Here is a 144,179-nt window from a genome sequence, read left to right on the forward strand (position 1 = left end):
AAATAACATGTTTTTGACACTGATCTATGCACCGTACCAGTTATTTTCATGGTGAATTTCAACATCTGCGGGTAGATGGAAATCCTCACAACTGAGGCAGTGCATAAACCATGACATGTCATTTAATATGCAATTTGATAACAACTTGATATCCAGTATAAATTTCATCAGATAATTGAATAGCATATGAAAAGTGTGACTAAAGGAATCCAACTGGAATTGGAGTTAAACTGAATACATGGATTCTATACATACCTTATAGGTCATCTGCAAATGTAAGGCATTACTAACACAAAACTCAAACTCCCACTGATCTGCAACATCGTTACTTATTTTGCAAAACAATACTTAAATCATACTTTTGAAAATATGCCTTCAAGGATAGCCTTACTCAGTCAATGAATGCATATTAACTCAATGAAAGGTACAACTAAGCATGAAAGCATTCACCACTGTTACACAAAAACATGCATCCAACGACCACCTTATAAGTATTAATAATTCCACATTTATGGTAAGTCCTTATGAACCCCAAAATTCTTTATAAAGATTAACAAATAATCAATCAAGGAATTCAAATGATTGCCAATAACAAAAAAATGTACGCATATACGAAGTATCCATTCATGCGACTTAAACATATTATTGTCATTCGAGTTATCAACCAAAACACAAATTCATGGAAGATAGAATAACGCTTTAATAGATTCATGCAAGTCTACTTAATGCTCAAAATTTTAAAACAACTACCACTAAGTAGAGTTTATACTTGCAAATAAGTTAATGAGTGTGAAGCCCAATTTTCGCTCACTAATTCTCCCACTTGGGCAAACACTCTTTCAAAGATGTACCTAAATAAAGTTGCTTTTATATTTTAGACATTATAACCAACATGATGTTGAATTTCAGCAACGAGTTACACTTATGTTAGAATTTATCATAATTAATTTATAAGCTTGATTGCAATCAAAATTGTAAATATCAAAATAGACATACTAATCTTCACAAAATAAAAATATACAGGCATTTTGGGTCAAAATTGTAGTTTAAAGTGACTTCTCAAAAAACCAATGCAAGTTGCTAGTAAAACTGTTTATACGAGCATGGGTTACAAGTAAATTCACCATAATCAAGACACCCAATCTACCAGAAAAATTATGTTCATCTATCATGAATCTAAATGTCTCTAACAAATTCAATTTCATGTTATTTCAATTTCGAGTCCAAAAGAATCTCAAGTAATCAAATTTCATCCTCTAAGCAAACATCACAGTTCAAATTGAAAATATTTATAAGCATTATACTTAAACAATACGTACCTTAGCATTCCTTGATTAACCTTCATGGGTTCAATACGTACTTTGTATCAACAAGTCTCATAAACAGACACAAAAATAAGTCATGATGCAACTAATTTCCATGCCTTAAACCACATCCTATAATGGGGCTCATGGTAGAAATATTTGGAACTGAAGACATGGTACTTTATTCTCCAATAAATTTCATGAAACTAGATTAATTTACACCTGCAGTCAAGAAAATTAACTAGTTTCTAGTACTAGATTTTATGTCACAAGAGTACCTTCATGAAAAACTTCAACACCTATGGGCAGATGAAGATTTTCACAACTTCTGTGAAATAAAACTCATACTATGCCACCTTAATTAAACTAAAAGAAGTAATCCACACTTGTGGGCAAGACGATTATCCCTTTTATTCTAATTAAGATGTAATGTTGACCGAAGTAACTCAAAAACACAGTTCCATCATAACTAATCTGATGCGGCTTGCTTAGTTGAAAATACGTTTATCAACTCTGTCATGAAACAATACAAAAGTCACATGGATTAATTAACTGTAAGTGACAAAATTATGATAACCTGATTCGAGTCTTGCCAACAGGTAGCACTAATTCCTTCATGACTCCCTTTGACATTAAATTAATCTCAAGAAACAAGACAGCATACTTGAAAGAGATTAGTTACATATAGAACAAGTTTTATTCCACCACAAGAATGTCAATACTTATCATTATGGAGTCTATTACTTAAAATAGAAATATTTTATGTAATGTGAAAGAATAACACATTCCTTTAATTTAAAAGCTAAATCACTCAAAAATTTTCTTAAGTTAAATGGGTTCCTTTCATTTTATATATTTCTTTATGTAGTACAACACTACTAACATACCATTAAAATCATGCATTAGCTTTGTAAATACCAAATTAAATAAAAGGAACAACCAAAATTATTTTCTTCCATAGAAAACATCTCCAATGTATGCCCTACATCAGCCTTGAAAAGTTTCTTTTCTTCTCCCCTCATGACACATAAAAGTTTACTAATCAAAGCACTATTTAAATTCTTTAGGCATAGGAAAAACCACAAACAATAATACATGTTTTAAGAAATTCCCTTTTCGTAAGGTTTCTCCACATTCTCTATGTCCCAACCGCACCTAGGGTTTCTAGAGTTCAACTTGCATGTTCTTTGGAGTTCAAATCTCGTGGGGCGGCTTGATTCGTTTCTAGCAGTGGGTTTTTTATTTGCTACGATACATGGATGATGTAATAAATTCCTTCACATCCCATTTTGAGCTAACGGAGGAAGAAGAACGTGAGGTCGTGGTTGGAGGATGGGGATTGTCGTATTTCCTAGTATCTTCTGGTGGGCTAACTACTTGTGCATAAGAATTACAACAATGAGGCCTTTATGTCCTTCCTCAAGAATTTATGGTGTCGTAGAGTTGATGTTACCATTCAGGCCCTCAATGGCAATCGTTTCCTTTTTGCCTTTCCGACGGATGAGGATTGTAAAACAATTCTCTATGGGGGTCTGTCGACTTTCAAGAAGATGATGCTCCTTATTGCTCTTGTTAAGGACGGTGATATTCCCTAACATGTCACTTTACAGCATCAAGTTTTCTGGGTTTTGGTGTTCGGCATCCCTTTGGTCTTTATGACTACGGAGATGGGTAAAGTACTTGGTGAGAGCCTGGGTTTGCTGGTAAAGGTGGACCAAAACCGAAATGGGGATTTTCTAGGGGATTTTCTTCATATTAAAGTGGACGTTGATGTTTTCCAACCATTGCGAAGAGTCTTCAAAGTTCGTCTTCCGACGGAGGATCTTGTGTCAATTGATTTATTATATGAGAGGCTCGTAGCCTATTGTTTCTCATGTGGCTGTTTTGATCATACTAGTTTGGGATGCCAACGTTATACTGGGGGACGTATTGATGCTTCCAAAGCATCGTATGGGCCATGGCTTCAGGCTAAAGTCAAACGTGTAGTAAGAAAGAATCTGCGAGGGCGCCGGTTTGGCTTGGGTGATGAAGATGCTTCAATGGAGTTTGAGGTGGATCACCCACCTCCAGATCCAGTAATTCCGGTGTAATCTCTGCTAGGTAGCGTCCCCTGCCCGAAAGAGACTGATTCAGCCCATGATACGTCTATGCATGATGATCTCAGCCCGAACCATGATTCTTGAAGGACTATTGCAGCATATCCTTTTTCAAACAGGGAAGGTTCCCCCACAGATTTTCCTCATGTCATCACGAATTTGACTCTCGATGTTATTGTTGCTAAATTGGTGGAGTTGGGCCTCACTTCCTCGCCCATTAGGGTCTATTCCCTTGAAGCCAACCCAACATGGAAAAATGGTGTTGAGCACTTTTCTTTAAATAGTCCACTAGGCCTCCTTAGTAGCCATGTCTCTTTAGCCCAAGCTGCTTTGGGGCAAACCTTCTTAGGCCCGAATTTTGAGTCCGACCCAGACCCATTCAACTTAAATCATATCATCAGACAAATAATGAGATCCCCTTCACACATTTTTGGAAACAGTCAAATAGGAGTTAGACGTGAATTCCATGGCAAATGTGGTGGTGCTAGATCACGGCGATCTGCATCCCCAAGTCCTGATGTTGGCTTTAAACATTCTCGTTCTGCAATTTTGGAGGATAGCTTGGTGTCACCCAAACGCCCGTGCATCTTGCTTCCGTCCCAATCTGATTTTTTGTCATCAGCAAAGGTTACGAACTTACGAATGGACAGCCCCACCAGAAGCCATGACTTGCATCGCTTGGAATTGCCGGGGGCTGGGGAAGGACCTAGTAGTTCAAGCTCTAGAAATCCTTACTTTCAAGCAAGCTTCCCCAACTTCTCTTTCTGAGCGAAATGAAGTGTGATCGAAAGATAATAGATTATGTAAAGTTATGATTGAGTTTTGATCATTGTTATGGTGTTCCTAGCGATGGGTGCTCTGGGTGCATCGCATTGTTTTGGAGGGATGAAATACCATTAAGACCTTTGATGGCATCGGCTCATTTCATCGATGCTGAAATTTGATGGATTGGTGACGCGGTGCATTGGGGAATTACTGGCTTTTATGGCTTTGCAGCAACTTCAAAATGGCACAAGTCCTAGGACCTGTTACTGTCACTCAGTAGTTTGAGTTTAAGTTCCCTTCCCTGGCTCATTTTTGGGGATTTTAATGAAGTACTACTTGCTTCTGAAAAATGCGGTGGAAGAGTTCGTAATGCCTCTCAAATGCAAGGGTTCGAGATGTAATAGTTTATTGCAGTCTAACTGACTTGGGATTTTCTAGTGAGATATTCACTTGGGCTAACTCCATTACAAGATGCAATCTTGATCGATGTTTAGCTACTGCAAGCTGGATGCCGCTTTTTGGACACTCAGAGGTAACACACCTGAACCCCTTAAGCTCGGATCATGTTCCTATTTTACTTCAAATTCGTCAGGGTCCTATTTCTAGTGTTTACAAGCACAAAATGTTCCGGTTTAAGGTGGCTTGGATTTAATTGGAAGATTGTTCCCTGGTAATCACGGAGGGGTGGTCTAAGCAGGACATTGGTACCCTTGTATTCAGGGCCTGTGAAAAAATAAAATCGGTACGGGTTAAGTTGCTAAAATGGAAAACTTCCCTCACATCCGTTAAGGAAGAGATACGAGTTGTCAAAGAACAAGTGAAAATCTTATTTAAACAGCCTTCGGATTCGGAGGCCTGGGATTTAGGTCGCTCCCTCCACCAAAAGCTTGAATCTCTTCTTTCTCAAGAGGAACTACATTGGAGACAACATGGTAAGTTGGCATGGCTGCGTTATAGGGATAAGAACACTCACTACTTTCATCAAAAGGCCTCTAATTGTTGAAGAAAAAATAGTATTAAAGGATTATTTGATGGAAATGGTATTTCGCATACAGATGCAGGGTCTATATAGCAGATTGTTCAAGATTATTTTGGTAACATGTTTTCCTCGAATGGGAATACGAGGTTCTCTGATATGCTTAACTTGGTTCCTAACCGTGTTACTACAGATATGAACTAGATTTTGTTAGCCCCATATACAGATGATGAGATCAGGGAAGCTCTTTTTCAGATGGACCCTTACACGACCCCGGGCCCGGATGGTATGTCCCTATTGTTTTTCCAAAAGTTTTGGGATATTGTAGGTGTAGATGTTGTCTTTGCAGTTCGACCATTTTTGTCCTCTAGTTGTGTGCTTCGCCAATTAAATTACACGTTGGTCTCCCTCATTCCCAAAGTCCCTGAGCCGCAGCACATGTCTCAACTCAGCCGATTGCACTGTGTAATGTGTTATATAAAATTGGTGGGAAGGTTATAATCAATCGGCTAAAGGGTATTATGGACTCTATTATTTCAGATCAGCATGGTGCCTTTGTGCCGAGTTGCCTTATTTCAGATAACTCTATTGTGGCTTCGGAAGTGGGGCATTATCTGCATAATCTCCGATGAGGTCGGCGAGATTTTTTGGCCCTTAAATTGGACATGAGCAAGGTATATGACATAGTGGAATGGGGATTTCTTCGGGGCATCATGCTCAAATTGGGGTTTGCCCCCTGTTGGGTTAACCTTATTATGAATTGTGTTAGCTCCGTCTCATATTCATTCCTGGTTAATGGTTCATCTACTGGCTATATTTCTCCCTTTCGAGGCTTAAGAGATCATTTGTCCCCTTTTTTTTTTTTTTTTTATTTTTTTTTTATTTTTTATTGGTTATGTGCTGAGGGTCTTACTAGCCTCATTACAAATTACGAGCAGCGTGGGTGTATTCATGGTGTATCGATCTATCGTGGAGCTCCGAGTATCACTTATTTATTGTTTACAGATGACAGTTTTCTATTCTTCCGTGCTTCATTTCTGGAATGTGGGTACCTTAAGCATATTCTCGGGCTTTATAAGAGGGCGTCGGGGCAGTGTGTTAATTTTCATAAATGTGCGGTTTCCTTTAGCCCCAATATGCGTTGTGAGGTTCATGATCAAATGGCGGCCTACTTGGGGGGTCTCCCGAGTTGATGTTCATGATCGTTATTTAGGGCTTTCTGTTGTTCTGGGTCGTAAGTGTACGGAATATTTTGCTCATATCAAAGACTGTTTATGGAAAAAATGAAAAAGGTGGAAGGATAGACTTTTGAGTGCAGCGGGGAAGGAAATCCTCATCAAAATGGTAGGGCAATCTCTAATGAATTGTTTCCTCCTTCTGAAGTCTTTCTGTGAAGACCTTCAGCGCATTTTCTGTCGTTTCTGGTGGGGCGATAATGAGTCCTCTAGGAACATCCATTGGCTCTCATAGGACAATATGTGCCGCCCAAAGAAGGAAGGGGGTCTTAGAGACTTCTTCAAAATCCATGTTCTCCAGCATCTCACTTGCTCAAAGCCAAATACTTCTCGCATAACACCTTTTGGATAGCGCAATTGGGAGCCTCACCGTCAATTTGTTGGTGAGGCATTCTGGAAGCTCGGGCCATACTTGAGCGTGGTTCTAGATGGCGAATGGGGGATGGACGATCAATTCGTATCTGGCATGATCAATGGCTTGATTGGCCTCATCTATTTAGGCCATTTTCTGCGGCCCCTAAGAATTGTAATGTTGAATGGGTGTCTTCCTTGATTCTTCAAGATAGAGCTTCATGGGATACGGATCTTATCAGCTCTTTATTTCCTCTCTGTGAGGCTGCCTTGATTCTATTAACCCCACTGAGTATCCATCTACCTACAGATCGCCTAATGTGGCATTACGATTCTAAGGGTCTATTTTCGGTTAAAAGTGCCTATAAAGTGGCTATCTTGTTGCGTGATGATGCGTCCTCGTCTAGTCAAAGTTCTCTGACTACTTCTACTTGGAGTAAATTATGGAAAGCTTCGGCCCTAGGTAAGGTCAAAATTTATGCTTGGAAAGTTTGTAGAAATATTCTGCCCACTCATTCGAGTTTGGAAAAGAAGGGGTTAGCCGTGGACAATATTTGTGTTTTTTTAGTTCCTCTTCGGAGTTGGCGCTACATGTGTTCAATGTTTTTCCATTTACTCAAGCTGTGTTTTCTTCCTCCCACTTGGATTTGGGTCAGAGACCTTTAGCAGATACTTCCTTTTGGGACTGGTTCTCCGTGGTTATCAATGCCCTTTCTCCCGCCCATTGTAACTTATTCTTGATGCTACTTTACTTAATATGGTGTGCGAGAAATGCTCTGTTATAGGATGGCAAGCTTGAAAGTCCAGCCATGGTACGTCATGAGGCAAACCTTTAGTTAAAGGCCTACGATAATGTTCAGATTTTGCCTCAAACCTCGTCTGTGCCTGTGTTGTCTTGCTGGTCTCTTCCTCACGTGGGTTGAATTAAAGTTAACGTTGATGGTGCTTTTTGTGATGCGTCTCAGTTAAGGGGAATTGGTGTGGTTTTTCGCGATGAAGCCGGTAGTTATGATGGAGGCTTCTTTCGTAGAGTTTCTCATGTCAATACCCTCTATTTGGTTGAGTTGTTAGCTGCCCGAGATGGTCTTTTTTGGGCCATGCAATGGAATATGCAGCGTATTATGCTAGAGAGTGACTCCTTGCAACTTGTCCAAGCAGTTGGGAGCTTGCAAAAGGGTTCATCTTCTATGCATTTGCTAGTGGATGACGTCCAAGAGAGTCTCTAAGGCTTCGATTCCTCCAAAATTTGTCATATTCACCGTTCCGCCAATGGTGCGACTCATAGATTAGCCAAGTTGGCCTTAGATTTTCCTTCTAGCTTTCATTTTTTTTAGGAACGCTCAGAAGTTATTCAGGGTATCCTCTTGAATGATTGTTTGTTGTCTCCTTGACATTAATAAAACAGCTATCGTTTTTTTCAAAAAATAAAATGGAAATCAGAGGCAATAAAGATTTGGGTTTAAGAAGTACTTCCAAAAATTATCCGTGAGGCATTTGAGGGGGTGCTTAGTGTCCCCTTGTCGCCTGTCCACCCTGAAAGTAGCGACTGGAGCTGCTGGGGCCAACCAATAGGCTCACTCATGCGCATTACTAACGAAAAGCCATGAACAAACAAGACATGTATGCACTTTTATATGCATGCATCTTGCCATGTCTTAAAAATTCTACTTTTCCCTCGTTCTGTATGCCACTTATATGCATATAAGAATTAATCATATTCAAAACATATATTTTCTCTTTGTTTTGATAACCAGGTTTAAAACTTAATAGTCAAAACTAACCATATGCATGATCAACTAATTAATTCATAATTGACATATATAATGATCAATATTGTTTGCTTTGATAAGAGACTATACTGAGCTTGCTGACTTGAGATGCTTCATAGTCTTCCTTGGCAAGATTTGTACAGAAGTATATATTTGTATATGCTTACAAAATTAACAACAATGTTAGCTTAAATAGTTGTATCTATCACTAAATCAATTCAACCAAAAACATTGGCATGAATATCGAAATAGAAAGCTTAAATCATGCCATATTCTTCCAATCATAATTAATTTAATAAAGATGGCCAAACTGATCCAATCTTTCTTTATGAGAACTGAAACGGTAAAGAAACTTGAAGTTAATAACCATATGATTGAGTTAGTTAGAGGTTGTTAGTGAGGGTATTTGGGTCTTTTGCAATAGGCCTAATGACTATAAAAAGGAAGTTGTAGAGATCATTTCTTGTTAAGTTGTATTCGACTATTGTGATAAATGCAAAGAGCATTTCCTTCATCTTCTTTCCTTGTTCATCTTTCTGCCATTGTTTCTTTCTTTAATCCTTCATAGATTCATAGGTTAACATGGTATTTCAATGTAGTTAACATGGTATTAGAGCCACCAAGCTCACGCCATGGATTCTGGTGGTTTTTCTTTGAAGTAGTTTACATTTTCTTTTCCTTCCTAGTGTAGTTTCTCTTCAAATTTCCATTAGATTTTCAGTGCTTCACGCGATTGTTCTTGGGTTGATTTTTCTATGATTGTTAGGATCGCGATTACGATTCTTCTTGGGTTGATTTTCGATGCTTCGTTCTATTCGCCGTTTGCAACGATGTTGTTGCGCTACGAGAGAGCCTTCGCAGTCATGGTTCAAGATTTTTGATTCTTGAATTGGGGATTTTTCATATTTTCATCAAGGTCTTCAATGGCTTGGGTCCACTCTGGTTTAGGTTTATGCGACTAAGAGCAGAGTTTGCTTTCTTTACACAGTTGATTCACTGCTTCTTCTTCATGTTCTCTTGCTGATGAAAGGCAAGTGTGCGTGTTGCTCATCTGGGTAACTGCCGCAAAGTTGTTGGGTGAAGATGATCACATGGATTAGTTGACATCAGAGGGTATATTAGTTGTCAATAAAATCCATACCCTCAATCTCTCTTTGGTATGTTGTAATTCTCGAAGGATCACATATGGGTCATCGATTTATGAAAGTTTTGACCTATGTCTAGCCCAAGTGTTTAACGAAATGTCCAACTCAAAAGTTTTATGTGATGGTTAAGTTTCTTAGTTACTTGCTTTGATTCTTTTTAGTATTGTGTAAATCAATTAGTCTGTTGTTATGGGCAAGAAGCCATTTAAGTTGAGACGTTGAGATTTAAAAGCATGAAATCATCTTTCTAGTTCGTCTTTTCTGGGTTCTTCAAGTTGTTTATGATATTTGGGTTCAAGATTCTTCATTGCTTCAAGATCAGTGTTTGTCATGGACTTCATTTGGTTAGCTAGATTTTCGAACTATGAACTGTGCAATTTGTATGGTGTCCAATTTTGTCTCTCTGCCTCACTAAAATTCTATTGTCTCTTTATTGGATTTGAATTGTTCATAAGCTTATAATAGCCTATAATGTTGATTTCTTGGAGTGTCATTCTCCTTGGTTAATTTTGGTGTCTGGGAAGATTTAGGAAGATATCAGAAGTGTCAATCTCCTTGGTTGATTTAGTTTCTTGGAGTGCCATTCTCCTTGGTTGATTTGGGCTCTTGGAGTGTCATTCTCCTTGCTTGATTTGGTGCCAGTCTCTATAAAGATTTAGGAAGGGTAATTTGCATATACAGTGAGTGTGTTAATATGGCTTCTTAGTTCAAAGTCGAAAATCTGTTGGGTATGTTAACAATAAAGCTAGATTGTACTTGTGGCTTTCATCATGGTTTCACCAACGGCAAAAGTTGTAGCCTTGTGTGATGATAATGGGGTGAGCAGAGGTTTTGGTCAGCAGTTACAAAGGTGTCAATGGGTGCTTTCTTGTTTGCAGTAGGTTAATTCTTGAAGCATTCCAGATATCTTGCTCTCGCAGTTCCAGATCAATCTCAAATACCTAGCTAGTTCAAACGTCACTTGGATACTCCAAGTTTAGTTTGAGGGGGGAGTAATAACCATATGATTGAGTTAGTTAGAGGTTGTTAGTGAGGGTATTTGGGTTTTTGCAATAAGCCTAATGACTATAAAAAGGAAGTTGTAGAGATCATTTTCTGTTAAGTTGTATTCGACTATTGTGATAAATACATAGAGCATTTCCTTCATCTTCTTTCCTTGTTCATCTTTCTGCCATTGTTTCTTTCTTCAATCTTTCATAGATTCATAGGTTAACATGGTATTTCAATGTAGTTAATAGAAATGCTTGAAAATATTACCATTCAACAAGATTAGTTTACCAGTTTATATGTAATATATTTGAAAGCATAATATGTGATTTCAAGGAGATGAGATTCCCTGCAAGTCGAGTGCATCTTTCACAAGGAGATAAGATATGATTCCCTGCAAGGCTGCACATGCCTTGGTAGGTGATGTTTATGACTTGTCTTTTGTTGGATGATGATGTCTCTGTGTCTCAGCATGGTTCATTGGCTTTATTAGAGCGACGATGGCTTCACTTACTAACAGCTAGCTTCTGTTCTCCGAAGGTTTAGGTAGGCATGCACCGACCAAATGGGGTAGACAAAATCATAAGCCCCGTCGGCCTGTGCTCTTTAACCGACATCCATCTTTGATTTTTAATATTTAACTAACACTTGAATTTAGGATCATAGGGAGCTGGTCATAGAATATGTCTGCACATATCATATTAGTATGCCAATGACATGGAATCACACTTAAATTTAAGACCAAAATTCACTTTATCTATCTTGTAAAAAGACTATACGTATCGTCGAACTTAATAGGTTTTAATTATATAACTAGTCTCTCTGATACCAACTGTTAGCCAAAATAGGTTATACAATTAAAACACAAATGAATAAGTGACAAACATGATTCCCATTGTAATCATGGTACTCGGGCAAGGAGAGTGAAGGGCACGGCAACACCAGGATCTTCTACAAACACCTAGCCAAATACAACTACTCTATGGGAAGCATTATGTTGTGTGTTCTAGGGCTTATTGGGACCGGTGTTTTTATATATGCCAAAAGCTAGGGTTTCCATCCATAAAGGAAACCTAAACTTACATACTTTCTTAACCTCCAAGTCAAGTATCATAATCATATTCTATTAAGGATTTCATCAATCCTATTTCCAATACAAGACATTGTGGAATTTAGTTTCAAAGTATTTCAATTTCATGAAGAGTTCTGAATGTACATGGCAGTATATACAATCAAGAAAAGTGAATGGTTACAAGCAACCATCTTTACATGAAACCCTAGAGACCGGGTAAACCTAAGATACAAGCTTTTCCTTAATTCAAAGTGATTTACATCAAACTCAAGACTAAGATGTAACCAGCAAGTTAAGTTCCTTGAATCAAAGAGAATAGAAAGCTGGAAAACAGGAAAGCAAAACTGGCGGTTAACTTTGTGCATCCATGATTACTTGGAGACTTGTGATGCGAGGTAACATGCTAGGGTTTAGTGACTGGTTCCAACACTTCCCCTCAAGCTGGATCGTGGAGTGAAGTCAAGCCAAGCTTGCTCAGAAGCTGAGGAAACTGGTGAGAGGGTAGAGCTTTGGTGAACAAGTCAACTAATTGGCCATGCTCCGAGTGAATTGAGTTTGAATGACGTGTTTTTGAACTTAAGCTCGGATGAAATGGTAATTCACCTCGATGTGCTTGGTTCTTTCATGAAAAACAGGATTAGCTGCAATGTGCATAACAGCCTGGTTATCACACATAAGAGACATAAGAGCTTGATGAGGCAACCCTAAGTCTGAAACAAGACTTTTAAGCCAAATTAATTCACATGTAGTAGCTGCCATTGCTCAATACTTCGCTTCAACACTAGATCTAGCAATAACCTGTTGTTTCTTACTTTCCATGTCACAAGGTTTCCTCCAACGAAAGTGCAATATCCAATGGTAGATTTTCTATCAATTGTACTACATGCCCAGTCTGCATCTGCGTAGGCACTGATTTTTGTGGACTAATTGTTTGATATAAGAATGCCTATGTCCAATGAGGCTTTGAGATAACACAAGATGCGTTTGACAAGTTGAAAATGTTGCATTGTGAGGGCATGCATAAACTGGTTGACTAAGCTAACAGCATGAGTAATGTATGGGCATGTGATAGTGACATAGAAAAGCTTGCCCACCAACCTTTGGTAATACCTTATATTGGTGAGAGGTTCTCCAGTCAAGTTGGGTTTCATTTTGCTGTCAATAGGTGTGATGGCAGGCTTGCAATCAATGAGACTAGCCTCAGTGAGTAAATCAACCACGTACTTTCTTTGACCAAGAAATAACCCTTCGTGAGAGATGGTCATCTCAATGCCAGGAAAGTACTTTAATCTCCCAAGATCTTTGATAGCAAATATGTGGTGTAAGGAATGTTTCAAGGCTTTAATTTCACTCTCATTGTCGCCAGTGATGATCAGATCATTGGCATAAATAAGAATCACAAGTTTACCACTAGAGCCATTTCGAATGAATAAGGAAAAATTGACATTGCTTCTTATGAATCCTGCCCTCTCTAAGACAGAACTTAGCTTAGCATACCATGCCCTCGGATATTGCTTTAATCCATAGATCGCCTTGTGTAACTTACAAACCATTCATTTTTCCACCTGAATATAACCTGGTAGAGGCTGCATGTAGACTTCTTCTTGAAGTTCTCCATGAAAAAAAAACGTTTTTAACATCCATTTGGTACAAAGACCAACCACAGTTGACTATAATAGAAAGCAATACCCTAACAGTGTTCATCTTAGCCACTGGGGCAAAGGTTTCCTTGCAATCAACCTCGAATGTCTAAGTGAAGCCACGAGCCACAAGTCTGGCTTAGTGTCTCTCTATTGAACCGTTCGCCTTGAGCTTTGTTTTGTAAACCCACCTACTTCCAACAGCCTTCTTTCCTGAAGGCAACTTGACAATGCTCCAAGTGTTATTTTCTTCCAATGCATTGAGCTCTTCAACCATAGTGAGTTTCCAATGTGGCAAGGAATAAGCTTCTTGAAATGTTCTTGGTTCAACAATCTTAGAGGCTTCAGTGAGAAAAACACGGTGAGAAGTTGTATACTTCAAGTACTGTGGAGCATCAGTGATAGGATACCTTGAGGCATGAGTGACATAGTCCACGAGCCTTGTTGGAGGTTTTCTTACCCAAGAGGGATTTTTTCATACACCTTGGGTTGACTGTGATGGTTATGCATTGTTAACTTGATCTTCAGATCCATGTTCAATGTCCTCTTATGAGATAACTTGTGAATTTGAAGAATTCATGACTTGGTGTACTTTCTCATTACCTTGAGTGTCATGTGTTGATGCACAAAATCAGCGATGACTTTGGTACAACATAAAGTGTCAAGTTTGTGACCTTCGCTAGATTGCTCTGGTCATTAGTGTGGATAAATATGTAAATGAGTAGAGATAGGGAAACAAACAACACAAGATGTACATGGTTCACCCAGATTGGCTACGTCCACGGAGTAGAGGAGTTCTCATTAGTTGTGAAGGGTTTACACAAATACATAGGTTCAAGCTCTCTTTTAGTGAGTTATAGTGAATAGTTTAGTACCAATGACATTTGGGATTATTGTGGGAGAATGATCCCCTTTTATAGAATAGAATTTCTAGTTTTCTTGTGACATTGACACGTGTCGTGTTGTGATTGGCCTCTGATATCGAAACGTGTTGCGCTGTGATTGGCTTCTAATACCGACATGTGTCGTGTTGTGATTGGCCTCCTGGTTGGAGGAAAAGTCTTGTGGGTCCTTGACGGTATGCTGTTGACCGGTACTTAGTAGTTTCGGGATTGGTCAAGTATGGTACAAACAGTGCTCCCCTAAGTTCCCGAGTGAGGGAAGCTCCTCGGTTGGGGACTTGCAAGATCCAAGCCATTAAGTAATCACGAAACTTCCAAGTACCGAAGTGTGGTGTCGCCTTCACTTGCCTTCTCTGTCCTGTAAGTAGATGTGGCATCTTCTCTTGGAAGTACTTTTCCTTCATCCATGAATGGTATCTTTAGTTGGCGTTGACGCACAATGTAATGTATCATTTTCATTTGAAGCTTACTTGTACTTTCGGGTTTGGTCAAGTGCGATACAAACCATATAGTAGGAGTCCCCCAAGTCTCTATGCGAGGAGATCTGCCAAAGGAAGTGACAGGCAAGGTAAGCAATCAGGGTTCCAAGCAATCAGTCTTAGATCGGTAAGTTAATTTTGGGTTCCGGATGATTGTACTCATTCTCCCTATCTCTCATTCAGCAACAAGGATAAAAAGAAGAAATATGGAGAATAGATGATATGAGGTATTCTTGTTTTTGGAGAAGACGGACGAATCGGCACGTGCTTTGTTATACTTGACTTTCCATAGGTGTATTCTTGAACTGGGTTAGAGGGTTTTCTGGTTTCCTCCAAAGGAGCGAGCCGACTCCAGAATTTGAGGGTCAAAACAAGTCCGTCAAACCTGGAGTATGTTCGATCCTGATGATATGGGATACTTTTGCTGTTTGACAAAGTAGTAGATGTGGTATGGCGAAGCTTTGTTCTTCGACAACAGTGTTGGCAAATGGCTGTTGAGGCTTCTCGATCTCTTCAATTAGAGCAATGATGCCGAGCCTGGATTTTTTTTTTTGTTGAAGTTTGCATGTTGAAACTTCGTGGGTGGACCCTGTAAGTTGAAGTAGTGCTCCCTTAATTTCTTGAGTGAAGAAAACTTCTCGGTTGGGGACTTGAAAAATCCAAGGCACTGAGTAGTCGCAAAATTTCTGAGTACCAAGGTGTAATGGTATATGGTAGGAGTCCCCCAAGTCTCCGGTCGAGAGAGTTGACGAGGGAGGTGTCTTGCTAGTAGGCAATTTTCCAAACAAAACTTCACCATTTTCCTTTCTAAGTGGTTGCCCAAAATTCCTCCTTCATATATATTTGGTATGAAAGTTGTTAGGCCCAAAGAAGGGGAGGCCTAGGCTCATTTCTTTCTTTTTTTTTTTTAATGGGTGAAGTTTTGTAGGTGAAGCTTTTGTGTTGAAGCTTTGGTGTTGAAGGTTTTGTGTTGAAGCTTGTAGGTGAAGCTTTTGTGTTGAGGCTTTGTAGGTGAAGCTTTTGTGTTGAAGCTTTGTAGGTGAAGCTTTTGTGTTCAGGCTTTGTAGGTGAAGCTTTTGTATTGAAGCTTTGTTGGGCACCATAACTTGATTTTGCTTCACACTATCTTGATCAAGAGTGTGTGAAGCTTTTGAGAATTGTAGTTGCCCTCCATTAATGAAGCTTTGTAAGTGAAGCTTTTGTGTTGAGGCTTTGTAGGTAAAGCTCTTGTGTTGAAACTTTGTAGGTGAAGCTCTTGTGTTGAAGCTTTGTTGGGCACCATAAATTGATTTTGTTTCACACTATCTTGATCAATAGTGTGTGAAGCTTTTGAGAATTGTAGTTGCTCTCCATTGATGAAGATTTGTTGTTAAAACTTTGTTTGATGTTGAAACTTTGTAGGTGAAGCTTTTGTGTTGAAGCTTTGTTGGGCACCATAAATTGATTTTGCTTCATACTATCTTGATCAAGAGTGTGTGAAGCTTTTGATAATTGTTGTTGCCCTTCACTTGTTGAAGCTTTTGTTAGCACCATAAATTGATTTTGCTTCACACTATCTTGATCAAGAGTGTGTGAGGCTTTTGACATTTGTTGTTGCCCTCCATTTGTTGAAGCTCTTGTGGTGAAACTTTTGTATTGAAGCTTTGTAGGTGAAGCTTTTGTGTTGAAACTTTGTAGGTGAACCATAAATTGATTTTGCTTCACACTATCTTGATCAATAGTGTGTGAAGCTTTTGAGAATTGTTGTTGCCCTTCACTTGTTGAAGTTTTTATTGGCACCATAAATTGATTTTGCTTCACACTATCTTGATCAAGAATGTGTGAGGCTTTTGACATTTTTTGTTGCCCTCCATTTGTTGAAGCTCTTGTGGTGAAGCTTTTGTGTTGAAACTTTGTGGGTGAAGCTTTGAGGTTGAAGCTTTGTTGGGCACCATGAATTGATTTTGCTTCACACTATCTTGATCAAGAGTGTGTGAGGCTTTTGACATTTGTTGTTGCCCTCCATTTGTTAAAGCTCTTGTGGTGAAGCTTTTGTGTTGAAACTTTGTGGGTGAAGTTTTGAGGTTGAAGCTTTGTTGGGCACCCTGAATTGATTTTGCTTCACACTATCTTGATCAAGAGTGTGTGAAGCTTTTGAGAATTGTAGTTACCCTCCATTTGTTGAAGTTGTTGAATTTCCCAATTTCCCAATTTCCTCTTTTTTTTTTTTTTTTTTTTTTTTTTTTTTGGGAAAAATTAGAAATTTGAAAATGTAGGAGAGACAACATATACAAATTTTGTGGAAGAGAGATAACATATACAAATTTTGCTTCCACACTGCCTTGTAGTAGTCGAAGGTTTGGATGAACCATATAAATTGAATTTGCTTCGAACAGTCTTGATCAAGAATGTGTGAAGCTTTCTACGAGCTGTAGTGTTTGCATTGTTACAGAGGAGAAATGTTTAAAGCAGATGTAAGAGGGCTGAAGAGCTTGATCTTTGTATACCATGCACTGAAGCCGTTGTTGGCTTGCAATAAGACTTTGTTGGTGACTATAACTCTTGTTAAGCATAAGTGTTTCCCTAGTTGAGTTGTAAAGCTTGAGGGTTTTTGATTATTTATGAATGCTAGGAGTTCACATGTACAAGTTGTACCACTCGTCTTCTGGTTGGTGGAATGAATGATGAGTTGCTTTCATCACTTGGTTAGTGGTACGAATGTGAGTTCCTTTATCACATTTCATCACATTTCACCACCTGGTTGATGGCACGAAGATAAGTTCCTTCTTCACTTGGTTGGTGGCATGCATGGCAAGTTGCCAAATGATGTTAGAGTACGGGTTGTACATTTCATCACCTGGTTGGTGGCATGAAGGAGAGTACGAGTTGTACATTTCATCACTTGTTTGGTGGCATGAAAATAAGTTCCTTCTTCACCTGGTTGGTGGCATGAGTGGCAAGTTGCCAAATGATATTAGAGTACAGGTTGTACATTTTATCACCTGGTTGGTGGCATGAAGGAGAGTACAGGTTATACATTTCATCACCTCATTGGTGACATGAAGATGAGTTCTTTCTTTACATTTCATCACTTGGTTGGTGAGAATAAGGGCGAGGTGTCGAGGCACATTGTAGTAAGTGTCGAATGACACAAAGTATGTTGAACCCTTTCAAAGCACAATTGGCTTATGTATGGATGTGTTGGAATGTATGATGTTTATGTATGAATGTGTTGGAATGTATGATGTTCATGTTTATTGACATGAGTGATGCTTATGAATGTTTTGCTATGCATGAAGGGATCCATGCTTTCGATATGTGAACCATGTTGGTTGTAACACTTAGTATCACATACTTTGTGTCAAAGTACGCATGTTGAAACTCTGAGTTGGAGTATAGGGGTAGGTCAGCGTAGACCAAGTGTTCTAGTGCTAGGAATGCAAAAGACTCAGAATAAGTTGTCTGAATTCCCTCTTTTTTAAATATTTGCCGAATGGCTTGTGTGACAAAAGATCTCAAGTGGTTGAGAGTCAAAACATTTGTAATGTGTATGCCTTCTTATAATAGCATTTTCCTTCAGTACCCAGTCCTCCACTTTGAAAAATGAGGCTTGGCCCCATAGTCATAATAGTCAATGGTACGTTCACCCCTGGTTGTCTTGATACGAACTTTTATCCCTCTTGTTGTAATAAGCTTGCTGAGAGTAAAAATTCTTCCTCTTACCAAGAGACAAATACGTTTGGTGACTTAGCGAGTAGCTAAATGAGGCAGGAGATGATGCAATGGGTGTCTGAATGGCCAAGATCTCCTCACTTGGTAGAACTTGACTTCCACTTCCCACTTGTTGATAGGGGTTAACCATATGGGGGTTCCCTTGGTATGCCCTTGCTTCGGCGGAGGCGTGGTTGTAAGCCTGTGCCATCACCCCAGAGTAAGTCTTCCAAGTGTTGGCATTGATCATGTACTTGAAGAAACAATCACGTAGGCTTGCCGTGAAGGCTTTGAGGGTGGTCTTGTCATCTGCTTCAGCGCAGCGAGAATACTTATGGCTGAAGCGGCCGGCATACTTTCGTAGTGGCTCGTCCGGCTTTTGGCGAATAGTGTACAAATCATCTGAGGAATGCAAGCGATCTGTTTGGAAGATGTGTTGAGAGATAAACAGTTTCCTCAGTTCCTCAAATGAGTCTACTGTCTCAGGTGGAAGACAACAATACCAATTCAGAGCTCCGCCAGAGAAGGTAAATGGAAAGAGAAACCATCGTTCTTCGTCGGTGTGCATCTGATATGCCATGGTGGACTCAAAGAGGTTAAGGTGTTCAATCGGGTCCTCCCTTCCAGTGTAAAGCTGTAAGCCAAGCTTCTACTTTGTCTTTGCTTGGAGGGGGTGTCAAGGATCTTCCTTGTAAGAGGGCCAAGCCTTGGTTCCAGTCAGGTATTTCGGCCTGACGTTCGGCCTTCAACTTGTTTACTTCCTCAAGGAGTTGTAGGACAAAAGGGTCCTAAGTGGAGTCAGGTACTGCTGGATCCTTCTTTCGTAAGTCTCCATCTCCTCTTGGAAGTAGAAAAGCTTGATCAAGGGCATGAGATTTTTCTTTGGACTCACCGTACTGACTTCCAAGGCGAGCCTGTCGAAACGCCCTCGAGTCCCCTGTACCTTCATATTCCTCTAGGACATGTCACTCATTCCCTAGATTGGCAGTTGGCTTGGGGCATGGGAGATGACTGAATCTTTCAGAAACCCTTGGGTTATTGACCTTCAAGCTTATGTGGATGGGGTTCTCTCGACGTTGCCTCAGGAAGTCCCAACAGTCGTGATAAACGGCTTTTGATCCTTCTACTCTTTCTGCAAAAAGGTGCCTTCCTCCACTTCTCCTGCTTCGGGTCGAAGTAGCTGGGTCGAGAGAGGTCTCATGTTGATCAACACCTTGATGAGTAACTCGCTCCCTATTAGGGATATCCATGTTGAAAACAGGTGATCCCTCGTGTTGGGGGACACCCAGGTGGTGGTTGACTTCCTCAGGGACGATGAGTTCGTGTGTTTGAGTATGCCTAGCTTCATGGAGCATCCTAAAAAGCTTCTCATACTACTCTTAGAGGATCTCATTCTTTATCGCTATCTTATTGTTCTGAGCCTCTAGCTCATCGACTTTAGCCTGAAAAGCAAACTTCTTTCGTTCCTTCTTTCGTTGCTTCGCACTAAGTGCGAAGAGGGTGTCGTTCTGCGTGTTGTGGCTCCCTTCACTCCCCATGTTGGAGAGGGGTGCCTGGTCGAAAGAATGTGTATGAATGGTGGAAACCAGCTTGACAAAGCTGGAGAGAGTAGGAATAAGTGTGATTCCCACAGACGGCGCCAAATGTTGATGCACAAAATCGGTGATGACTTTGGTACAACAGAAAGTGTCAAGTTTGTGACCTTCGCTAGATTGCTCTGGTCATTAGTGTGGATAAATATGTAAATGAGTAGAGATAGGGAAGCAAACAACACAAGATGTACGTGGTTCACCCAGATTGGCTATTTCCACGGAGTAGAGGAGTTCTCATTAGTTGTGAAGGGTTTACACAAATACATAGGTTTAAGCTCTTTTTTAGTGAGTTATAGTGAATAGTTTAGTACCAATGACATTTGGGATTATTGTGGGAGAATGATCCCCTTTTATAGAAGAGAGTTTCTAGTTTTGTTGTGACGTTGACACGTGTCGTGTTGTGATTGGCCTCTGATATCGACACGTGTCGCGCTGTGATTGGCTTCTGATACCGACATGTGTCGTGTTGTGATTGGCCTCCTGGTTGGAGGAAAAGTCTTGTGGGTCCTTGACGGTATGCTGTTGACCGGTGCTTAGTAGTTTCGGGATTGGTCAAGTATGGTACAAACATCATGCACTGTTGGAACATCATCATCATGCTCTGTGCACCTAGGTAATGGAAACAAATCTTGTAGAGACTCCCCTTCACAAGAAGCATGCCTTCTTGGTTGAAAGAAAGAGGTGTCTTCATCAAAGAAGACATCTCTAGAGACAATACATTTGTTGAAGCGAGGATTGAAGCATTTATATCCCTTCTGTGTAGGTGAATACCCTACAAACACACATTTTTCAACTAGAATACCTGAGCGTATTTGTTCTGGTTTCGATACATATCCTTCACAAATTTCCACAAATCTTGTGACGATTCAGAATAACTAAATATCTCATCAACATGTTTCTCTGCAGTGTTGAGCAACAAGGACATAACAAACTGATCCTTGCATGGCCATGCTTCATAGGCCTGAGAAGGAGGGTCTGGAGTTTCAACAATTCCATTAATGAACCCTACTTTCCCCTTCTTCCTAGAGCAAGTGAAAATGCCCTAAACCAAGGAAGGTAGTTAAGCTCATTCAGCAGCACCGAGCATAAGCGCTGATTGATATTGACTTCGGAATCTAAGAAACTTGAAGGAGCTATCTGCAAGCTTTCTCCCTCAAGATTAATTGAACTTTCCTCAGCCATTACAGAAGCTCACAAGAATAGATGCAGAAACTAAACTAGCAAAGATAGGTCAAGGATGACACTGCTCTGATACCATATGGAATTTAGTTTCAAAGTATTGAATTTCATGAAGAGTTCTGAAGGTACATGGCAGTATATGTAATCAAGAAAAGTGAATGGTTACAAGCAACCATCTTTACATGAAACCCTTGAGACTGGGTAAACCTAGGATACAAGCTTTTCCTTAATTCAAGGTGATTTACATCAAACCCAAGACTAAGAAGTAATCAGCAATTTAAGTGCCTTGAATCAAGGAGAAAAGAAAGCTAGAAAGCTGGAAAGCTGGAAAGCAAAACTGGCAGTTGACTGTGTGCATCCATGATTACCTAGAGACTTGTGATACGAGGTGACATGCTAGGGTTTATTGACTGGTTCTAACAAACACCTTATATATGATTGATATCTTTAAGACATCAAATCACAATCAACATTATTCTCCAATATTACATTTCTATTGCATGTAGTAGACCACTTAAAGGTTGATTTATGTTGGATAAATCCAACAGAAGCAGTTCAGACCGTGGTCCCTTCCATTGAAAGTGCTTACTCATTTTCATAACATGCAGGTGAACATCGTCGTTTAATGAATTTTGAATGCCTAATTGCCTATGCATACCTTCGAATATTTTACAAAACAACATTTACCGTTACTTTACTCTCTTCTGTGACCTTATGACTTTTTGTGTTCTTCCATTCTCGGCTCTTGCTCTTTCAGCTCGTCTTTCATATATGTGCTAGTTTTCTCCTTTCCGAGAAAAATCTGCAGAATATTGAGTCTGGTGATGGCGAGATACACTGGAATTGAAAGGATGGACATGAGACTGTGGTCCGTGCAGGGACATGAGACTCGTGGTTTTTTCTTCTAAAATTTTGGCTCCTAATTGTTAATGTGACTACTGACAAATTACATTGCAATTTAAGCTTCATCTTCTTCAAAGCTACCAAAGTGCCATCAAAATATACTTTTTTCTTTGTTAAAAATCGATTGGGTTAAATATATAGTGTGAAAAAGGTTTGCAGCTCACAATACCATGTGAAAAGTACTTAGGAATCATTTGGACTTGCGCACTGTCCGTTTCTGCTAAAATAAATAAAGAGAGCTTTAATGAAAAGGGCTTGGGTCAACAAATATTTAACCAAAAATCATTTCAAAATATTATTTAACCAAAAGGGCTCAAAGTTCAATAAAAAACCATCATCTTCTCACCCTTCTCTAGCTTAAGCGATGCAAGCTCCGCGCAGCAATTGGGTTTTTTCAACTTCTCCAACAACGGCGACCCCAACAACAACATCTTCGGTGTCGAGTTTGATGTCTTCGAAAACCAAGAGTTCCAGGATCCTGATGACAACCATGTTGGTTTGGACATCAACTCCCTTACGTCTAATGCTTCAAGCACTGCAGGGTTTGTTTGTTGACTTTTTTCTGATGGTTTTGTTAATGGGTTTGACAGTGTGGGAGTCGGTCGTTTGCCTCGGAGCTTTGGATTTGACCATGGCGGAGATTCTAGAGGCTCATTGCCCAAACCAAACACGCAGGATTTGGAATTTGGAATTTGGAAGAAGAAATGTGGGATACTTCGTTGAGGGGTTGGATTGTAGAATCATGGGATGGACGCATCTACAGAGGACAATATCTCCTTTATTATAGAGGACTTTTTCGTCTACCTATTGACTAGGGTTTGTTTGTTGACTTTTTTAGCATGAAATTGTTTCGACTCCCGGAACTGCGATGTTGGACTTGAAATTTCTGTTTTCTTGGTTTCCCACTTGGTGCAGTTTTTTGGAATTTAAATCATTGTTTTTGGAATTTAAGTCACTATTTCTGGATTTTGGTTATTTTCTTTCCAGATATAGTGTTTGTTTGTGCACTAAAATTCTAGAAACAGTGACTTAAATTCCAGAAACAATGATTTAAATTCCAGAAACAAGTCTATGTTTTAACCTTTGACTATTTCTTTTCTTTCATATATAAGTTGATTATATTTAAGAAACATGATGCTTAATTTGCTTTGAATCTAAATACAGTAAATTTCACTATTTCTTTTCTAACTTGCATTTAAGAAACAATGTGTATATTTCATTTGGATCCAGAAATAGTAACTTAGATTCTAGAAATAGTGACTTAGATTCCAGAAACAATGTTACTTAAAATCCAGAGACAGTTTATTTTTACAGTCAAGAAACAGTGACTCAAATTTATTTTCTGGAGAAATAAACGATAAACTCCACTGACGAATAAAAATTAAAAAACAGTATCTCGAATACACTATGAATAATAACGACGATCACATTTCAACGAAATAATACAAAATATAAATTAAATAGCATGAGGATCTATATTTTTGTTTCAAAGAAAAGAGAAGAAAGTCTGCAAAACAACGATGAACTCCATTAACAACGAAAATTTGGAACTCAACCTAAAAAAGTTAGGGGTAAATTTGACAAATCATAATTTATTATAGTTGGGCCATTTTTAGTTGGACTACTTTAAAATGGGCCTTGTACTAATCATTAAACAAAACTTATAGCATGGTTTTTTATTAAAACTAAAACTTTTAAAACCCTTTTCATTAGTTTTCCTATAAATAAATACCCATTTAAATTTTAATGGCAATTGATGGTTTGCTGTGGGCCGAAGTAACGTGGTTCATGATCAATATTTACAGATAAGTCACGCGCAAAGCTGATGAGTCATGTGCTGCTCTCTACCTCTGGAAGAAGAACCTTGTCAACTTAATCCAGTCAAATTCTCTTTCCCATGCATTTGTCTTTCGGTCACCAAGACAGACAGGGTTGATGTGGGTGGGTGGCTGATGCTTGGTAAACTGAGTTGGAAGTTATCTAGCAATTTTCCAATTTGATTTTGTTCTCGTAGCTGGCGTGAGCTCGCTGCAACTTGGACTAGGATTGAGCGTCCAACATAGGCTCATCCTCGTGATTATCGGCACACAATGGCATCATATGTCAATAATAAAGATGTTCAAGTTTCTATCCAAACGACATGTTATTGACAATGATACCACCGTAGCAACATATTCATTCCGTGTAAGTTACTCTTCTCTAATATGTGCATTTTAAGTTAAAATGTTTGTGTTTCAAAATGTATAATTAACATGCAATATGATAAGGACCCGGACCAAACACGAGGTTAATTGGTTTTACCTAAGGATTGATTTACCCTGAAGGTAACCCTTGGTCCCTTGTGTTATAACCTTTCAATGGCACATGGACATGGGACATAGGACATGCCGGCCCTAGGCCTATCTTAGGCCTAGGAGACGTTTGCTTCGGCTATAGGACCTGCTTGTCTTAGGCCATGATGGTTTTTGCACCCCCCATCTCATATTAATGTTACACTTTTTAGCCAAAATAATCTATGTAATTATCGTAACTTTTTGCTTTAGTTCTTCAAATTATCCACCGTCAAGCATTTTAATCATTCTATAAAAAAAATCTCCATTAATTTAAAGAAACTACGAGCTCATATTATTACTTAAATACACACAAAACTACTTTGTTTACATACAAATTTATTATGATATAAATGAAATTTAAAAGTCAAAATTGTCATATTTTTAGCTGTAAAAGAGAATGCGGAACGAAAGCAGAATGCTTGAAATAAATAAATAATAAATTAACATATTAAAGAAGAAAACAAGAGATCCTGAGAGGGTTATCGAAAATTAATACAACACCCTGGCACAAAATAAAACAGAAACAACTTGACTTGTATAATTGGCCCCTCTTATAGCCCCCAGCATGTCGCAGCAAAAGCTCTGGTGACAAATAACAGTAATATCATAGTCCCCCCCTAAACGAAATCTAGATTATATTCTGCAGACATAATCCCAACGAACTATTTCACTAACGACACCGGTAAGACAAGAAAATGAAAAAAAAAAAATGTACTATATATTCAAGTCAGACATTAAGGTACATCTGAAGACTTCTTTCGAAAGAATTTCAACACCTGCCCAAACAATAGCACACCTGATCAAGGATCCTTGATTCGTCGCACCAAACAACGGCACTCTTATTTAGATTGCTGATGATTGGGAAATGGCCTTCTTGACAGCCTCGGCATACGTCCTATGCTGATAGGTGAGGGTTGATTCAAGCAAGTCCCAGAGAGAGGTCTTTGGATTCCAACCTGTCATAGATAGTTCCATCACGTTGTCAGAATGCCATTAAGTCACACGGCTCAATCAGATTAAAGACGAGGTAAATGAAAGATACATACCAAGCTGCTTGTTGATAATAGTCATGTCAGGAATTCTCTTGTCACTATCATCATATCCCACTCCATAGAATTCTTGAGAGCTAACATCAATGGTGGGGGTCTCCAGTTTTGGTTCGCTACTTACTTTCGCATAAACCTGTAACGTATAGGGCACCATCGATCCTTGTATCCATATGAATTTAATGTAATATAGCTACTGCAACTTAATTAACTAAAAGAAAGATGGTATCATAGACAATTCTTCACCTCAGTCATCATTTCACCAAGCTGCCTAACAGTAACTTCATTGTTAGGGTTGCCTACATTGAAGATGTGACCATTGGCCCTAGCAGGATTTTCCTGAGGAAAACGGATCACATTACTGAGCAACAACTTTTGCATGCTAAATATTAATTTGAGCAAAAGAGATCTTTATTTTCACTTACAATCATCAACATAACAGCTTCAATAGCATCCTTTATGTAGACAAAAGTTCTTTGAGATTGGCCGCCATCTACGAGCTTGAGAGGCTCACGGCGAAGAAGATTCTGTAACAGATGAAAGCAGAGCACGATCACAACACAAATAATGGAAACAAATAGGGAATGTTTCAATTATTATCTGGCATACATTACTGAAGCATGCAAGAACTCTTGGAACACCCTCACTAGGGCCGTCAATGCCAGGAATGAAATCCATCCTAGGTCCAATCCAGTTAAAGGGTCTCACAATGGTAAATTCAAGACCATTTTCCGCACCCTCGGCTGTAAACAAGAAAAATTAACTCAGAATCAGAAACCTATACAAATACCAATTCATGAACAACCACATAAAAGTAGAACAAAGAGATGACCAACCATAGATCAGCCTCTCGATCAATTGCTTTGCACATGCATAGGACCATCTCTGCTTCTCAATAGATCCAAAAATGCAAGGGGATTCATCTTCTTTAAGCACATAATAAGCAGGATCCTATGAAAACATAGCACGCAAGAAGTAAAGTTTTCCATTAACAAAATCAACAAACTTCAATACACCTTATTGCATTGATCAGTGACTCATTCTGAAGAAATCACATTACACAATGAAAGCATAGAAATGCTTCATATCCGAAGAAAACCGTTAAATAATGTTCTGGATCTACAATTTACATACTCTAATTAGAATTAGATCCCATACTGCACATTTAAGCAAATGGGGATAATGCAATAAGACCGACACACAATTGTAGACCCCAATATTATAATTACGCAATCAAACCATTTAAATAATCCAGCTGAAGAACTTTATGATAAAACAAACACCAAGAAAGGCATAGATCTGAATCGTGTCCAACAAAAACAAACAAAACAATAAATAATAGAAAATTAAAAAGAAAGGAAGAGAGGGGATACCTGACGAAGAGGACTATCTTTAGGAAGATAGCTTCCAATGGTTTTCCCATACACTTCACAAGTAGAAAAGTGAATCAACCGCTTGTTGTTTTCGGAGCAGTACTTCACCTAACATAAATTAATCACAAAAAAAAAAAAAAAAAAAAAAAAAAAAAGAGCAAAATTTAAGAAAAACCCACATCAAATCTCACATCAACTTCAATCAATTCCCACCCCCACCAACCCAAAATCCCAAATTTCGCAATCAAATTTCACCATCCCAATAACCCAAAACAAGAAACGAAATGCAGCAGCTGAAAACCCACCACCGGCAAAGCATCGATGAAGTTGCTGTAGATGGTGTCAAGCGGGCGGGTGTTGTAGTCCGCCGGAGTACAGATCGCCGCCAGATTAATCGTCTGCAAAAAAACCCACATATCCAAACCATTCAAAAAACAAGAAAATTATGGCAAAATCAAGATAAATACCCAACATTAAGCAAAATATCGCCATGAAAAAAAAATTGAAGAAATGGGTTGTACCAGATCTGCCATTTTGATGAGCCCTTCGAGGCGCGAGTCCTGCTTGATGTTGAGTCGGTGGAACTGGATGCGATCGGACCAGGGGTGCGCGTTCTCGGGCTCGAGCAGGTGCTTGATCTTGTCATTGTAGACGTCCAGAGCTAGGACCTTGTGCGGCGTCTCCGACATCAGCTTCTCGCAGAGGTGGGACCCAATGAACCCTCCGGCTCCAATCATGCATATGGTAATCGGCTTTATCGGGTTGCCGTCTAGATCTACTCTCGCCGACGACGCCATTCCCTACGACGACGTTCTGGGTCCGTGGGGTTTGTCGGTGGGGTGAGAAAATTGGGTGGTGGGCGGAGGAGAGAGGGAGTGTCTTGTGGTTGGAGAAGAAGAGAAGAAGGAGAATGTGGAAGAAGAAAATGAGAGGCCAGACCGTATTTAAAGGGAGTTGGAAATGGGATCGCGAGGGAGGGAAGGAGAAGTGATCTACAGTCCTCTTTACACTCTCAGAGGCTTACTCGCTCTGTGATTGGGCCACGTGTGCGGGTGCTGGGATGAGGATCTGGGGTGGGTAACAGGGGATTGGTGATTTATTTATTGATTGGATCTCTTGATCTCATATGCTTAATGGTGATGGTTGTTGGATGAATAAAAGAAGGAATGGTATTTTTTGACAAGTTTTAGAAATTGCCAGAGGACTTAGAGCTGGATTTTGGTTATGCCTCATGGCAATCATGCAGGGTTTGGTTATTTAATTGCAATCAATAATGTGTAATACAAGTACATTCTTTCTTTTGACTTCATGAGGTGATTTGCTACCCACTCGTTGAAGGCCAGGCACAAGTACATTCTCTCTCATTTTCAAATAATCATCCAGTTTTTTATCATTTCGAACTTTTATTTATGATGATAAATTATCTTTTTGAAATTTAGATTATATATATAGTAGCATCCATAATACATTATTATTTTTTGTTACACACGAATTTTGGGATTATGGAGGTTTCAGCTAAGTTATACAATTAATTAGTTATAATTAAATATCAAATTTGTGACCATAAAAATCAAACATAATATTTTTTACATACGAGACTACATATAAATCTCATTAGATCGTAGTGCTATTAGCTATATTATGATTTTTTTTATTTTTTTTCTTGTTACAAAGGATGTTATAGGGATAATATTTCTAGAGCTTAGTGTGAAAATTAAAAATGGGGTCATCTCACATTTTATAACTAAATTCATCATCAATTCTCAGATTTAACAAATTAAGAATTATGTTTATTTGTTCCTTAATCTATATTTGTCATTTGTTAATTTTTTTTGTGGCAAAGTTAAAAAATTTAAATTTCATAAGTCAATTGAAAATGTTGGAATCGTGTGTGATCGCTCCACTTCCTCCACCCTAGCCACATACTATAACCCTTTGATTAATCCAATAATTGCATTAACAAAGAAACAATCAAAATACTTGACAGTATATAAAAGCGCTTTTGGTTAAATGAAAGCGGTTTTGGAATTCTTAACCATTCTCCTAAACACACCTGTAAACTAAGCAATTTATTTTTGAACCTTTTATACTTTTATAGATCACGTGATTTGCATTATTCACTAAATATTTGAGCCTTGGAATAATTGAGTACATCCATTTCGATATTCAAAGATCCATATGAGAGTTTGAGATGGAGAGCAAGCAAGCTTGTCAACCAAATTATTGGGGTTCGTTAAGTTGTTATTGTTAAGGCAAAAGTACTTAAACACCCCCATCATTAAATAAATAAGTTGCTTTCACAAATCAAATCATCTAATTTCTTTTTATAATACGTAACACTGAGTAGTATAAAAATATTGCAAGTGATTTTTTACCACAGTAGTGGAAATGTGTTGAGCTCTTACACGACGGCATATGTTTAAACTCCGTTGATGACTAATCTAACAAAATTCATCGGTTGAAAAAAATAAAAAATACAAAATACAAAAAGTGTAGTATAAAAACATTAACTATTAAATTTTGTATATAAAAATAGGATGAAGTGCCGATATAGTCTCTCAACTATCACTTCAGTGAAAATTAAGTCATTGAATTATTTTTTCAGTAAAATAAGTCCCTAAATTCATTAAAAATTACTAATTTCATCCCTACTATTATATTCAAGCTATTTTATCCAATTTTTCGTCAACTTAAGTCACTTGACACACTTTAGAGTATAATACTATCATTTTCTCCCCTATAAGCCCTCAACATTTTAAATAGGTTGCAAATCTAACGTCTAATTTATCCTCCGAAGTGAACTTACACTATTACTTCTGAAAAACTACCACTTTACCCTCTAAATTTAACTCCATACACTATTTCTTTACTATAAAACTACCAATACATCCTTCAATGTGTATCACATGTAAATAACGTGACTTAAATTGACATAAAATTTAATATAGTACTTCGAATATAATATTAGGGATGTAATTGACATATTTTTATAATTTAATGATTGATTTTTCTGAAAAAAAAAATAGTTTAGAGAATTAATTTTACTGATGTGATAATTTAGAAACTAAATTAACAGTTCACATATAAAAATATAATAAGTTTCTTTTTTGATGATTTATTATTTTTGGTTTAGAGTTTAGTAGTGGGGAAAGTGATTTTACAAGTTGAGAGGCTCACGTGGATCGTATTGGGGTTTCAATCATAGGAAACCACTTGCTCGCTCTTTAATTTCTCACGCGCTTCACTACGTTGTCAATCTGAGCGCACATCACTGTCTCTCAATCCCTTTACCACCTTTCTTTTTTCGACGCTCACGTTCGTTTCTGTATTGGATAACTGTTAGATAATTAAATAATTTTGATTTTTTTTTGTATGGATGATATTTAAAGGTTAACTTAGAAAATAAAAAAATCTAGATTATGATGTAACATTACAAAATGAGAAGAAGAGTCGATAAGATATCATGAGAAACAAAACCCAAATGCGATGGTAGTATTCCCCAAATTGGAATATGCTCATTTTTTTATTGTATATCTTTTTTCACTCTCAAGTATAAAATTTATAAACGAACTAGTATTCGATTTAGTGGTAGTTGTCTCGTTTGGTTGAAAATGATATATGAGTTCGATACGCAATCATAGGTAACCTTATTTTTAGAGTAAACTATAAACTTCATTATGAATGAATTATGTCTTTCTTGTACACATCCTTTAGCTATTGTCCTCATTTTACACTATCATTGCATTATTTTATCGTACGATGAAAATAATAAAAATTCCCCGTTCTCATTACCAATGACACGCGAGATGGTTGTAGAAGACAATGTAGCATTAATAAGTTGCATCAGGGAGCGGTCATGCATTTTCCATACCTGATAGTGATCATTCTTAATGCCTTCAACATCTGAATCATCACCAAATCTTTCTGGGCATTTTCTTGTACCATGAACAAACCCTAAAATGCCATGAACTTCAAGAAGAAGATTTGTCTAAAAACTTCATGTGATCGAACAGTTCGCATGATTGAGCCCTTGGTTGATTCAACAGTTTATGATTCAAAATTTATTTTATGTTTAATTACATTAAATTGAACGACTGTTATTAAGTATGATTTTTAAAATAAAAAAAAATCACCAAAGAAATTAGTCTAGAATTATTTTTTTTAATAATTCGGGGCTTGAATTTTAAGCAATAACTATTGGAGGAAAAAAATTGTTTCTAAGTATAACTTAAAATTTTCTCAGTTAAAATTTTAAGCTTGAACTCACACATGGTTTGCAGGCTATATACGGTTTGATTGAGTGAAAATATTACATCAAATGACTTTTTGCCTAACTCGAACTTATGCATATATAGGGATTAATAATTTTTTGAAATATAATGATATTTAGAGTTGAGAATTTGAGCACAAGTGAAGATAAACACTATTAAACTACAATAATATTAGTATTCCGTTGCGTCTAGCTATTTATTTATTTTTCTTCTTGAAAAATTTATGCCTCACTATGCAATCAAACCTTTAGGCTTTACTATTAAATACTAAGAGAAAAACTTATATGGATTCAAATGTTACAATAACAACGAAATCGTTCTAGATAAGTCTATTTCAAATAATGGGATGAAAACGTTTAAAACATATTCTTAAAAACCAAGTTATTTGTCCAGAAGTCAAGTGGGCCAAAGCATAAAATAGTAAACATTCCTCCAATGGTAAAATCAATGGAAAATATCTGGATATGTTAGCAAAGTATTACTCGAGCAAACTAAAATTAGCAAACTGTTGTACTAATTTGGTAATTAATTACTCGGCAACGACAATTCTACAGAAGGTATGCGCCACGCGTGTATCCAGCGCGTCGGATTAACACGATTCTTCTTCGTCGGTGCATGCATGGCTAGCGCGCGTAAAGGTGTTGATATCGGGGATTTGGCAGCTTTCCTTTCATCCACGCGGCGTTTTGGAAATGATTGTGTGGTCTAATGTTCTCCGTATTTCGGTGGTCTGTCTTAGCAATTTTTCATTTTTGTATTTTATTATATTTTTCTTTTTGGTCTCAAGTCTGCCTCAGCAAGTTTCGAATATGTGTGTTTTTGGGTCGGATGGGTTATAATTGTGCAGACCCAGAACTGAATCACTTCCAATATTGCACCTTCTCATTCACTCAATTGTGATTAACGAATATGTTGTACTATTGTTTTAATCGAAACTGTTCGTATTCTCAATTGTCTTTAAGAGATTACCTTAGCAAAGAACTAATCAAATTGAAGATCATTGAGTTAGAGATCACATATGTATCAAATAAATGGACGAGTTATAGTTAGGATGTAATTATTATCTAAATTGTTAATTTTTTTTTTCTAGATCACCCACAAACACGCTCACGCGCGTGCGCATACACACACATATATATGTGTATGTATGTATGTATGAACTATCTTTAAATTGATTGATATATTCATATAAATTATCTTAAAAAGATGAATAAAAATAAATAAATGACTCCAATTATAATGTGTATATGGTGAAATACATTAATCAGGTTTGGTGAACAATATTGTTTATCTATTAAGTATTAAGTAGACACACGCTCGTGCCCGCACCAACACACGCGAGCGCGCGCATATATATATATATATATATATGTATGTATGTATGTATGTATGTAAGTATAAACTATCTTTAAATTGATTGATATATTCATATAAATTATCTAGATCACCCACACGCGCGCACATACACACACACACACATATATATATATATATGTGTATGTATATGTATGTATGTATAAACTATCTTTAAATTGATTGATATATTCATATAAATTATCTTAAAAAGATGAATAAAAAAATAAATAAATGACTCCAACTATAACGTGTATATGGTGAAATACGTTAGGTTTGGTGAACAATATTGTTTATCTATTAAGTATTAAGTAGACACATATGTTATCATCTGAGAATTTAATCCAAAAAATAAAACATAAATGTCTCTAAAGATGAGAAAATTCTACAATATCATGTTGTATTTCATGCAAATGTGAAAATTAACATTTTCATTCTCGGGACAAAGTAAATCACTCAATTAACTACTTGTACTTGTAAAAGATGTGGGATTTGAATGCCCACATGGTTTAACCAAAAGTGAAAAGTAAGAACACTAAAAATAGTAGTATTGTTATATTTTTTTTTGTTGTTGTATGATATGGTTTTCAACATGCATTAATTTTCTTTGTAGACTTCCGCACGTAAATGTCTCTATATCAAGAGTATGCAATGTATGATATAACAACACACAAGCTCAAGAGTGAAAGCAATAATAGTAATATCCCTCTCTCTCTTTACCTACATCTTTTGTGTGGTATAGTTACGAATCGGAAATAAAGCCTATCTGGTACACTGTCTATGAATTGAAAATACCTATCTCGCCACATCTTCTTAAAAATCAAAGAATCAGAGACTCCCCAAAAACCTACAACAAACTCATGCTACTAGCATTTTATCCCATTATTACCTGGAGACCATTACGTGCTAATCATAGTACAGGGGTGATAATGACTACATGAACTGGATGAGAATAATATGGAGATAATATAGACATTGTCACATCTTTTATACCATATGGAATACTTCACCCCATCTTGGTTAATCCTCGGCTGAATTGACTCCAAGATAATAATTACGATAATTAAGACTGATAGTAATCACTATTCTAAAAATTCCTGCCTAACTTCACTTAGGCTCTACCTAGGCGCTAAGCAGTTGATTACTGTTCCGATTAATTCCTAGGTGTTTGAAAATTAAAAAAGCACGCAAGCAACTGCCTAGGTGGTCCGCTTACTCACCCACCTAGGTGTTAGAAAATTAAGAAAGGACGCAAGCAATTGCCTAGGCGGTCCTCTTACTCTCCCACCTAGGCATATACCTAGGTCGCGACTCTCACTTAGACATAAAATAGATAACTTTCATCGGGTTGTTTTATTAACACCCCACATCTTCATGAATACACCCCACATCCAAAATGTGCCTCTAAAATTCCAGCTTTGTCCTCCATTTTTTTGAAGCCACCCCATCCCCATAAACAAATGACAGCAAAAAAGCTAGCTAGACAACCATGGCCTACCCACATAAGAGGTTTCCGTCATCAATATCAGCATAGCCAAAAACCCCACACGTCGCCGAAGTTGACAGCCAAGACCGACTTTCTAACAAATCGAGAATTGTCCAACACTCTTGATTCACACATCCCATCTCCCAATTCCCTATTACCTACCGGCGAGTGGCTGGTGATTGGATACATACATACATACATACATACATACATACATATATATGTATGGAGAGGGAGAGCATGGCGAGTGGCTAAGATTTTTTGCCTAGACACTGTGGTGGTTGGCAGCTGGCATAAGGGGGTGGATAGGATTTATTTTGAACTTCAGAACTTAATTCGTTAGGGTAAAAATGGAAATTTAACTGAAAAAATAAAATTATGGGGCTTATTCATAAGATTGTGGGGTGTTAATATAATTACCCTTTTGCATTTTATTTTTTCAATAATTATAAGAGACTTGTTCAAACTTGGATGAACACTCATTATATACTTGTTCCCCATGTTTTCAATATGTTTTAATACTATATAATCTATGTCATTTATGTATTCCCATACCATTATGAATTTTTTTTAAGTATAAGTAAACATTTATTTACATATCATATAATAAATTTAATTAAAATTAAAAAGAATTGCCTAGGCCACACCTAGACGTTTAAGAGCTAGACTCTTATCCATCGCCCAATTAGCACCAAACGCCTTTTATAACCTTGATAGTAACGTCTGGAAAAAATATTAAGTCATCCAACAAACTCAATTTAATGGATTGATGATACAAACTTGGGTATACACAAACCTTAAGGCCAGAAAAAGCTGGTGAGTTTAGCAGTTAGAGAACTCATGGGAGGTAAAACAAAACAATCACATAGAACACAGGGAAGAGAGTGGTTATAATCATAACACAATGAAGAGAATGATTTCAGGTTTTAGGGGTTTTATTATAACCATTTTGTTTTGGTTCTTGGTTTTTGTTTCAAAATTTTAAAAATTAAAATTAAAAACTTGTTTGATAACAGAAAATAAAAAACTAAAAAACAAAATAGTTATCAAACTAGCTTGGATTTTACACAGTATGGCTTCCCTTGACGAAGCAGGGCATTCTCCATCAACACTTTAACATGATATAGGACTGAATACCGGAAGACATTGTTGGGAACCATTCTAGGTGAATTAGGCTTCCGAGAGATTTACTTGCAGTAAATAAAATCTGAAAGATGGTTTTCAGGAGAATCATTGGATGCTAGACGCGAACCCTAATGATCCAACTACTAAATTCTTCTTCCAAATAGAATAAACAACTGCAAGACATGGACTCTCGGAGGTAGAACTTAGAGAGTAATAAAAATAAAAATAAAAAGAAGACAACCAGATAAATTTGTACATGAGAACACAATATTTGTCTCGACTTCAACCAGAATATACTGAAAATACTTAGGGTTAATACAATGTAAGAATACAAAGTACATATAATCTAACTTCTCAGCCATCTCCTCATCCTGATCATACACATTATTCTCATAACATAGAGCCTATCTGGTACACTATCCATGAATTGGAAATACCTATATCGCCACATCTTCTTAAAAATCAAAAGAACCACAGACTCCCCAAAAACCTACAATAAACCCAAGAACAAAGAAAATATAAAACCATGGAAGTTGTTTCCCATCATCCACATCTTCGCCATTCTCATTATCTGCTGCATCAACTACATTAGTTGTTCTGCATTCGTTTGGTAGCGGCTCCCCTCAAATGCAGAGGATTGGAAGCTTCGAAGCTGAGTGCTTGTTGGTATTGGTCCTTCAAGATCATTGTATGAGAAATTCAAATATGACAAGAAATTAAGGCCCTTCAATGATTCTGGGATTTTTCCAGTCAGATGATTTTTGGAGAGATCCAATGTATCCAAGTTTTTGAGGTTGGATATTTGGTCTGGGATGCTTCCAGAGAAGTTGTTGAAGCCAAGGCCCAACTTATGGAGAAGCTGCAGTTGGCCAATTTCAGTTGGTATATTACCGCTGATGCTATTGTTGTATAGGTATATAGATGGTGGGAAGAAATATAAATAATTGTACTGTAACGCTTTTGCACCATCGCGAATTTTGACGAAGATAGGCAATTCAAGGTAGTTTTGATACACTTGAGCCGAAGTTCCTTCATATAGCAACATCGCTAGTCTGCAAAGTTCCTTCGGAAATTCACCTGAAATTTGGTTGGACCCTAAATTTATGTAAAAGAGCCTAGGAAGAGTCCCTAACCAAATAGGAACTGACACTGTGATTCTGTTAAAATCCAAATTCAATATCTCTAGCTTCTTGAGCTTAGATAACCAAAATGGTATTTGACCAGTGAGCTCACATCGACTCAAAGACAATATTTGAAGATTTTTGAATCCATCAAAATCAACGAGGCCATCATCAGCTGGAATTTCCTCACCTATAAAACCTATATGAAAAGGTCACGACTATGAGACTTTCACAACGCATCAATATGTTCATTGCCCCCGTGAGGTTGGTCCATTTGTTACCACTAAGCGAGAGGAAGGACAAGTATTTCAAGAAAAGAATCTCAGGTTGTATTTATCCCTCTATGTCGTTTAAGCTGAGTCGAATTGCTTTAAGAGACTTGCATGAATAAAGGCTTACTGGAAAGGGGCCATTGAAGTTGTAACTCCATAGGTCAATCTTACTAAGTATACTAAGTTTGGAGAAATTGAGTGCGGAGATGTCTCCTTCCAAGTTGTTATCCCCCAAAAGTAATTCTGAAAGATTGGTGCAATTCATCAAAGATGGGGGTAGAGTGTTAAGAGAGTTGACTTTTTGTAATTAGTTTAGTTACCTTTTTTTTTTAGTCCTTATAATCAGATTGTAATTAGGTTATTTGATGTTTATTTCTTTCCTTGTAAATCACTCTTGTACATTATATATTTTCCTCCTTGGTGAGAAGAATGATATCAGAAAATTAAGCCCCAAAGATAAGCTCTAATTAGCATGGTATCAGAGCAGAGATCCTAGGATTTATGCTCTACCCATTCCCTCAAGCAAACTCGACCCTCCCATGAAGAACCTACCACCACTCCACGGTGGAAACAATTTCATCCTAACCGATCTTACCCCTATACTAAACACTACTACCCTAACTGACCCTACCATGAATCCTCCTGTTTCGAGTTCTTCCGACATGCCTCCGGAGTCCTCAGGTAACTATGGTTATGCTTTTAATATGAATAATTGTGCTCAGTCCGATTGGATTATTGACTCCGGTGCCATAGATCATATGACCTATAACCCCACTGATTTATCTTGTGATACTATTCCACTTCAACGAAATATTACTAATGCTAATGGTGTCACCTCACCGGTAATTGGTGCTGGCACTGTACGCCTCACACCTACCCTCTCTTTGCCGCATACACTACTTGTACCTTCACTAAGGCATAAATTAATGTCTCCTGGCCAAGCTACTGAGCAATTGAATTGTTGTGTACTATTGTATCCGAAGTTTTGTCTTATTCAGGATATTCTCACGAAGGAGATAATTGGTCGTGGTACTAAGAGGGGGATCTCTATTTTGTGGACGATGTCAGTACAGGACGGGTCAATCTCATCCAAAGAGCCGTTGATCACAAACGGCGTCAGATATGGTTATGGCATCACTGTTTGGGTCATCCGTCTTTCAGTTATTTACAGCATATGTTTCCGGATTTATTTGTTGGTTGTTCGGTTTTAGACTTTAAATGTGACACTTGCGTATTTGCCAAGAGTCACCGTGTCTCTTATCCGTTGAATTCTAATAAACGTGATATTCCTTTTGGTCTTGTTCATTCGAATGTTTAGGGACCATCTCCGATTACTACTTCATCTGGTATTAGGTGGTTAGTAACGTTCATAGATGATTGCACACGGATGACATGGTTATACCTTCTTAAGCATAAAAGTGATGTGTTGCTGGCATTTAAGACATTCCGCACCATGGTTCAGATATAGTTTTCTACTAAAATCCGGATTTTGCGTTCTGATAATGGTGGTGAATATGTTAATAATGATTTTACACATTATTTAACTAATCACGGAATCCTCCACGTGACTACTTGTCCTCAGACTCCTCAACAGAATGGGGTGGCTGAGCGCAAAAATCGTCATTTATTAGAAACAGCTCGATCGCTATTGATTGGGGCGGATGTTCCCTGCTCTTCTTGGGATGTTGCTCTTCAGACTGCCACTTACCTTATCAACCGTATGCCATCCAAATTATTGAATTTTCTTACACCTTTGCAAGTTCTTGCTACATTCGTGTCTCTACCATCCGTTTTAATGCTCCCACCACGAGTTTTTGGATGTGTTTCCTTTGTTCATCTACATAAAAATCAACAGACAAAACTTGACCCATGTGCTCTCCGGTGTGTTTTCATGGGGTATGGATTACATCAGAAAGGGTACCGTTGCTACCACCCTCCTTCATGTCAGATGTATACTACCATGGATGTTACTTTTTCCGAGTCTGAGATGTATTACTCTTCGGCTTTTTCCAACCCTCTTTTTCAGGGAGAGACACTGCATGACGAGCAGGTTTGGACCATGGCTGCTGCTACCATTGATCTTCCGTTGCCACTATTAGCCGAGCCCGCAGTGGCTGCACTACCAGCCCAGCCAACAAAAGCAGCATCGCTGCCCACAGAACTAGCGGCAGGCACTGCAGTGCCGTGCTGACCTACGGCAACAGTGCTGCCACTTGCCAATCTTGAGACTTCTACTGATACTACTCCCTTCTTGTCTTAAAATATAGTATCACCAGATGACCATACTCCAGAGAATATTCCTGAGGTAAGATCAACTATCCCTATTGATGTATCCGATGTTCCGAATTATCAGTTACCTTTCAGGCACAACCGGGGAAAGCCACCCAATCGATATTCACCGGAAACAACGAAAGGCTCTAAATATCCCATTGCCAACTATGTGTCATCACATAAATTATCAGAACCCAGCAAAGCTTTTGTACAACAAATATCCAATGATAGCATACCAAGTTCATTGAATGAGGCACTATCTAATGATCGATGGATCAAGGCAATGGAGGAAGAAATGGATGCACTTCAGAAAAATCAAACACGGGATTTAGTTCTGCTACCCCGAAGAAAGAAGAAAGTGGGATGTCAATGGGTGTACACCATTAAGTACAAAGCTGATGGGTCAATTGAACGATACAAAGCACGATTGGTGGCCAAAGGATACACTCAGACGTATGGTGTTGATTATACAGAAACATTTGCTCCAATAGCAAAGATTAATACAGTAAGAGTGTTACTTTCGTTGGCGGCTAACTTGGATTGGCCATTGCAGCAATTTGATGTGAAAAATGCTTTCTTACATGATAATCTTAAAGAAGAAGTGTATATGGATATTCCACCGGTTTCACAACTCGGATTGGTGTGTAAGTTGAATAAGGCATTGTATGGATTGAAACAATCACCTCGGGCATGGTTTGGTAGGTTCCGAACGGTTATGAGGAAGTATGGGTTCAGGCAGAGCAATTCCGATCATACACTTTACTTAAAACGTCGAATGGGTAAATTGACAGCACTTATTATTTATGTGGATGATATGATTGTTACAGGTGATGATAAAGAGGAAATCTCAAGGCTGAAAGATTACTTAGCAATTAAGTTCGAGATGAAAGATCTTGGTGGATTGAAATATTTCTTGGGTATAGAAGTAGCTCGATCTAAACAGGGTATATTTCTATCTCAAAGAAAATATGTTCTTGACTTGTTAGCTGAAACCGGAATGCTTGATTATAAACCAGCTGACACCCCTATAGTCCAAAATCACCATCTTGCCGTGCACCCTGATTAGGTTCCCACTAACAGAGATCGTTATCAAAGGTTAGTTGGGAGGTTAATTTATTTATCTTACACCAGGCCTGATATTGCATACGCAGTAAGTGTTGTTAGTCAATGTATACATTCTCTGAGTGAGACACATATGGGTGCAGTTGAACACATCCTACGATAGCTGAAGTCTTCACCAGGTAGAGGTATCATGTTTTCCAAGAATGATCATTGCCGAATAGAGGGTTACACCGATGCAGATTGGGCAGGCAACGTTACTGATCGTCAGTCCACATCTGATATCTTAACAACGTTACTGATATCTAGATTGGGCAGGCAACGTTACTGATCGTCAGAGGATCAATTAACGGATATCTTAACTAAAGCTATTGCAAGTCAAGCGTTCTACAACTCTCTTGTCAAGTTGGGCATGAACGACATTTATGCACCAACTTGAGGGGGAGTGTAGGAGAGTTGACTTTTTGTAATTAGCTTAGTTACCTTTTTTTTTTAGTCCTTATAATCAGATTGTAATTAGGTTATTTGATGTTTATTTCTTTCCTTGTAAATCAATCTTGTACATTATATATTTTCCTCCTTGGTGAGAAGAATGATATTAGAAAATTAAGCCCCAAAGATAAGCTCTAATTAGCATAGAGAACCTTCAAGATAGTTGAAATGAAGGAAGATGAATTTTAGCTTAGAGAGCTACCCAAAATGGAAAGGCATCACACCACTGAAGTGGTTATAGTAGAGGTTCAGAATTGCAAGATTGGTGAGGTTGACAATTCTATCACTAATGGATCTGTAAAGCAAATTAACGGGTAATGCAATTTCTTCAAGGGTAGTAGCATTATAAATATCTCTGGAAGTAATCCTGAAAGGTTATTGTAATCGGCAAGAAAAACTTGCATTTTGGAACACTCCCCCAATCCTTGAGAAATTTTGCCACTAAATTTATTGAAGGAAAAATCCAATACATTGACCAAGGGAGAATAATGGAGACAAATCAAGGGATAGAACCCGAGAATGTGTTATTGCTTACATTGAAACTAGTCAAATTTCTAGTTTGATGAAAGAATGAAGATGGAATAACACCATGGAAGTGATTGGTGAAAAAATCCACCACTTGGATACTACTAGATGGTAGAGAAAACGGGAGCTCACTGGAAAGAAGGTTATAGCTCAAATCAAGGATCTCAAGACGATTCACGAAAGGGAAGAATCCAATGTCTTGTGAAATTGAACCATAAAGTGAATTGTGAGAGAGATTTATGTAGGTGAGATGTGTGAGATTTCCAAGTGAGGGATGAATGCCTCCTTTGAGTCCCTTGAAGGGCAAGTGTAAATGGGTGATCCAACCATCTTGATTGCAAGTGATACCCTCCCAATAGCAACAATTGATGGAAGTCCAATTTAAAGGAGAAGGAGAAGATAGAGCAAGGGTGAAGGCCATGAGAGAGCTCTTCTAAGTTTGGTGGCATGCATGATTTGTAGATACAAAGTGAGAGAAGAATAGGATGGAAAGGAAGCCAAGAAACATTGGGTTATCAGGTTGCACTAGCATGCTATGTTCTTGGTGAGAAGTGAGATATTAAGTTCCTCTCAAGTTGTATATATATTAGAGGAAAATAAGGTTTAGAAGCAAAATTAACCAAAAGCATAAGAGAGATTAATTATATCAATTATAATGTAGAATTCTTGGCAACTACACATGCAAAGATGCTCAACTACTCCAAAACTTTCTCATGCAATCAAGTTTTGGTCTCATTAATGTTATCTCGAATAAATACTTGTCACCTATTCAAAAAACGCACTGTCCGTTCAATAAACAATTATAACGTGATAAAATAATGACATGAGAAAATCTTTCCAACCACGTGCTAGACCCAATCTCGACTCCCAGAACCTCCCAAGAACCAACGGAGAAGTTAAACATCCTTTTCAATTTTATTCCGGCCATAGTTGACAATCTCAGTCCGGTAAATTCCTGGAAACCACCCTCATGTGTATAAGTTCCAAAATTCTCTAGTCTCATATATGCCACTAGACATATATAATGTTCTTTTTAATATTCTTTGACATGTTATTAGACATATAAAATCTTGAACAATTAAATAAATCTTTTCATATCCATTATTTATCGGTGGTCATGTGTGTGTGTACATTGTCTACTTTAATTTTTTATAAATGTTGACCAAAAAATGTTTTGATGCATGATTTTCAGAGGGTTGCCATGTGTGTGTAATTTTTCTTGTAAGAACCTCAAAGTCTAGTCTTCCTCTTTTGTTTAAGGAGATCTTGAAAGTCTACTTTAATTTTTTTTTTCTTCTTGGACTCGAATCATATTTCTAACCCAATACATTTCCACATTCTTCACGACTTTAACTACCCCTAAAACCCTATATACAATTTTAATTTTTTTTTAAATTTTTTTTTAGTAAAACTATAGCATTAATAAGTTATATAGTTAGTTAGTGTCGTTTCTGAGTTTTTGGTGGCCTAGGACGAGAAACTACAATGAGGCCTTTACGACACATTATTTTCACAAGAAAAATAAAATGTAAATTCTTTTTTATATATCCCTTTTTCAGGCTTAAAACATATTAGTTTGACCAAAATAAATAAATAAGTATACATAGAATATATCATTCTCAATGCACAAGATTGCCGATCCACTTAACTTTTTATGTGTCATAGTCGACCTAAAGTAATGTTCAACAACTTCGATTGAATTAGCTCTTTCTTTTTAAAAGATTACTTATATATATACATACATATTTTTCATATATGTATACTAGTATAAAAAAATTTTGGGGCCCCCTTCATGCGAGGTCCTGAGCGGTTCGATTGGGGAATACCTCTTTACAAAAGTAAACCCCTTCACACCCAATACATCTAGTTACTTAATATTCACTACAATTATTTTGATTATATTGATGCCTGAACTAATATCTTTCTTCATCAGACAAAAGATTTCAGTCATTCATGGTTCATTAATTTTGGCAAAAATTTTAAGTTAAAGTTTCCTACATGGTTCCCAAAATGGTGGTCAATCCATGGCCCAACAGCCATTCTCCTACCAGAAGAACTTATGCAGAAAATCTCCATCAATTTCTAGCCAAAATTTGACAGAAGCAAATTCAACTACAGAATTACACTTCTACCAATATTCATGGCCAAGTACAAAGTCCCATAGATCTTGAAGTGGAATTATGAAGTTGTTACCAGTGAAGTCTACAGAGTAAAATGAGTTAAGTGGTGGGATAAATTCAATCAACAGAGGGTTATCAGTCAAGTCCTCTCTGAATTTCCCATTACTCCACATCCAGTTATTTCAACCCAGCCATTGCCGCCAATCATTCTAGCGTAGTCATTATCGGACATTAGTCCATCCTTATCCCTCAAAGGAACAGTCAAGTCACCCAAGACAACAAGAACAAAGAGCAAGGACAAAGCTGCCCAGCTCCAAGACCTAGCTCAACAATTACTTGCAGAAGCAGCAATGCTCCATACTGAACATGAAGAAGCTTCTGACTCAAAATCTTCAGATGCATCCTCACAGCAACCAGTCGATCCAAATAGCCAAATAGCTAAATGGACCGACTACCAGGATTTTCAAGACCCATTTGCATGAAGCCATGTGAACACAGTTAGTCATCATGTCAAGTCACCATGTGAACACCATGTCAGTTACCATGTGAAAATTCAATCATCATTCCAAGTCACCATATGGAGCTTTCAGAAAATATTCGCATCAATAATTCCGACAAGGCAAAAAACCATTTAGTCAGCAGAAAGAATCCAGAACATTCCATAGTAAAAGCAACAATTGTTCCAACAAGTTCACTATTCATCAATTGTAAAAGCAAGTCATCATCCATCTTGTGCTTCAACGGTAAAAGAATCAATCTTCCAAGTCTCATTTTCCAAGTCTATAAGAAGATGACTCTGGAGAAAGAGAAATCAAGTTAATTTTCCATAAATCAAACTTTCTTTGGGTTCACACTGTATCCAAAGAAATCAAAATTGTAAACACTTTCAATTTTCAAATGTCAAGGATGCATGCGTGCACCAATATCCTTTTCATCAGTCATTTTCTTATTTGCTATCTGAATCGTCAGTAAATCAATTGTAAGTCCTAGTGTAAGTTTTGCAATAAAACTTATTTTCAAATTATATTTGCATCATTATTTTCATTATGAATATTTTCATAACAATTAATTTCAATTGGCATAGAATTCTTACTCACAGTCAATTCAACGAATATCTCAAGTTCAAGGTAAACACAAATCAGTCAATCATACATTTGTTTTTATTCATCTATCACAATCGGTTCCATACTTTGTTTAATCCTACATATGAACATCATTTGCTCCCACTTCTGCCCCATTTGGTATCAGAGCCAAGTGAGTGGTAATTAAGTTATCATCTTTATAGTCTATTCATATTGTTCACATTTCAACTTTTTAGTTACAGTTTACCTTATATGTTAACTTTCTGAGTAGGATTGTTTACTCTCAAACAAAACAGTAAGTCGTGTTCCAAACAATGAGTCCATAGGATTGGCATAAGCGGAGAGAGGGTTTAGCAAACAGGCGGAGAAAGTAAAACTGGTAAGATTTCTGTAATTAGAGAACTTGCATTTTGAACAATGAGTAGATTATTTAGATCTAGTTCAACTACCAACATTAGCTCCATGTCTACTTTGAGTAAGATTCCAGACATGGTAAATGAGGAACAAAAGTTAGAATTTCAAACAGATGAAAGCATTGATTTTGGAGATTAGAACATCCCCAAAATATCTAGTAAAAGTATTTACAAAAAAAAAAAAAAAGGTCATTAGTTTCTTTTAGAAGTGAACATCATGTTAAAATAGTCAAGAAAGCTTATGCTCTCAATAAAGAACATGAGACTTGTCAATTATTTACACCAAAGCAAATCAAAGCTCATAGAAAAGATGGTCACAATTACATTCACATAGGTTTAGTTCATATCATAGTAAAACCTTTAATAAGAAGAGGCCTTAATACCTTTATTTTGTTATGTCTCCGAGATGCAAGATTCACTGACTTCATAGCATTCTTGGAATGATCGAGTGAAGCCTTTATAACGGGCCAATTCATTTTGATTGTTTCCCAGATCTCACAATAAGCATTTCAAATCCTCACATGCTAAAAGCACTCACATTAAACATCAAAACTTCAGGGTATCAAGTCCTTGAAGGAGTTCAACCATTAGCCTTAATCGAGTTTATTACAAGGTCACATGAACAAATATGAATTTCCAAGCCGTAGTTAAAAGTCATAGAGATCACACACTCTTGGAACAAACCAATTAAGAGAATGCCAACATCAAAATACCCAGAACTATCAAATGGTCAGATATCGGTCTACCTTCAAATTGGTGTTTGATCAATGAAAGTAAACCAGTAAGCATACAAGTTTAGAGAACCAATTAGGAATTCTTTTTCTGGATCCACATCAACCAACATGGTGGATCGAGATCAAGATTTAATCAATTCCCCAGTCAATAAGAAATTAAAATCAGTAGAAACTAGCTCAGTAGTCACCCATCAAGAATTAATTAATGATTTAATCAACATGAAGTTAAAATCAGTAGAAACAACCTCTCAGGTTACACACTCACGATACCAAACTAACACCCAAAACCAAGAAGAACAAACCTCCCCAACGGAATCTGATTTCGAAGCAAGTCAAGTCAACCACCAATAACTAGTCCTAAACAAACCATTCAAAATTCAATGAAAGAAACTCAATATTGACATTGAAGCAACGGAAAATATTCCCAGAAGAAATACCTTTAGGGAAAAATATACAAAAGAACACAAATTGGACGTTTACAATAAATGGACCAATTTCATGAAAAAACACATATTTAAAGTATTTTTCTTCAATTTCGTTGAGAAATATAACAAGTCTGAAAAGAAGTAAAAAGTCATCATCAAAGAAAATTGGGTCAAAGAAGATAAAACCATAGTCTCTTCTAGTTGCCCTCCACAAGAAACAATTTTAATTACGACCGCAAACACACATATACCAGCCACTTCTTTCAAACTTCCCAAAGAAGATACAGGAGTTATGCCAGTCATTGAACAAAACAATTTCACAAACCAGAGTCTACACACCATAGGAAAACAGTTAGATAAAATAGAAACCAAAATAGATAGACTTTCACATCCCAAACCAACAATTAAGGAGAAATATTTAGTCAACTTCCCATAAGCCTCGTTTAGCACAACAGCTTTAAAGACGATCTCCACTAGTCAAAAAAAAAAAAAAAAAAAAAAAAAAGGAATCAAATGTTACAAGAGTTCAAACAGTCAATGTCTTACAACATCCAAATGAATCTCAACCAGAAACAACTTCTGTAATATGAGATTCAGAAGACGAGAGTGAAACAAATTCAATCAGAAAAGTAGAAGAAGCTTTTCATAACCTTGAACTAAAACGAATCACAAATAAAAAGTCAATCCAACAACTCTTACCAAGAATTGGTATCCAAGACCAACATCTCTGGATATTCAATTTGAGGAAAGAAACATCCAGAACCAATTCTCAGTCTAAGCTAATAAACTCTATGAATAGAACATAGATGGATTATCAGAACAAGAATTTCTGAACAAATTACAACACATCTCCATGGTTGCTAATAGTTATATTACCAACCATAATCTTAGTCAAGCCCAAGTTGGCGACCTTTTGGTCACTGGAATTACAGGAATGCTCATTCTTTGAAAGGCTCTAAATATCCCATTGCCAACTATGTGTCATCACATAAATTATCAGAACCCGGCAAAGCTTTTGTACAACAAATCTCCAATGATAGCACACCAAGTTCATTGAAAGAGGCACTAACTGATGATCGACGGACCAAGGCAATGGAGGAAGAAATGGATGCACTTCAGAAATTAGAAATGCAGTCAAAAGAGATGAAGGAACACCTATTTTCGATGAACGGATCGGAAGGGAAGTTCTAGACGCACTCAACACGTTACTTTTCACAATCATAGAACACTTCATAGGAATATCCAATAATGTTACCTCAAGAATTCATGACCAACTTAGTAATTTAAGTTGTCCAACCCTAAGCAATTTTAGATGGTACAAAGATGTTTTCATGTCTAGAGTCATGCTTAGAGAAGACAGTAATCAACCATTTTGGAAAGAAAAATTCATTAATGGTTTGCCAAACTTGTTTGCCCATAAAATCAGACAAGTTTTAGTCAAAGAAGGTATCATACCATATAATACCCTTACTTATGGAAATATTATTATTATTATTATCCAGAAGGAAGGATTAAAAATGTATATTGATATGAAAATTACAAAACAAGTCAAAAAAGACAAGTCAATAGCCAAATATGAGTTAGGAACATTTTGCAAACAATATGGATTACCCCCTATTGCTCCATCCAACAAAAAGAATAAATCAAAACCCGACAATAGGTACCCAAATAAGAGACACCCCAAATACAACAAATACAAATTCAAAAATAAGAATATTGAAACAAACAATTTTTTCGAGAAACCCAAGTCCAGCAAAAAGTGGAAGAGGAAGCCCTTAAGAAAATTCCACTCCAAAAACCAAGAACAAAAAGGAAATTGCTACAAGTGTGGCAAATTTGGTCACTACGCAAACAAATGTAGAGTCAAGAAAATAATCAACCAGCTAAAAATCTTTGAAGAAAAGAAAGCCCAGTTAATCCAAGTCTTAGAATTAAGAGACACGAACCATAGTCAATCCGAAGATGGTTTAGAGTCTAATTCGTCTTCTTCCACTACTCCTCAAGTAGCCTTTCATCCCCTGACATCAAGATAGGATGCACGGATACTTGTTGTAAGAAAATTTATGTCCTCAATAAACAAGAAGAACAAGAAGATCTTCTTATCGAGTTAATCAGTAAAATAGATGACCCTGAGTTAAAAACATTTTACTTAAAAAAGCTTAAAAAGTTAGTCTCCCAAGAACAGACCAGTACTAGTCAACCACAAGTAACCCCAAAAATCTGTCTTAGTACAACCCTGGAAAGGTTTAGTAAAAGAACAAATTAAGTTTCTAAAATCAGAAAACCTAGAAATTCGTTCGCATCTTAGAAGCATTCAAACATGAGAATTTCTTAGGAACAATGAAATCCAATCACCATCAGATGAAGAACAAAATAATCTTCATCTGATCAAGAATGAGAATCCAAGTCCCTAAATAATCCAACCCAAAACTTAGTATTAGGATTACTACAAAAGATCAAAATCCAGAAATGGTATTCTAAAGTAAAAATAATAATTGAAGATTTCCAGTTATAAATAATTGCCTTAATCGATTCAGGTGCAGATTTAAATTGTATTTAGGAAAGTTTAATTCCTACTAAATATTTCCATAAATCAATGGAAATCCTTAGTGTAGCAAACCAATCACCAATGCAATTAAAATAAGAAATTTCCAAAGGCATATGTTTGTCAAAACAATGTGTGCTTTAAAACACCATTTGTTTTGATAAAAAAACATATCAGACCCAGTCATCTTAGGGCTACCCTTCATAGCTCTATTATATATTTTCAAAGTTCACCACAATCGCATAACCACAAAATGTTAGGATAAAAAAAATCACATTTGAGTTCGGCACGGAAATAGATTTCAAAAAATTAAGACAACTACAAAAGGATAGTATTTCAAAAACCATCAATCTAGTTACCAAAAAATCACAACAAATTAATTTCTTAAAAGAATAAATTAATTACAAAAGAATTGAAGAACAATTAACAAACAAATCTTTATTACAAAAACATTGACAACTTTCAAAAGAAACTTGTTAATGAAATTTGTTCTGACATTCCCAACGCTTTTTGGCACAGAAAACAACACATCGTTAAACTTCCTTACAATAAGGAGCTTAATGAAAAGAAATTACCAACAAAAGCCAGGCCAATTCAAATGAGTCAATAAGTTATGGAATTTTTGCAAAACAAAAATTAAAGAACTTCTCAATAAAGGAATAATCAAAAAGAGTAAATCACTCTGGTCCTGCCCTGTTTTCTATGTCCAGAAAAACGCTGAATTAGAAAGAGGAACACCTAGGTTAGTCATTAATTACAAATCTCTTAATGAAGTCTTGGAATTGATACGGTATCCAATTCCTAACAAAAGAGATTTAATTAAGAGACTCAATCAAGCAGTAATATTCTCAAAATTCGACGTGAAGTCTGAATTTTGGCAAATTCAAATTCATGAGGATGATAAATACAAAATAGCATTTGTCAGTTCTTTTGGTCATTATGAATGGAATGTAATATCATTTAAGAATGCACCAAATGAATTCTAGAATATCATGAATGAAATATTTAATCAATACAATCATCCTTCAATCGTTTACATCGTCGGTGTTCTCATTCATCACAATTTGCGGAATAAATTGTTCCTAAGAAATCATGGTGAAATTCGTTGGAAGAAGCTGAGTCTGAAATTGGTAGAATATCTCACCACTGGGCAGAGGTTCAAACGAGGTTCATACGTAGAATTACACTAAACGTTGAGCCGAGCTGCCCCGAGCCGAGCCACGACCTGAACCGTTTCACCGAGCCGCACCTGAAGCCGCCTCTAATTCATTTTCCAACCATAAAAACAGAATGCTAACGGTAATAATAAAATAACTCAATGAGAATATAATTTAAAAATATCTGCAGAAATCCATTTGCACGTTACAGATATTACCCAAATCCTCCACCCTACATGATCGCAGCCAGAGCTCTGCGACTCTGCAATGGCTCTGACTCCATGGCCGTACCTCCTCCAGCTCCCACTCCACTCCTCGCCCCACTCCTCTCAGCTCTTCTACTCCCAATCGCGAAAGGCCGAGGCCTCTCTCGTCTCTCCAATTCCGGTCAAGCTCTCCGTCTCGGTCTCGCCGAGACCCAAGTGCTTTCGATCGGCCACCGAGGAGGACCGGTACAGTGACCCCGAAACCATCTCCGATGACGAAGCTAGACCCCACGACGAAGTTCTGGTCAACAGCCGACATCGAACGACGGCGGCGGCGAAGCGTAGTGGTTCGGGTAGGGTTGCGATGTCGTCTGCCGGTGATTCTTTGCTCGGAATTCGCGAGCCGGTCTACGAGGTCTGTTGCAAGTCAGTTTTGTAATCTGTTTAAGTGCAATTAAAGAATGTGATTAATGTATTAATCCATATGATTAACCAATAAGATTATTTAATTAATTTATAGGTGGAAGAAGTGAAGGCTAATGGGACTGTATCTGTTAGAAAAATAAACAGACGTCAGCTGCTGAAGTCAAGCGGTGAGTTAGCAAATTTAAACTAGATTATTGCGTGAAAGAATGCGTAGATAATATCATTTGTTAAAAAAAAATAGAAAAATACATACGCTGCTTTTCATTAATTTCGTAAAAAAGCTATTTACTTTATACTGCTCTTTGAAATTAAACTGCTAACAACATGATGTGGGTTAATTCTAGTGCTGTTTCCGGGTTACGGGTGTTAATTTTCATCCTCAGGTCTTCGTCCGCGTGACATTCGGAGTGTTGATCCTTCATTGTTTCTCACAAATTCGATGCCTTCGTTGCTGGTATGATTCCATCTTCCATTTTTGGTATTTCATGCTAGTTCCTGCAAATTGTAATGCTTTTGTGTGTGTTCTTACCTGTATAAATATTTAAATTTTGGTAAGTAAGAATCATAGATAACTAATTCTTTTTAAATGGCGGAAATTTATCATACTTACGAGCTTCTTTTGATCCGTCTCTTAGGTCCGGGAGCATGCTATTCTGTTAAATCTAGGCTCATTACGCGCAATTGCAATGCAAGAGCGTGTCCTTATATTTGACTACAACAAGTGAGAGAGCAGAACAAGATATTGCATTGACTTCTAGTTTTGCCTTATCGAGTTCAAAGCATAATACTACTGGAAATTTTGCATGTGCAGTACAGGAGGCAGAGCTTTCATAGAAGCATTGTTGCCTCGACTAAACCCCAAAAATATGAATGGAGGACCATCTATGCCATTTGAGCTCGAGGTTAGCTTTCTTGTCGCGATTCCTATCTTGCTTCATGCTAAATCACTGTTTTTGCTTTGGAATTTCAGATTTATTAGTGTGTGTTACAAATTTGCAAAAGGTCTGCATGTAGAAACCTTACACAAAGATGATTCCAAGAAATGCTACCCTTTTAATTTTCTTCAATTATAAGGGTTCAGTTCTGGAGGATTTGAAAAAGGTTTCTAGTTTGCCTTATTGCAGTTTTTTAATATGGCTGCCATTTGCATTGAATTGGAGGGCCAAATATATAAGTTTTAATCCTAGTACCGTTCTTTATTTTATGACTGACTTCAAAGATATATTAGTTCTTGATGTGGTATTTTGTAAGTTGGATACCCTTACCTGAAAATTTCTATAAGAAATAAGAATCTAACTTATAGGCAGATCAAATGTAAGGCTGAGATTGTTCAAATGAGAGAGAGTGAGATTCCTCTCCTATGTAACCTGCTGAGCTCATTAGCTCATTGGTGAGAAATGCAATGAACATTCTCGGAAATTCTCTGTCATGCTTCTAATTCTTCCCAGAAATCCAAAAGGGGAAATTTCTCCGTTTTTGATCCTATCCTTTTTGAAAGAAAATACAAACACGCACAAATATGTACACACTTTAACAAGCTTGCGGCATGCAGTGAACTACATAAAATACAATTTCAATAACAACTGAACTGAGATTAAAGATAGACAACTTTCCGTTATGGCTTAGGTGTGATTGCTTTGGATTATATCAAATTTCAAAAGGAGGATACACTGTTTGAGTTTAATGTTTCACTGTATCTCCTTTCTCAATAACTTAGAACAAGCTGTAGGTTTTCAATAACAAGGCTTACATCAAGGACCGATTTCTGTGTTACTAATATTCATGTTCCGAAAAGGTTGGCAAGAGGTAAAAAGTGACCTTTTTTGTCATGCATATGCCTCTTCTGCCCAGATGTTTGGATTAACCAAGACAAGTCATTGGCGTATTGTCATTAAGAATAGGGGGACTTTCTATACTTTGTGTAAACTTGAGGGCTTTCTTTGCGTTTATATGATTCATATTCCTTGTCATGCATGTACTTCCTAATCTTTTCACCTATTAAGCTTCTGATTCTCAATTTATCAGAGTGCCGAACATATTTTGTGTTTGTGGTACTTTCAGGTTGTTGAAGCAGCATTGCTCTCAAGAATACAGCGTTTAGAACAAAGACTAATGTATTTAGAACCTCGTGTGAGTATGGGCACATAGTGAGTATTTTAATATATTTTTTTATTCCTAAGGTTCTCTTTTAGGTTCTCTCAGCAGATATCTGCCTTAGAGCTAAATATATCCTCTATGTTCTAGCTTGCAACTGTCATGAAAAAATTAGTAGCTTGCAACCGTCATGAAAAAATCAGTAAATTAAATATCTGCCTTGGAGCTAAATATTTGTTTTTTCAAATGCTGTGGTTCAAGTGAAATCATGTTTAATCTCCTTCAATTGGCTTCAGGTTCAAAAGTTACTTAGTGTTTTGCCGAACCGGTTAACTGCTGACATACTGGAAGAGCTTCGTATTAGCAAGCAAACCCTGGTATAGTTGATCATTTTGGCTTAATGGTAAACCCGTGTTCAGGGGCATTGACAAACATCATTATTAATCTGGTTACCTGTCCTTTGTTGTTGAAAGGTTGAATTGGGTTCGAGGGCAGGAGCTTTCAGGCAAGTGCTCTTTGATCTGTTAGAGGATCCCCATGAAATACGCCGTATATGCATTATGGGGAGAAATTGTATTCTCAAGAAGATAAATGATGACATGGAATGTTCTGTTCCTTTAGAGAAGCAGATTGCTGAAGGTTAGTTTTAGTGCTGTAATTTACTTGAGCAATGTATAAATTGCAAATTCAGTCAATGAGTGTGTATCTTTGGTTTGGTTTTGTAATATACAGAAGAGGAGGAAGAAATTGAGATGCTCTTGGAAAATTATCTTCAACGGTAGGTTCCCCTTCACCCCTAACGTTAGCACGAATGGATAGTGATGCATTTTTTCCCTATGCTATAGTACCACTGAAACGCAGCATGTTTGAAACCTGTGCTATGATGTTCACCGTGGAGTTGAACTTAGTGTTTGATGTATTTGCAGGTGTGAATCTTGTCATGGCCAGGCTGAAAGGCTTCTCGATTCTGCTAAAGAAATGGAAGATTCTATAGCTGTCAATTTGAGGTCTGAATGTTTTTTCTGTTTTTTATTTGTTTATAGCTCTAGACATTCCTCCTGGATGCGAAACATTTATTGATCTTGTTGTTTGACAACCACGAAACCACAGAATCTAAAATGTTTAAGCTGTTAGAAAACTGGGCCAACAACGTATATAGATCAGCATCCTGTTCCACGGAAGCCCCGTCCTGCTCATAGAGAGGCAAACATAAATGCAGACAAGAAACACATAGCTGCAGCCCCATTCCGCACATCATACAACCTCACCTTGAGCTGAATTAGTATTAGTTAAAAGTTTCATATATAATCCTGAAACCGAAAAATTCCCTATTATTTCGTGTTCTGTTTGCACTCTCATACTCAAACCGGAATTGAATTGTATTGGATGCTTAAAGGCCGCACTGGGTGCTTTTCAATTATCTAATGCCAATTTTAACTGATTTCATTTATCAGTTCTCGGAGGCTTGAGGTTAGCAGAGTGGAATTACTACTCCAGGTTGGGACGTTTTGTGTGGCACTTGGCGCTCTGGTTGCAGGTGTGTCCTTAACCTGCTACAAACCCTATCTCTTACCTGTATTAGTTATGTGTAATGCTTCTGGAAATAAGTTTGGGCATTGTGTTGGTACAAATGTTCCAATGGGTTCCGGTTCGATTCTATTCGTTTCCAGTCTGTCCTTGTGCAAAACTTACTACATAACCTACCACATAGGAAATTCTCACGTATTGTGATCATGGCAAGAAGAATCTATCTGCGTTATCAGGAGTCTCATTTCCTTCTAATTTCAGGTATATTTGGCATGAACTTGAGGTCCTACCTTGAAGAACATGTGGTACGTAAAATTCCTCGAATTCCCCCTTTCTTCCGGGTTACTACAACTTGGCCTTGGCCATTACTTATTGCTTAATTTGGTGCAGTTCGCATTTTGGTTTACAACAGCAGGGATACTTGTTGGCGCCGTCGTCGGATTTTTTCTTGTCTACTCTTATCTCAGGACACGGAAAATATTGTAAATGTAAAGTGATTCAGTATAGGTAAAAAGTTCAATGCTCTCTTTCGTTTCGTTAATCCCGTTTGTGTTCTGGAAACTTAATCGCACCTCGTTAATTTTACAGGGAGGTGATGAACATTCAGCTGCCAAACACAATGATACGATTGTACTGTACTTCAATTATTTCATCACTGCTGCTGGTAACAGTGAGTTGAATCCGTTAGGCTTAGCTCCAGCATACGCAACGAGTAGCGATGATTAGTGTTTTATGGCCCTGTAATATTTTGGCCAAGCTGGATGCTGGATTGTGTAAGTGCCCACTGCCCACGCCTTGCGGAAGTAAGAAACAAAGAATGTACACCCCAAAGAACGACATATTCACAAATTACAAACATCAATCTTTAAACGAAACCTAGTCCAGTGAAAGTTTGATACATATACCCTTCCATAGAACCGTAAAATTGGATATAACGAAATATTTGATAAGAATGTTCGTAATCAAAGACAAGATGTGCTTCAGAGATGTGCTTCGAAATTTGATCACGATTGAGAAAGACACTAGAGCAGACTACTGGTAAGCACTAATCAAAGTCGCATCCCCGAAACACGAAATGGATTAACAAATGAATATGGAAAACCAACAAAGCTCAATGCTTTGGACAAAAAAGGAAAGAAGGAAAAGGAAGAAGAGAAAAACACAGCTCTACGGTAAAAGAACAAAACAAATTGCATAAAACATGGAAAAGAAAACAACTGAACCAACTGGTCATGCCTGTTGTGATGAATTTAGTGCACTTTGGGATTCTTTAACAGGTTTTGAAGATTCATCAATGGCTATATTCCCCATTCCCACCTCCATTGCTTCCCTCTCATCCTTCTCCACCTTCTTAGAAATACTCCCGTTGGACGCCTGAGGTTGCACACCAGCCACGGAAGGCTCAAGGAGTCGAGGACCTGCACTGAACCATGAATGACTGAGGCATTGTGCAGCTGTTGGCCTCTTTTCAGGCACAAAATCAAGTATGGGAACTAGAAACTCTGCCATGTCATTTGCATCTTGCTCGCTGAATGCGTACTTCTCTGTTAGCACCTTATTAAGAGGCCAGAAACGCAATCGTCGAATATGCTTCAAATCCCCATACCGGTTAAAGAAGTCCCGGGAATACTTGCCACCTAATGCAGTCTGCAAAAGAAACATTTATGAATACCCTTATTTAACCAGATTTATTGTGAAACAGTATAAACTCACATTCTTGATTCTTCAAAGTAGCAGTGTAAGCACTGCATATCAGTTTCACTTCTTTCAGTGAGCAAAGTATCATGGTATTACCTTACGGGGAATTGTTCCAAGAAGTTCCATCATCAGTGCCAGGTGATCCTGAAAAATGAGAATTAAAAGTCAATATGGAACTTAAATTATTTAAAGGAATACAATATATCTGACACCTAGTTTTTCAAATACATCGTAAACTTCCTTGAAATTCGAAGTGTGCAGTCTACTCCCGTCACTCTATGATCAATTAGCTCAATACCCTATTCAAGCAAATCCAGTAATGTCTCAGGCAAAAAATTAACTCTGTAATATTTGATGAATTATACTGGTTAGATGATGCTTACGATGATATCGAAATTTACAAATTTGCAACTACAAGGGCCCCTTTAAAGTGTTGAGTGCATCAGATAAGACAATTTAGGGGGTGGGGAACAATAATGACCGCATAACGATAGAACATACAAAATGGTCCACCATAAGGTGTAAGTTTTAATATTTGAATTGTTGCCTGAACGAAGAAAATATACATGTTCTATGATCTATCTAGGTGGCTATCCATGGAAAGAAATATTTTGGTGAATTCTCAGTATCTGTAAAAATATCCTATTTGGAAAATGAGACAGTGCAGTACTTCAAAAGCGGCAAAGCTTTAAAAATCTAACAAAAATCTTCAGCAATTTCAGAGGAAGAAATCAAGAATTTCACATACCTCATCCCGATCATAATTGTCACCGCTGTGTGGATCAAAAAGAACGTCACCAGTGGCTAGCTCAAAACAAACACAAGCAAAGGACCATAAATCTGCTGGAGTTGAGTATTTCGCTCCAAGAATAACTTCTGGACATCTGTACTGCCTTGTCTGAATATCACTAGTAAACTGCTTATATGTCCAACAAGCATTTCCAAAATCAACCAATTTGCATTTAAGGTCAGCTTCTGTGAATAACTTCTGCCTTGCAGAACGGCTTGCTTTTGCTTCTTGAGTTTCTTCCTTTTCTTCACCCTTTACTGATTCATTACTAACCCCAGAATCCTTCACTTGTTCTTGAACAGAAACCCCATTTGATTGTACTTCATTAATAGAATCTTCCGCATCAACTGTTGTGGAATCTGCCTCCATATCCTTCGAAATTTCCCTTCCCTCACAACCTTGAGTTGCCTTCTTAGCCTTTTTACGGATCTTCTTTTTCTGGTTTTTGGTGAGATCTCCGTTTAACTTCTTAATGTCTTTAGAAGCCCCAGAGACGGGCACAGTTTTATCTTTGCTGGTTGGAAGGATGAGAGGAGCACCTGATTTCCTAGGATCTTTAGATGGATCAATCATTGACGAAAGCAAAACATTCTCTGGCTTTAGATCAGTGTGTATTATTGAAAGTTGACTATGCAAATAATCCAAACCCACTAATATATGGAAACAAATTTCTTTGACCATGTGCAGCGGAGCCCCTCGGTAGTCATTATACTTAATAAGGGTCAGGAGGTTATCGCCCAGGTACTCAAAAACCAAACAGACGTGCTGTCCATTTGGGCCTGAATGCTTGAAGTGATCCAAAAGCTTCACAACACACTTCTTATTGCCAGGGTCTCCCTCGGCAATCTGTTTGAGAATCTTTATTTCGTCCATCGCAGCTTCAGTGTAATAACGAGAACTCTTTTGAATCTTCAAAGCTACATAACGCTACAAACAATGAATTTCTCATGTTGTTAAAGGTTTGAACAATGAGATTATAGAATGGGTACTCAATTACTTTCGTACACGTGCATAAAAAAATCCGCACACACAACAGGAAAGATAGAGAATCTTCAATCCAAATGCTAACAAAACAACTAAGATAAAGTAACTGTAATAAGAAACTAGCTCAAATTACTCAAGAGTAACCAATGCAATAAATTTATTCAGAAAACGATCCTTACTCAACTACGCCCAACTCTTTTCTCTATTTGTATAAGCCAACCAATATAATCTGAAAATTTGAGCCATTCCCTAATATTTTTTCTTTTTTTTTTTTTTTTTGTTCTTCTACTCCTCTTGCAAATTACATTCAAAATTTTCTTTTCATTCTCACAATTACCGAATTGGTTCGCTATCAACTAACTGGATTCATCAAAAAATTATGCTTGTTTTCATTGCCTAAACCCTAAATTTCCAAAGAATCATACAGAACACAACATTTCATTTCCTCTACTCTTTTCATTTTCCCTCAGTTTCTCAGTAACCAAACAAGCAGCATTCTTCACAATAAGACAGATACATACCGAGCTCTTTGTGTCCCACGCAAGCCAGACGGTGGAGAAGTGGCCCCACCCGAGCTTGCTCTGCACCACATAGCAGCCATTCTTGAAGGAGTCCCCAATAGAGACGGCGTGGTAGCCTCCCTTCTTGTAATCCTCGGTGCCTTCGTCTTCCGATGTGTAATCGCTGAGCTCGTCCCGGTCATCCGCCATTGGAATTGGGGAATTAGGGTTAACTCTTCACTGAGAAACCCTAGGGAGGTTTACTGGAACAAAGACCAACAAAGAAAGTTGATTGAGATGGCAGAACCGCAATTTTGAGGAAAACAAAGAAAAGAAGAAAGGTGGCAGAACAGTAAATTAAATATAAAAAGAAAACAAATGGGCCTGGCTAGCCCAGACTCTACCCGGCCCAAGATATTTGGGCACCACATTTGTTCATTGTAAGATTTGAACCCCATACAAACATAATCCTAATATAAACTTCAACCTTAAGCTTTATTTGATTAAAAGCAAAACTAGCAAAATTCCCACGCCATTGTTTGAATGAACCCTAAAAGAGTGCAATTGTGGACCAAACTGAACCTAATTGTAATAACTTGTTTGGTAAGTTTGACTTGCATGAAAATCCACCTAACCTGAATCAATCCGCATAAACTGGTTCTTAACTATTTTAGCAGTTATTACATTTTTTTTATCGGTTGTTAGCGTATGTAATATTATGTTTTTCTCACAGATTGGTGTGTCCTTAACTGTGTTCAAATGGTTTCTTATTAATCAATTCAATACTGTTTACTATTGAGACACACAAAACTGACACATTTACTAACCATTTCCTATACAAATGTGTGCCTTACCATTGTATATAAGATTTAGAATTTGTCAACTAACATGCAAGTTGCTCCCTTTGTTTCTCTCAATCGTAGGGATTTGTAACCGCCAGATTAGACTAATTAGTTTGTCAATCAAAGGAATAACCATAACTACCCAAACTAAGTAAATTGCAAATCCCCTCTTCTTCTGTTTTATAAAATGTTTGTTAACTGTGCTGGTAATCCTCTCATATTCCCAAGAAAATGATTATGATTTTGATGATGGCAAGCTAGAAACCTACCAATTAGCACTTAATCAACCCCTTGTAATGTTCCATTTTATCATAACCCTATCTCTTCATAACACATGACCATTTCCGTCAAGATTGGATGCGATATATTACCCCAAATTATACCCCTCCTCCAAATTCAGTTCTCGAACTACGATCGTCACTGGAAGCACCGCCACCGAGCATGGGTGGTGCTGTAAATAAAGCTACTTTATGTATCATGTCATGCGATTTTGATTGTGAGAGCATAAACGGACCTAAGAGCAACTCCACCTCAAGAAAATTGCTTCGGCTAGTAGGCCATCCAATCCCCCAACCTACCCAAAACTACTCCAACCTTGCCCAATCAGCTGGGCTCTAGAGGGCCAGACCAAGCAAATGGGCTATTCTAGCCCAGCCTTGTGACTAAGTTGATCTGACGTTGCCTGGCGTCAGCCACGTGAAGCCCCTTTTTTTTTTTTTTTTTTTTTTTCAACCAGGCACGTGCATTACACACGCAAATATCGGCGAGTGAGCCAACACAGAGACATAGTCGGGGCCCGCACTACAGCACATAGAGCTCTTCTTGGTTAGGGGCAATGTGGCTGTGTCTGGGACGTTAGATTTTCAGTGGGTATATTTCTGGCGGTTAGATTTCGGACAGTTAAAAAATTTTGAATTCAAAAAGAACGGCTAGTACACGTGCGGATTCTAGTTCGTTAGATATTCCAATCAACGGTCCAGATTTTTTGGGCTTAAAAATTACAATATATATATATATAAAACAATCCTATTATTACTGTTGGGATTATGTGTCAAAATCTAGGCTTTTGGATTAATCATACAATGTAATCCAACAGTCCATATTAATTAGGTAAGACAAAAGTTATAAAAAAATTATTAACAAATACAGAAAAACATCTCCACCAATTATGGTGGCAGTGGAGGCGGTTGAATCTCATTTTATGGTTATTAGGTTTTACTATGTGGTCACTTTTGGGCTTTTTCAGGTGGGCCTTGGCTTTTGGGACGAGACACACTCTGTAATTTTTTGTTTTAGGTATTGAAGAGAACCTATACTCATGTGATGAATGCATAAGTAGTGTCCCATTTGTGCCTACCCTATTTATGGAGTTGTTATTTTATTTCCTCACTCATCTACCGTCTCCGTTTGGACTTTGTTATAAAAATTCCCATTGACCTAAGAAAAACATATGAAATGCTTCTGACATTCAAGGGTTTCTAGAAGATGAACATGGAGTCAAGTTTCGTTCAAGGGTTTCTAGAAGATTAAGATGGAGTCAAGTCTCCTCACATCCTTGAAAGGTTGGAAACAATTCAGCAAGTTTCTTCCTCTGGCACTTGACCTTTGGTGTATATATGATGGTTCAACCCAATCTCAGCGAGCTGTGGACGTGTCCGAGACACAGAAGAGCCATACACACAAAGACTAATAAAGGTTCTCCTACTTGAAGAAGTGTCTTCCATGCGAGGTGCTAAAAAGTGACAACCGCTTTAACTTGGATCTTCATGTATTTAGACAACAGACTGTAAATTCGAGAATTATAGCAAAACTGCGCAAGCAGATAGATAAGAGAAGCACATAGGAGGTGCTTCTCTTAGCACAAGTTACAAAAGTTGCAACTACATTTTACCATAAGAAAGAAACCAAAAGAAATTGACGAAAAAGCAAACGGTGATAGGTTTAGAAATTACATGTGTTTGTTCACATATAATGTCATGTCACACTGCTTGTCACGGCCTGATAATAAAATGCTCGTCCCAGATCGGGCACGAACAGGTTGCTTGCTTGTTCTTCCATTCAGCTCCACAATTATAGCAAAACTGATGTCCACATCTACAAAGACAATAAAGACATGGTAAAAACTACAAGGGTTCATACAAAACTCATGAAATTATATATATAGCAGCATCCAAAAACAAAAATAAAAAGAAACACGAGTGAAGGCTTTTCTTAGTTTTCTTTGCAAGAAAGTCGAGAGAAAGTCGAAATGTCCTTACAAGAGAAAATTGCATTTGCGTCGAGATCTTGGGACACCATGTAAAAAAGTATAACTTTACTAGCAATATTAATGTATTGCCCTAAAATGTTAATCCACATAAGAACTCAAAGGAACTTCCTCGCAAATTGGAATGTGAAAAACAAAGAGCGGTGTTCGTGAGAGTAAAAGGGTGTGCGGAAATCACTTCCCCTCTAATCTTGTCTTTTCTTTTCTTGGCTATTCTTTCATATGTAACATTTCAAAGCTTTCTAAATTAAGACAGCCAAAAGAATCACAGAGGAAACCTAAAAATTAATCAGATTGGAGGGACTAGAAGCGTAAAGCACAAGCACCTGCAAGTGATGTGGTAGCAACCACTATCAAGTTCAACCATATGATTGCACTTTGAACACTGGCGCCAAAGTTTCTTCGACGCAAATGATTTCAACAATTGGTCTTCCACGCAGGAATACGTTTCTGATCTCTGGAAATCGTAGCAGCTCATATCATAGTGCCAAGGAACCTTGCAGTTGATACAGAAATAGTGTTTACATTTCACGCACTTCCTGCCTCCCTCACCAACAAAAGAAGTCTTGGTATTTTCCAAGACCTCCTGTTTCGACATTAGTGCAGAACACCTCGGAAATGGGCAGTAAACCTTCTCCGTAACAGGAATTAAAGACTCCTTGATTCGTTCGATCAAAACATTGGCTAGTTCAGACGACAAGAATGTCTTACAACTATCGACATTCACCTCACACTTACAGTCCTTATGAGGGCATTGTGCCACGAGCCCGCCTTGCAAATTTATTTCGACGTGATGTTTCAAGCAAGGCAAGCAATATTTGTGTTGACAAGTACCAATCGAAAGCATTCGAGCAACATCAATGTCTTCAAAACAAATCAAACAAGTTTCCTTCACACTCATGGCTTTGCTAGTTCGGGCAGGCAGAGGGGTTCTTAGAAGGCGTAGTATCAAATGTATAACGCTGCTTGCAAGACTCCGTGAGTTCGAAACCTATTTGTTATATATTGTCAGTCTTCTCCATCAATTGCAACAATATAACAAAAGCTTCTGTGCTAACCAAAACAGTAAAATTGAAATGATGAAGCTTAATGCTAATTTAAACTAACATATCGGTCAACCAAGTTATCGTCACAGGAAAAAGATGAACCTTTTCAACTTCAAACCGCAAGCTCCGTAGAATTTGAAGAAGAAAAGTTCGTTCGCACAATTTATCAGAGCACAACTCAGAGTAGCGTTCGGTTGCGCGTTCTTGATGGAGAAGAAGCAAGAATTCAACCAAAGAATAAGAATTGCAGAAGATCGTACCGGTTTTGCAGAGAGAGATTGCAAAAGCAGCGTAGAAGTCAGGATCGAAGACACCGATCGGCCATGTACGGCGAAGATACCATATGGAAATGAAGAAACTAACCTCAACAGTGAAGTTAGAGAGAAAAGTAGAGAGATAGAATTCTAGAGAGAGAGGAATCGCTTTCTGCAATTTTTTTTTTTTGTAAAATTTGCAAGTGATCTCAGTCCAACATGACTTGTTTGGAATTTTTTTTAAAAATATTTAAAAGCTTTTTTAATAATAAAAATTTTAAAACCAACTTTTATTGAAAATACAAGTAAATATAAAAAAAATACTTAAATATTTTCTGAAAAATACTATATAATCGATGCATCATGCAAAAAGTACTTCAACCCCATAGACTTCTCTATTGGAATTTGGAACCGACTCAATTGGACAGATTCTAACCACTCCATTGGAACCGACTCAATAATTTTAAACCTCCCAAGTTAACCAAAAAAAAAAATATCTTTCCTCTCAAATTCACCGAAAAAATAAAAGTAACTTTCCTCTCAATCTTTTTGACACCTGAAAGCATCTCAAGCATTGATATCTTTACACCCTCACCCCCACAGTCCACACCACAAAACGATCCATGTTGTAAAAGTTATGAAAATAAATGCCCACATGTTTTGGCCTAAGATAAAAAGTAAGGAATACTTAAGAATAATAGTATTATTGTTGCTGTATGATATTTTTCATAATGCACTTATTTCACTTTAATAATTCTTTACAGATATAGCTCTATATAAAGAGTATTCCGTGTATGATTACAATACACAACACAGAAAAAAATGAAAGCAATAATATCAATATCCTTTCATTCCCTTCATTTCCTGCAATCCTTTGGTGTTATAGTTACAAAAATAAACATGTATCACGTTGCAACTACTTTGCTCATGTCTCTAGCAAAGGTTACCTCTCTAACTTTTGTCTATTTATAACAATCTAAGATTTTGAGATTCTTTCTAGCTAGTTTCGAAATATCAAAATTTCAAGAGATTTTTCAATATGCTCAGATCATAAAATAATACATAACATGTAATTATATATTTAAAGAAACACTTTAAAAAATAACTTTGCACTAATTATATAGTTACATGTGACGTATTGTCTCGTGCTTCGAATACAATGAAAAATCTTACCAAATTTCAACTTCAAATCTTTGAGTTTTGACGCGAGAGAGAGAGAGAGAGAGAGAGAGAGAGAGAGAGAGAGAGAGAGAGAGAGAGAGAGAGAGAGAGAGAGAGATGTGGTCATGAGTTATGAGGAGTCATGCCTTCATGCATTGCGAAAGTGGAGAAAGAGTAGCACGTAAGGTTTGATTATGAGGGTAAACCAGAAGGGTTTTCGTGGTACGTCTTTTGGAGTTCTCCACCTTAATCAATTTCACAACAATAATTTAGGGTCTATTTGATATTTGATTTGAGTTCAAAATTTTTAATTCAAAAACAATTTTTAAGTTTAAGTCCTAAAATAAGCTGTTTGGTAAGCCCATTTTGCAAAACATGAACTCAAAAAAAATTTAAGAACAACTCGTTATGATTTGAGATCGCCAAAAGTCAGGTTTTGTGGTTATAATGTGTTCAACTAAAGTCATATGGAATTATCTATTCAACATATTATATATTACTATAGAAATGGCATGAGACTCTTTTAAAAGTGGGACTATTCATGGACTCTTTGATATTAACGTTAATTTTCACACCAACATTATAAAATATTGTGTAAAAAAAAAAAAAATGAGATGCAGCCACTTAGTACTACTATATAGTGGTATACTTCTTCACTTGTAAGTAAGAGGTCTTAGGTTCAATTATCGCCAAACGCGAATTTGAACCACATTATTGCTAGCCCATTATAAGGTTTAGCCTACTCCCCCACCCCCTTAGTGTAAATAATATCGTTTGTTAAAAAAGAAAAAAAAACAAAAAAAAAGAGAGTTCATAAGAAGTCCTACTCTTGAGAGATTTCCCTTCGCATAAATGATATTATCAAATGAGAAATAATAAACACACACCCTTTGTAGACAAACGCTCCCATGTTTAGTTTTCAGCCGTTATTTTTTTTTATTCAATTAGATAACCAAAAATAAAAATTCGATAACTTAAAAAAAAAAAAAAAAAAAATAGAGTTGTGTGAGACTCAAAAAAATGTGTGCAAAAATTATCTTTCGATTAATTATCCTTCTACAAGGGTGTCTGTTGTGTTGTGGCATAGAAAAAGGAATGTCAGGAAGCTTCCTTCTCTATTTCTTGGTTTTTTTACACAAAGCAAAGTGACATTACACATTTGGTGTACCTTGTTCTTAATTTTTTCTTCTTTAGCACATTCTCGTCTAGGGATAATGTGATGTCCCACAAAATATAAACTCTGTATCACTTTTCCTTTTTCAATGAAATAAGTCTTGATACTTGATTTTCTTTCTAGTTGAAATAATTGACATGCCTTCGATTTGTAGTTTAAATTGCAGCCCTATTTGGTATGAATGTGAAGACTTCGATTGCATCTGCCCGTTAAATTCATTTCAATCTTTAAACGTTTATAGAACGATGAAATTTTGTATTGTATGTTATATGTACATTGATGTTAAAAGTATTAAGTAGTAGTCCTAGTTGAAGTGTCTCAATACTGTATAAACCCAAACCTAATACTTTGTCCATCTAATCTAAATCAATTAACCAATCTTAATTTGTTTTTTTCTTAACTTCATACCATTAAAGTTATGTAAGACTCGTGCTAATTGAAATGGATGGAATTTGCAATAGAATTGTAGCTCACTAGGAGGGTTATATTTAGGTCACTCTTGGCTTAAATTTGTACAAAATTTGCCTCTAGTTACAAGTCAAAATAAATTTATTAAAAAGGATCAGGCTACAACCTCTAGCCTCGTCGTTATTATAACTTTTAGAGTGGGCCTGTGTTTTTAACCTTTGGATCAAATTTCAAAGATCTAGATTGTTTGATGAGGAGAATTAAGTGGAAAAGATCATGAGAGGATCCCTTTCCTAATACCACTAACAATCAAACAAAAAAGAAAAAGAAAAGAACACCCTAATAAAACTTATGGGGGTAGATTAGTCATTTGAGTAAAAAGGAAAAAGAAGAATCCTACTTTTTGTCCTTTTAACAATTAATTGATGAGGAGATATATTGCCAAACGTGGACTACCTATAGCTTTAAAAACCGACCATGTAAGGTAAAATGTGAAATAATTGTGCATTGGGTTCCGCTAAAGTTCACAAAAAATGGACTACATGCCATTTCAAAAAGATAATGGAACTTAATTGGCTCTTTTCGAAGAACATTTCTAATGGTTCCTTAAAGGAGTCTGCTGTACCTAAAATGTAGACAAAAGTTAGAAATATTCATCTCTAATCACACTCCCTCACCACACTCCTAGTAGTCATGGATGCGTGTTAAAGAGACAGTGAGGTTGGATGCACAAATCATTGATGAAATTACATATTTATGTGATATTAAGGAGGAGGTTAAAAAGTGAAGATATTACAGAAAAACTGATCATATCCCAGAAATGGTGAGGTGAACTCCATATCCTAAAAGTTCTTAAATTTCAGCTAAAATTGACATATTTCGTCGATATTTCCAACATATCGATTAAATATCGACAAATTGCTATAGGACATTCCATAAAATTGCATTTCAAATTTCCACATTTTGGTGCCAACTTTCATTATTTCTATCGAAGACAATCGATATCAATATGATATATTTATCAATATTTCCATAAATTTACATATCAATATTTTCACTGTTACTGATATTTTAAACACTATATGTAACGGATTGGGTTGGATGGTGGTGAAGATAAGCTTTCGAGGGAGGTTCGGTTGACGTGTACAAAAACTAGGAGGAGACGAAGGTGAGAATGGTGGCGGATCATGTCGGCAGGCTACAGATACCTTGCACTGTAAAATGCAATTGTTGTTTGGGTCTCTCCCAATATATTACTTGCAAAGTAAGAAAAAGAAAAAAGATGATGAACGTAGGCGCATGCGCATGCGCATGTGCATGTTTTTGTAGTTCACCAAAACCCGGAAGAAGCACGGAAGATCCCACTTGTGTCACACCGCAAACTCGAGATTTTGTACCTTTGAAAAGTAAAAGTTTACCGCAATTAATAAAACAATAAAAACAAACAAATATTTAAATAAATTATTTACCATTTCCACGTTTTCGAAACTTCTCCTCTCCCTCTCTCTCTCTCTCTCTCTCTCCCTCTCTCTCTCTCTCACGTCAATTGCCATCTCTCTGTCTCTCTGTATCTCTTGCTTTCTCTCTCAAGGCTCTTTCTTTCTTTCCTTCCTTTTATTTCTCAAAAACGCACACGGATTATACTTTCTTTCCTTATTCTCTCTTTGTCTGCGGTTAGAATTGGAAGCTCTGAGAGCTCCTGATTAAATCTTGGGTTTTGATACAAATTCTAGTTGTTCCCACCGTAATGGGCCTTCCCGCCGGGATTCTCATCGCCGGAGCCATTCTGATGTCGGCGGCCGTGGTTCTGTGCAGTTTTCCGGCCACCCTCACCCTCGAGAGAGCTTTTCCTTCGAACCACCGAGTGGACCTGAGCCAACTCAGAGCCCGGGACAGAGTCCGGCATGGGAGGAGGCTTCAGTCCTCCAATGGCGTCGCTGATTTCCCTGTTGAGGGAACTTACAACCCCTACCGCGTTGGGTAATTTGGTCTCCTCCTTTGGCACTTTTAATGGGTTTTTGATGTGGTTTTTCTCTAATTTATGGATTGGTTTGTGTGTTTGATTTGATTTGATTTTGTGGATAATGGGTTGCATTTTTAAGTTGGGTTTCTTTCCTTATAAGTAACAATTAGTTCCCCGCTGTGGTTATTTGTAAACCATCTCTTATTTCTTTATTTGTTTCTTTAAAAGCTGTATAAGTTTAATGCTGATTTTCTTAATTGTTTTCTTCTGCTTTGATTTTTTTTTCTCTAAAATTCCATGTTCTTAGCAGTAATGGGTATTTATCATCGAAGGCTTTGGAGAACTGTTACTAATTCTGTTGTTTTTTCTCGGAATTTATTTCCCTTTTTAGGCTTTATTATACAAAGCTGCAATTGGGATCTCCTCCAAGAGATTATTATGTGCAGATTGATACCGGAAGTGATGTTTTGTGGGTCAGTTGCGGTTCCTGCAACGGTTGCCCTGAAACAAGTGGGCTCCCGGTAAACTCGCATTTCCTTACTTTCAACATTCCTATCATGGTTTCAATTTTTTTTTTCGAGTTTTTGAAAGCTTAGGAGCCATATTCTGCTACAGTTTTTGAAATGGTTGCTTGTAACTCATACAGATTCAGATCAATTTGTTTGATCCTGGAAGTTCATCAACGTCACAATTCATTTCTTGCTCAGATCGAAGGTGCAGTCTTGGATCTCAATTGGATTCTGTTTGTTCCACACAGAATAACAAGTGTTCGTACACCTTCCAGTATGGAGACGGCAGTGGGACATCAGGCTATTACGTATCAGACTTGTTGCACCTTGAGACGATTCTTGAGGGTTCCATGACCCAAAATTCTTCAGCTAATGTTGTCTTTGGGTGAGTTATAATGGGCCTTTCCAAGTTAAATAATTGAATTGTACTCTTTTGTGCATTTTTCTTGAATCTTGAAAGTCATTCTCTAGGATGGTGAAAACAGGTGTAGCACCTTGCAGACTGGAGACTTGACAAAGTCAGACCGAGCTGTTGATGGGATCTTTGGGTTTGGCCAACAGGGTATGTCTGTCATCTCTCAGTTGTCTTCACAAGGAGTAGCACCAAGTGTCTTCTCCCACTGCTTGAGGGGAGACGATACTGGGGGAGGTATATTGGTTATCGGCGAGATTCTGGAACCAAATATAGTCTATAGCCCGCTTGTCCCCTCACAGTACGTTCCTTTCTGTAATTCCACTGCACATCTTACAATATCACCCCGAAGCTAAAAATATTTTGTGGCCTTCTGTTATTTCACAATAGTAATCTGACTCCATTATAGCATATTATGGTTTACCTAAAACCAAACAGTTTTGGTAACACAAATAAATCACCTTCAGAACAAAAGGGCAGTTCACTTGACCATTTGGAATCCTTTAAAAATTAATTATTCCTGCATGTACTTCTAAACGAAAAATTTAACACGTTGCTCCATTCTGATATGTCAAATATTAGGGACTTATTCTTTTTCATTTTTGTTTCCTGCTATATTCCTGAGAATGAATAACATAAACCTCACTAATGTGTTTTTGACTAACCATTTGGACATTTAATATTTCAGGCCTCATTATAATTTGAATCTGCAGAGCATTTCTGTCAATGGGCAGATATTACCCATTGATTCCGCAGTGTTTGCAACATCAAGCAACAGAGGAACTATAGTCGATTCTGGTACAACTTTGGCATACCTCGCAGCCGAAGCGTATGGCCCTTTTATCACTGCTGTAAGTCTCACTTATGTGATTGCCTATAATTAGTCTGTTTTGGACATCATTCTGGTGCTTCGGGAGAAATAAATGGAAACATCATGCTCTTTGATATGTTACGCTAGACAATGTTTATGGTGATGACACTGAGTATTGAATTTCACAAAGTTTGGGTAAATAAAGCTAGAAAATTTTCAATAATATTTTTTCTTGCCATGCAGATAACAGCTTCTGTTTCACAATCTGTGAGCCCTGTTGTTTCCAATGGAAATCAATGTTATTTGGTCACCTCAAGGTAAACTTTCTGAATCTGTCGTCTCCATTCTTTTCTCATTTTGTGCTCTGTTTTGTAATGGTTTTCTCTAACATGTATGTGTATTTTGTGTTCAGTGTCAGTGATATATTTCCTCAAGTTAGTTTTAACTTTGCTGGTGGCGCATCCATGATTTTGAGACCTCAGGACTACCTCATACAGCAGACTTCTGCTGTAAGTTTTCTTTTTAGATATTTCAGTTACTAAGAACTTGCACCGACATTTTGTTTTCTCACAATACTGATGAATAAAGTGAAATGCATCTGCTTCTTCTAGTGGACAGTCCATGTGATGGATTTTCCAATTGCATATGTCTTCCTTGGCTATTCTTCAGTATACATCCTGCTTCATTTCCTTCAACATTTCATTCATTAACAGTTTCTCTCCACTCACTAGCATTTAGAACGAGTAAATATTGGAAAGTAGAAATGGTTTTGAGCTATAAGATTTACACTGTCCATACATTGCTTGTCCTTTATTTATACCTTATGTAAAGCTATAGTCTTGCTGTCTGAATCATTATTTGAGATGGGTAAACTTCTTGTTACAGAGTGGTGCTGCAAGGTGGTGCATTGGTCTTCAAAAAATTCAAGGTTCAGGGATAACGATTTTAGGAGGTATAGACACCAAACTGGAAACTTTTTGTCGACTAATTAATTTTGTGGATTCTGTACTTTGAAAGTTTATACTCCCTTATCGTGAATTCTGTGGTTGGATGTATGTTTAAGAGTTTTTCTTAATGTGATATTCCCCTTGCCAGACCTTGTGCTAAAAGACAAGATTGTTGTCTATGATTTGGGTGGTCAACGAATTGGATGGACTAACTATGACTGTAAGTTTCCGTATCATACCTGATTTATGCAATCATTCATTCATATCTTTTTTGCACTTACTCTCGAAGCTGTGAGTTTATGCCCGCAGACCCAGCACTAAACTTTGACCCGTTGTATCATCTTTATTAGGTTCAACGTCAGTTAATGTTTCTGCAACGGGTAGAACTGGAAAAGGTGAATATGTCAATGCAGGACAGCTAAGTGACAGCAGTTCTTTGCATAATGATCGCTACGAGCTGATACCAGCATGCATGTTGGCTTTCGTTTTGTTTATCATAACTATACAAGGAAACTTGGTTTTATAGCATACGCTTCCAATATCTGGGGTTATCATATCATTCTTTTTTCCACTGTATATCTCTAATCTTGCTGGTTTATATTCATAGGTTTGTGTTTCTTCTGAGATTGTTTTCATCAAACATGTAGAATTTTACACGTTACCCTGCCGATAGGTTGTAAAATACATTTACGTGTAATTGGTTCAATGGGATAGTAGTTTATACGAAACTTCCTTCATGTCATTCCTTATTTGCACCGGTATATGCTTTGGCACAGATTCGCGTTTTTATTCTTTTTACAATTATTATGAAGTGAATTGTAATTACCTAGATCTTATCAAGATGTTTGAAACTAGATTTTTAAGGAGCTAATGTTAACTAAATGCTAGATTTATTTTCGCAAGCAATGATCTCTCACATTTGCTTTAACATGTGATATTCAGTTCTTTGACAGTGCTTATCAATTGTGCTCATCTGTTTGCGAGTTTAACGCGCAAGGAAGTAAGACTTTTCAGGTAGCAAAGCTAGCTCTTCGTATCTATGGCATCGTGCAGGTGAACCTCGCTACACAACCAATTGTTACTCTAGCATCTGCATACAGGCTTACACCTTCCTGTTACCCGGCCTACATGAAAAAATTCCGTAGCTCCCTTAGAATTTAAAGCCTATATGGCCTCGTGAAATCATTCATATAGCCGCTGTCGGAGCAGCCGTAACATCCCCCTATTTCCACCCGGCTCCTCAAAAGAGTCCCTTACCCAGATTTGATCCAACAGTTTAAGCTCTGTGACAGCGGACCATTGGACCTGTAGGAGCTCGGAGGAAAATTGATCTGCTTCCCCCTGCTGTCCCATTTTTTCAAGTTTCTGGACATGGTGATTTGCTAGAGGGTCTGTTTTCCTCCTCTTTTTCCAAAGGAGGAGAAACTTCAAGGCCGGGATTGTTTTTCCTCCTCTCTTCCCAAGGGAGGAGAAACAATCCCAACCATGAACTCCCCGAACATGGAAAAGGAAGTAATGTTGTAATCTTCCTCTTTTCCCCAAAAAACTATCTAATAACTTTATTTAATGATAAAGACAAGAGGGAAAAAAAAAAAAATATCAAGCGTGCCTGCAGTCTCTACATCTTCCAACTGCTTCTTTTTCTAGTATTCATCAATTGGGGTCCAAAAATTGCCTTGCCCGACCAACTCCAATCATGGCTACTCCAATATCTATTTTACAACACTTACCTCTATATTTGTAATTAATATATATACGCACACCCTAGTATCTATTATATATTATGAACATATGAAGCACTAAAGAGTACCTTGTGCAACTTTATTTACCAAGCCACTAGCTTTTATACCTACAAGTTTGATTTACATGATGCACCATTGAGACGAATGCAATGTTCCCAGCATTTTCCATCCACGAAACCACCAGCGCCGTGAGATGCTTCGGAAATTGAATGGTAACCAAAATTTAGGATTTTTAAGTTCACACAGATATTGAAATGATTGAAGACTTGAGATGCTTCTGAAATTGAAGGACATGAAGCGGGGGTACGATCTGGCCCCATATATGTGGGTTCATTCAATTTTATTGATTTCATTTGCGTTATTTTTTTATCCTGCAAAGGGAGAAGGTGAGATTGTAGGTGGAGGAGAAAAGGAAGCTGCATATGGGCGGACAATAGAAGAAAGTTAAGTAATTAGTGTAGAAAGTTAAGAAATTGAAGAGATACAGAGAAAATTTGATGAGTATCGAAGAAAATTACAATAAGAAAATGTGTTTGGAAGGTGAGAATGTGCCAAAAAAATTCAAGTAGGGGAGCGACAAGAATGTAGTACCGTTAAATTTCATAAACAATGTAGTACCGTTAAGTTTCATAAACAATGTAGTATCGTTAAGTTTCATAAACAGTGTAGTAGGTTCATAAACAATATCATAAGTTTCATAAACAGTGTAGTATAGTTAAGTTTCATAAACAGTTTGTGTGAGGACTCGTAGGTCCACGCGTCAGATTTTTTTAAATTTTTTTTTAATATTAAAATTATGTCTTTTTCATTAAAATTTAAGTTCTTTTATCATTTTTATTAAAATTTAAGAGTTTTTCATTACAATTTAAGTTTTTTTTCATTAAATAAGGTTATAACATGATTTTTTATTAAAATAAACTTAGCTCAAGTCATTTTCATAGAAGTTTTTCTTTAAATGCATAGCATCTCGCTTCAAATAAATTTTATATAATTAGGTGGGTCTTTAATTAAGCAAAATGAAGTCTTAATTAAAGTAACAAATTAATTAACATGTAAAGTCCAAAGCTCAATTGTTAAACATAAAGCTAAACAGCCCAGTGAACATAAACCTATACTATGTGAATGCATATGCATGCCAAACTTATTTGAGTGGATGTCTCTGAAACGTTTGCCATTTTTATGATCAGGAGCACGAGAGACAAATTTAGATTAAAAGAGTTACAATGGAAAAATCATTACAAGGTTAGGGGTTTTGTTAAGAATTGCCAATTTTGCACTAACATTTTGATTGTTCTATAAGGTATTTTGATGTTGAACTTGTTTCAAGTTGAGTTTTAGTATGGTGATCATCATGAAATATATATATTTTTTCTTCTTCTTTCAATTGGGTTTGCATTAATGGCATAAAAAGCATTTAGTTTGTAAAAGATTAGGTTTTGAACTTTTGAGTTTGTTTGAATGTTGAGTACTTGTATTAATGACAATTTTTAATGGGCCTACAAGTGAGGCACAAATCAAAACTAAAACTGTTTGAAATCAAACCAAACCAAAACTAAATAGTTTGGTTTCATTTCGGTTCTCACCCAAAAATCGCACTAAACAGAATAAATTTTGATTTCGCTTTTACTCTAAAACCGCACTGAATCAAACTGTACCTAATTCTAACGGCCGCGGTCACGTTGAGGCATAACGTCTCTGGAGGTTCGGTTTATTGAGAGAAAGAGAGAGGGAGGAGAGTTTAGTGTGTGAGGAGAGCAGAGTGAGAGTAGGTGTGTGATTGCATGTTGTTTATACAGAAACGGAAAGAAATTAAAGGCATGCAAAAGGGAAGTAAGGGCTTTTGGGTTGAAAGCGAGAGCAAAATCAATAGAAATTGACTTCTGATTTCTTCACCAGACCGCCGCGTGAGTAGCCAAATGATTTTTAGAATTCTGCCGTGGATCTTTTTTTTTTTTTTTTTTTTTTTTTTTTTTGAATTATGCTCTAAAATGGTTAAGTGACGTTTCTGAGTGTAGATAATATTGTTTGTTAAAAAAAAAAAAAAAGGGTTAAGTCACGTGGTTAGGTGGTTAATTGGGCAGTTGAGAAAATAATGAGAAGGGCACAGAGGACTTTTTATTTTTTGTTTGGAAGTTTTAATTTAATTTAACGACCTAATAATTTAGTTATTTATTTGGTCAAAAGATAGACTTTATTAAATTCTAATGGTAATGTTTACATATTCAGCAAGAATATTAAAAAGAAAATCAGGACCAATAACATCCCATAAATAATTTGATTTTGTTGAAATTTGGTTTTTGGGATTGGAATTTATAAGACGATTGATTTTATGATCAGATCCATCTTAAATTGTTTGGTTAGGCAGCTAATCTAAACTACATATTAATATCTTTTTTTTGTCCATTAAAAGAGGGTAAAAGATTATTTAATCTTTTATCACAACAAAAAAGTTAGGGGCATAAATGTAATTTCACCAAATAAAATTTTGTTATTTTCTGTTTAAACCTAATCTACAGGTGATTTTAACATCTCCATTTTTTTTTATAAAGAAAGATAAAAAATAAACCTCTCCCTCTCTCCCCACTCCCACTTTTACTCTCACTCTCTTCATCTCTCCTTTCATTTTAAAAACAAAAAAAAAAAAAAACTTTCATACACACTTTGTATTTGGGCATATACTAGTAATTATTAATAAAAGTGTGTTATTAATTGCAAATTTTCTGTTTAAACGGGCTTTTGTAATGGAGATTGTAAAGTCTGGACTATTAAGTTACTAATGTTGGGAGAAAACTAATCTTGTTGCACTAAAGAACTTTATGGAGGTGTAATTATAAAAACTGGCCCCTTAGCACACCCTAATGAATATGCTAATTGGCTCTTTTTTTTGGTTTTGTCTTATTATTTTGAAAATATTGTAAAACTAACTTTGACAGAGGTGATGCCATTTAGTACTACGGTTTAGTGGTATTCCTTTTTACTCTTTAGCGAGAGGTCTTAGGTTTAATTCTTGCCAAAGGTGAATTTGAACTACATTATTCCTAACCTATTATGAGGCTAAACCCACCTTCTTCCCTTATTGTAGATAATATCATTAGTTTGGAAAAAAAAGAACTTTGACAGAGGTGATGGAGAGAAGGACGTCAAAGAGAGAGAAGGGCATAGGTGTATGAGAATTATATGTTCACTTCATGGCCTTGTACCTTTATTTATACTAATCATGATACTCTTTTTTTCACCTTACAAATAATACAAAGCCTATGAGAATTTGATCTACAAATTTTATTGGGATTCTATTTCCATCCAAGATAGAAATTTTACCCGTCATTAGAGGGCTTTCTGCCCAACAAGAAATGTAACATGACCATTTTATCTTTGCATCTCCCATTAGAGGTGCTCTTACTCACGATTCTCGCCTTGTAAAAAGTTCAGATACAATTCGTTTATGATATGATCGGCTAAAAATGAAAATAAATTAATAAAATCTTGTATAAAGAAAATATACCGTATTACATATGGTAAAGTGGTTTGTGGGGAAATAAGAGAACGCGAAATTTTGGATAAAACTCTTTTGAATCAATTTATACAATCAAAAAAGGGTTTGGATAAAACTCCTTTGAATCAATTTGTACGATAAAAAATGGGTTTCTTACGGTATCAATGCAGGGTCGTACTTGCATGTTCATTCCGGCATCTTAGAGCATCTCTAGTGGAGGATGTCAAAAGATAGATGTCAAATGTTAATTTGATGATTGACGTGACAATGTCAAATTTTCTCTTTTTCAATTGGATGGTTTTTGTTATAAACGATATTTGTAAGACCCATTTATAAAAGAAGAAATAAATTAATATAAATTTTTAAGATCAATAATTGATGCAGTAATAAACACCACACAATAAATAATTAAAAAACTAATCACTAAAACCATCACGGATAAGCGAGTGATTTAGACGTCGATCTTCGAGACGATATAAAACTAAGTCTTGCAAATTTAGTTCATGCAGCCTCGACAAAACACCACTACTAGAAACTAACCGCTCACCAGCGACAAAGTGGACCTCAAGACTGATTCAGCAGTAGAACATGACTTCCTTCACATTTTCCTTAATCTCCGAAAGGTCACGGAACCTCGCACCACCAGCAACCCCAGCTGTAGGTCCCGTAGTAGAATCTCCATCAGAATACTCGTCCCCAATGTAGTATCGTGCACGGAGGGCAGCCAAATGCGCATAGTATGCAGGAGGAACTACATGAAAGAACATAAACATCAGTGGTGCAATCAGGAAAAACCATAATTTCAGAAAACAGATACGAATCCAAGTCAAGTACGTACCAATGGAAACTGAGCAAGTGCACCTTGCATACCTGAAAAATCACATGCCATATGATTAGAATATCAGCAAACAAAATGTTATCTTCAAACTGGCATCGTACAAGTGCAAAAGCCTGAGAGAGAAATGAAATTGTTGTTTGCATACGTGTAGCATAGGTTGTTCGTTAGCATTTGCAAGGCATCTGGGGTGAATCTGTTCTCATCATACAGGACATGGTAATGTGCGGGCCTGCTAGTTCCCTACATGAACACAAGATAACCGTTCAAACTTTAGCACAGCAGAAAATGTCATCATATTTAGCAGTAAATAGAACACATAAATCCTCAGAAGAAGGCAAGCAAACTCCTGCAAAAACACAACTGGCGTATATATAGATGAACAATACAAATAGTACCTGAATGCCAGCATGGCTGTTGAGATAGAAGTCAAACTCCGTTGGATGACAAATCTGGGTGTCAACGACAGTGCCTAGACAACGTAAAGAGAGAATCAATGCGCAAAAAAAGCATCAAAATTAATATATCTCAATGCATCTAAATCTGTAACTTGGTTGAATATTGCCACTCTTATTAGTCTTCTAATGATCAGTAGGGAACAGGCGAGTATGACACGTTTTCTGCACCACAACATAACTATATGGTGGTAGATATCCTTCCTAAAGTGATTGACAAGCCTGACAAATTAGTGACACACATATTAGATAAAATCACTTATCTTAAAAATAATTTACTAACTACTTGATCAAATTAAATAATTAAGTAGTGATTAGTGATCTAAACAATAACAAAATAATTCTACAATTATCAGCATACCTTTCTTATAGCATCCATTTCATACAGTAGAACTTGACTAAATTGCCCTTCACCAACTCCATATCGGTCGAGCCAACATCAAAACAAATATTAGCATTTGGCAATGTTGTGTCATTTTCCTTGACCACAGCAAAAACAAGTATTATCTGAAGAAGATCATTCGCTCTGGTTTTCGGCCAGTTGCTTGTCAAAATGCACTGAAATGCTCCCTAACATAATGAAAATAATCATGGTAAGAAAATATACGCACAACTATTATTTAAAAAATATAAAAATAGAACAATAACAAAAGAAGGTGTATCTTGACCCAATTACATGATCCTTCGTCCAGCAACCCGACCTCTGTCAGGGTCCTCTTTAACACTATAAAGATCTTGGATTATTTCTTCACGGTAAGCCTGTGTAGAAACAATTCCTCGGTACTTAGTGATAATGGCCAATCCATGGACGCCACCACTTGGTGGAATAAATTAACAGGTTAACACATTAAGCATTTTTAATTAAAATGAAATCAAAATAGGAGACCGAAACTTACAGCTGCAATTGACGGACTGCTGTCCACCCCAGGTGGCGGATGCGTAACACCCGCACCAAAGATGATTGTGAGATTGTCACTAACCAGAGGAATCCTTCTTTGAATGGCGTCTGTTAGAACAATGTTCCTTCCGCCAACCTACAACAGTTTTAAAAGTTGTCTCAATATATCAATGCTAATAGAAGACAGTAAGTAATGTGAGAGACAATACATAAAGAACAAACACAATAAGTAATGTGGCGGAGAATACAAAAAAAGGAACCTTCACATTTATCTTGAGTGACAAATTTTCTACGTATTGTTTACCGAGCTTTGATGCTGACCTAAGCCAACAGCACTGAGATACGATTCCTAACTCAGTTTCACAGATTCGTTTTATCATACCTGAAAGCATATGTCAGATTTTAAACATGATTTTCTTGAAATACAATGTTCTTCGATTGCTACTCACCATATGATGGAGTGACATCAGGCAAAATGATAATTACCAACTGAAGAGGCTCTCCCTTGTGTCCAATTTCTTCAAAGTTCTTGCTAGACATCTTATGAATATCTCTAAGCACCCTCTCGATTTGCGCAGGATGAGCTGATTGATGAGGAATTAAACATTGCGGATGGAAATGCTAGAAAGATAAAAGATTTGGTTAAGAAATGAACAACAATTCAATGCAAAAAGATGAGAGAGTTAAAAAAGGGAGTCGTACCACTCCCTTGCTGTTGCACATATTGACCAAATCATAACAAAATTGGAAGTTAAAACTGTTGGGGAAAAAAATAGAGTACACAACTCTAACACAAGTGTTGGAAAAACAACACAAGTAAATAAATTACTTATATTACACACACAAAATATTAGAACACACAAACTCTCAAGGACACTCTTTGAAGCTATGACACTCACTCTTTCTAGAGACACACTCTAGACCACTCACACTCCTCACAAGACTACTCCTACTTCTCACTCTCACTTAGTCTTCTTAATTGATACAAATGGTGCGGATGCCTTCTCCTTTTATAGGTATGGATGGAATCTTGGAGAAGCATGGAAACATCATGCTAGAGATATCTAGATAATTCCACTAACTTCCTAAGCTAGAATTATCTACACTAATCTTGCATGTTGGTGAAAACCTCACCATTCTTCTAGACTTTTCCATCAACTTGAACTTTGCTAGAATTCTCTAGCATGTGTATGGATCTTTCTTTGTCTATGGGCTGCATCCATCTTGGGCCAAGGCAAGATTACACTTCAACACAAACACCAATTGGGCTGGTGTTGATCTTCAATAAAAACTTGGGTCTAATCGGGAGAAATTGACACAAGCCCAGCAATCCACTCGAACACCGTTAACCATTTTCTACATAACAAGAATAAATTAAAGTTAATTAGAAATCAAATTTCTAATAAGAACAATGTTTTAATTTTGATGCTGCACCACATATCACAAAAAGTAAAAGACTTAAAAAACCAAAAAAAGGAACAAAAAAGAAAAGAGTGATAGTTAGTCTGACTTTGTCATGTGAGACTACAACCTAGAATTTTCATGCACAATCCATTAACTCGACATGAAACGACACGAAAATAACAAGTTGTGGGTTGACACGTTAACTATTCGAATCGTTATCGGGTCATTCGTCAATAGTCTACATGCGGGTAACCCGTTTCAACCCGGTAAGATCAGTTTGGTAATTTTCAACCCTTCAACAGTAAATGGTCATAGGTACAACTTTGACTACTCATTATGAATTTTTTAATGTAATTTGATTTTTCCTAAAAATACCAAAGCATGACACACCATGACCCGAAATGTCCACTAGGACTCCGAATCGAGCTGTGCTGGCCGACAACTGGAAGGTGACGAAGCCATAAAGTGTAGTGATGTGGAAAATGTGAATAAATTTAAACCTAAAAGTGCCTAAATACAAGAGTGCACCGGTGAGCGGGAATAAAACCATTTCACACGTGACGTCAGAGTATAAGTAAAGTACAGTAGAGTGGATTGAGAATTATACCCTCAGAGATAACCACTTATACTGAGATTTTCCATGAGTCCTCGTTGATATGAAAGCTCAGCTACTAAAACCTGGAGGGGAGAAAAACAGAAGGGTGAGTGGGCACAAAAAATCAAGATTTGTAAAATCCATTTATTTTCTGAACATACTAACTTCTCGCTGTAAAACATGTATAGTTTCCAGAAAATCATACTATGTATAAGTATGAAATCAAATGCATGCTAACGGTAAAACCAGAAGTATGCCACAGCTCAAAGTCTCATCAGCAATATAAATATAATCATGTGCTCAATAATCTAATACTAGCACGAAAGTTGGAGTCACCTAATGTAACCTATACGACTGCACCTATTGCTCATCAGTCTATACTAACACACGAGTCGGAGTCGCCTAATGCGACCTGTACCACAAGGCTAGGTGTAATAATATACGTTCTAGTTCTACGATCAAGTGAATACTAACGCTATGCATGGATCACCTACAAGTCGGATTCGCCTAATGCGACTTGTACAATAGGGCTAGCAGCTACTTGGATCCAAAGCGAGTGTGCGGTGCGGGAGGTGAACATCATGTGAAGGACTGGTCTCGGCCCAGGGTGGGAGCACAAACATCGGGGTGCAGCAATGATGAGCAGTACATGAATATATGCATGCCATAATGAATCAATGATTTCAACGTATCCTGTAGGATTATTTAGCATTTCACAACAGTACAATATTTATGAGCAGATAAAATGCATATGAATATGCCATGACAGTATGTAAGTCTCAATCGCATAACAACATTTTTAAAATAAATAAATCATGGCATAAATCAATTTAAAGGCATTTGTGGAAACTATATAGTTTATATATATACAAAAACAAAAATGCCTACTCACTGCTATGTCGATGGATTGTAGCCCCCTAGTCTCGCTTGTCCATATAAGTCTCCCCTATACATGAAATTACTAATTCAATTAGTTTAATAACACATAAACGGAAAATTAAATAAAACCTTCTTAGTTTACTAAAATATAGGGTTTGAAGATATGAAAGCGATTTACTCAATGTCACAGACCTACCAAATTGACAGAAAGCCAATCAGAGGCTCGACGTTCCACCACACGTCGGCTAGGCCATGGCCATACGCGCCACCATGCGTAGGCTAAACCCTGACGTTCATTAGGAATATTCCGTCAAAATTGACGAAATATTCTGTTAAATACTAATAGAAGTTAATGATAGGAGCATATTCATGCGACTTAAATGGCTTGTTCTCGTGCATTTACGTTATGTTTCTTTAGTTATTTTAGTCCTTTATGCTTCTTTTGTGTGTTTCTAGGTTAATATGGCTAAGGAGGCAAAAAGGTGCATGTCGGAGCATTTTGGAGCAAAATTGGGCTTAGAATGGAAAGCTTATGCTTGGAGCCAAAGCGTTGGACGAATTTGAAGGCCTTGTATGCACTTTGGACATAAAACAAAGGGCCTAGCCCAATCAAACAATCCTTTGAGCCATGCAAAACCTCTAGCCCAATCAAACAATCCATCAAAGCCATGCAAAACCACCATTCACACACACATGCACCCAAACAAAGCCCTTGTCGTGCCTTCCCCTTCATTTCCAGCATTTCCCCTTTGCATTTCCACCTTCCCACTTCATCATTGCACCACATTCTCCCTCTTTAATCCACATGCATACACATGCATCACAACCCCAAAACCATCAAGAAACTTTCCTTGCCGTACCTACCCTTCCCTTTCCAGCTTTTCCCTTTGCATTTCCCTTTCATTTCAGCCACATGTATCCTTCAATGCAGCCACCATTCACTCTTTAATCCACATGCATTCATCATCATTCACCCTAGTTGTCACTCACATGCATTCCCTTCAATAAATCAGCCAACACATGCACACACAATCACAAAACAGCCATTCTTGCCGTGCATAACCATTCATCCCATTTCCAGATTGTCCATTTCATCCTTGCAACCATTTCACATGCATTTCCACCCACACACCCTTTAATCATTCACCCATGCAGCTACACATTCACCCACATGCACTTTTAATCATACACAAACACAAAACAGCCCATCCTTGCCATGCATCCCCCTCCATTTTCTGCACCTTTTCTCCTTGCATTTCCAACTTTCCACAACTTTTCCTAGCTGTTTTGCACATGCATTCACTTAACCTAGCTGTCCTTCACATGCTCTCCCATCCATTCTCTCCCTATAAAAACCATACACACTTCACACAATATTCATTCACTCTTCCATTTTCAGAAAACCATCCCTTTGTGCCGTACAAAACAGCACCCAATTCCCTACTAATCCAAACACCATTCCAATCCACTTTGTGCCGTGCCTTCCCCATCAATCCATTCAGCCATTCCACCACTCCCCATCCATTCATACACACTCCATACAAATTCCATCACCTTAGACCTCGTGCTACAACAAAGAGGAAGAGAAGCGGGCCTAAACGTTCATACAATTCAAGTTTGAGTTGTTGGAATGTTTAGGTGTTTCTTTTCCTTTGAATTCAATGTTTAATTTCAATTCTCTTTGTTTTGTAATCATGAGGAACTAAACCCCCCTTGGCTAGGGGGGGGGATTCGAAATATATGTTTATGCTTGCAATATGATTTGATTACTTCTAATTGCGTTTCATAAGTTGTGAATTCAATTTGTTTAACTGTTTGATTGATAACTTATTTATGTATGTTTATTGAGAGTGCACGCTTAATTTTCATGCATGAATATGACGCTAGAATATAAGTGAGTTTCACCTAATAGTTATGAACTTATATTCACAAGTAGTGGAGGTTGCTTATAAACAATCGCGTTAAATGAATTCTTGGCAAGAGTTTCATGCATTCATAGTTACAATTGCCTCGTCAACATTTATAATTTTCATAGAGCATAATGATCTCTCACTGTACCTCTTCTATGCATTCATGTTGAGGACCGTTGGAGAATAATTTGAATTGTCGCATGCATCATCCAATTCATTGACATAAGGAAGATTTGAAGGTTAATTAGTGCATCACGGTTAACTTGGGGTGTTGAGAATTCATGATTTATTGAAAAGCAATTGGAAATCGTTTCGTATGCAAGTGTAACATGTGTGGAGATGAACCCCTTGGCTAGCATCCATTCATTCCATTTCATCAATTTCATAGTTACATTTTGTTTTAATTGCAATTTGTTCATTTAGTTTAATTTCGTCAAAACCTAAATCCCCCTTTACTTTAATGTCAAATTAGTTAGAAATCAATTTAGTTTGTGTTTTTAAGAGTCTTGAGTCAAGTTACAACTTAATTTCGTCCAAATTTGGGTTTGTGCTCAAAACTGCCCAGAAAGTGGTCTTTAGGCAGATTTGAGTGTGTTTGTGCTATTTTGAGTCTTTTGATTTGTTTTAGTGTTTTAAAGTTTAGTTTTGCATTCTTTGAGTCTAGTATAGTGTTTTATATTGTGTTTTTACGTTTTTGAGTCAAATCCAAGTGATTAACAATCCCTCTTAATCCCCGATCCAGAACGATCCCTACTTACATACTTACTACAATTGATAAAAAGAGGGTTTAATTTGTGTGCGTATAATTCTCACATCAGTTAACAGCGTTACCTAACACCATTAGAATTTTTCGTCAACTTTCATGGAATATACCGTCGTCCTCTTCGGCAAGCCTCGCTGGTCGCCGTCATTCGCCGCTGCCGACTGTCATCTGGTTTCACCAGAAACTGTGGAAAAATTCAAACCTTCATATCTTTTTCATGTCTCAATCATTTTTCACAAAATTTAGATGGAAATGAAGCTTATGAAGAGTAAAACACGATTGTACCTTTTGGAAGTCCAAAAAGTGGACGGAGGTGGCCTAAAAATGGCTCGAAAGGTTCGAGTTAAACTCCGACTTCTCGAAACCTTGTGTTTCGAGGTTGTTTCTTCTTCAAACCTTCACTAAAGACTTCGGGGAGTTGAGTGGAAGCCCTTAGACTTCCTAAAAACTTGTAACTCGTTCGTAACTTGTCGAGGAAAACTGAGTCGAGTCGGACCTTTCGAGTTTGACGTCCAAAACTCGATCAAAACGTGATCTGAGGGTATGGTTGTGCTCGTGGATTCAAGGGGAGCACGATCGTGTGGTTTTCAAGCCACGTTTGTGAGGTTTTGGTGCTGTTTGAGAGAGTTGCAGAGTGAGAGAGTGAGAGAGAGCCTTCGGGGATAGAGAGAAGAAAGATAACGCTGAGTTTTTTGATTGGTGGGTGCAAATGATGGTGATGAAGTCTGATTGGTTGCTTTCAAATGAGGGAAATCAATTAATTGGGTGGTGATGAACAACAAATGAAGAACTCCTTTAAAGCACCCTTTTTTTTATAAGAATAAAGCTTTAATACAACAATTAGAGTTCGAAGGCCTAAAGTTAAGAGACAATGATAACAGCTTGGGAGAAGGGATAAAGTTATGTGCTGCAAAGATGACTACTCTTTTCAAACCTTTAATGGTGAAAGGATTGGTTCAACCCATCAAGGACCAGAAGATTGTGATGAATGATGGAGGTTTTGTACTTATTAAACCTCCAAAGTATCAGTCATATTCTTTTGACCTAACCAAGGCAGCAGATATCTATGAGGAAAAGGTGAGAGCTCGGGTAATCTTGCTCGATGCCACTAAAAAGATGCCTAAACTTGAAGAACTTAGAGGAAAGAAGTATTGCAAGGTCCATTATACTTTTATTCATTCAATTGCTAATTGTGTATAGTTCAGAGATTGGATTCAGGACCTTAGAGCAACTGCACCATGTGGAATAGCTCGATGGACCGACTCCAGAACAAGGGGCAATAGCCCTAGCAATCGTGTCCAACCCATGCGGGTGATTGCGCAGGAAGGGGCCCGAGCGAGAGGTCTGGAGAGAATCGCTTGCACGAGAACCCGATAGGGGGTGATGCAACGCTGACATCAGGGTGACATCAGCCATTTTAAAATATTTTTTAGTCAGGCACGTGCATAACATGCGCGCGTAAGGGCGCGTCCCCGACATGTTTCAAGCATTGGGGCCCGCGTCACAGGCCTGCGTAATGTTATCGTTGTAGGCCACGTGGCAGCTCCGTGTCTGTTGGATTTCAAAGGTTACTTTTTGTGGACCATTGGATTTCCAACGGTAAAAATAAAAAAAATTAAACCTTCATTAATTTCATCTGTTGGATTTGAGATCAACGGTCCACGTTATTTCTCTTTATAAATTAAAAAAAATAACAATAAAAAAAAAATCTGAAATCCAACTATTGTGCCATGTGGCATAATTTGGAGGGTTGGATTTCAAATTTTTTTTTAATCCAACAGCAGAAATTAATTAAGTTAATAAAAAAATGTTAAAAATTAATAAAAAAATCCTATTTTTTTTTAAAGATTTAAAAAAAAATTGATTTTACTTTTCTATAAGTACCTTCTCATTATCTTCTACCCTACACCACAACGATTCTGAAAAGGTAACGACACGTGGTACGATGGCATTGGATAAATATCTGATCGAAACTATCACAAAAAATTATCTTCTCGGATAATGACACGTGGTGCAACGAGAATGATTAAAAATCTTATCCGAAATTACAAATAAAATTATCTTGTATTATTTTATAAAAAAAATACTAATATTTTATTGCCTATTGCCATGGCTATTTAGTGTAGGGGTGAAGATGCAAAAGGCAGTTACTATTCATTAAGTTAGTTACTGTTCATTGGAGGCTATTTAATAGTGACTTGCCTTAGGGGGCCTTTGCAACAGTGGAGTTGCTCTTATGGTTAAGGGGAAGTTGCGGCTAGAAAAAACCCAGGCCAACATGATGATTGACATAGATCCACTCCCTGAAGCCCTAATTAACAGGATAAAACTTAATTGGGTCGAGAGGGGGAAAAAAAGGTTGTCCAGGATGAAAGAAGAAAAGTGGTTAGGCCAACATATGGGCAATAGAAGGTTGCCCGACAGGCCCCAAGTAGTTGTAGTTAAATGAGTAGTCTTGTGCAGTAGTTGTCAATGTGAATGTGAGCTTGAGGTACCAGTACCAGGCGCCATTGTTGATCAAGAGTTGGTCAAGAGGAAAGAGAAAGAAGAACAAGATGCTCGCAGAAGTGTTCTTCAAGCTATTGAGATAAGGCAAGAGGATGCCAAGAATGTGTTCCAGAGGTCGGGAGGGGATTCAGACCTAAAAATCTATCTAAAATGTTCAGGGACTTTGAAGCCTTTGAAAAATGGAAGATAAAGAGATAAATGTACCATGATGGATGGAGGTTAAGGCCCCCCCAACCAACCAGCCATAGTGGCATGAGACATAGGAGACTAAAAAGGATCATGAGCCCGATACTGCCAATTACCAAGGTGAATTCAGCCCGACTGGCTGAAAAATGGTATGTAGTAGGCTGATGGAACGCCTATAAGAGAAATGAGGGCATTCATGATAAAAACGGTGCAGAGAAAGCATAAAGCTCATATGAACTCATTAAAGATCCCCGCTATTTCAGACATTCCTGAGAATATTAAATTTGAGAAGTTTATCCAAGGAGAGGAAAAACAACCTAGCTAGAGGAGCAGCAAAAATGGTGGAGAGAGCTAACAACAAGACTGAATGAGGAAGAGAACATGTCCCTCAAATCTTCATCCGGGCAAATACAAAGTACTAGGAAGAATGCAAGAGAGCATGGTCATGGTACCCATACCAGGATGGAATCTAGTGCCAATACGTTTTGGAACCATGTTATCTGAAAGAAGGGCACCTATAATATCACAAGAAGGCATGCTTTTTGGAACTCAGGAGCCCTTACTTGCTTTCAATATGAGCCCGACAGAAGGGTAAGAAGAGGCACTGGAGTTGATGTTGAATGAAAAGCCACAAGCCTGGATGGATCAATTCATACGCTAGATTGGGGAGAAGAAGGAAGGTGTACATGGGCCTAGCAACTTTCATGTCAACATGACCTATGTATTATCCTTCATGTTCTATGCAGAACCAGATCAACCAGCTGTAATGAAAGATGATTATTTAGCACAAGAGCCAATGATGGCCTTGGTGAACATTTAAGAGGTTAATAGGTGAAGTCTAGCCTGACAAACATACCTGATACCACACAAAATGAGCCTGAGAAAGTTTATTTTGATAAGATGGTGTTCAGAAGCCTGAGTCTGGCCTTAGTAAACCATTTAAAGCTCATACATTTGACAACTCATTTGAAAAGGGCCCTTTTTAAAAGAATGTTGATAGACACGAGGAGGGCAGCGGTTAATGTAGTGCCACTTAAACAAATAAAGAAGTTTTGCAGATGTGAAAATGACCTTATTCCCACTAATCTCATAGTGTCTAGTTTCTCTAGGGCCATCACCAAAACATATGGGATATTGCCTTTAGAAGTAAACTTAGGGTCCAAGAAGATTATGATGGCTTTCTTTGTAGTAGACAATAGCTCTACTATGGGGATTTGTTGGGAAGGGATTGGATACACCAGAGTTTGTCAGTGTCATCTACCCTGCACCTATAAGTTGCTGTGTATCATGAACCCACTGTTGCAATATAAGGATTTTGGGAAATAGTGGAGGCCGAATCACACCCATTTCTTCCCATGGCTAATGTTGCTGAAGCCAATTTCTACAATCCCAATGTTGGAATTCTGCAATGTTCAGGAGATGATTAGAACGACCACCCTTCCAAGGTGACGACCCAAAAGCTCTTAGAACAAGGACTTTTTCTCACTCAAGAGGAATGAGACATGCCTCATATGGTCCTTGCCCACTAACACCAATGATCACAGACTAGAACATAAATGACCAGGTAGTAGTAATCAAAATTTTAATCAAAAGACTGCTGGAATATGGAAGAGAGATTAAAGAGATAACGAAAAGCTCAACCAAAGAAATGGCAGAATGGGAAGAATGAACTTTAGGCGCCAAAGATGATCAAGGAAGATAAATTTTGGAAGAAGAAAAAGTGAAGGCAGCTATCCATATGGAAGAATGTATATATGACTTGGATCAACCGGATGAAGAGTCTGAGACTCCGAAGTCGGTAGAATTTTTTTCTACAGAGCCCAATAAACCAGCACCAGAGGTTCAAGACCCCTTAGAAACCATTAACCTGGCAACTGAGGAGGATATAAGGCCAATACAACTTAGTGGCCTGCTGGAAGATTAGGCAAAAATAATTAATCTTTTGCATGAATTCAATGACTGTTTTGCATGGCATTATACATAAATGCCAAGATTAGACTCCAATTTATTGGAGCATAGAATGCCTATTAAGAAGGGGTACAAACCTGTAAAGCGGGCACCAAGGAGGATGTCAAAAGAAATAGAAGAAAAAGTTAAGGAGGAAATTGAGAAGCTGGTAAAGGCAGACTTTATTAAACCAGTTAAATATGTAGAATGGTTATCTAACATTGAACCTGTATTAAAAGTTTTAACTAATGCCATTCGATGTTGTGTGGATTATAGAAATATTAATGAAACAATTCCCAAAGATGATTGCCATATGCCTATGGCTGACCTATCCATTGATGCAATTGCAAAACACAAAGTATTATCCTTTATGGATGGTAATGCTGGATATAATCAAATAAAAATGGCTAAAGATGATATACATAAGACAACATTCAGATGCCCATGACATATAAAAGCTTATGAATATGTTGTTATGCCCTTCGGGCTAAAAAAATGCCCGTGCTACCTATCAAAGGGCGATAAATGCTATTTTCCATGATTTGATTGGGCATAGTATAGAGGTGTACATTGATGACATCATGGTGAAGTCTAAAATTGAAGAGCAACACTTGGAAGACCTTAAGTAGGCCCTGCTAAGAATGAGAGCTAACAAGCTGAAGATGAATCCTAGGAAATGTGCCTTTGGAGTGAGATCGGGCAACTTTCTGGGATTCCTGGTCCATTAGAAAGGTGTGGAAGTGGACAAGAACAAGGCTAGAAGCATAATGGAGTTACCTGCACCCACTAGGAAAGTGCAATTGCAAAGGTTGCTGGGGAAGATTAACTTTTTAAGAAGATTCATTGCTAATTTTGCGGGCAAAATCCAGCATTTGACTCATTTGTTGAGATTAAAAAATCAAGACAAGTTTGAATGGGGCCCCTAACATCAAGAGGCTTTTGATAAAGTGAACATTTATTTAGCCCTTCCTCTAGTGCTTATTCCTTTCTAAAGGTGAAAGCCTTTAAAGCTCTATATCTCAGCCTCTGAAAGATCAATAGGAAGTTTGTTGGCTCAGAATAATGAAGGGGGAAAGGAACAAGCAGTATACTACCTCAATAAGATTGTTACCGAGGTGGAGACAAGATATACCCCGATTGAGAAATTATGCTTAGCATTATATTTCACTGCCAGCAAATTGAGACACTACATGTTGCCTTGCCATATCCGTATAATCGCCAAGATTGATGTGATTAAGTATATAATGTGCAAGCCAATGCTAACTGGAAGAATTGGGAAGTGAATTCTAGCATTGCTAGAGTCAATTTCCAATATGTACCCCAGAGGGCAGTAAAGGGGCAAGCAATTGCAAACTTCTTAGCTGAGCACCAAAAGCCCGAAGAGAAGCTAATCAATATCCCTAGAACCTTGAAGGTGGCTACCCTTTGGATCCTGCCCAACCAAGCTTAGTCAGGCAAGGATGAGTATGGATACAACAAGAAATAAAAAGGATAGCCAGCTTATGGATCACTCATTGGAGGTTGTATTTAGATGGATTATGCACACAACATGCTGCAGGAGCTGGAGTTGTCATCATTAACTCTAAGGGAGTCCAACATTGCTACTCATTTCTGTTAGATTATAAGGACACTACCATTAACAGAGCCGAGTATGAAGCATTGATCATTGGCTTAGAAATCCTAATGGAGGTGGGGCTAGCTGAAGTAAAATATATGGTGATTCTGAGCTGATAATTAATCAATTAAATGAAGAGTACAAGTGTAGACACATCACAATGGTAGGATATTACCTAACACCTACTTAATTATTGGGATATTAGGGTAATGAAGTAGTAATTAGCCATATTCCCAGAGAAGCAAACTTAATTGCCAATAAAAGGGTGCAGACAGCTTTTGGAGCACAAGTTGAAGAAGAAGTACCTGAGATGAGAATAGAGATTCAAAGGAGAAGTTTTTTCTCTATCTTTGAAAGAGAATTCAGCTTGGATATGATGATTGAAGAGCCCGAGAGAGAGGATTAGAGGACATTCATCATCCAATACTTGAAAGACCATTCTCTTCCCACTAGTAAGAAGACCAAACAACAAACAACTAGATTTTTTATGTGGGATATGACTTGGCATTCGGTCTAAGAAGTCTATAAAAGTAGTAAAGAAAGCAAGCATAACTCTCTCTCAACCAATCAAACAACTACATTCAACTCTGCATTCCAACAACTCTATATCATAAAGCTTTAGTTTGTTCAGCATTCACCTTTGTAGGACCGCCATATCAAGTTATCTTTTGTCAGTTTTAGAAGCTCTGCTATCTTCCTTTGTGTTGTAGTATTGAATCCCATTAGTGAGCCTAGCTTATATTTCATTTTCCAAATCTTCAACCTCTGTAAAATACAAGGAGAAGTGGTTGCAAAAGGATGAACCTTGCCCAATAAGGTTGTAATCTTGCCCGAATCTCCTTTATTTGCACTTAAATAAAGTAGATCTGTTATTTATGCATTTTCATTACATCCCATGCTATTTTCAAGCACTTTTGTTCAAGTCTCATCTTTGGTTAATCTTGTCAAAGTTCATTAATCTGGCTTCTTTGTTGTAAACTTAAACTGGTAACTATAGAAATAACTTGAAGGGCCTTGAACTCCCCTTACTTGGACATACACATTTATAAGATAAAAGTCCTTGTTTACAAGGCAAGTAAAGGACATCTGTGAACAATCCGATCGAACTAAAAAGTCGAAATAACTTGTGGTGCAAGTAATTGACCTATTTACATAACTAACAAGACAATCTGTTATACAAAGATAACAATAGCACGCTCAGACTCGTATTAGCTTTGATTGTGAGCCTCAAGGCCTAACAAAGGCCTTACAAAGGCACCACTCAAACTAATAACAAACTTCTATTATAGTACACCAAGCTACAAACCTTGCCTGACATGCAAAACCTAGGGGATTTGTGCAAAGGACGGATCTAGCCCGAACGCAAGGGTTACAGACCAACCTACAAAACTAGTTTCATAAGCCTCCACAGGACACAAAACTAGTTTCATAAGCCCTCCATAGGACACAAAACTACCATCACGAATAAGATTAGAGTCTTGTACAACTTTAGTTCATACAACCTCGACAAAACACGATTGCTAGAAACTAACCGGCACCAGCGACAAAATGGACCTTGACAAAACACGACTACTAGAAACTAAACACCACCAGTGACAAAACAGACCTCAAGCCTGATTCAGCAGTAGAACATGACTTCCTTCACATTTTCCTTGATCTCTGAAAGGGCACGGAACCTCACACCATCAGCACCCTCGGCACCCCCAGCCGTAGATCCGGTACTAGAATCTCCATCAGAATACTCACCCTCAATGTAGTATTGTCCACGAGAGGCAGCCAAACGAGCATAGTATGCAGGAGGAACTGCATGAAAAAACAGAAACATCAGTGGTGCAACCAGGAAAAAGCATAATTTCCGAAAACATATATACAAATCCAACTCAATTACATACCAATGGAAACTGAGCGAGTGCACCTTGCATACCTGAAAATTCACATGCCAAACAATTAGAAAGTTAGCAAACAAAATGTTATCTTCGAATTGGCATCGTACAAATGCAAAAGCCAGAGAAAGAACTGAAATTATTGCCTGCTTACGTATAGCATAGGTTGTTCGTTAGCATTTGCAAGGCATCAGGGGAGAATTTGTTCTCATCAAATAAGACATGGTAATGTGCAGGCCTGCTAGTTCCCTATGCGAACAGAAGATAACAATCCAAACTTTAGCACAACAGAAAATGGCATCATATTTAGCAGTGAATATAACATATACATCCTCAGAAGAGGGCACTGAAACTACCGCAAAAAAGGGAATTGGCACATATAAATCCACAACACAAATAGTACCTGAATGCCAGCATGACTGTTGAGATAGAAGTCAAACTCCGTCGGATGACAAATCTGGGTGTCAATGACAGTGCCTAGACAACATAAAGAGAGAGTTTAATGCGCAAAACGGAAAAGAATCAAATTAATATATCTCAATGCATCTAAATTTGTAACCTGGTTGAATATTGCCACTCTGATCAGTCTTCCGATGATCAGTAGGGAACAGGCGAGTATGATGCCTTTTTTGCACCACAACAAAAGTAACCGGTGGTAGATATCCCTCCTGAAGCGATTGACAAGCCTGAAAATATAGTAACACACATTAGATAAAGTCGCTTGTCTTATAAAATAATTCTAGAATTCAAGTAGTCAGCATACCTTTCTTATAGAATCCATTTCATACAGCAGAACTTGACTAAATTGCCCTTCACAAACTCCATCTCTTTCAAACAAACATCAAAGCAAATATTAGCGGAGTGTTGTGTAATTTTCATTTACCACAGAACAAACAATTATTACCTGAAGTAGATAATTCTCTCTGGTTTTAGGCCAGTTGCTTGTCGAAATGCTATTAAATGCTCCCTAGCATAATGAAAATAATCATGTTAAGAAAATACACTCACTACTATTATTTATAAAAAAAAATTAGAAACAACAACAAAAGAAGGTGCATGTTGACCCAATTACCTGATCATTCCTCCAGCAACCAGACCTCTGCTAGGGTCCTGTTTAATACTATAAAGATCTTGGATTATTTCTTTACGGTGAGCCTGTGCAGAAACAATTCCTCGGTACATAGTGACCTCTGGCCAATCCATGGACGCCACCACCTGAAAGTATAAATTAACAGGCTAGCACATTATGCATTTTTAATTAAAATGAAATCAAAATAGGAGACCGAAACTTACAGCTGCAATTGACGGACTGCTGTCCACCCCAGGTCGCGGATGCGTAACATCCGCACCAAAGATGATTGTGGGAATGTCGCTAACCAGAGGAATCCTTCTTTGAATGGCGTCTGTTAGAACAGTGTTCCTTCCACCAACCTACAAAAGTTTTAAATGTTGTATCAATATTTCAATGCTAATAGAAGACAGTAAGTAATGTGAGAGGCAATACATAAAGAACAAACGCAAAAAGTAATGCGACGGACAATACAAAAAAACGAACCTTCACATTTATCTTGAGTGACAAATTTTCTAGGTATTGTTTTCTGAGCTTTGATGCTGCCCTAGGCCGACAGCACTGAGATACAATTCCTAACTCAGTTTCACAGATTCGTTTTATCATACCTGAAAGCATTTAATATGTCAGATTTTAAACATGATTTTCTTGAAATAAAATGTTCTTAGATTGCTACTCACCATATGATGGAGTGACATCAGGCAAAATGATAATTAACAACTGAAGAGGCTTTCCCTTAAGTCCACTTTCTTCAAGTTTCTTCCTAGACATCTTATGGATATCTCTGAGCACCCTCTCTATTTGCCCAGGATGAGCTGATTGATGAGGAATTAAAGGTTGCGGATGGAAATGCTAGGAAGATGAACAATTTGGTTAGGAAAAGAACAAAAACAATTCAATGCACAAAGAGGAGAAAGTTAAGAAAGGGAGTCGTACCACTCCCTTGCTGTTGCACATATTGACCAAATCATCACAAAATCGGAAGTTAAAACTTGGGTCCAATCGGGAGAAATTGACACATGCCCAGAAATCTACTCGACCACCGTTAACCATTTTCTACAGAACCAGAATAAATTAAAAATAATCAGAAATCAAATTTCTAACAAGAACAATGTTTTAATTTTGGTGCTGCATCACATATCACAAAAGCAGTAAAAGACAGTATTTTAAAATGTTTACAAATCCATAATAAATATGAACACGTGAAGTTGCTGGCCGCAAAGACTCTTACATTGCAAAAATCTTGTGTAACTACCCTCAAAACACATCAAAGATTTCAAATTTATGCAATGGAATTCAACATACACACACATCCATCTAAACAAATGAAAAACCAATACCATACCTTGTTGATCATATTCCAATGTCCCATTCGTGGATTTTCAGACTTCTCACGGCCAGTGTCATGGTATTTCAGCTGTTGTCATCAATTCAAACACCAGCAAAGAAAACAAGATGAATAAAAAAACACTTGCACTATTCAAACGAGTTTGGAAATAAATAATTACCGAAGGCGGCGGCAGAACACGAGCATTAACTAAAGCCATATCTTCTTTTATTTTCATTCCAAATTCCCGCTGGATAAGCTCATCCTTATTGTAACCATTGTATTTAACCATCTGCACAGATGCGGAAACAAGATGAAAGCCATCTGGATTAGAAAAAGAGTTCCATTGATTGAAAGATGAAATCACATCCAGACCTGGTATACACTTAGCTCCCTGTCTCCAGGGCGTTGACAAGTTAATCTCAGAAGAGCTGTTACTTGTCTCTCATTCAGCTTCGTGTACCTCTGCCCAGCAACAATGGAACAAAGCTGCCAAAAAGGTAAATAAGTAAATTATCTCCTCAAGCTACTGCCGTACTTAAAACAGAAACATGCTAGGAAATAAAATGGTTAAGAAGTCAAGAAAGGAACCTCCATAGGCAAATAAACAGGTTTTGAATCACTCCCAGATTGAAGCGCAGGCGTTGCCACATTCCATAGCACAATATTGTACCTCTCGCGATAATACTGTACTACTGAAGTTCTAGTTTTATCGTCTAGAGTGAACCTAAAACGCAGATGGATAATAAGTTATGAATGTTCTATTACCATTGAACACCGTCGTAACTCAATTTGATTTTATTTCCATATTTACCCTTTATGATGTATGATATTGCAAATTCAATCAAAATAGTTCAATCGAAAATAAGATAATGAGCATGAAATTCCAGTTCTACATTTCAAGCGAATCAAGTACCACAACAATCTATATACATATAAACAAGACATAAGCGTAAATGTAAAGATTACAAGACTCACGTTAATTTGCTCAGCGGTTCCACTGAGACCCCAGTGATTCTATAAGATATATTCTCACGATAAGAAAGTGCTACATGGACCCCCTTTAAGGCCTTTTTCACCTAAAAGTAACAGAATGCCAATCAGTTTTGTTCAAGACAAATATTTTTAAGTAACCATTTGTGGACAAACATAAGTAAATGCATAGAACTCTGAATAACTTAGTCGTGTGGACATCTACACCCGATCCAAAGGAAGTGAATCCAAAAGGAACAAGTCAATTCAAAATAAAAGCAAATGATTACATGCTACGCAGCTTCAAAATCGAATGAGTATAAATACTAGCAAATCTACATAAATATAACCTATAACTAGTATATATAACTCGTACTTTCGATGTATTTTATTCATATAGCTTTACTTTTAGATGAGTAGCCTAACAAAACTGCATGAAACAAATCGAAACATAAATGGAGAATACCTTCAAACGATCACAATCAGGCAAAGGCCTTGACAGTTCTCTGTAGTTCAAAAGTTTTTTCACAAACTCAGTTACAAGAATAGGTTCATAAAATGCTTTGGCAGTGACATCTGCAAATATATGAATAAAAAAAAGTTAGTCACAACCACAGTTGCCAGATACAGAGAACAGTTTGAGTTTGCAGTTCGGTTCAGGTATGGAATTTGCTAATAACCTATAACACTCTTCGCCAGAGATAGACAGAGACATTACGATATTTAATTTGGTTTGTTCTACATTCGTTAAACAATGAAAATTGGTTTGATTGTAAAAATATTTATAACTATACATTTTACAATTATATGTTATAGTTATTATTTATTATTTATTGTAAGCAATCATAGTGAGTGGGTCACATGGAAGGCAGCCGAGCGCCACACCAACAAGCAAATTTTCAGGGTTCTGGGTACAGATGACAGTTGGTGTTCCAATGAATGAAAGACAAACACGCAGCTTTTCCTGTTTTAATTAAATTGCAGTCTTAAAAATCTATAACAGTGGGCTCCAAAAACTGGAAAAGATAAACTCCGTCAAACTCTTCAACTTTGTAGTCTAAAAGAGGAGAAAAGGCATCCAAAAAATTGCTCTTATCTAGTTTTGAAATCACTGTTCTAAAAAACCCCTACTAGTGCCGCCACCCCCAATTAATCCCTTTGCGTTTGAAAATTAAGAAAAGGTGTCTAGACTTGCTTAAGTGTCCGCCTAAATCTGCCTACACACCCACTTAGAGCAATTCCACTAGGAGGTGGTTAGGCCGGCACTCAGCCAAAAAACAAGGCTGGCACTCAACCAATCCACTCCAGCCCGTTCCATTGCCTGGCACCCAGCCCAAGCTAGTCTCCAGGCCAGCCCAAAATTGATAGACCTTGGGACCGGTCCATCTGACGTCAGCGTGGTGTCGGAGGGCATATGATGTCAACCTTCTTATTTTTGTTGCGCCAGAGAGGGCGTTGTTGTGGAGGTGAGGAGCAGAGCTGGTCGAGGCGGGAGAGGGTGTCGGGAGGGAAGGAGCCACGGAGGGAGAAGGATGGGAGGACGAAGCGACGGCATCGGAGGTGTGGAGATGCAGGAGGACGAAGCGACGGCGTTGAAGGACAGGAGGTGTAGAGGAGCTTGTTGTTCAGGTCGGCTTGGGATTTGAAGGACAGGAGGGCAACGGCGTCAGAGGAGGTTTGGAGGTGGCGGTGGGAATGGATTATCTGTGCTGGGTGGATGGCGTGCAGGAATGGAAGGGAAGAGAAGTGTGGAAGATGGGAAAATAAAAATATTTTAATAATATTATTATTATTTTATTTTTTTATAAAGTCAGAAATTAAAAATAATAATATTTTAATAAATTGACTAGGCTATTTTTTTAGAGGTGGAGATGCTTTGGCCTATTACTGTTCACTGGAGTATATTACTGTTCACTTGTGTGGATAAATGCGCTGGGTGCTGGCGCAAAGTCTTTAGGGGTGGAACTGCTCTTAGGTCGCAACACTCAATTATACAGAAGATAAATAACTTTCATTTTGTTTTTTTTTAAATAAATTGTAAGAGACTTGTTGAATACTTGGATGAATACTCATTATATTTTGATTCCCCATGTTTATAATATGTTCTAATACTTTTTAATCTATATGTCATTCTATTTTTCAATTTTTTTTATCCCGATGCAATTATATATTTTTTTAAGTATAAACAAGTACTTATTTATACGATATATAATAAGTTTACTTAAATCCAAATAGTCCTCCTAGGCCCCAAGTTGCCACCTAACTAGCACCTAGTGTCTTTTAGAGCTTTGTTTGGAATAAAGTCATCCAGATTGCTTGCCATGTGCAATGGCCTACTCCTCCATCGTTAATTTCTCAGTTGACAATAGGTTCTTTGTGATTTGTTATTCTTTTATGTGTATTTCTGGGGTTTTAATTTTTTTTCTTCTGGACTTTTATAAGGAGTATTGAATGATCTATGCTTGAGAAGAAATGCATCGCAGTGGATTGGCACTGATTTCATCAAATTTCTCAACGGAGTTAAACAATTTTCAACACTCATTGAAATCCGGTAGAAACCTTCTCTAATTTCTTTACTTTGGATTAAATATATTTCTTTGAAAACCAAATGGCCCAAAGAACACAGCCAAAACAACTGTACAACACAAAGAAACTAAAACCTGGAGTAATTGTTCATAAAATGCAGTACTAGATTGGTTTCTCCAAAGGAGGGCAAGGAAGGTCATCGGAACGAAGGACGAGGATCAAAGATAATTTCGTTGAAATGTTATTGACGGCGACAGAAATTTGACGGAGTTTCTTTTCTCTTTGGTTTTGGGGACACCGTTTAATAATTTAAGAATGTAATTTAATTGAAAAATGCAAGCATCACATGTATGCTTTTCATTCGTTGAAGGTCTGATTTGGTACTGAGGTGATTCTGAAAAAAACTGGTAGAAAAAAAAACTGGGAGCTTTTTTGTGTTTGGTAAACATTCAGCTTCAGCTTTTTTTTACAGTTTTGGGTGAAAAAAAACCAAAAACAAGAAGCTGCAAAACCCAGCTTTGAAAAACCAGCTTTTTTTCACATATGTTTTACATAAAAGTTTATCAAACACTATAATATTGTTTTTTTTTTTTACAAAAGCACTTTTACAAAAAAGTTTACCAAACACTCTGCTGCTTTATTTCACAGCACAGCAGAAGCAGTTTTATTTCACAGCACAGATGAACGGTTTGGATCATTCATATCATGCTATGATATTTCCGGTTAACTGATATATGAGTTGATGCTATATAGTTTCTTAACACTTCATAAACTCCAATCAATATTTTCACCAACTATAAAATTTTGAACGAGATATCAATGATCCGAACCGTTTATCTTTCTGCATGCTAAAACATTATGTTTTAAAAACAAAATAAAAAATCTGAAAAAAAGAAAATCTGATCAAAAGAACAATGAGTAAACGTAAACGATAATCAACAATAAAATACAAATTTTGTGTTTATGCATTATGGTGTCAAATTTTGAATTGACCCTCCACAAAAGTTGTAGAGCTTGTTAGTACGAGCGTTTATATATATATATATTATTTTTTTACATTTTCACACTTCTACATTAATTTTGCACTCAAACAAAAAACACTATTCATGAGGTTTGAAGGGTGTTAAAAATCCAAACACTATTCATTAATTTTTACATTTTCTAATTTTCTTTGGTATGAAAAAAATCAAATTACATTAAAAATTCATAATAATTAGTTTACAAGTGTGAAAAATGTGAAACAATTTGCACACGCTCATGACCGCATCCTTTCCCCTTTGACGATGGGTACATTGTCATTTGAATTTTTAAAACCCTCGTAAACAGTGTTTTTAGGTGGAGTTGAAAATGTGTAATAATTTATAATAATTAATTTATAATGCGGAAAATGTGAAAAAATAATTGTCAACGCTCTTGATCGAATCCTCTACACTTTTGACGATGGTTACATCGTCGTTTAGACTTTTAGGGCATGTTTGTTTGGCCTCGTTAAATTTCCCTGAACTAAACTGGATTAGATATTAGTGTTAGCATGTGTTTCTTATAGGCAGGACTAAGTTTAATGGGACAAAGGAGGACTTGCATCGACTAAGTCCTTCACCAGGAGGTCTTAGCAAGACCCCCCCAAAAACAATGGGATTGCTAGTCCCCTCTCCCTTGTCTGCAAGTAGCAAACCCAGTCATTCTCCTTTGTGCATGAGTAAAAGCTGCAGCACCTTTCTCCAGTGACCAAAGCAGAGACAACTCTCGCCGATCTCCATCGTCCCGTAAATCTAGCACCAATTTGGGGTCTTCCGCCATCTGGGTTGACCCGAACACGACAAAGACAGATCTTTTGCTATCTCAAACCACACGCACATCGCTCTCTTAACCTCACAAACGCCTCAATTTTCACCCTTACCAAACACCTACTTACGCTGATTTTCCCCTACCAATCGCGTTCCATCACGAGAATTCAACAAACCGTGATCTGAATCTGTGCAACAAAGAAGGTGAGCAGTTAGTAGGAATTGGGAATTTTGAAAGGTGTTTGGTTGGTGAGAAAATTAATAGAGAAATCGAAAGAGAAAATGGAATCGCAATTAGTAGGAATTGGAAATTTTGAAATGTGATTATCTGCAAATGGGAATTCCATGAAAGCATGGTTGATGAAGGAAAAACAATTTGTGTGTCTGAATTGGAGAGCTTTGTAAAGCATGGTTGATGTAGGCAAAGAGGATTGAGATTTTGAGAAAGATATAGGAAGTTCTAGAAAGTTAGAAACAAAGGTAATAAAAATAGAATTAATAATAAAATATTAATAGATATCAATTAAATAATATAATTTGAGAGTTTGTTAATAATCCTGCTTCTTAGTCCGATACTGCACCAAACACTTCACCAAGTCAATCCAGTTTAGTCTAGTCTAAGCCAGTCCAACTTAGTCCCTGAAGCTAGTCCAGTCCGAGATAGTCCGGTGTAACAAACGCACCTTTAGGGTTTAGGGTTTGGGGTTTTAAGGGGCGTTTGTTTGCCCTCACTAAAGTTCATTAAACTAGAGAAGACTAGTCCAGTCCCGTGTTTGTTCCTCGCAGGGACTAAATTGTCAAGTCCCGTGTTTGTTCTCTACAAGGACTAGATTTAATGAGACTAACTCGCTCTCGCCTCAACTAAAGCAGGGGCTAGCCAGTCTTAGCGAGACCTTCGAAAACCATGGGACTAGCTAAGACCGTCTTCTCTCTCATCCTTGTTCTGCTTGACAACCGCTCAGTACGACTCCTTGTCATCTACGACCACTCATTCTACTAGATCGATTGTTAACTTTCTGATTCGACTCTCTCTTTCAGATCCGCTTCCCAACCAATTTTCACATGAAATATACCAAATTGATGCTGGGAGTGGGGGAATTACGATTCTACCTGAATTGAGGCCAAAAGGTGGTCGAAGGTAGCCAAAAAATAGCCTAGAAGTCTCAGCCTATTTGGGTTTCTTTAAATCCATGACAAATTCAAGCATGCAAAGGTCGAATCTAGGTCTAGGAATGGTGAAGAGTTTGTTGGTGGTGCTAACCTCATCCAATTCGATGAGGTTTGGCCAAAAAACTCATCGTAAAACCTACAACTCATCAAGAAAAATAGAGCCATGAGGTTCCGCTCGAATAGTGCAGAGCTAGAGAAAGACAGAAACTGGAATCGAAAAGGAGTTGGATGGGAAAAAAAAGATAGAAGAATGGAATTGAGAGGTCCAACCTGAGGAGGAAGAGAGTGGGACGGAGAACAGAGACAAAGATGGAAAGAATATTAATAATTATGAATTAAATGATACAATGTAAAGTTTGTTAATTATCCTGCTTCTTAGTCTGATACTGCACCAGACGCTTTACTTAGTTGGTCTAGCATAGTCAATTCTATGTCAATCCATCTTTGTCCCTAAAGCTAGTCCAGTCTGAAATAGTCTGGTGCAACAAACGTACCTTAGGGTTTAGAGTGTGTAGAAACTAATTTAGTGACAACGCGGTATGTTGATACTAACTTAGTATGATGTTTTTCATTTGATTATTTATTGAAGCAGAATATATTTTATTTATCTATTAAAAGGTCAAGTCATATTACCCATTAATTTTAACGGGTCGAGTTTGGGTCAGGTCATATTACTCGTACATTTGACTAATTTGACACAACACGATCTATTAAAATATCGGATCTGTCACGAACACGGCAAACAAGACACGATCACCAGGTATACGTGGGAGTTGGAGAGAGAAACTTATTTTCTCTCTTCTTCGATGGAACTAAGAACAGCAGAGAGCAGCTCTGCGTTCTCCTCCCAAGTTCAAAACAAAAAATTTCAAAAGTATGATCTTAATCCTCTGATTTTGCCGAGTTTTGAAAAGTACAATCTTAAACCACCAAAATTACCACCGAATCGATTCGTCCGTATCAATTCAGAATTCGAATGCTCTGTCACTGTATTCAGCAACTATGGAAACAAAACTCTTGTTACTGAACTTCATATGATTATTAGAACGTGGAAATTTTGGTTAATGCATTACCTATATTGAGTGAAAGCCCAAACTGAGTCATCCTTACACTCTGGTAAGAGCCTCTCCAGTATTCCAGACCCTCAACAAAATCATCTTTCTGCCCAAGCTCAACGCCAAAAAATGACCTCCCAACAACAGTGTACCTATGATACAAATTACAACAGGCAAAACAGTTATTACTGAGGAAACAACACATACAAGGAGAAAATAAATCTTATGCCCTTCTACCAAATAGACTTTTACTTTTCAGAAGTTGTGGCCCTAAGAACAACATTGAGAACTTGAAGTACGTCTTGAGGCGACTCATGTTGTTGGCCTCGTAGAAACTGTTGCAGCTGATGCAGGTCGGGTTTGCTAGCCAACTTGAGAGTGACCTTGAACTCTCGGTCCCTCCTGTAGCCAGTCAAATACAAAGAAGAAACCATTAAAAAACCGCAACAAATAAAACAAAACATATTAAAATTAAAAAAAAGGACATTAAACAGGACAAAAACATACAAAAATGAACCAGCAGCAACAGCAGAACCCTCTCTCTCGGCCAACTTCACCACAAACTCTTTCGAGGCAAATGGTAAGGGCCCTGCTGTATAAATACTTTTCATGCCATCATAAGCTGGGATTCTGTTGCCCAGGTGGGACTCCTTGTAAAGTTTTACGAGCTGCTTAATGACATCTTTGTTGATCTTTTTCGATGCAACTTTAGGGGTAATCGACACCTACAACCAAATGAAATCATAAGACACCTCACAACCACATAACCTTTTGATGAACACCTTCCTAGATCAAATTTACAAAACCCTTTTTTAAGAAAAATATTTAGGTCAACTTTAAATAGAGAGAATAAATTTTACAAAAGCATATGGATCGCTTTTGACTCAGAAAAATGTTTTGGGAACGCAAAATTACCTTCCATTATGTAATAGTTTCTAGGTTGTAAGTAATGAGTCCCATTCTAATATCCCTCAAATAAAGCTTATTTGATGGACATCTTGTGATGACCATTTCATAATTTTTTTTCAACCATCCGAATCATCTATATTTTAATTCATCATTTATATATCATTCTTACAAAAAAAAAAAAGAAAAAAAAAAGGAAATCTTACACTATTGCGAGTTCCAATCATAATAGAGTGTAAATAAATGAATATCTTTTAATTGAACGATTATATAATTTAAGATTTGGATGATTTTTCGTATAAATATCTTTAAAAGAAGACCTTATTGATTAATGGTTGGATTGTCGAAATACATTGAGAATGAGCCCTACAAGACGGATCTATTTATGATATATGCACGAAGAGAGATAGCTGCCATTGATGAAATTAAAGCAAGACTAATGAAAGGGTGTGCTGACGAAGAATTTTTTTAGGGTGCCGAGCATAAATGCCAGTTGGTGTTCCGTACCTATGAAAATTAGACAGCTGGATCTTTATCCATTTTCTTATTAAAACAAACCCTTAAAAGGTGAAAGTTGAAACCGTCAGCCCAGAACCAATATATTTTAACTCCGTTAAATTCGTATGTTGTTGTCAATAATCTTGGTATTCCGTCCATTTTTTATTTTCTCAAGTCCATCGTCTGCTTTGGCGCCTGAGGGGAGGGGGGGGGGGGGGGGGGGGGGGTGGGGGGGTGTGGTGTGGGGGGTGGAGGACATGTCATTGGAATCACAATGCTCCAGCAACCCCAGTTGCCGGTGGAACCACAATGAGATCCTAAACGACATCTCTTGCAAAATTGACTACTCTCGACTCAGTAGAAAACATGAGCTTTTATGTAGAACAAAGTCAGTGGTTTTGTGGGTATTTTGGGCATTAACATTATCAATGGTTATTTATTGTTGTTTGTTGTTGAGTAATTGATGTGTTTGTGAAATGAAATTGCTCTTAATTCTTCTCACTAATAGCTACTCTACCTCGATAGATGTGATTGATCTTGTACTTCTTGTAGTAGATTATATCATCGGTGGCGATTTCAATTTTCAATTTTCAATTTCAATGGCATAACGCAGACTGTTGAGAAACCCCGTGGTGGTTGGGGATGGTCGGCCTTACCCATTTTTTGTAGGCAGTGCTGTCCAGAATCCTACGCTCCAATTTCGAGATGGCAGTGTATAACTAAGTTTCAGTGTTAATGGTTTTGGAATGACATTTTAGCTTTTTGAGTTCTTTTTCTAGGCAACGAGTGTTTTCATTAAGAAAAATGAGAAAATCCAGTTGTCTAATTTTAATAAGTCCGGAATGCCAACTGGCATTTGAGCTCGGAATCCTGAAAATTTTCTCGTGTCGACGTATTTAAGTCCAACACTCGCTAGGAATAATAATGATGAAGGCAGAGGATCATAATAAATCCACTCATCATCTTCAATCTTCTTCATTTACTCCTCACATACCATCCCACTCACTACCTTTGCTCAAAGCTAGGAGTGGCACACCTGTTTTGATCGTCGGATCTATACCTTCCCTTCACGACTTCGCACCCGACCAGTATGCCGAAAATTTAGGGGCAAGCTTGCTGCGGTTTTAGCCCAAAGCGAGTGTGTTTTAGATGCCCCATACCCCCATCCCATCCCCTTCCCTTTTGTTTTGGTTTTGGTTTTTGGTTCTTCCATTTTGTTTTAGTGTTTGGTTCTACTTGATGGGGCATTTGCTGGTGGTTCAAATCTGGCAACTCTTTTCCGATGTGATGGTTTTGTTGGCGAAATATGGTTGGGGATAACCTTTTTGTTGAATGGGCTTTGGCTATCCTCGATTTTATTGGACTTGTTTATCGTAATTGGTATTGATCCCGTTGTCTTTCAATAACATGTATGCTTTTTGACCAAAAAAAACCTCAAAGAATTGTTGGGTCCAAAAATGCCACGTGCGACTCAAGTGTACAACAGTAAACTTAAAAAACTAAAAGGAAAACCCAAAAGCAAATTATCGAAAGGCTAAATTTTTTTTCGTGATCTCTATGGTAATAAGATAATTTCAAATTGCCCCTCGTTTAAAAATGTTATCCATCATTCAACTGTGGTGGAGTCAAGTCACTTAGTACTACAGTTTAACGGTATTTCTTTTCACTTGTAAGTAAATAAGTGTTAGGTTCGATTTCGTCAAAGACGAATTTAAACCATATTATTGATTGCTCCTTTCTCTCCCACCCTCTAGGTTTATATACTATCTTGTTTTAAAAAACTATGGTGGAGTCCATTAGCAATCTTATCCACATCAAAATTTTCAGTTAAAAATTTATACGTGCAGGTCACATGCTATGGACAAAAGTGTCCCTTGATATTATTGACTGCCACAAACAATGACAAATTGCCACATGGTCATGTAATTGATTTTTAAAACCAAAAAAGATAAAAGGATATTTTTTTTTTTTTTTTTTTTGAACCCAGATAAAAGGATATTTTAGAAACAAAAGAAGTACGCAAATAACAAAATAGAAAAAGAAAACCATTAGTGCTCCCTCCACCCCCATCTATCCTCGCCGTCCCTCCACCCCCATCTATCCTCGCCGTCCCACCCTAAATCCAAACCTGCTTCTTCCCCATCTCCTCCACCAAAATTCAAAACTTCCTTTCTCATTTCCCCCACAACAATAATCTCATTTTTCCCTACAAAATCAAATTAACAGAACAGTTTACCATTACGCAATCAATTAATCCCACGTTCTTTATACAGCCAATTCTTGATCACCTTCTCAATGGTCTGGGGAACACGTTCTTATGGCACATTGACCATTGATTCGATAGCACTGCACGAATGGGGTTGGCCTGCGGTAATAGCAGAATTGGGGGTGGGTGCCAGAGGCGATGGCGGGACACAGGGTGTCCTGTTGGTGACGATGGAACTGAGGTCCAGGGAGAACGCGGCCAAGGAGGGAGGAGGGTGTACAATAAATTTTCTTTTCTCAGTTTTAATTACTTTAATCTTTTAAAAATCCTTTTACATTATTTTTCAGAAAAGGATCAATGGGCTAGATAAGTTGTAAAGACAATTATATCCTTGTATGTCAACAACACATGTAACTTTTTAACGGAATTTGAATGAAAATTTTGATTTGGACCAAGATTGTTAACCTACTCCACCAAAGGTGTATGATTGATAACATTTTTTTTTCACGAAAATTACTCTATTAGGGACCACGAACGAAATTTACATTGTTAATTTACTCCACCACAGATGTATGATTGATTGATATCATTCGGTTGGAGATGATCTTACTACACTCCACATTACTAAAATTTATTTTAAAACACACCACATACTTTCCAATATCCTCACACCCCACACTTTCTACATATACCCCAAGCTCTACACTTAAAATCCAAATCAAAATTTCTATGAGGTGTAAAGAGGATGTGCTTCATCTTCAAATCAATGGTTTAGGGTTTAGGATTTATGAAGAAAAAGTTTGACCAAACTCCGTTATTATCATCTTGCGTTTTTCCTCTCACCTGGAATTGTTAGGCGATATGTCAAGTTTAGGGGTTTCTCAAATGGTTTATCATCTATTAAGAAACTCGAACAAAGTACAAAACGAAAATTTTCTCATATCCTTTTTTTCAATTTTTAATTATTTCATTAGTTTCTATGAATTAAAAATTTTAGGGTTTCTCTATTCAATTAACTACAAAGATTTTTGTCCATTTTGAGGGGTAGTTTTCACTCAACTTCGTGGGTTTCTATCAATTAGGGATTTTCGATTTCACACACACACACATATATATATCCATCTATATTCATCTTGTTTGGTAATTGTTAGAGTTTTATCCTACAATAGATGATAGGAGTGACTTTGAGAGCTTGAAGAAAAAAATATGAAAAACAATTTAAGATGTATCAGAAAATAATTTTATTTTTTAAATTCAGATATCGTCTAAATAGTCATTTCATAATATGATATATGTCATTTAAAAATAAATTATTTGAAATGTATTCGTTAATAAAAAAAATCCAAAAATAAACTGTAAAATGCAGAAAGAACAGATAAACACAGAAAAATGAGAACGAAAAGGAAAAACTGCAAAAAGAAAAAAGGAAGAAGGAGGCTTACATCGTAGTGATAGAGATCACGAGCTCTAACCTCCACTAGGAAGTGGTTGGCCCTGACTCGGACCTTCTCGCCGACCTTCCCGTAGCCAGGCCTAGCCAGATGCCCGACGGGCTTCGACGACGACGGTGGCGGGGCGGTCAGCATCAGTTTCTGCTCCAACTCACAGATGAGAGGGGCCTGCGCCCAGATGGAAGACGACTGAGCGGGCGCCGGTCCGCGAGAAACCGGTGTTTGAGCCAACGGTGCCGGCGAGGGAGTTTGAGCCGCAGTCGGAGCGGCGACGACTCCAGGACATCCATGGCTAGGGCCCGATTCGGACTGAGACCACAGTGCAGCACCGGTGTTTCGTACCCGACCACGGCCTCCGTCTCCTCCATCGCAATTAGACGGCGGGGCGTCCGAGCCGTACGAGGGTTCGGAATGACGGCCTCGGCCTCGGCCTCGGCGTCGGCGGCGTTGAGACATCGCGTCTCTGTGCGCTCTGGATTTGAGAGAGAGAAAGTGAGGTTTTTAGAGAGTGAAAGGAGGAGTGCGCAGAGTGAGAATAGGTGGGTAAAGGGAGGAGCAATTGCTTTAGACTTGCTGATGAAGACTTCGGGGGTTGAAAGGCAAAAATAAAAGAAAAAGGAAAAGGAACGGAAAAGAAAAAGAAAAAGAAAAAGAAAAAGGAAGGGGAAAAGGAAAATAAGTGGAAAGAGAGTCTGTTAATTGACTCTAAAAAATAAAAAATAAAAAAGAGCGGACAGAGAGCGTCTGTTAATTGACTATTTTGCCCTTCCGTTGTTTTTCGTACCCCCGTGAAATTAGGGGAATTAATATGGGATCATGCTCGAAGGGGTGTAAAGGGAATTTGGTTTGGGCAAAGGTTTCTTTGGGAGAAGAGACAATTGGTTTGTTACGTGTAGAGACGACAATTCAAACCATTAAACTTAATAAACAATAATAACCATCCGAATAGAACAGATTTGAAAATGAAAATTCGAGTATATTTTAGATATAAAAAAAAATTGAAAATATTATTCTGCCACGTGATAGTTTGGCAAAAAACGCAAAACATACCATACAGTTTTAGTTTAAACTTTAACCTCACTACTTTGTATTTTGGTTGTCTAGACTAAAGAAGTGGAACCATAAATCATCACGGTCAGTCAAAGCATACCAAGTGAATTTTATAACTAGAATGACAAAATTGCTCCTGTTGATGGAAGAAACTCATTATTTAATCTCTATTGGGCTAAACAGACTCAATGAACCGTTGCACAAGTATTGAGACACAATTACCTTTAAACACCCTCTCCATTTGTCCATGATGAGCACATTGAAATGCGGACCTTTTACTAGCGACCGCTGTCATGGTATTTTAGCTGTTGCCATAAATTCAATCATCAATAAAGATAAGTTCATTAACCAACTAAAATAAAAATAGAAGCAATCAAACAAGTCGCTTAGGTCATTTTTAATTGAAATGGTTAAAGGTTTAAAAGGTAAAAAATTGTATGATTCGTTTAAAAATCCATCTCCAATAGAGAGGATTATAATTATGTGGAGTCTATCAGGCCATTATTCAGCCAAGGAAGCATCTGCCTAGCCAAATGTAGCCTCCCTTAGCCATTTTTTTTGTCCAGGTCCTCAATTGCAATAATTGATTCAAATTCAATAATTAGATTTGAAAACATTCGATGGTAGTTTAATTAAATTAATTAATAAATTTATAGTATAAACTTAAAAGTAATAAATTATTGAGAGAGTTATGTTTAGCATTTTCGGCTGGAGATGACATATGATTATGGCCTGACACTGTTCGTTTAAAAATAATTTTGCAGGGCTATAATTCTGGACGGGACTATGTTTAACTCTTTCGGTTGGAAATGGCCTTAAAGAGTAGGGAAAGTTACCTCCATGGGCAAATAAATAGATTTGGAAACACTTCCAGATTGAATGGCAGGCATTGCCACATTGTTAGCACAATATTGTACCTTTCACGATAATATTGAACTACTGTCTCACTACTTCCGTCTTCTAAATCCTATATATAAGTTGTACAGGTCACTATAGGTGACTCCGACTTATATGCTAGCCATGATTAATGAGATATGGATAAGTCGTACATGTCATTTTAGATGACTCTGACTGATATATCATTTTGTATTGATTAAGTTCACTTGGCCTACTTATTAATGTATGGTGGAGTTGATGGCAAACCGTGGTTTTGGTCATTTCTGAGTATGGTTTGGATATATGTATATATGTTGTACTGTCCTATAGAAAACGATAAGGGAATTACAGTGAGGGGTTATTACTGTTAGAAAGGTAATAGTTTTGGGAAGCTTGGTTTTACTGCTTACTCACACTTTCTGTTTTGTACCCCTTCAGGTTTTAACTGCTGAGTTCGTATCGACGAGGATATATAGCTAATCTTAGTATTGGTGGCTACTTTAAAGGGTATGATTCTTACCCACACTACTGTACCTTACTTATGCTCTGACATCGCGTGTGAAATGGGTTCACTCCCACTCGTAACGCACTCTGGTATTTAGACACTTTTAGATTCAAATTTATTCACTTTTTATACACTATCACACTTTATGGCTTCGTCACCTTCCAGGTGTCGGTCAACACAGTTCGATTTGGGGTCCTAGTGGACATTCCGGGTCGGGGTGTGTCAACGAGGACCAGAGATACTTACGTTGAAATGTTATTGACGGCAACAGAAATTTGAGAGTTTCTTTTCCCTTTGGTTTTGGGGACACTGTTTAATTATTTAAGAATGTAGTTTAATTGAAAATTTCAAGCACCGCATGTATGTTTTTCATTCGTTTAACCACCAGATGTCATCTGTCCCGCCACCCTGAAAATTTTGTTCATTTTTCATTATAACAGAAACACAAGTAGTACATTACGTGTTTTAATATACGTGGTGAAAAATTTTATTTTTTAAGTTATTAACTTTTTAGCACACATATCTCACCATTTATATAGTGACACGTAGTGTATCATTCCGTATACCGATCACATTGAAAAATCTCTCCAAATACATCATCCTTTTGTTAATCAAAATGCTAGGTGGAGCAACCTAAATGGGCAACAATTAAAATAAAAAAAATAAAAATAAAAAAAGGAAAAGAATGTATGTTACTGACTTTGTCATGTGAGATTAGACCTAGCAATTTCATGAACCACCCATTAACGTGACATGAAAAAAAAAAGTTTTGGGTCGACACGTTAACTAATCGGATCATTATTGGGTCACTCATCAATAGTCTACATGCGGGTAACCCGTTTGAACCCAATAAGAAAAAGGTTAGTTTGGTAATTTTTCAACCCTTCAACAGTAAACGGTCACAGGTGTCAACTTTGACTGCTCATTATGATTTTTTTAATATAATTTGATTTTTCCTAAAAATACCAAAGCACATAAAAAATTTATGATAATTAATTTACAAGTGTAAAAAATGTGAAAAAATATGTAAACACATGATTGCATCCTCTATACTTTGATGATGGGTACATCGCCGTTTGCATTTTTAAAACCCTCCAAACCCTCGTGAACGATGTTTCTAAGGGGAGTTCAAAATAAATAAAAAATCATAATAATTAATGTACAAACATGAAAAAATATACAAACGCTAGTGATTGCACCCTCTATGCTTGGACAGTGGTTACATTGTCATTTGGACTTAAACCCTTCAAACCAATAGTTTTTTTGTTTTAGTGCAAAATTAATAAAAATTCATAATAATCAATGTATAAGATTGAAAATGTGAACAAAAATATACAAACGCACGTAATGATAAGATCTACAACTTTTGTGAAGCGGTTAACTCCGAAATTCAACATCATAATCCATAAGCCCTACAACTTTAATATTTCATTTTTTTCATATTTTCATTTTTGAAAAGATGATCTTTTAGTTGATGCAGAAAGATAAACAATTTGGATCATTGATATCATGTTATGATATTTAGGGTTTACTGAAATATGAATCGATGTTATTTCGTAAAAATCTGAACGTGATATCAACGATCCGAACTATTCATCTTTCTGCATATGCTAAAACTTTTATATAAAAAAAAATCTAAAGAAACGAAATCTTGTGAGAAGAATAATGAGTAAATGTAAACGATAATTGACGATTAATTTAAATTTTGTGGTTATGGATATGGTGTCGAATTTCAGAGTTGACCCCTTCACGAAAGTTGTAGAGTTTGTCATTACAAACATTTGTAATTTTTTTAAGGGTGTTAAAAATTCAAATGATGATTTAACTAGCATCCAAGCATAAAAGATGCAATCACGAGCGTTTGTATATTTTATTTTATTTTTCACATTTTTCACATTTATACATTAATTATTATGAATTTTAAAAATTTCTTTGGTATTATGTAAGAAAAATCAAATTAGACTAAAAAAATAAATAATTTAGAAGTGTGAAAATTGTGAAATAATTTGCAAAACCTAGTGATCCCATCCTTTCTGCCTTGATGATGGTTACATTGCCGTTTGAATTTTTAAAACCCTCCAAACCCTTGTGACAATGTTTTTAGGTGGAGTTGAATGTGAAATAATTTATAATAATTAATTTATAAGTGCAAAAAAAACATGGAAAAATATGTCAAATGCTCATGGTCACATCCGTTACACTTTGATGATAGTTACATCATCATTTAGATTTTTTGGGTTTAGGGCTTTAGGGGGTGTTTGCCCTCAATAAAGTTCACTGGATTGGACTAAGGGCTAGTCCAATCCCATGTTTGTTCCTCGCATGGACTAGATTTAATGAGTAACTCTTACTCGCCTCAACTAAATCAGGGGCTTGCTAGTCTTAGCGAGACCCCCTGAAAACCATGGGACTAGCTAAGAACGTCCCATCTCGTCATCTTCCTGCTTGACGACCACTCACGATGAACTCTTCGTCATCTCCGACCATTCACGTTGTTAGATCGATTGTTAACTTTCTGATTCGACTCTCTTTTAGATCCGTTTCGTAACCAATTTTCACATAATATACCGAATTGAAGTTGGGAGTGGGGATTATGATTCTACCTAAATTGAGGCCAAAGTGGTCGGAGGTGGCCAAAAAATGGCCTAGAAGTCTCGACTTGTTTAGGTTTCTTCAAATCCATGACAAATTTAAGTATGCAAAGCACAGATCTAGTCCAAAAATGGTGAGAAGTTTTTTTGTGGTGCTAACCTCATCCAGGAACTCGTCAAGAAAAATGGAGCCATAAGGGTTTCGTTCAAATAGCATAAAGCTAAAGAGAGAGGGAGGAGAGAGAGATAAAGACTGGAATCGATAGGTCCAATCTGAGCAGGAAGAGAGTGCGATGAAAAAGAGAGAGAAAGAGGGAAAGTGGGACAAAGAAGGGAGGAAAAGAGGAAGAAAAGATAGAATAGTAATAAAATATTAATAATTATAGATTAAATGATATAAAATTAGAGTTTATCCTGCTTACTCTGACACTGCACCAAACACTTCACTAAGTCGGTCCATTTTAGTTTATTCTAAGCCAGTCTAGCTTAAACCCTAAAGCTACTCCAATCTGAAATAGTCATGTGCAACAAATGCAACCTTAGAGCAAGTCCACCCCTAAAAAAATGCTCCAGCACCCAACCTATTTAATCCACTCAGTGAACAGTGATAGACCCAATGAACAGTAATAGGTCAAATGCATATTCACCCTTAACAAAAAATAGCCTAGTCAATTTTATTAAAATATTATTATTTTTTATTATAAAATAATAATTTTATTTTTAATTTCTGACTTTATAAAAAATATTATTAATTTTTTATATTTTTATAAAATATTATTATAAATTACACCCACACACACCTATACATACAATAACACCACTGTCGTCGTCCCAAATCCACTCCCCATTTTTCTGAAACCTCGCCCTCTCTCTAACCTCCAAGCCCTTCCTCTCTACTTTCTCAGTAACTCCCGCCTTACGTCGCCGGGCTTCTCCGTGGTTGGTCATGGTGTTGTCTGCTGCGAACCTCGACGCCAAGCCTACCGTCCTCGTCTCAGAGAAACTCAAAGAACCCGGAATCAACCTCAGCCCCGAGGAGCTCTGCACCAAGATCTCGCTTTGTGACGCATTGATCGTGTGTAGCAGTACCAAGGTCACCCGCAAGGTTTTCGAGTCCTCCAGCGGGAAGTTGAAGGTTGTGGGAAGAGCTGGCGTTGGCATCGACAATATGGATGGCCCCATTGACGTCAGATGGCCCGGCTGTTGGGTATGTTGATTCTGGCTTGGTCTCTTGCCTGGCTTAGGCTGGGTGGAGTGATTTGGCTAGGGGCCGGCCTGTTTTAGGTGTTGGGTGCCGGGCAATCCACTCTCAGTGGACCTGCTATCAAGGAGTATGTAAATACTAATTTAGTGACAACACAGTATGTAAATACTAATTTAATATGATGTTTTTCATTTAATTATTTATTGAAGTAAAATATTTTTTTTTTAACAGTTAACAAGTCGGGTCATATTACCCATTAATTTTGCCGAGTTGAGTTTGGGTCTGGTCACAGTACTCGTGTATTTTGACTAATTTGACACAACGCAATCCATTAAGATATTGGGTATGTCACGAAAATGACACGAACACGGCAAACACGACGCGTTCACCATGCATACGTGGGAGATAGAGACAGAAACTCATTTTGCCCCTTTCTTCTGTATTGGAACCAAGAACAGCAGAGAGCAGCTCTGCATTCTCTTCTCCTGAAGTTCGAAAACAAAAAAAATCAAAAGTACAAATTTTAAGGGAGTTTTAACGAAAATCAAAAGTATAAATTTTAAGGGAGTTTTAACGAAACACTCCCGGTACTATTCACTTTTAAGAAAAAAAAACATATTTTTACCTTTTCTAGTACTATTCAATACACCTTTATTTGTCATTTTTCATTAAAACTAAAAAAATTTTGGACTTTTCGTTAGTTTTCCTTAAATTTAATCCACTGATTTCGCTGAGTTTTGAAAAGTATAATTCTTTTTTTTTTTAACAAACGATATTATCTACACTAGAAGAGATGGGGTGGACTTAGCTTGACAATGAGCTAGCAATAAAGTGGTTCATCGTCTTTAGCGAGAATCGAACCTAAGATCTCTTACTTACAAATAAAGATGAATACCAATATATTGTAATACTAAGCGGTTGAAAAGTATAATCTTAAACCACTGAATTTACCACCATATCAGTTCGTCAGTATCAATACGAAATTCAGAAGCTCTTTCAGCGTATTCGGCAACTATGGTCACAACACTCATGTTACGTAACTTCAGATGACTATTAGAACATGGAAATTTTGGTCAATGCATTACCTATATTGAGCGAAAGCCCAGACTGAGTCAGCCTTAGACTCTGATAAAAGCCTCTCCAGCATTCCAGACCCTCAACAAAATCACCCGTCTGCCCAAGCTCTCTGGCGAAAAAAGACCTCCCAACAACAGTGTACCTCTGATTGAAATTACAACAGAGTACTGGTTTGGTACTGAGGTGCTTTTATAAAAAATGGGTATAAAAAAAAATTGAGCTAAAAAAGATGTTTGGTAAACACTTAAAAACAGCTTATTTTCACAGTTTTGGTGAAAAAAAAAAAAAACTGAAAATGTGAAGTAACAAAAATGAGCTATTCTCACAGTACAGCAGAAACAACAGAGAAAATAAATCTTATGCCCTTATGCCAAATAAAGACTTTTACTTTTCTGAAGTAGTGGCCCTAAGAACAACATTCAGAACTGGAAATACGTCTTGAGGCGACGTATGTTGTTGGCTTCGTAGGAACTGTTGCAGCTGATGCAGGTCGGGTTTGCTAGCCAATTTGAGAGTGACCTTGAACTCTTGGTCCCTCCTGTAAGCCATTCAAATACAAGGAAGAAAACATTAAAAAACTGCAACAACAAAGTCTTATCGAAAAAAACACTGCAACAAATAGAAAATGAAAAAAATAAAAGGACATTAATTAAACAGGACAAAAAACATACAAAAATGAACCAGCAGCACCAGAACCCTGTCCCTCGGCCAACTTGACCACAAACTCCTCCGAGGCAAATGGTAAGGGCCCTGCTATATAAATACTTTTCATGCCATCATAAGCTGGGATTCTCTTGCCCAGGTGGGACTCCCTGTAAAGTTTTACGAGCTGCTTAATGACATCTTTGTTGGTCTTTTTCGATGCAACTCCTGGGGTAATCGACAGCTACATCAACCAAATGAAATCGTAAGTCACCCCACAACCAACCACATAACCTATTCATCACTCATAGATCATCTTTGCAACAAAAAAAAAACAAATCTAAAACTACTACGAGATCCAAAACACAATGGTCCGAAGCATCTGAACAGATCAACTCAGAAATATTTTATTTTTAAATAGTGTAAAATAAAATGTAAAAGAAATTTTGGAGTCACAGATGTTGGCGCCAAATGATTTTTTGGTCCCAAAACGACATTCCGAGGGAAGTTTTCAAAAACCAAAGAAAAGGAAACCGTAAAAGAAAATCCAAAAATAAACTGTAAAATGCAGAAGAACATATGAACACAGAAAAATAAGAACGAAAAGGGAAAACTGCAAAATGAAAAAAAAGGAAGGAGGCTTACATCGTAGCGATGGAGATCTCTCGCCCTAACCTCCACTAGGAAGTGGTTGGCCCTGACTTGGACCTTCTCGCCAACCTTCCCGTACCCAGGCCTAGCCGGATACCTGACGGCCTTCGACGACAACAGTGGTGCATGGAGCGGTCGGCGTCAGTTTCTGCTCCATATCACAGATGAGAAGAGCCTCAGTGGGCAGAGGCGCCGAGCTGGAAGACGACTGAGCTGGCGCCGGTCCGCGAGAAACCGGTGTTTGAGCCATCGCGTCTCTGCGCTCCGGGGTTTTAGAGTGAAAGTGAGGTTTTCAGAGAGAAGGAGAGGAGGAGTGCTTAAGTGTGTGAGGAGAGCGCAGAGTGAGAATAGGTGGGTAAAGGGAAGAGCAATTTGCTTAGACTTGCTGGTGAAGAATTCGGGGGGTTGAAAAGAAAGCGAAAGGAAAAGGAAAGGGGAAAGGGCAAAAAAAAAAAAAAAGCAAAAGGAAAAGGAAAGAGACTGAAATGAGAGCGTCTGTTAATTGACTTTTTGCCCTCTCGTTCTTTTCCAGACCCCCGTGAAATTAGGGGAATTAATATGGGATCGTGCTCGGTGGGGGAAGAGTGATTAAGCGGTTAAGTGGTAGTTACAAATAATTGTAGGGGTGTAAAGGGAATTTGGTTTGGGCAAAGGTTTCTTTGGGAGAAGAGACTTGTTGCTACGCATAGGCATTGACAACCCAAACTATTAAACGTTATAACCATGAATAACTGTTTGAATGGAATGGAATTGGAGATGAAATTAGAGTATATTTTGGATACGGGGAGAAACCGAAAATATTATTCGGCCACATGACGGTTTGACCAAACACGCAAAACATACCTTACTGTTTTAATTTGACCTCACCATTTTGTATTTCGGGTGTCTGGGCTGAAGACATGAAACCATCTATTGAAATCATCACAGGCCGAGTGGATTTTATAACTAGAATGGCAAAATTGCTTTTATTGATGGAAGAAACTCATTATTTAACCTAGATTGAGGTTGACTCGAGAGATGGAGACATAAGGGTGCGATAAAGTCCTCGGTGGGTGAGTCTCCGACATTGAGTCGACCCCGCCTCGAGCAACCATAGAAGGGATATTGGGCTAAACAGACTCAATGAACAGTTGCACAACCATTGAGACACAATTACCTTTCATAAAGAGTCTTGCTTGCCTAGGCATGCACCATTGAGACACAATTGCTAGTTCAATTTCACATATTCGTTCACCCCTACAAGAAATAAAAATCACATATTTAAGCTTTATATAATGGAAAGAAGAACAAGAAAGGATTGTTTGTTGCTGGTTTTCCTTCTTTGAATATTATTAAACACCCTCTCCATTTTTCCATGATGAGCACATTCCAAATCTCCCCTTGATTAGTTCATCTCTATTGTAATTACTGTGTGCAACTATCTGCATAGATACAGAAACATGACCATAAGAAACAAGTTTAAAACAAATTAAACCTGATATGTACTCCTCTCTCTGTCTCCGGGACGTTGACAAGTAGCTCGTAGTAGGGCTGTTACTTGTCTTTCGTTAAGCTTCTTGGAGTATCTCTGGTCAGAAACAATTGGTACAAAGCTGCCAGAAAGGTAAATAGGTAAATTATTTCATAGAGACCAGTACCGAACCCGAAAGATAAAACTGGAAAACAAGCCGCTTAAAGAGTCGAGAAAGGTACCTCCAAGGGCAAATAAACAGGTTTGGAAACACTTCCAGATTGAATGGCAGGCATTGCCCCATCACAATATTGTACCTTTCACGATAATATTGAACTACTCTCTTACTACTTCCGTCTTCCAGAGTAAACCTAAAATGCAAAGTTCAATAATAATATTGATTCAACGATGACACATATTTACATATACTAACTATCAATCACTTGAGTTGATTCAGCGGTTCCGCGGACACACCGGTCATTTTATAAGGCCTTTTTCACCTTTGAGTAACAGAATGTCACAAGATTTGCTAACACAAAATGTTTAAGAAACTGACTGTGGACGTACAGTATAAACTCGATAAGAAACTGATTGACAGATCTCTTACGTTAAAGTATTTTCACAAATTCCGTTGCCAGGGTGGATTCATAGAAAGATGTGGCAGACACATTTGAAAATTTTGAATGGAAAAAACAAAAACGCAAGGCCTTCTTGTTACTTGGCTTTGCATGATTTTCAAAACAAGGAAAATTGGGCTAACACTGTACCTGTTGGAGCGGAAAATTCGGTTCTCTAATCCTTCAACAAGTAAATCTTGTAACCATGCATGTTGAGAAGCCCACTACACCATTTCGCTTGTCATCAATGAGAGCGGGGGACCTGCCCAAAAATTCTCTAACGCTCAAGTCAATATTTGTTCAGGATGATTACAAAATACAAAACAATCTCCTAAGTCCTACCTCTCTCTTTTTTCTCCCCCAGTTCTGACATGATTCTAGGCCTTTTATAGGCATAAAAAACTTGGGCTCCATGTCCCATTATCTCACTACATGTTCCTTTGTTAGTAGTGGCTGATTCATGTAGCTTTATTTTAGCCCGATTCCCTTATTTTTATGATGCATGGAAAATGGCGAATTACTTAACCCTTAATTTTTGCACCCACAATACCTATATTGAGGTAAATCCCATACTGGGTTGGCCTAAGACTCTGGTGCAAAATCCCAAACTGGGTTGGCCTACGACTCTGGTGCATAAACAAGTGTAACTGTGGTACAAAATACAACATTTAACATATAATTAGTATGGAAACAAGAAACAGAAGAATGAAAGAAACCATATCATACGCCGGTTCTACAAAAAGATGCGTTACTTTTCAGATGGTGAGGCTCTAAGAGCAACATCGCTTGTATAGCCTGGAGGCGACTCGTGTTGCTTCCTGCGCAAGAAATGTAGTAGTTGGTAAAGGTCGATCCGGTTCGTTCCCCGGTTGGAGAGTCACCTTAAAGTCCTTATCCAATCTGTAAGTCATTCGATCATACCAAAAACAAATGATATTCAGAAAACTGCAATAACCATCGAAACATGTAGAGATGAAAACAAGACACAGAAGCACTGAACTCTCGTAGGAAAATACCTTTTCGAGAGAAGAAGACCCACCACGATCATCTTTCTCAGGTAACTTAACCACAAACCCTTTGGATTCAAATGGCAATGGACCTGCTGTGTGAATGCTTTTCATACCATCATAAGCAGGGTTCTTTGACCTAGGTGTGACTTGTACAAAACAAGAAGCTACTTAACCACCTGCACAGTCCGACAGATGTGGAGTTTGGACGCAAAAGGCCTCAATATTTTTTGGAGAGTTTTAACAAAACATTGTCAGTACTATTCACTTTTAACGAAAAACCACATTTTTACCTTTCCTGGTATATTCACTTACACATTTATTTGTTATTTTTCATTAAAACTAAAGTTTTTTTGAACTTTTTGTTAGTTTTCCTTATTTTTTGGCCTAGGGTTAGAATATTTAAACTTTTTGTCTCTGCCCGATGTGGGATATTTGGACATCCCCCGACAAATGTGGAGTTTGGACACAAAAGGCCTGAATATTTTTGGACTAGGGTTGGGATATTCAAACTTTTCTTTTTCTCTACCCGATGTGGGATGTTTGGACATGCCCCCTTAAGTGGGACCCAATTAGTAGATCACACAAGGGAGATCCACATATCGGCAATCATGTGGAGCTAAGAGGACTTACCCAACACAGGGACCAAGGGACCCACCATCATCAAGATGGGCCAAGGAGATCCACCCATCACATGGGTGTACGGCCTACTCCCTGGCTCTAATACCATTTGAGCAAAGGCCCACTTCCAACAACACCGATATTGTATCCAACTTGTTAATTTTCATCTCACAGTCCAGCAAACATGCAGTTTTATTACAAAATGTCTCAATATTAGTTAGAGTGGAGTTAGGATATTTAAACTCTTCATTTTCTCCGTCTGTGCCCGATGTGGGATATTTTAACACAAACTTGATCCATATTCGAATCCATTTGTGATATGGTTTTCATATTCTAATCATCAAATCTAAACGGTCGCTCCATATCATTAAGCATCGCATCCAAATCACATATCGTTATTGGATCTAAATTACGAATTAAAATTTTTTAAATATCATCAATAACTTCATTCATTTTTTTTATTATATATATATATATATATATATATCTATTTACTAGCAATTTTACACATGCTATTGATGTGATTATTAAATTTTCAAAATTAAATTTATAAAGAAAGAAAATATCTTTATAATATCTTTGGCGAATGTTTTTGAATAATTGTTTTCTCACAAATTGTTTATTTTATCTAGGTGAACACGTGGAAGATAAATGGAGGCAACTGCTATGGTTACCTGGGTGAGAGTAGGTGTGTTTGCGTGTTGTTTATACAGAAATGGAAACAAATCAAAGACCGTGCAAAAGGAAGGAAGGGGTTTTGGGCTGGAAGCGAGGGGAAAGTCAATACAAGAAATTGACGTCTGAATTCTCATATTAAATGACGATTTTGCCCTCCATCATTATTCACAGGACCGCCGCGTGATTGGGCAACTGATTTTTGGGATTTAGTGCTTTCGAACAAAAAACAAAGAATTTCGGAATTGTGCACTTCAGAAAATAATGGGAAGGGCACAGATGACTTTTTCCTTTTTGTCTAGGAGTTTTAATTTAATTAAAGGACCTAATAATTTGATTCTGTTGGGATTTGGGTTTTCGGATTGGATTATGTCACGGTTGATTTTATTAAATTAGGCAGTTAATAATAAAAGCTGTGTAATTAATTGTCACTTGATATACTAATTAGTATTACGATCTAGTAATATTTTTTTTTCTTTGTAAGTGAAGCCTTATGTTCGATTATCGTTAAAAGCGAATTTGAACTACATTATTGCTAACTTATTGTGAGGTTTAGCCCATCACTTTCCCTTAACATAGATAATATCTTTCATTAAAAGAAAATGTCACTAAGTACTATAACCTAATAGTATTATTCATCACTTATAAGTGAAAGGTTTTAGGTTCGACTCTCACCAAAAACGTATATATACACACTCGCACACAAATACATATACATACTTAAAGTCTTGTACATTTCATTTATCTTCTCGGTAAGATGTAAATATAAGTTCTACTCCAATTTGAGATCCCTTTTTTTTATTTTTTATTAGCAGGTCATTCGAGGGCTTTCCACCCAACAAAAAATGTAACATGACTATTCCAAGACCCTGCGAATCTCCCATTAAAAGACCCTACGAATCTCCCATTAAAGATGTTCTTAGCCACAACTCATTCTAGGGGTTTCCGCCCAACAAAAATGTAACAAGGCTATTCCAAACTCTTCGAATCTCCCATTAGAGATGTCTTAGTCACGATTCCCGCATTCCAAAAAGAATTAAATTACAATTCACTCTAGATTAGGGATGACAATGATAATAAATTAATAAAAACTCGACGAAAGGGAAGCAACTAAACTTAACCTGCAAGTCACTTTTTGGTAGACTTTATCAAGCCCTTTCATCAAAACCAAAATTTGGACAAAATATCCAAAATCTCCGCCTGGAAAGACATTGCCTCAAAATTTTGAGCTCAGGCCTTAAGAGGAAGGTCAAATCCGGAATAAAAATATATGAACTTACATCAGATGAGATGAAAGTAATTAACAGATACATGCAACCAAGTAACAGCTCAAAATGTTCTGACTGCACTTGTATATAAACTAAACTTTGAACCAAAGTCCATATCCATATCAGTAGCCAAGGATTCAGGACTAACCCACAAAACTAATCACCAAAACCATCACGGATGAGCGATTTAGACGTCAATCTTCAAGACGATATAAGATTAGAGTCTTGTGCAACTTTAGTTCATACAACCTCAGACAAAACACGACCACTAGAAACTAACCGCCACCAGCGAGACCTCAAGACTGATTTCAGCAGTAGAACATGACTTCCTTTACATTTTCTTTAATCTCTGGAAGGGCACGGAACCTCGCACCACCAGCAACCCCTCCTGTAGATCCGGTAGTTGAACCTCCATCAGAATACTCGCCCTCTATGTAGTATCGCGCACGGAAGGCAGCCAAATGTGCATAGTATGCAGGAGGAACTGCATGAAAAAACATAAACATCAGCGGTGCAATCAGGAAAAAGCATAATTTCAGAAAACAGATGAATCCAAGCCAAGTACGTACCAATGGAAACCGAGCGTGTGCACCTTGCATACCTGAAAAATCACATGCCATACGATGAGAATGTCAGAAAACAAAACGTCTGGCATAGTACTATTGCAAAAGCCAGAGAAAGAATTGAAATTGTTGTTTTCTTACGTGTAGCATAGGTTGTTCGTTAGCATTTGCAAGGCATCTGGAGTGAATCTGTTCTCATCATACAGGACATGGTAATGTGCGGGCCTGCTAGTTCCCTACATGAACACAAGATAACCGTCAAACTTTTAGCAGTGAATAGAGCACAAAATCCTCAGAAGAGGGCAAGGAAACTACCGCAACAAACAGAACTGGCATATATAAATCAACAATACAAATATACCTGAATGCCAGCATGACTGTTGAGATAGAAGTCAAACTCCGTCGGATGACAAATCTGGGTGTCAACGACAGTGCCTAGACAACATAAAGAGAGTCAATGCGCAAAACGGAAAAGCATCAAATCCAATATATCTCAATGCATCTAAATCTGTAACCTGGTTGAATATTGCCACTCTTATCAGTCTTCCGATGATCGGTTGGAAACAGGCGAGTATGATGCCTTTTCTGCACCACAACAAAAGTAACTGGTGGTAGATATCCCTCCTGAAGCGACTGACAAGCCTGAAAAAGTAATGACACACATTAGATAGTCGCTTATCTTAAAAAATAATCACTAACTACTTGATCAAATCAAAGAATTAAGCAATAACAAAATAATTCTAAATTGTAGTAATCAGCATACCTTTCTTATAGCATCCATTTCATACAGCAGAACTTGACTAAACTGGCCTTCACTAACTCCATCTCTGCCAAGCAAACATCAAAACAAATATTAGCAGAGTGACGTGTCATTTTCCATGACCACAGCAAAAACAAATATTACCTGAAGAAGATAATTCTCTCTGGTTTTCGGCCAGTTGCTTGTCTAAATGCTCTGAAATGCTCCCTAACATAATGAAAATAATCAAGTTAAGAAAACAGTCACAGCTATTATTTAAAAAAAAAAAATAGAAACAATAACAAAAGAAGGTGCAAGTTGTCCCAATTACCTGATCATTCCTCCGGCAACCGGACCTCTGTTAGGGTCCTGTTTAACACTATAAAGATCTTGGATTATTTCTTCACGGTGAGCCTGTGCAGATACAAGTCCTCGGTACTTAGTGACTTCTGGCCAATCCATGGACGCCACCACCTGATTGAATAAATTGCCATGTTAACACATTATGCATTTTTAAAATGAAATCAATATAAGACTGAAACTTACAGCCGCAATTGAAGGACTGCTGTCCTCCCCAGGTTGTGGATGGGTAACATCAGCACCAAATATTATTGTGGGAATGTCACTCACAAGAGGAATTCTTCTTTGAATGGCATCTATTAGAACAGTGTTCCTTCCACCAACCTACCAACAGTTTTAAATAAGAAAAACTAACGAAAAGTCCAAAAAACCTATAGTTTTAGTGAAAAATGACAAATAAAGGTGTAGTGAATAGTACCAGGAAAAGGTAAAAATGTTGATTTCGTTAAAAGTGAACACTACCGAGAGTGTTTCATTAAAACTCCCTTTTAAATATTGCGTCAGCTTTTCAATGTTAATGGAAGACAGTGAGTAATATGAGCGACAATCAATAAAGGATAAACACAATGTGATGGGCAATACATAAAAACAAACCTTCACATTTATCTTGAGTGACAGATTTTCTAGGTATTGTTTACTGAGCTTTGATGCTGCCTTAGGCTGACAGCACTGAGATACAATTCCTAACTCAGTTTCACAGATCCGTTTTATCATACCTGCAAGCAATCAGCAATCAATATGTCAGACCTTAAAGATGATTTTCTTGAAATACAAGACACATTTTGTTCTCAGACTGCTGCTCACCATATGATCCAGTAACGTCAGGCAAAATGATAATTAACAACTGAAGAGGCTTTCCCTTGTGTCCAATATCTTCAATTTTCTTGCTAGACATCTTATGGATATCTCTGAGCACGCTCTCTATTTGCCCAGGATGAGCTGATTGATGAGGAATTAAGGGATGCGGATGGAAATGCTAGGAACAAAAAGCAATTTGGTTAGGAAAAGAACAAAAACAATTCGATGCAGAAATAGGAGGAACTTAAGAAAGGGAGTCGTACCACTCCCTTGCTGTTGCACATATTGACCAAATCCTCACAAAATCGGAAGTTAAAACTTGGGTCTAATCGGGAGAAATTGACACATGCCCAGAAATCCAATCGACCACCGTTAACCATTTTCTACAGAACCAGAATTAATTAAAAATAATCAGAAATCAAATTTCTAACAAGAATAATGTTTTAATTTTGATGCTGCATCACATATCACAAAAGCAGTAAAGGATGGTATTTTAAATGTTTACAAATCCATAATAAATCAGGAAGTTGCTGACTGCAAAGACTTACATTGCAAAAATCTTGTGTAACTATCCTCAAAACACACAATGGAGTTCAACATACGCACAGATCCATCTAAACAAATGAAAAACCAAGATCATACCTTGTTGATCATATTCCATTGCCCCATTCGTGGATTTTCAGACTTCTCACGACCAGTGTCATGGTATTTCAGCTGTTGTCATCAATTCAAACACCAGCAAAGAAAAAAGTTGAATAAAAAACACTTGAACTATTCATACAAAATTGGAAACAAATACTTACCGAAGGCGGCGGCAGAACACGAGCATTAACTAAAGCCATATCTTGACTTATCTTCATGCCAAATTGCTGGATAAGGTCATCTTCATTGTAACGATTGTGTTTACCCATCTGCACAGATGCAAAAACATGATCACCAGAAACAAAATGAAAACCATCTAGATTAGGAAAAGAGTTCCATTGATTGAAAAGATGAAATCACATCCAGACATCAACTATACTGCGCTGCCTCTCTCCAGGGCGTTGACAAGTTGCTCTCAGAAGAGCTGTTACTTGTCTCTCATTGAGCTTCCTAGTGTACCTCTGCCCAGCAACAATGGAACAAAGCTGCCAAAAAGGTAAATAAGTAAATTAAGGTAAATAGGTAAATTATCTCCACAAGACTACTACCATACTTAGAATAGAAACATGCTGGGAAATAAAATGGTGAAGAAGTCAAGAAAGTAACCTCCATAGGCAAATAAACAGGTTTTGAATCGCTCCCAGACTGAAGCGCAGGCATTGCCACATCCCTCAGCACAATATTGTACCTTTCGCGATAATACTGTACTACTGAAGTTCTACTTTGATCTTCTAGAGTGAACCTAAAACACAAACATGGATAATAAGTTATGAACGTTCTGTTACCATGGAACACCGCCATAACCCAATTTGATTTTATTTTCATATTTACCCATTATGATTTATGATATAGCAAATTCAATCAAAATAGTTCAAACGAAAGTAGATAATGAGCATGAAAATTCCAGTTCTACATTTCAAGCAAATCAAGTACCACAACAACCTATATACATGTAAACAAGATATAAGCAAAAATGTATTGTAAAGATTATAAGACTCACGTCAACTTGTTCAGGGGTTCCACGGAGACCCCGGTGATCTTATAAGATCTATTCTCACGATAAGAAAGTTTTACCTTGACCCCCTTTAAGGCCTTTTTCACCTGTAAGTAACAGAATGCCAATCAGTTTTGTTCCAAGACAAAAGAAAAGTAAATGCATAGAACTCTGAATAAATTAGTCTTTGATGAACAAGTCAATTCAATATAAAAGAAAACAAAATGCAGCTTCAAAACCCAATGAGCATAAATACTAGCAAATATGCATAAATAGAACCTATAACTAGCATTAACTTGTGGAGAATACCTTCAAACGATCACGATCAGGTAAAGGCCTTGACAGTTCTCTGTAGTTCAAAAGTTTTTTCACAAACTCAGTTACCAGAATAGATTCATAAAATGCTCTGGCTGATACATCTGCAAAAATATGAATAAAAAAAGTTAGTCACAACACTCGTGCTAGTTAACTTCATATGATTACGAGAACAGGGAAAATTGGTAAATGCATTACCTATATTGAGTGAAAGCCCAAACTGGGTCGGCCTTAGACTCTGATAAAAGCCTCTCCAGTATTCCAGACCATCACCAAGATCACCTTTCTTCCCAAGATCAATGCCGAAAAAAGACCTCCCAACAACAGTGTAACTGTGACAAAAATTACAACAGTCAAAACCGTCATTAGCGAGGAAACAACGCAGACAAGGGTAAAATAAATCTTATGCCCTTCTACCAAATAAAGACTTTACTTTTCAGAAGGTTTAGCCCTAAGAACAACGTCCAGAACTTGAATTGCGTCCTGAGGCAACTCATGCTGCTGGCTTCCTAGGAACTGTTGGAGGGAATACAGGTCAGATTTGCTAGCCAACTTGAGAGTGACCTTGAACTCTCGGTCCCTCCTGTAAGTCATTTCAATACAAAGAAGAAAGCGTTCAAAAAACAGAAATAAAAAAAAAAAAAATACAGAAATGAAAACAGGACATTAAACCATCTTATAAATATACCTTCTGGAACCAGCAGCAGCAGAAGAACCCTCCCTCTCGGCCAACTGGACCACGAACTCTTTCGAGGCAAAAGGTAAGGGGCCTGCTGTATAAATACTTTTCATGCCATCATAAGCTGGGATTCTCTTGCCCAGGTGAGACTCCCTATAAAGCTTTAAGAGCTGCTTAATGACTTCCCTGTTGATCTTTTTCGATGCAACTTCAGGGGTAATCGACACCTAAAGCCACCAAATGATATCGTAAGACACCCCACAACAAGAACAATCAACTGTTTAAACATGCGAGAATACCAACAGTTTGCCAAGAAAACCCGTTTACCAGGACTCAGAAAATACCAAAAGAATTGCATTGTTCACATAACCCTTCTGAGTAAGAAAAAAAAACAGAAAAGCAAAAGAAAACCACCCCCTATTTCTCAGAAACCTTCATCAATAGGTTTTTGGGAACACCAAAAGCTTTCATAAATAAAAAATTATTGATGAACACCTTCCTGGATCAAATTTACAAAACCCTTTTTGAAAAGCAAATTTTGGTCAACTTTAAACTCAGAAAAATGTTTTGGGAACGTGACATCACCTTTCTGAGTCAGATTTAAAGCATCAGAGGAACGCCAAAAGGGAAATACAACAGAAAATTAAAAAAAATAAATAAAAAAAAACAAAAATTAAATGGTTGCGTTTGCTCTTTCATCATTTGGAATCAGAAAGGTGTTTTCAGAAACCTCAAATGATTTTTGGGTCCCAAAACGCCATGAACGACTCAAGTTTACAGCAGTAAACTTCAAAAACAAAAAGGAAAACCCGAAAAAACAAATCCAAATAAATAAAACAAAATATTCAAAACACAATGACGACGCTCAAAGGTCCTAAGCATCATAAAATTGTAAAAAGTAAAATGTAAAAGAAATTTTGGTACGACATTCCGAGTCAAGTTTTCAAATATAAAGAAAAGGAAAACGTAAAAGAAAATTCAAAATTAACTGTAAAAATGCAGATGAACAGATAAACACAGAAGAATAAGAACGAAAAGGGAAAACTGCAAAAGAACAAAGGAAGAAGGAGGCTTACATCGTAGTGATGGAGATCTCTCGCCCCCACCTCCACTAGGAAGTGGTTGGCCCTGACTTGGACCTTCTCGCCAACCCTCCCGTAGCCAGGCCTCGGCGGATACCGGACGGCTTTCGACGACGACGGTGGAGGAGCGGTCAGCGTCAGCTTCTGCTCCATCGCACAGATGAGAGGAGCCTCAGCGGGGGAAGGCGCCGAGCTGGAAGACGCCTGAGCCGGCGCCGGTCCGCGAGGAACCGGTGTTTGAGCCAATGGTGCCGGCGAGGGAGTTTGAGCCACCGTCGGAGCGGCGACGACTCCAGGACAGTCATGTCTAGGTCCCGATTCGGACTGAAACAACGGTGTAGCACCGGGGTTTCGTCCCCGACCACGGCCTCCGCCTCCTCCACCGCGATTAAACGGCGGGGCGTCGGAGCCGCGTGAGGGTTCGGAATGGCGGCCTCGGCCGCGGCCGCGTTGAGACATCGCGTCTGTGCGCTCTGGAGTTTTAGAGAGAGAGAGTGAGGTTTTTAGAGAGAGAAGGAGAGGAGTGTTCAGTGTAGTGTGTGAGGAGAGCGCAGATGGAGAGTAGGTGGTGTTTGCATGGTATTTATAGCAAAAGGAATTTGATGAGACGTGCTGAGGAAGGCTTTCGGGGTTTGAAAAGGAAAACGAGTGGAAAGAGCCGCTTAATTGACTATTTTGCCCTTCCCTTGTTTTCCAGGGCGCTGTGAAATTAGGGAATGAATGGGATTTGTGCTCCACGACGGTCGTGGGGGAAGTGGATGAGGCGGTTAAGTGGTGGTTATAAATGATTGTAGGGGTGTAAAGGGAATTTGGTTTGGGCAAGGGTTTCATTGGGAGAAGATACAAGCGGGACATTTAAGCGTTTGTCATTGATTGGGAAATTATCGGTTTAAACTTGTTCTGAAATGGAGTTTGTAATTTAACATTTTTTGGACAAAAATAAATTTACTAGATTTATTGGCTCTTTAGCTTTTGAGATAAGAATACAAAGGAGTACCAAGAGGTGCTAAATTACCTCATTTTTGTTGGATTTTTTTTTTTTAAAAATACTAAATCTCAATTTCCTTACCATGTTGTACATTTTTTTAAGTTGATATTTTTTTTTTTTTTTGGTTTAACTAAGGAATTTCGTTTTTTGTCAAATAAAAAACGTCCGGTTTTCGTAAAATAGTAATGATAATATGTTAAATAGGGTTCGTTGTTTCTAGTCCCCATTTTTTTTGTCGAGATTGTTCTTATGGCCAAAATAGCACCAATTACCATGTAAGGATCAGAAGAACATCTCGGGTGCAAAGCATCTAGCCATGTGACGGTTTGACCAAACACGCGAAACATCCCTTCCCGTTTTAATTTGGCCCCACCACCCCCTTGTCTTTTGGGTTTCCAAACACATGCCAAGGTACGGGATTGACGAGGAATATATTTACAAACATGACATGCCACAGTGGTTAAGCCGGATATTCACGCCATGCTCATGCCTATTCATCACGCCATGCTTCCTTAGCCACTATTCATGTTAAGCCCAAGTCACATATTCGAGGCTTGTCAAGTGGATTGCAGTGTAAATAGTTACGGAATGTTATCGAGCCTATGTGGAATCGGCGTCATGGGAGACTTTGGGCTGCTTGGGTGCCCAAAGATCCAAGAACATACCCTTTGTATTTCACGCAAGCATCATTGAGAGAGAATTAGCCTAGTTTACTCATTTCTCTAGTAACCCAACTCCTTTAGTTAGAACTAAACTAGATTCTTGCATTAAATGTAAGCTAAGCCCAGCAAGACAGGCATTTAATGTTGACTTTCCCTTCCCAGCTTGCACAGACAACCAACACATGAAAACCATGAGGCGCGCTACCAAATTTAGCATCTACGGAAGGGCGCCCTAGGAAAGGCACATCTCGGAAAAAAGCAAATTGCAAGTCTCAACAGTGCAGCTATCTTACACCAAAAAAAAAAAGAATAATATGAGGCCTAGGGAGAAAGAAGGGGAAGACCAAGCCACAAAGGGAGATTCCCTTGAAACCTAGAGAAGAGCCATTCACTTACATAAGGAGAGATAAGCCATTACAGAGAGAGGGAGAAGAAGTTAAAACGCAGAAAGGAATACATAGATAGATAGAAAAGAGACGCAGGAAGAGAGAACCACCCAAGAACTAAGCTTAGAGAGTTCCATTTAGTCTAGAAGCATACTCCAAACCTCAAGCATCACCATTCATGCAGCCCTAGTAATCCCACAGCCTTCCATCAAACATCTCAACCATTAGAAGCCTTGCTATCATCCTAGGAAAGCCCAAATCATGCAGTCCAGAATGCTATGCAACCATGCCAACTCTCTCACAACATGCTAGACTAATAATCTTTTAACTTCCACACAATGCTTCACTTGAGCAGGTCATTATCTTGATCAATCATGTTATCTTCAAGACGTTAATGTTACAAGGGTATTTTCTAAGACAAGCTATCTCTTTTAAGATATCCTGGGACTTGTCACGAATCCGCACCAAGGGAGACAAGAGGACATTCTCAAAGCTCAAGTTCACCTCGACCTAAAAGTCCCCCAACAATGAGTTACAAAACTTTTTCTACATATAAAATACGTTATAATTGTTGTACCGCTAACATGGTGGGGTGTTGATTGGCCAAGTTAGTCTTATTTTCTTATTTTACTTCATGTTGGTTTGAGGAGCCTATGAACTTAATCCAGGATGTCATCCTTGAAGATTGTATGCCTCCACAATTTCTCTAACAAAATCGTTATTGTTGCAACTAAAAAAATTTATGTAAAAATTCTTTTCTTTTTTTTTTGTTTTAACAAGGGGTGAAGAAATATATTGCCAGAGTTTGTTCTCTATTTGACTTATCCGATTATGATTAAAAATTAATTCTATATGATCCATCAAATTTCGATTCAAAGATTAAAAACGATTCACCTTAATAACTGACCATGCTGTATCATTCTTTTTTAGGCAACTTTCAAAATATCTCTCATACCACTCACTTATCTATATCCATCTTTGAATATTCATAAACTCCATGTTATTTCTTTTTCTTTAGTTAATTGTTGATACTTCATAAAAACTCTCAAAATGGAGAAGTAATTTTCGTCCATCCCATCCCTCTATGGTATTCTTCTGAGCTTTTTTACTCCAATAAAAATCTTGAATTATGAGCTACATTAGTCAAAACTTCATTTTTATTTTATTTTTTAACAAACGAGTGGAGGAGTGAATTAAGTCTCATAATGGGCTCGCAATAATGTGGTACAAATTCGCCTTTGATAAGAATTGAATCTATGACCTCTCACTTGCAAATGAAGAGGAATACCATTAAACCGTAGTACTAAGTGTCCATATTTTGTCAAAAATAGAAAAATGCTAGAGAGACCATATTTTGTAGAACATATCTTAAACCATCTCTCTAATAGATGTGAGATCTACTTGTAGAGCAAAAAATAATACAGAATATCCTGAAGTTGACACATGGACTTTTACTCACAAGTGACGAGATTGCTCTCATTAAATTGGCGAAGCTCACATCTGCTCCACACTTAGTTCAGTCCTCTTGAAGACCTGAGCAACTGACTACAACCTCATCAAGCTCTTCTGCCCATGGCAAGGAGAAAAGTCAGATAAATAAAGATATGATTAATTATTAAATCTTATCTTTATACTTTTCTAATTGAAGATCAACTCCATCAAGCAATGAATCACAATGATATTCAATCAAGTATATTACAAGATAATCTCAAGATATTATTTATTAAATAACATCTTGGGGATAATTCTTTCCTCATTCATCCAACGGATGACTCACCTTGGTCAATTGGACGTCAACACATGTCAAGGCAAACCCTACACATGTGGCCTATGCTTTATAAATCTCGCATTCTCTACCAAATTCTAATAAGATTTTGCTATGCATTCAAGGCTTCAAGCCATAAACTCTCTTTTTAGAAAAACTGCCTTAGGCATCAAAGGTTCATTGGCCAAACCCCACTCACATCGTGGGTGCACATAGCTTTGGTCTTTGATAAAAGGTATTTATTTGTTTTGTACATCACTACTTGTATTGCGGACCTTACTCGTATTAAAGATTTGCTTTAGAAGTGATACATAAATCGTGGTCTCTCTATAGCATCACCTTAAAAAATATATTTTTATTTTTATTGTGTATTTTCAGCATTGGCATAAAATAGTAAAAAAAAAAAAAAGAGCCTGACAAAATAGTTAACCAAAAATATCCTTTATTTGAAAATGGACATTTACCCTTGTCTTTTAAAAAGAAAAAGAAAAATTTTCCATTCCCATTCTAAAAAAAAGGATAAATCTCAGTTTATTACCCTCAAGTTTCGAGGTTTTCAATATTTGGTACATGAAATTTTTTTCGTCCCAGAGTCATACCTAAAGTGTTAATTTTGGGACAATCTCATACATTTGTTTGTCTGACTGTTAAGTCTCCCGTTAACTGATGATGTGGCACCCATGTGGACAATGACTGGGCGCCACATGTCATTAAGAGGTCCACGTGGAAATTAAAAATTCAAAAAAAAAAAAAAAAAAATTTGGTTGTCTTTTACCTCCCCCAACCTTCCCTTCCTCCCTTATGCCTCAATTCTCTCCTCTGCACCAACCCACCAAACCCTCATCTCCTCTCCTCTTCGACTCGTCATACATCCACCCTCCTATCCTCTCCACTGCACCAACCCACCAATCTCTCCATTCTCTCCGCTAACAGTCTCGCCTTCAAGCTCATAAGCCTTCACAAACCCTAAGCACTCCAAACCCCTTCACAATAACAGCAAAAAATCCAGCACTTTGTCCAACTTTACTCAAAGCTCCAAATCTGGATTGGGCTTGGTGGGGCGGATAGACCCTCGTCGGATTTTGTTCTTTGCTCGAGTCTCCCCAATTGATTCCAGTCCGCTTCCGGGTTCGATCCAAAAACCCGACCCCATTCCATCTCCAACCGTTGGGGCTACCACCTATTTGAAATCCGAGAGTATTCAGACGCCGAACCAGAGTGTCTGACCTGGTTGTGGGTGGGTGGATAGGTGGAGTCGCCTCAAAGTTCCAAATCTGGATTAGGCTTGGTGAGGCGGATAGACCCTCGTCAAATCTTGTCCCCTGGTCGAGTCTCCCTAATTGATTCCAGTGCGCTTTTGGGTTCGATCCCAGAACCCGGCCCCATTCCATCTCTAGCTGTCGGGGCTACCACCCATTTGAAATCCGAGAGTATTCGAATGCCGAGTCAAAGGGTCCAGCCTGGTTGTGGGTGGGTGAATGGGTGAAGTTGAAGATGGAGGGGGAAGGGTGGATGTATGACGAGTCGAAGAGGAGAGGAGAAGAGGGTTTGGTGGGTTGGTGCAGAGGAGAGAATGAAGGGATAAGGGAAGAGGGGAAGGTTGGGGGAAGTAGAAGACGACCAAAAACAAAATTTTAATTTTTAATTTTTAATTTCCACATAGACCTCTTAATGACACGTGGCGTCCAATCATTGTCCATATAGGCATCACATCATTAGTTAACGGGAGACTTAATAGCCAAACTAATGAATGTATAAGATTGTCCCAAAGTTAACACTTTAGGTATGACTATAGGACAAAAAAAATTTCATGTACCAAATGTTGAAAACCACAAAACTTAAAGCTAGTAAACTGAGATTTATCCTAAAACAAAATTTGCAAATCCTCTGTATGAGAAAAAGAAAAAGACAACCACAATTAAAATTGTTTTTGGTCACTACAGACCAAAGATACTTGTCATTCTCCTTTCCATATCATGAACGTGTTATATTAACTAACCAAATTATCTTATGCATTTGATTAAATCTTTATAAAAATAAAAATAATTAAATGAATTAAAAATAGTACTTACCATTTATTCCAATTCCTTCTCAATCAATAATTAATTGCAATCTTTATTTCACATGTGTGGAGCTCAACGTGTCACTGAACAATGCATAATGGCACTACGACTTAATCAAAATTTGACACGTGATTAAATTTAACTACATCTCAAATTTTAGATTCTAAACTTACCCCATCTTGCTCTAACCCTTGGGGCAAATATGCATTAAAACTCAAAACTCATTTATGGGGAAAATTTAGCCTAGGATTCCTCCTGGATTATTGGGGCTGACCCACTATATATGTGTATTTTTTTTAGTTTTATATTTATAAATTCATTCAATCTAACGGCTAATAACACACTCCGACCTGGAATGTCCTTTAGGACCCCAAATCGAGCCGTGCTGGCTGACACCTGGAAGGTGACGAAGCCATAAAGTGTGATAATGTAAAAAATGTGAATAAAGTAAAATCTAAAAGTGACTAAGTACATGAGTGCGCAGTGAGCAGGTCTGGACCCATTTCACGTGTGATACAGAGTATAGGTATAGTACAATAAGGTAATATAATGAAACTATCACATCCCCGCCCAGGGTCCACCACATCCCAGGCCCGCTCCACCACCGTAGCACGATATTGTCCGCTTTGGGCCCCGACCACTCGTTCACAGTTTTGTTTTTGGGAACTCACACAAAAACTTCCCAGTGGGTCACCCATCATGGGAGTGCTCTCACGCGCTACTCGCTTAACTTCTGAGTTCCGATAGAACCTGAAGCCAGTGAGCTCCCAAAAGATCTCGTGCTAGATAGGGATGAGAATATACATATAAGGCTCACTCCACTGGGCGATGTGAGATCTTACAACTAAGATCTATTTTGACTAAATCCAAAAAAAAAAAAAAAAAAAAAAAAAAAAAAAATCTAATGATCCAAATTTAAATCCAATAGCTAAAGTAAATAAAAAAAAATATATTTTATGCGTTTCATATTCTTTCGTAGTGTTCCACGAGTTTCATGGTGCCGGTTTAATAATTTTTCAATATTTATTGGAATCTAAATATTTTTAGATTAAAAATGTTCATAAAATTAAATTAGAATAATCTACATAATTTTTTTAAAAGAAGTTACTTTAAGAAATTATCTTATATTCATTCTTTAATAATCTTGGCTTAAAAATTTAACTCATAATGGTTGGAGATGGTCTAAAGTCTCTAGCATTAAAAAAGAAAAAAAGAAGAAAATAAAAGAAGAAGGAAAAGGGTTAGAAAACAGTTTTTGAGTTAAAACCTAAATTTTTTAGGTTAAAAATTTTAAATTTTAAGTTAAGGGTTGAAGATGGTTTAAAGTCTCCAACATTACAAAAAAAAAAAAAAAAAAAAAAAAAAGGAGAAAAGGTGGTTGAACGCTGGAATTTAAGAGCAAGTCCACCAAGAGTGGATAGCCCAGCACTCAACTAATTCCCTCCAGCCCAGGCCAATCGGCCAGCTGACAGCCCAAGCCGGGCTCTAGAATGTGCTGAGCCGAGGCCCGACCCTATGTGATGTCATGTTGATGCACTAAGCACGTGGTCGTGAGTGGCCGATAACATTGCAGAGGCGGGGCCCACTGTGCAGGCACACTATGGGGTTCCGTCGTGGGGACACGTGGCTCCTCTTTGTCTGTTGGATTTCCAACGATAACAAAAAATTTGAATTTTAAAATTAATGGCTACTGACATGGCACAATGAAGACCGTTTGATTTTCAGATTAACGATCCAGATTTTTCAGCCAAAAAATTTTAAAAAATAAATTAAAATGTCAGAAATTAATAATATTTTTTTTATAAAGTCATAAATTAAAAATAAAATTGTGACAACCCGTCCCTAAATTTAAGTTCTATAAATTTTAAAATAATCATTTTACAAAAATGCCCTTAGAGGCTAGGATTTTTTACTTTCGTTGACCATTCAAAGTCACAATTAATGTTTCCAAATAGATCTTGAAGCTACGAATGCATAGGCAAAAGCTGTTTCCTAGTTCGGATTATAATGGTATAGTTACAGACGTTTGAAATTATTTACTCAAATTGCAGTTTATAAACTAATTAAACTCCCACCATGTGGGAATTGTAACCAATCAAATTAAAGGGGGAAGGACCAATCAGAAATTAAAGGAGAGAGATAGCCAATTAGGAGAGGGGAGAGAAAACTCCTAGCCTTCCCTTTCCGTCGGCCCATTCATGCACCCACCCGACCAAATTCCGATGGTTTCCGCCTTTTTTCCCGTCGAACCACCATCATCCAACACCTGCAATCTCTTTCGCAACCTCCCTTTTACCATCTCCACCGAAATTCGAAGGTTATTTTTAGGTCCAAAACCGTGTAGAACCTCACCAGAGCACCGGAGGTGCTCGACGGTGATTCCTCCATTACGGCGAGTTTCACCACCCACCACCACCCCTAATCAACTCCCCTTGGACCCATGAACAATACCCAACCAGCAATAGGGGCGTTGGAACACCAGAGAAATCGAATTGACAAACACCTATTCTAGGGTTTCTGACGAGTTTATGGCAATTTGAGGCTTTTTCCGGCCAAATTGGACTGGCCACAGGTATAAAACTTGCTCTACTCATTGAGATCTTTATTTCTGTCAAATTTGAGAATTTTTAGAAATAGTTGATTTTTCCGAAGAGTCGGGGCGGCCAACCGCCCTGTGCAGCGGCGCATGGTCTGAGGCACCCTCTGACCTTCCTAGGCTAAATTTGACACCCCAATTCTATATGTGAAGTCCAATTGATGAAATCTCATCGTTTGAACATAGTTTTGATAGAGACTACCACTTGATCCTTATATGAATCGACGATCCGGCCGTTGGATCATCACCAAACCTTAATACATTATAGTACGTAATATTTGAGGATAATAGGAACTCACGGATCGGGAATCCGAGGTACGGATCTTCTTGAATTGGATTTGCAAGTTCATAAAATAAAACGTCGGCTGCCACTTAATTTTAGCAATTGGTAAAGATCCGACGGTTGGATCATTCCAAAACTGTACGATGTTGTTCTAAAAGCTTATTGAAAATCTTAGGACGTTACGGATTGGAAATCCGAGGTGAGGATATTCCGGATCGATTTACGTAGAGTTGTGGACCCTACCGTTGACCTTTAAATGACGGTTGACTTTTGGTCAATGAGTTTCAAATCATTCTAGAACATCCTTGGGGATGTGTTTTATGTAAGTTACGTGTTCTATCGATAAGAATTCTAAAATGTGATTTGATAATTGTTCTAGGTGCCGATCGTTCGAGACGCCTCGATATTCGTGCTAGGGAGTTGTAGTGCAGACCTTATGTGAGTGGGTCTTTTCCTTTTTATAGTATGTATATATAAACTTTATAGTTTCCACAAATGCTTTTGATTTCCACAAATGCTTTTGAATTGATTTGTGCATATCATGCCATGATTAAATAATGTTATAAGATATGTTGCACTATTATGAAATGCCAAATGATCCTACGGGATGCGCAGGTAAGTTCATGTAAGTTTATTATGTTGGTTAGAATTATTACATCATTATGGCATGTTTATATTCATGTAGTGCTCATCATTGCTGCACCCCGGTGTTAGTACTCCCGCCCTGGCCAGAGCCAGTCCTTCACGTGATGTTCACCTTCTGCACTGCACACTCGCCTTGGATCCAAGTAGGTGCTAGCCTTATTGCATAGGTCGCATTAGGCGACTCTGACTCGTAGGTGACTGCGCATAGTGCTAGTCTTCACGAGATTGTAACACTAGAACATATATTATTACACCTAGCCTTGTCATACAGGTCGCATTAGGCGACTCCGACTCGTGTGCTAGCATAGATTAATGAGCAATAGGTGTAGTCATATAGGTTGCATTAGGCGACTTCGACTTGCGTGCTAATATAGATTGTTGAGCACCTGATTTTACTTATATTGCTGTTGAGATTTTGAATCTTCGGATGTCATGCCTTATTTACATTTTGTAGGCTACGGTGAGTATTTTCATACTATACGTAGTACGAATATTTTGGAAACTATACATGCTTAACAGTGAGGGGTTATAACATTTTCAAAAGTTTTTATTAAAACTTTATTTTCAGGCCCCCTCACCCTTGTTTTTCCCCCTCCAAGTTTTAGTAGCTGAGCTTTCATATCGATGAGGATTCTTGGCAAATCTTGGGGTAGACGGTTACCTTCGATGGTATAATTTCTCACCCTATTTTACTTTACTGTATTCATGCTCTGTCATCACGTGTGAATTGGGTTCATTCTCGCTCACAGTGCACTCTTGTATTTAGGCACTTTTAGGTTTAAATTTATTCACATTTCCACATCACTACACTTTATGGCTTCGTCACCCTCCAGGTGTCGGCCATTACAGCTCGATTCGAAGTTCAGGTGTATGTTCCAGGTCGAGATGTGTAAAAAATTATTATTTTTTTTATTATTTCATAATAAAAATAATAATATTTTAATAAAATTGACTAGGCTATTTTTTTTAGAGGTAGAGATGCATTTTACTGTTTATTAGGTTTTATCACTGTTAACTGATTGGATTAAATAAGCTGAATAGTGACGTATTTTTTTAAGGATGGACTTGCTGCGTGATTTGCGTAAATATCTCATTTTATTTTAATAAATAAGAAGAAAAAAACAAAAAAAACTGATCTGATATTAAGGCGGAGACGATAACAGCGAGAAATCAGTGCCGCAGCAAGCTGTAGGACGTCTGACAACCGTATGCTCATAGGCTTCGCGGGCCTCGAGACCTCGACATCCGCTGAAACGACGACGACGACGACGATCGCAGGAAGCCATCACCCTGTCCTCTCGTATTTTTGGTATGGTTTTACCCGGTCCCCCGCATCAGATTATTCAACCTTTCCTGGAAATGGAAAGAATCCGGCTTTATTAGTTTTATTGTGGGGCCCACGTCCGTACAAGTTAATTAACATTGCCTTTGGTCAAGTGGGGCCCACGCGGTAGTGCAGCTCACGTGCCAAGTGGGACGTAATAGCAAGCTTGTGGCACTTGTACCCAACCGTTAATTGTATTCTCGTATAGCCCGTCGAGGTTTTTAAAATGACACAATTGTCCCTAAGGTTTTAGTGTTGTTTCCCATAGCGCTTTTGTCTACAAACGATCAATAATAAATTCTTAGAAAATTTTATTTGAATCCAATCTATATTTTTATACTTCACTTAAATTTTCATATGAATTTTGTAAGGTACCATGGTACGGAGTTACGGTTTATATACAAAAGAATTTAACATATAAATAATAAAAACTAATAGTTTCATTCCCCATCCAACTCCACCGGCAAACAACGTTACCCACCTGCTCCCTTCCCTTCGTTTTCCAATGGTTTATTGTATTCTTGTATAGCCCATCGAGGTTTTGAAAATAACAAATCCATCCTTGAGGTTTTAGTGTTGTTTCCCATAGCTGATCTTTTGTCTACTAACGATCATAATAAATTCTTGAAAAATTTTATTTGAAATCCAATCTATGTCTTTTTACACTCAACTTAAAATTTTCATTTTTATGAAATTATGCAATGCATTTATTTGCATAATTTCATAAAAATGAACATTATAATATCTTTGCTGTCAATTTCTATTTTTATTTCATAAATTATTTTACATTAATTGACACTAAAGAAAAAGGGGAAAGACCTATTTCATAAATTATTTTGCTCCGTACAGTCGCACGCAAACTTTACTTGGCGCAGAGGGTTTTGGGTGTGGCTTGCACATGCGGGATCCACAAGCTGCCTCCCTTAAGTAAGCTTAACCTTTTTTTTTTTTTTTGTTTGCAATTAAGGTGGGATTAATTTATTCATTACGTAAAGTCAAATGCCATGCATGTGACAAATAATTAAATTAGGAGAGTGCAGTGAAAACGTTGTGGAAGAGAAAATGTGTACGTTTTTGACGAGTGAGGGTACGACATTCATTTTTTTGTTTTTGCTAAATAAGTGGATTCTGAAAATAGCTAAGCAGGTTGAGCACGTTTTGAAAAAAAAAGAGTTTTAACGAAACATTCTCGATATTGTTTACTTTTTTTTTTATTTATTATTCACTATACTTTTATTTGTCTTTTTTTCATTAAAACTAAAGTTTTTTTTTGACTTTTGGTTAGTTTTCCTTTTTAAAAATCACTAAGTGGGTTAAGTACGTTACAAAAATTGCTAGGCAAACTAAGACCATCTCCAACCCTTGGGCTAAAGCCTAAAATTTTCAACCCATAAAATTTAGGTTTTAACTCAGAAACAGTTTTTCTCCTCCAACCCTTATGGTTAAATTTTTAGTCCGAAATTATTAAATAATGAATTTAAGATAATTTTTTTGTTTCTTAAAGTAACTTTTTTTTATAAAAAATAAAAAATAAAAATTGTGTAGACTATCCTAATTTAATTTTATGAACATTTTAACTTTAAAATATTTATATTCCGATAAATTTTGAAAAATTACTAAATCGACATTACGAAACTAATGGAACACTACGAAAGAATGTGAAACACATAAAATAAATTTTTTTAATTACTTTAGCCATTGGATTTAAATTTAGACCGTTAGATATTTTTTATTTATTACCGTTGGATTTGTTTAAATTAGATCTTAACTGTTGGATTCAATGAATTTATAAATATAAAACTAAAAATATATATATACATATATGGTGGGTTGGCCCCACTAATATAGGGGAAATCATGGGTTAAATTTGCTCCACAAATGAGTTTTGAGTTTTAACTCATATTTGCCCCAAAGGTTGGAGTAAGTTGTAGTAAGTTTAGAACCTAAATTTTGAGTTGAATTAACTTCAAGGATTAGAGTAGGTCTAAGCAGGTTAAACAATTTTTAGAGAAAATGTGTACGTTATTTACCAAAGTAAAATCACTGAGTCGTCAAACCTGTCTAGGGCTGCCTAGAAAAAGGAAGTCCGACAACCAAATCATTATTTGCACAAAAGATTGAAGTCGTTCAACGTCATTGTACACGAGAATAATCGAGCAAAACATTTATCTTTGTACTTACAGTTGCAATTCGATGCTTAGGTATCATTTGATGCTTATAATTTGAATGAATTGTGTAAATCATAAAATTTAAGATACATCAAATGGTCTCTAGCACCGTGACCAAACAATAATATTAAAAAAAATTTACCAAAAAATATGAAGAGCAAGCTTTCACACTGACTTCTATTTCTTCATTCTCTCTAAGTGTGTAGCCTTTTACGGTTTCAGAGGGAAAAAATTACAATGCTAAGACCATGTTTGAGGTGCTCGAGTTGCAAAACTTTAGTAAACCACACGAGTTAAATCGAAAATTTCAAATTATATGGACCGAAGAACTGAACCATATGACAATCATTGCCGTATTCGATTTCTAGCTCGAACAAAATCGTCTCCCCCACCCCCGAAAAGCGGTTCAACTAAAGAAGCGAAATGCATTGGAAGGCCACATGTACGCATGAAAACTAGACACGAAATACAGAAATGTGGCATTGCGAGTGGAATTGCTACAGTCTAGCATCCTTGAATTATGAACTCGTATCACCTCAAGATGTACCTTATTTCTCTTCCAAAAGCAGTTTTGTGCATGAAAGAAGGGACGACGATTCCTCTTCGGTAGCCAATCCAGTGCCTTGACATCTTATTCTACCAAATTTATCGAGCAGGAAAATATACCTATTCGGTGGAAACGTTGACAAGAAGCAACCTGTCAAGAGAATTATACTCTAGCAACAACTCACAGAACCACAAATTCAACGGCAAAAGAAAGCTTTCATACCCGGTCAGAAGGTTCAGCATTTTCAGTTCTTTTCTGAAGTAATAATGGTCACCAAATGAATATACGATCTGCCTTTTGAGTTCTGTGCTTTCGTGATGCTTTGATTTCCTCATAATCCGGAGCAGAAGCTTCTTAATTGGACTCCGACATAAGAACCATGAGTCTATTAATGATACCTAGAGGAAGCTTCATTAATTAACTTAAATGTACTAATAATAATGGTGAAACGAACTTCCAAGTGATGTATTACAGAATAAAATGAGAAAAAGAACAAGGTTGATGTGCCTTGGATTTTGTTCATCACTTCCCAACAAAACACACATACGCGCGCATGAACACAGTATGCTATATGCATAAGCTACAATTTAGTTGAGAGAAAAAATAACCATAGCACAAGTACATTCCCAAACAAAATTGAGGACAAGTGACCATCCTCCTCCTATGGCTCCATCAATACATAAAACAAATAAAGCAAAGAAGAAGAAATGTCACACAAATGTTATTCCTTGGGGATTGCATGCAAGTCCCACAGTTCCATCACATACATAAGAAGAAAACGAGTAAGACAATACAAAGATCTCAATAATGATAACCTTCATGTTTTTATACATGTAATCAAAACAATGTTTACCTGGAAAATTTTATTTGAGAAAATGTATGCTGTTATTAAACCCGTTAAAGTTAATTTCTAATAAACGTTGCCATTAGATGCACCCACTTTTAACTAATTAAGAGCGCTTATTCACACTTGCATCACACTTCGCACAAAACTCTATATAAACTTACAGAATTCAAGAAACTAGGTTAGATGAAAGCACAAATGGGTAATACCTACAGTAAAAGCAAAAAGTTGAATCAATGATGAAGATTTATATAACTACTTATACCTCAAGAAAAGGGGCGCTCCAGAAATTAATCATTCCCTGTCAAGGAAAAAGAAACTAATTTTTGTAACAACAACAGAAACAGAAAACCATAAACATTGATGCAATAACATAACAAGTTTAACTAACATTCTACATTCCATAACCAAACATAATACGTCCATGACAAAGTACCAATACCTACTACAAAGTTGCTACCTAGCTTACATATTAATAAGATTGAATATTGGCAATGGAAAAATGATAGCACGCTCAGTTTGGTCGAACAACGTACACACTCTTGAGCTATGTAAGCACTAAATAAACTTAACATCAATAAGGAAGTTCTAGTGGTTCCCCCTACCAGAAGGATGACTTAAATGCATCTTTCAGAATATAGCTCCACGAAATAAGTCAGTTGGGATGGATCTTTAGGATTACACTAATGATCAATTCTGCTCACCAAGCTATTAGGATAAAGATCAATTGCATTTCACTCTCCAGATCAATAAAAAACATTGAGTGATCAATCGTATCTGCCACCTGGCTCATCTCCCATATACAGCTTATGTTTCCAATTTCCGAGGTGTGCCTCGCCATTGTTTGATGACTTTACAACCATTAGTTGCAAGGATCCAATAATAGGCGATAGAAAGATTACAATTCAATTTCTAGACATGTCTTGCTATCATTATTGTAATCAGAGAATTTTCTAAAAAATTTACATAGTTTTTCTCTCCATGTTCAGAAGAGAATGAATAAATTGCAAAATAGAATTCTATCCTTCTGGTTCCCTTTTCTCGCATCACAGTCCTACTGGCCTTATTATCCTTGATAGAGAGGTCCTATACATACATACTATAGTAAGAGTGGAAAAGTCTTTTATAAGAATTCCTCAAATATTGCAAATAATTCAAGATGGGTTGCTCATTTGAAAGTATAAAAATACTACAAAAATAACTCAATTGCTTACCTGGGAGCTTGCTCAAAATGAAAGGCATACTAAAGATGCCTTGGGGACTTCCAATTTGTTGGCCTCAGCAACATTTCCATTCCCATTGGAGCGAACGGGCAGCTTCAATATTTTTCCATCAGAGTAGTTCACTTCTAAGTCAGGAAACTTTACGGCTGCCATTGCAGGAACTATGGTTTTGTTTGCCACATAAATCTAGACACAGAAACTAAAATTTACATTTCCAACTTAAATAAAAACTGAACAAGACATCACTGAAACTTGCTTTTTAGTGCATATGGTAAAGGCGTCTTCAAATAAGATCATGCCCCATCAGCATGATTTAAGAAAGCATAATGCTTCCCCCTAAAGGCTAATATTACTATCAGTTAGTACTACTTACCACCCCAATTCCAAATTATGAACAAAAGAAAAAGGAATTGCCTTTTCGGCATGACAATGTACCGGGTTGATCACCCCTAACCCCAAATGAATTATGGATGCAAAATCATAATAAAAAGGTAATGTTTCCTTACCTTCCCACCATGTTTCTTAAGCTCAGACATATCAGCAAAATACCCCCTATTCAACTCATCTGAACTGCCCTACATTACAGCAACAATGCATTGATATTGATACATGTCCCCCAAAAAAAATTGAAAACAAACAGAAAATGGTACAAGAACTTACAGCCGGGCACGCTCTTTCTCTATAGCTGCTTTATTTGCAAGCTGCAAAATCAAATGGGGTTTCCCTAATTTCCACTAACAATACTGGGTTTTGGCTAATTTCGAAAAAATAAAGTATAAATTGCACATTTGAATTGGTGGGAGTGAAATAAGAGATGGGGTACCTTGTAAATGTCGAAGAAACGATTGGAGCTTCTTTGAGCTAAGAAATGCTGGGAAGCTGGAAGCAGATGCTGCTTATTGCTCTCATTGGGCCTCACGATTTGAGAAGCGAATATGGAAGATCGGCTGAATCGGTTCATAATTTCTATCTCACTGTGCAAAACCCTAAATTCAAATTCAAAGATTTTGTAGGGTTTTTGTTGTTGTATCAGAATTTGTTACGTTGTGAACTTGTCAGTTCTCCGACCGTGAAGATGGTGATTTGCAGAAGCTGTAGGCCTGGTAATGGGCCAAGGCTCAGTCAAAGTGATGGGCTTCTACTTTTTAAATTGGTTGCGTATAATGGATCTATGCACCCATCAATTTGATCTATGCACCAAGTACATACTTAAAATAAAAAGTGCTTTTGACCGCATTTAGAAGAATGTTATAAAATTAGTGGGTGAATGCCCACTCAAAAGAATGCCCAAAGACTTAGTAATATTAGTAATAGTGTTTGATACTTTCAAAAGTATCATCATTGTATTTTGATGGTTGTAGTTATGAGAGTCGCTCTGTAAATAGAGCACTCCGTCTGTTATCAAATGCACTGTGAAATAAAGCAAGAGAAATAATATCCTCCCTCTCTTTATCTGCCATCCTTTTTTGTGTTATAGTTACTAAAGTCATAGTGTGATATTTTGCACCTATTTCGCTCATGTCCTTAGAAAGGTTATCTCTATAACTTTTGTTTATTTATAACACGTTATCAGCACGACTTTCTAACCTTAAATACTTCACATCTCCCTTCACCGAAAGAAAGCTAAAAAAAATGCTTCCTTTAAGGTTTTTCCTATTTTTCTTCTGCTTCTGCTTCATCTGCGTGATACACCCTCGCGATGAACTGCTAGCACCATGACTGCTTCTTGTTCTAAATTTAACAGTTACTTATATCTTTGATTTCTTGTTTGGTGCAGTTCTTGGTTTCTAACCCAGTGTTTATTTATGTTAATTTTACTGCAATCAAAGATAGTGCGATATAATCGCCCATCTTGAACTGTAAATTTAATTTTCACTGTGATCAAAGATGGTACGGTACAATCGCCCATGTTGAGCTGTAAATTTAATTTTACTGCAATTTAAGATGGTGCGGTATAATCATCCACCTTACTCTACATATTTAAATCGATTATATCTTGCTCTACATATTTAAATTTTTTTGCTGTTCAAGTGGTGCGGAATAATTGTCCATCTTATGCTTGTTTCGATGAGAATGGTGCGGTACAATCGCCCTTCTCATTAATCATGAAAATCTCAAGCCTGAAGTTTCGAGTGCTTATCATTTTTAGCCTGAAGATCAAAATGAAAAATTTATAAGAACCAGAAGTTCTAACGCTATATTCCTCCAGGAATACATATTATTTCAAGTTATTACGCATCTCATTTTTCTTTCAAAAAGAAAAGAAAATGGCGAACTTGGCAAAACTTGATTTTGCTGCCCTGGACATTACTGGGAATAATTACCCTACTTGGGTACTAGATACCAAGATCCATCTGAAAGCAGAGAATCTTGAAGATACCATTAGGGAAGAAAACAGCTCATCTTCTCAAGATCGGGCGAAGGCCATGATCTTTATTCATCGCCATCTTGATGAGGGACTAAAGAGCGAGTACTTAACGGTTGAAAATCTGTTAGCTCTTTAGAAGGCATTGAGAAACAGATACAATCACCAGGCAACGATGATTCTTCCAAGGGCTCGCTATGAATGGACTCACCTAAGGATCCAGGATTTCAAGTCAGTGGCTGAGTACAATTCTGCGTTGTTCAGAATTACCTCTCAGATAAAACTCTGTGGGGATACCATTACTGAGGAAGATATGCTGGAAAAGACTTTCAGTACATTTCATGCATTCAACGTGCTCCTGCAGCAGCAGTATAGAGCGCGATGCTTCAGTGAATACAACCAGCTGATATCTGTGCTCTTGGTAGCTGAACAAAACAATGAGCTCCTGATGAAAAATCATCAGTCCCGACCTACTGGATCTGCACCATTCCTAAAAATGAATCTACTTCCCTTGAAGTGAACGCCACA

General features: G+C 37.4%; 7 protein-coding genes, 1 long non-coding RNA gene, 1 other non-coding gene and 2 pseudogenes across 11 annotated transcripts; 2 read left to right on the forward strand and 9 right to left on the reverse strand.

Moving 5' to 3' along the window:
• Positions 1-24,834: 24,834 nt before the first annotated feature.
• LOC137715451 (UDP-D-apiose/UDP-D-xylose synthase 2) lies at positions 24,835-28,068 on the reverse strand. Its single transcript, XM_068454786.2, has 9 exons — positions 27,359-28,068; positions 27,143-27,235; positions 26,838-26,945; positions 26,301-26,415; positions 26,074-26,207; positions 25,890-25,991; positions 25,711-25,803; positions 25,465-25,600; positions 24,835-25,374 (listed from the first exon to the last, which is right to left on the reverse strand). Exons 1-9 carry the CDS (start codon positions 27,632-27,634, stop codon positions 25,262-25,264), a joined length of 1,170 nt encoding a protein of 389 aa, XP_068310887.1. The 5' UTR covers positions 27,635-28,068; the 3' UTR covers positions 24,835-25,261.
• A 7,350-nt stretch (positions 28,069-35,418) lies between these two features.
• On the reverse strand, positions 35,419-41,344 carry LOC148698117 (receptor-like protein 2; annotated as a pseudogene).
• Positions 41,345-49,441: 8,097 nt separating this feature from the next.
• Positions 49,442-54,416, forward strand: LOC137715214 (magnesium transporter MRS2-11, chloroplastic). Its single transcript, XM_088691246.1, has 14 exons — positions 49,442-49,909; positions 50,015-50,087; positions 50,304-50,374; positions 50,556-50,641; positions 50,732-50,822; positions 51,982-52,050; positions 52,311-52,391; positions 52,488-52,653; positions 52,747-52,792; positions 52,941-53,021; positions 53,469-53,551; positions 53,803-53,846; positions 53,932-54,048; positions 54,130-54,416. Exons 1-13 carry the CDS (start codon positions 49,556-49,558, stop codon positions 54,025-54,027), a joined length of 1,341 nt encoding a protein of 446 aa, XP_088547372.1. The 5' UTR covers positions 49,442-49,555; the 3' UTR covers positions 54,028-54,048; positions 54,130-54,416.
• A 32-nt stretch (positions 54,417-54,448) lies between these two features.
• LOC137715213 (uncharacterized) lies at positions 54,449-57,962 on the reverse strand. The gene is made up of 4 exons (XM_068454459.2): positions 57,535-57,962; positions 55,988-56,956; positions 55,336-55,383; positions 54,449-55,188 (listed from the first exon to the last, which is right to left on the reverse strand). The coding sequence occupies exons 1-4, from the start codon at positions 57,721-57,723 to the stop codon at positions 54,772-54,774; spliced, it is 1,623 nt and encodes a 540-aa protein (XP_068310560.2). The 5' UTR covers positions 57,724-57,962; the 3' UTR covers positions 54,449-54,771.
• Positions 57,963-60,105: 2,143 nt separating this feature from the next.
• On the reverse strand, positions 60,106-62,546 carry LOC148698118 (E3 ubiquitin-protein ligase RSL1-like). The gene is made up of 4 exons (XM_088690380.1): positions 62,517-62,546; positions 61,928-62,071; positions 60,948-61,612; positions 60,106-60,449 (listed from the first exon to the last, which is right to left on the reverse strand). Exons 1-4 carry the CDS (start codon positions 62,544-62,546, stop codon positions 60,347-60,349), a joined length of 942 nt encoding a protein of 313 aa, XP_088546506.1. The 3' UTR covers positions 60,106-60,346.
• Positions 62,547-66,148: 3,602 nt separating this feature from the next.
• Positions 66,149-70,048, forward strand: LOC137715833 (aspartic proteinase 36). The gene is made up of 10 exons (XM_068455181.2): positions 66,149-66,644; positions 67,019-67,148; positions 67,274-67,521; positions 67,622-67,849; positions 68,237-68,399; positions 68,603-68,676; positions 68,772-68,868; positions 69,245-69,311; positions 69,455-69,526; positions 69,657-70,048. Exons 1-10 carry the CDS (start codon positions 66,412-66,414, stop codon positions 69,830-69,832), a joined length of 1,488 nt encoding a protein of 495 aa, XP_068311282.2. The 5' UTR covers positions 66,149-66,411; the 3' UTR covers positions 69,833-70,048.
• A 4,868-nt stretch (positions 70,049-74,916) lies between these two features.
• On the reverse strand, positions 74,917-77,646 carry LOC148698119 (protein argonaute 5-like; annotated as a pseudogene). Its single transcript, XR_015960334.1, has 11 exons — positions 77,179-77,646; positions 76,990-77,111; positions 76,728-76,865; positions 76,508-76,590; positions 76,343-76,401; positions 76,193-76,260; positions 75,927-76,053; positions 75,775-75,848; positions 75,525-75,619; positions 75,380-75,411; positions 74,917-75,292 (listed from the first exon to the last, which is right to left on the reverse strand). The product of XR_015960334.1 is annotated as a protein argonaute 5-like (transcript).
• An 11,975-nt stretch (positions 77,647-89,621) lies between these two features.
• Positions 89,622-105,987, reverse strand: LOC137716140 (protein argonaute 5-like). Of its 2 annotated transcripts, none has more exons than XM_088691247.1 (22): positions 105,378-105,987; positions 100,833-101,050; positions 100,578-100,727; positions 100,344-100,477; positions 94,254-94,363; positions 93,794-93,894; positions 93,407-93,542; positions 93,191-93,304; positions 92,997-93,107; positions 92,834-92,905; positions 92,425-92,544; positions 92,169-92,340; positions 91,975-92,096; positions 91,713-91,850; positions 91,492-91,634; positions 91,324-91,386; positions 91,183-91,246; positions 90,979-91,105; positions 90,823-90,896; positions 90,574-90,668; positions 90,429-90,460; positions 89,622-90,339 (listed from the first exon to the last, which is right to left on the reverse strand). In XM_088691247.1, exons 1-22 carry the CDS (start codon positions 105,840-105,842, stop codon positions 90,155-90,157), a joined length of 2,946 nt encoding a protein of 981 aa, XP_088547373.1. In that variant the 5' UTR covers positions 105,843-105,987; the 3' UTR covers positions 89,622-90,154. The 2 variants fall into 2 exon arrangements, with proteins under 2 accessions (XP_088547373.1, XP_088547374.1); XM_088691248.1 differs by having other exon boundaries at positions 90,566-90,668.
• Positions 105,988-113,077: 7,090 nt separating this feature from the next.
• Positions 113,078-114,331, reverse strand: LOC148698120 (uncharacterized). The gene is made up of 3 exons (XR_015960849.1): positions 113,977-114,331; positions 113,361-113,575; positions 113,078-113,227 (listed from the first exon to the last, which is right to left on the reverse strand). It is a non-coding gene; the product is annotated as an uncharacterized LOC148698120 (long non-coding RNA).
• Positions 114,332-119,589: 5,258 nt separating this feature from the next.
• Positions 119,590-126,347, reverse strand: LOC137715401 (protein argonaute 5). The gene is made up of 22 exons (XM_068454721.2): positions 125,787-126,347; positions 124,720-124,937; positions 124,465-124,614; positions 124,230-124,363; positions 124,026-124,135; positions 123,723-123,823; positions 123,329-123,464; positions 123,091-123,207; positions 122,884-122,991; positions 122,723-122,794; positions 122,344-122,463; positions 122,087-122,258; positions 121,877-121,998; positions 121,469-121,606; positions 121,254-121,396; positions 121,088-121,150; positions 120,947-121,010; positions 120,699-120,825; positions 120,545-120,618; positions 120,325-120,419; positions 120,190-120,221; positions 119,590-120,104 (listed from the first exon to the last, which is right to left on the reverse strand). The coding sequence occupies exons 1-22, from the start codon at positions 126,249-126,251 to the stop codon at positions 119,929-119,931; spliced, it is 2,937 nt and encodes a 978-aa protein (XP_068310822.2). The 5' UTR covers positions 126,252-126,347; the 3' UTR covers positions 119,590-119,928.
• Positions 126,348-138,621: 12,274 nt separating this feature from the next.
• LOC137716574 (uncharacterized) lies at positions 138,622-142,383 on the reverse strand. Its single transcript, XR_015960850.1, has 7 exons — positions 142,110-142,383; positions 141,947-141,987; positions 141,793-141,856; positions 141,278-141,472; positions 140,329-140,364; positions 139,442-139,617; positions 138,622-139,338 (listed from the first exon to the last, which is right to left on the reverse strand). It is a non-coding gene; the product is annotated as an uncharacterized LOC137716574 (transcript).
• Positions 142,384-144,179: the final 1,796 nt, after the last annotated feature.

This window comes from Pyrus communis, chromosome 3 (genome assembly GCF_041283825.1).
Source record: "Pyrus communis isolate YQ-2024b chromosome 3, ASM4128382v1, whole genome shotgun sequence".
Classification (NCBI taxonomy): Eukaryota; Viridiplantae; Streptophyta; class Magnoliopsida; order Rosales; family Rosaceae; genus Pyrus; species Pyrus communis.

Excerpts from the sequence above, each read along its gene's own strand:
- LOC137715213 (XM_068454459.2), bottom strand. The coding sequence starts at position 57,723 with ATGGCGGATGACCGGGACGAGCTCAGCGATTACACATCGGAAGACGAA. Across the intron at positions 56,957-57,534 it reads CGTGGGACACAAAGAGCTCG|CGTTATGTAGCTTTGAAGAT; the intron begins GTATGTATCTGT and ends CATTGTTTGTAG. Across the intron at positions 55,189-55,335 it reads TTGGAACAATTCCCCGTAAG|ACTGCATTAGGTGGCAAGTA; the intron begins GTAATACCATGA and ends TTTCTTTTGCAG.
- LOC137715451 (XM_068454786.2), bottom strand. The coding sequence starts at position 27,634 with ATGGCGTCGTCGGCGAGAGTAGATCTAGACGGCAACCCGATAAAGCCG. Across the intron at positions 26,416-26,837 it reads AAGATAGTCCTCTTCGTCAG|GATCCTGCTTATTATGTGCT; the intron begins GTATCCCCTCTC and ends ATGTTTTCATAG. Across the intron at positions 26,208-26,300 it reads GATCGAGAGGCTGATCTATG|CCGAGGGTGCGGAAAATGGT; the intron begins GTTGGTCATCTC and ends TCTTGTTTACAG.
- LOC137716140 (XM_088691247.1), bottom strand. The coding sequence starts at position 105,842 with ATGTCTCAACGCCGCCGACGCCGAGGCCGAGGCCGAGGCCGTCATTCC. Across the intron at positions 93,543-93,793 it reads GAACCGCTGAGCAAATTAAC|GTTCACTCTAGACGATAAAA; the intron begins GTGAGTCTTGTA and ends TCTGCGTTTTAG. Across the intron at positions 92,545-92,833 it reads ATTGGAATATGATCAACAAG|AAAATGGTTAACGGTGGTCG; the intron begins GTATGGTATTGG and ends CTGGTTCTGTAG.
- LOC137715214 (XM_088691246.1), top strand. The coding sequence starts at position 49,556 with ATGGCTCTGACTCCATGGCCGTACCTCCTCCAGCTCCCACTCCACTCC. Across the intron at positions 49,910-50,014 it reads TTCGCGAGCCGGTCTACGAG|GTGGAAGAAGTGAAGGCTAA; the intron begins GTCTGTTGCAAG and ends ATTAATTTATAG. Across the intron at positions 50,642-50,731 it reads CTTATATTTGACTACAACAA|TACAGGAGGCAGAGCTTTCA; the intron begins GTGAGAGAGCAG and ends TTGCATGTGCAG.
- LOC148698118 (XM_088690380.1), bottom strand. The coding sequence starts at position 62,546 with ATGGATCGTTTTGTGGTGTGGACTGTGGGG. Across the intron at positions 61,613-61,927 it reads AATCTCTCTCTGCAAAACCG|GTTTCGAACTCACGGAGTCT; the intron begins GTACGATCTTCT and ends TATAACAAATAG. Across the intron at positions 60,450-60,947 it reads TGCTACCACATCACTTGCAG|ATGTGGACATCAGTTTTGCT; the intron begins GTGCTTGTGCTT and ends TTGTCTTTGTAG.
- LOC137715401 (XM_068454721.2), bottom strand. The coding sequence starts at position 126,251 with ATGTCTCAACGCGGCCGCGGCCGAGGCCGCCATTCCGAACCCTCACGC. Across the intron at positions 124,364-124,464 it reads AGGGCTAAACCTTCTGAAAA|TTACACTGTTGTTGGGAGGT; the intron begins GTAAAGTCTTTA and ends TTTTTGTCACAG. Across the intron at positions 123,824-124,025 it reads CTGATCGTGATCGTTTGAAG|GTGAAAAAGGCCTTAAAGGG; the intron begins GTATTCTCCACA and ends TGTTACTTACAG.
- LOC137715833 (XM_068455181.2), top strand. The coding sequence starts at position 66,412 with ATGGGCCTTCCCGCCGGGATTCTCATCGCCGGAGCCATTCTGATGTCG. Across the intron at positions 68,400-68,602 it reads ATGGCCCTTTTATCACTGCT|ATAACAGCTTCTGTTTCACA; the intron begins GTAAGTCTCACT and ends CTTGCCATGCAG. Across the intron at positions 69,527-69,656 it reads TGGATGGACTAACTATGACT|GTTCAACGTCAGTTAATGTT; the intron begins GTAAGTTTCCGT and ends CATCTTTATTAG.